The sequence below is a fragment of the Catharus ustulatus genome, chromosome 11, assembly GCF_009819885.2.
Source record: "Catharus ustulatus isolate bCatUst1 chromosome 11, bCatUst1.pri.v2, whole genome shotgun sequence".
Taxonomy (NCBI): domain Eukaryota; kingdom Metazoa; phylum Chordata; class Aves; order Passeriformes; family Turdidae; genus Catharus; species Catharus ustulatus.
Genome location: NC_046231.1, coordinates 4,156,089 through 4,276,618, shown reverse-complemented (window position 1 = coordinate 4,276,618; position 120,530 = coordinate 4,156,089). Strand labels below are relative to the sequence as shown.

General features: G+C 43.3%; 1 protein-coding gene across 1 annotated transcript; it reads right to left on the bottom strand.

The window, feature by feature from the left end:
* Window positions 1-36,230: 36,230 nt before the first annotated feature.
* CDH11 (cadherin 11) lies at window positions 36,231-117,251 on the bottom strand. Its single transcript, XM_033069519.1, is given in 16 exon segments — window positions 36,231-37,567; window positions 39,576-39,670; window positions 39,672-39,728; window positions 39,731-39,834; window positions 45,692-45,809; window positions 46,968-47,089; window positions 47,286-47,422; window positions 48,616-48,869; window positions 50,335-50,522; window positions 52,668-52,835; window positions 53,235-53,354; window positions 54,111-54,405; window positions 56,022-56,417; window positions 77,373-77,494; window positions 116,661-116,803; window positions 117,109-117,251. Coding segments are annotated over 13 exon segments (2,409 nt in total). The 5' UTR covers window positions 56,250-56,417; window positions 77,373-77,494; window positions 116,661-116,803; window positions 117,109-117,251; the 3' UTR covers window positions 36,231-37,044.
* Window positions 117,252-120,530: the final 3,279 nt, after the last annotated feature.

Sequence of the window (120,530 nt, the reverse complement as noted above, 5' to 3'; positions counted from 1 at the left end):
GGTCTCTTTAACCTTTTGGCTATTGGAGATCCCTTCTTTCAAGCAGATAATGATGAACAAAATGGTCTAAAAAGATATCAAATGATGACTGACCATTGAAAATCAAGTGGCATGAAAAAAAATAAATACCCAGTCAGTCTTCTTGCCACAGAGCAATTACTTCAACAAAACTCTGATGCCCATCAAGAGAGCAGAAAAAGCATGCAGGGAAGGGGAATTGGTAGAATTATTTTCTCTCTTTTGCCCCAGACTTTTAAACATTTACATTTGTGTTCCTTTTGAATTTCTCTGTGTTAGTTTGGATCCAGCTAAGCTGACACCATTTCCTTTATGAATGAGGCAACATTCCCACCCTGTTTAATGTTCCTGAGGTGGATTTCTCCGGGATGTAGCACACATATTGGTGTTCTCAACTGAGCCTTCAGCACATCTGAATCATTTAAGGGTTCACTCTCATCTAGTTAGAAATCAGTGTTTGAATATCTATCAGTATGCAAAACACTCATTTGCTACCAGAGTTAGAGCTCCTTATTATACTAGGAAGAATTTAAGTTTTAATTAGCATTTCCTCTGGTGTACTAAACCCACTGAGACTACTAGACTTACTAAAATTTAATTAACTTGACAAAAGATCCTAATTGTTTTCATGCCACTAGTCCTTAGTGGGACTAAAAATAATCCCCTTCAAATTAAGTGTCTGCAACCCATCTTCTTTTTGGATGTCCTACATACATCAAATTGGTTGGCCTACATATAATTATAGTCGTTAGGAAGCCTTGCCCACTCTGGAATCAAGATTGTTTGCTCAAAAATGGGGATTTTTATGGCAATGCACAGTGATGAAAACTTATTATTTAAAAGGCCTCAGCTTACATGAATTCTCTCCACCACCTTACTAAGTTTTGGAGTTATATTGATTTATCTTGGTGCACAGACTAATCAACGAGATGTTGCATTCATTTAAATCAATACAGAAGCCTAATATTGGCAAGAGAAAAGAAAGATTAATGTATTGGTAATGCAACTATGATAAACAATATGTATCTATATGAAGTGTAGCATGAAATTTGGAATTAAAATAGAAGTACTTCCTGCTCTGGATGCTTCTCATATCTTTATCTCTTTCCCAGGTGAGCTGCTCATGTTATTCCAAGGCTTTGTTCACTTTGAGACACTCATTGTGAAAGAAATGTGAGTGTGGAAAGTGTTAGGACACAGCCTTAGGAGCACTGGGGAGAGCTCTGTTACAGGAGTTTGCATGCAGAACAGAGGAACTGCAATCCAAGGAATGCTTTGGCTATGGATGTCTGAAGCAGAGGCTTTAAGGAGAAGGGATCAAGGAAAAGCACCTGAGCTCTTTGCCAAGTTAAGGATTCCATTGTGAGCATCCCTACATTAGAGGAATCAGATCTGTTTGTCTAATTTTACCTCTGAATTTTAAAGAATGAATCAGCTTGGAAATCAAATCAAATCCATCACTTGTTATTCCTCTGCTGAACTTTATTGGGACCGAATATCCCTGAAGTGCTTAAAAATCCCTGCTCATACAGGTGTGGGTTTGGGAATGTAATCCATGATGTGGAGTATGATTTCTCTTTGAAGAAACTGGGAAGTGTTTTTGGGAAGGCTCAAACTCCACCCCCTTCTGCAATAACACAGCTCAGGCTGAGGCTGCACCACTGTGAATGCAAAAGAATAAAATATCTGCATTGTTACATCCTCCCAGCACTGGGAGGGAAAAACCTGGAAATCTCTGTGCATCCACAGCCTTCAGCTCCTTTTTCTGCCCAAACATCTGGCTGCTTTCTCTCATCTGAATACTAAGGAGATGATCTTGGCTGATGAACCATCCAGATTGGCTGTTAAACACCTCTCTTCTGCTTTCCTTGCCAAGTTCCTCCTTTGTTTCTTTCTCTCTCAATTTGAACCACAAGGTGCTCTCCAGGCCCCAATTTCCATGCAGATTTATTGATGTGAGCTCAAGGTACCCATCTATTGTACTGCAATTATTAGAATCTCCTGAATATATGTACACAAAATATTTTTAATGAACAGCTCCGTAGAGTTCACATTCATAACTTTTGCCCTAACAAATAAAGCCTTTTTGTGAGCCTTTCACTAAAACCCACCATATGTCTGTATGTGTTTATTAAAGACAAATATTTAAAATTAAACTCTCATTAACTTTTCTCTGCATGTATAAAATAGTGAACCCTGAAGATGTGTCAGAGGCATAAGTTTAGTACATAAAATATAAAGAAAACCAAGGTATACAATCTATGACATGAGACTCCGTGCCACCAAATATTCACTGCAGAAGTCTTTATGCATTTGGAAGAAATTGAGTTCATGTTTGTAGGAAAATGTTCATCTTTGTCCATGTAGATAACATCTTATGAACAATAAAAATCTAAAGTTAACTTTGTTCCTCTTCCCATCTCTGCCTTGCATTTGATTCTTTTCCTGTGGCTAATGAATTGTTGGCAACGTTAGATAAAACACAGGAATTTTATCTCCTGGGTTTAACAATTATGAGGAGCAGCTTGGAATCCTCTAACATACTGATCATCATTTGTTAGAATGCACTGACTTTTAAAAAAGCTGCTTTCAGCAGTTTTTTGTGGCCTGACCTCCTGTTCACCTCACAGCATTCAGACACATAATATCCCTAATGAAAGAGAAGGTATTTTATAAAACAATTCATTATGATCCAGTTCTCTGTTCCAGCATTTTTGCCCACCTTTGGAGCCTTACATTTGACCAGGACAATTTATGCATTTAGAAAATTGAGGCATAGTTGAAAATCATAATGTGCAAAAGCAGTTGTGATTAACATAAGGTGGAGCTAGGTAATAGGAATGGCAAAGGCACAGAAAGAAAATAAAGTACTTAAAGCCTCTGAAGTTTTACGTGTCTTTATCCAAATATAAGCCGTCAATAACACAGTGGTTTGTGAGAGTGCTGAGAACACTTACAAATCATCTCCTAATTACCTTTCACTGAGAACACCGATAATTTCTTTTGGGTGTAGTCTTGCTCTGTTCTAGCTCCTTTCTTTTCTTATGCAGATGCATAGTTTTTAAAAGGTGCATTTTTGATATTTTATTTCAAAATTGCTTCTCCACTGTAAAGGAAAAACAACCAGTAGTAGATTCAGAAGGGATCTTTTGAGAGAAATCCTTTAAAATGGGAACACATGCTTAGTTTTAAATCAGTCTAAATGTCTTAAGTGCACTGCAGTTTTTCCTTTTCTATACCAAATTTAAGGTTTAACTCTGTCTGGCTCAAAAAAAGAATAATTCATTAAGGAGTAATTTACCAGGATTTTATTTCTGTCAATAGCTGATGGAAGGATGTGTATAGTATAGTTCTCTTAAATGGAAAACTGTGATAAGAAAACAAATCTGAGGTTTGGGTTGGGATTGGATTTAGGAGAGGTTAAAAAAATATTATTGGGATGAATCTCTGATACTCACCCATGAAAAAAGCTCTGTATAAGATTCTCTTAACCAATTTGAATATCAGCATAATGAATATTCATTTCCTGCTGCTTACAAAAAAACACATTTAAAAAAAAACCCAAAGAAGGTAAAGCCTTAGTAAGTGTTAACATCTTCTCTTGACATCAGTTATGCTGATTTATACTTAAGGCCTAAATCACAGAAATCATACATTTTTCTAAAGAAAAAAACAGTTTATAACATAATTATCAAATCCCTTTGCAATTCCACAGTGACAGATTTTTCTTGGAATGAAACAGCATCAGGCTGGAAGAACATTGGTGCCATGAGGAAGGAATAGCTACTTCATAAATGTTTTCCAGCCCTAAGCCTGAGATACAAAATTGAAAAGAGAAGTTAATATTTTGGTAGGAAAAATCCCAAACTGATGGAAAAACATCTGCTCCATTTAGAAACTAATGGAAAATATCAGTGCAATAAAAAGAAATAGTGCAATTAAAAGACAGGGAATTGCTGAGGAAAAATAGTTGGTGGAAAATGTTTATCAGCTTTGAACATCTATGAGGATTGTGTAGGCACTCCTCTTCAATCAGCAGAAATACAAATAATTCTCCAGTACATGCAAACAGTGATTTTTAAAGCAGATCTCACCAAATTTAACATTAAGTCATAGAAACCATCACAGCCTTGGTGTTATAGGACTTTTCCTCCTGGAGTTTTCAGTAAATAGAAGAGGCAGATTCTATATTTACAGGGGGAAAGTGCATGTAGTTCTTATTCAAGAAAATACCCTCATGTTCTCTGAACCTAAAAAAACCCTAATAATAATTTGTCTTCATATCCACAACAACCACAAAGCCATGATATTTTCTGAGTGTATTGGCCAAAATCACAGGGTTCTCTTCCCAACTTTGCAAAATTCAGGAAGTTTTGTGTGCATGCACAGTCTGGTTTCGTTACAATGGGATATATGATGGAAGAGAACCCATCCCACTCTTGATTGCATGAGTCTGAATTCAGCAATATCTCCCCAGACCTCATGGAAGAGAGGCTGCAGAGCTGGAATATAAACATGAGGTGAGGAAAACCCAGTTAGAGATGGATCTGAGCACTATTCCCTGTTATCTGTGATTACATTGGAAGGCAGAGCTTGTGGCAGAGTTAAGGCTGCATTTAACCTCCCCTGTCTTGTTCCAGACTGGAAGTGTCCAGGACTGGTCATCCACTGCTCTGAGCCCAGCACTGTCCTGAGCTCCACCTTGGAACCCCTCTGCACAGAAGAACCCAGTTCCTGACTTAGGATGCAGAGTGAATATCAAAACTCTCAACTGAAAGCTTATACAGCTTGATGTTCTCAGTAAACATGTGGCCCTACACCCAGATCATCTTAATTCTCATGGGTTAAGTCTTGACTTGATTCAAGTCACTCATCAGCAACAAAACTGATATCTGTGACTTAAAACCTGACCCTGCCTGCTTCAAAGCAGGACTTGAAAATAAGTTGCAGAGGCTATTGAACTTCCCTTAATCTCATCTCTGGTTAGGTTCTATAGGAAATAGTAACCACACAGAACCCCAAAATTTTCTAATAGACATAAGGTACATATCTGAATTTATGAATCCTGTAGTGTAAAGCTAAATATTTTGAGAATGATAATATTATGTGAGAATATTTGAACCTGATGGGAAATTTTAGCTAGATTTTTTCCTAAAGTTATGTCACATAAGATACCCTATTGAACCTTTGAATTGTACTAGATAAACATATTCATTACCATTTTGGATTCAAGAATTTGCTTAGTTAGCCATCTATTCTTTTATTTGTAAGACTTAATTAGATTTCAGTATTGATGTGTGATCAACCATAAACCAGAAAGTCTCTGATTTGTGTTCATACTCTTTTTTTGATCTTGGCTTTGAAAAATTGATTGTAGTAAGAAACAGAAAAGAAAAAAAAGTGGGCACATGCACCTTGAAATACTGATTTGAAAATGCTGACTTGATGGGCAGGAGCATTGTCAATACATGCAACCTGAATTAATATTTTAATAGAAATTATTTGCAGAGCTAGAAGAGGAGGATGTGGGAGCCCTGTCCTTGTCACCTGCTGTTGTATGATCCTGTGCACATCCCTTTGCACATCAGAATTCCCAATACCAGCCAAAGTCCTGCATTCCCTCTTGTCTCCATTTCCCTCTGATTCTGCCAGCTCTGGAAATCAGCTCCATTGCTGATCTCAACCAGACACAAAGAGGGGGGTCTGACTCCTGATATTGGGCTCCCAGGGAGATGGGTCACAATTCTCTAGTCCTAGGCCCATAAAATGTGATGCTCAAATTCCAGTTTTAAATGCCCTGCTGACTGACTAACCATGGAACCTGTGTTCACATGAAGATAAATCTGGGGCTGTTCTCCTCGTTGTTGCTATGTTTATCATGTTGTCTATCTGCCTATATTAAAACCAGACTTCCCTGGTGGAATATTGATCTTAAAAAAGAGCTCACCGAAACCAGGACTTGCTCAGATCATGCTCTCTTTACTTGTCATGGTTAAGCTGGTCTTACTACTTACCCTTCCTGAAAAGATGGGCATCTCCCAAGGAGCTGCTGCTGGTGCCAGATGGGCAGATCCTTCTGTAGGTAAGAAGGTTCTGGGAGCCTTCTTCCAAAGCAATGTCTGCAATTCTGGAAAAGGAGAGCTCCAGACCAGGAATCAGACACAGCAGGCCCTTCAGGGACATTGGGGATGGAGAACTCAGAACTGCCAAATGATTTCTCAGTTCTGCAGAAAGCCTTTTCAGGTTTCTTTTATGGAAAGATCAAAGGTTGTGGGGGGAAATGCAATTTGAACCCCAATAGAAGGGAGTATGCTGTATTCAAAGCAACCGTGCTCTGGACTGGGGAGGGCTTAATTTACAACTAGTAATTAATGGCTCAGTTGTAGATCATGTTTTCAGAGGTCCTTGGTGCCACCAGATCTCACTTCAGACACTACTGTTTTGTTTCCTGAGTTCACTTTTTGAAGTTTGATCTCAGATCAAGAAAGGGGTGGGCAAGAAAATTAATGGTACCTATGGAAGCAATCAATTCATATGCTCGGTATGTTAGGTCTAAATTCTTAATTGTAGGTGAAACCAGTATTTCTGAAGAGCTGCCAAGAGCACTTATGTAGGGCACAGACTTTATGCTGGTCTGCATAGAAGAAAATTCTTGTTTTCAGTAGTGTTTTCTTGTTTGATTTATGTAGACCATGCAGCCAAATACTTAGTATTTTTAGCTGACATGAAAAGATTTTCTCCATACAATGTGGTTTAGAAAAATCCATTCAGTCAGGAAAAAAGGTTGTGATGACCCATTAAGGAAACATTCCTTAAACCCCAGCAGTTTAATTTAAAAATGTCTTGTTTCTTCAGTCTCTTAATCCTAAACAAGCCCTGGACATTTTTGAACTATGCAACTAATCCTGAGAATGCTCACCCATGCAAATTGTTGCTTAGAATGGGAATAAAAGATTATGCTGTCAGGTTTCATATCTGGGATATGGAGGACTTCACGTTTTAGATGATAGAAATGTCACTAATCTTCTGAGGGAATGAAACATACTTTAACCTTGCCCAAGTACTTCTTTGCTGTCATTAAGGTAAACAGAATGAATATTAATAGGAGAGTTTGGCCTGTTTAGGATGGAAGGCAGTATTTGTATCAAAATGCAGCTCACAGCACTGAAATTGGCCTACTTGGCTAAAAATCCTAAAATGCATTAACATCCCAAATGCCATAAGGAGCTCATGGGACTTTTTAAAGATATGAGGCTAAAACTTCCTCCAGCATGTTTGACACTTTCAGAGTAGAAGATGCCTGCTGATGGAAGGGAGCAAGATTGATTTGCTAACAGATGCCCGTCCATTTACAGCTATGGATCTTCCAGCCACAAGGTGCAAGACATGGTGGGACCTTCCATTTATCATGGGAAGAGGAGGAGAGCATGAGATCCTAGCCCTAGATAATATGGCCACAGTAAACTATCCATTATTGTGATGTATACATAGTCCCTGCCTTGGGTTACCTTCAGCAACATGAAACATGACAGGTTGTTTCTTTATTTCTAATGATTAAATAACAAAAAGCTTGAGACAGCTTCTATCTTCTATTTCTCCTTTTTGGGATTTTTATCTGTCCCGGTTTAAAGGGACAGTATTACCAGGAAAAGGAAATTCAGGAACTCACAGGCACAAAAAAAGGTATAGGTTGGGAATAACAGTTCTTTACTGATATATTTATAAGACAAACAAAAACAGCATCAGCTATATGAAAGAAAAAAAAACAGTGACAGAACAGAACGGAATTCAGTCCCAGTCCCTTTTTCAGTCACCGATGGCTCTCCGATGGAGCAGGGCAGGCGGCTTCTTAGTCGCGGCTGCTGCAGGGGCAGGGGAGGGGGCCAGGTGGCCTCACCACCCCAGGTGGAAGAAAAGGGTGAGGAAGGAACTCTGCTCACCGTGGGCGTCCCAGTTCCCAGTTGTTCAGAGGAAGCAGGAAGCTTTAGCAGTCCAAATCCAAGAAGCCTGATCCCAACAGGAGAAAAGGAACCTCTCTCCTCGAGTTCGGCCGGCGAGCTGTACCAGTTCTCTTACCCCCAGTGTCCTCTTACTTGCCGAAAACAAAAGCAGGACTCCACCTTTCCCTAATGGGCCATCATTGCTTCAGCAGTCCTTTATCTCCAGCTCTTAACGGCTAATAGGAGAGCCATCCCGGCTAGCTTAACATCATAATGGGAAAAATTTCTAAACCTCACCAACCCACAACATTATCCACCACAAATTTTTTCCATGCTAACATACTACATTAAATTAGAACCTTTAAATTACATACATACATGCAGTTACAGACACAGTATCATAGGTAGCTTCTCTACCCGGGTGGCAATGTCTTTCCACTCGTCGGCAGCCCAGTTTGGTTTTCCCCTACGCTGCCAGTTTGCCTTTTTCCACCTTTCCAGCCAACCCCACAGAGCATTGGCTACCATCCATGAGTCAGTATAAAGGTAGAGCTTTGGCCACTTCTCTCTTTCAGCAATGTCCAGGGCCAGCTGAACAGCTTTGAGTTCAGCAAGTTGACTTGATTCACCTTCTCCTTTGGTAGCTTGTGCAACCTGTTGTGTAGGGTTCCATACAGCTGATTTCCACTTCCGGTTCATCCCCACGACGCGGCAGGAGCTGTCGGTGAAAAGAGCATAGCATGTTTCATCTGCTGGCAGTTGGTTATACGGTGGGTTTCCTCAGCACGGCTCACTTGTTCTTGCTCCTCGTCATCGGCGAGACCAAAGTTTTCACCTTCTGGCCAGTTCGTAATTATCTCCAAAATCCCAGGGTGATTCGGGTTTCCGATGCGGGCGCGTTGCGTGATGAGGGCAATCTACTTGCTCCAGGTGGCATCGGTGGTTTGGGGGTAGAGGGAACCTTTCCTTTGAACATCCACTCCAGCACTCGTAGTTGGGGTGCCAGGAAGAGCTGTGCTTCCGTGCCGATCACTTCTGAGGCAGCTTGGACTCCCTCATAGGCAGCCAAGATCTCCTTCTCTGTGGGAGTGTAATTGGCCTCAGACCCTCTGTAGCTCCGGCTCCAGAATCCCAGAGGTCGGCCTCGAGTCTCCCCAGGCACCTTCTGCCAAAGGCTCCAGGACAGGTCATGGTTCCTGGCTGCAGAATAAAGCACATTCTTTACCTCTGGTCCTGTCCTGACTGGGCCAAGGGCTACCGCATGAGCGATCTCCTGCTTGATCTGGGCAAAGGCTTGCTGTTGCTCAGCACCCCAGTGGAAATCGTTCTTCTTACGGGTGACCAGGGAGAGAGGGCTCACAATCTGGCTGTACTCGGGAATGTGCGTTCTCCAAAAGCCTATGGCACCTAGGAAAGCTTGTGTTTCCTTCTTGCTGGTTGGTGGAGACATCGCGGTGATCTTATTGATGACCTCAGTGGGGATCTGGCGCCTTCCATCTTGCCACTTTACTCCTAGGAACTGGATCTCTCGGGCAGGTCCTTTGACTTGGCTCTTTTTAATGGCAAAGACGGCTCCCAGCGAATCTGGATGATCTTTTCTCCTTTCTCAAATACCTCCACTGCCATGTTCCCCCACACAATGATGTCATCAATGTATTGCAGGTGTTCTGGAGCTTCACCCTTTTCCAGTGCAGTCTGGATCAGTCCGTGGCAGATGGTGGGGCTGTGTTTCCACCCCTGGGGTAGATGATTCCAGGTGTACTGCACGCCCCTCCAGGTGAAGGCAAACTGAGGCCTGCACTCTGCTGCCAGAGGAATGAAGAAAAATGCGTTGGAAATGTCAATGGTGGCATACAACCTTGCTGCCTTGGACTCCAACTCGTACTGGAGCTCCAGCATGTCTGGCACGGCAGCGCTCAGCGGTGGAGTCACTTCGTTCAACGCACGATAATCCACAGTCAATCTCCATTCTCCATCAGACTTGCGCACGGGCCAGATGGGGCTGTTGAAGGGTGAGTGGGTTTTGCTGACCGCCCCTTGGCTCCCCAGCTCACGGATCATCTTGTGCACGGGGATCACGGCATCTCGATTCGTCCGGTACTGCCGGCAGTGCACTGTTGAGGTGCCAATTGGCACTCGTTGCTCTTCCACCTTCAGGAGTCCCACTGCAGATGGGCTTTCTGACAGTCCAGGCAAGGTGTTCAACTGCTTAATGCCCTCTACCACTACAGCAGCTATTCCAAAAGCCCATCTGTATCCCTTTGGGTCTTTGTAGTAGCCACTCCTGAGAAAATCTATGCCTAGAATGGGCGGTGCCTCTGGGCCAGTTACAATCGGATGTTTCTGCCACCCCTCTCCTGTCAGGCTTACCTCAGCTTCCAGCAAAGACAATTCCTGTGATCCCCCTGTCACCCCAACAATGGAAACACGCTCTTCCCCCACATGTTCTGATGGTATTAGAGTGCATTGTGAACCAGTATCAACTAATACCCTGTATTCTTGTGGTTCTGATGTGCCAGGCCATCGGACCCACACCATCCAATAGACTCTGTTATCCCGTGCCTCTCCCTGGCTAGAGGCAGGGCCCCTCTAGCCCTGGCTATTATTCCTTTCCTGAACATACATAGTGGAGTTCCTTCAAGTGGGTCTGACAGATCATCCTCCCTTCTGTAATGCCCAGCACCTTGGTCATGGGAGGTTGAGGCTACCTTCACTTTAGTGTAGCTCCCTCGGTTAGCATTTCCCTCCCTGAGTTGACGCACCCGTGCTGCCAAGACAGAAGTGGGTTTCCCATCCCATTTTCCCATGTCTTCCCCATGGTCACGCAGGAAAAACCATAGGTCAGCTCGTGGGGTGTACCCTCTTCCACTAGCTGGGGGGCGTTGGGCTGTAACCTTGGGGTATGAGGCTCGCACTGGTGCTGCCTTGATCTTCCTGATCTCCTCCCTCATCTCACTTATGTCACCTCTCATCCCCCTCACCTCCCTGATCTCCTCCCTCATCCCCCTCATCTCCTGGACCACAGAATAAACCTGGGCCTGCACTGCGCCATTCACCATACTGTGAAAATCCCTAAGCTTGTTAGCAACAGAGCTCACTGTTTCTCGGTGCTCATCAGCATTAATCATTGCAATGAAGGTGGTGTATTGAGGTGGCCCTCGGTTTGCCAGGTTCCACAGCATGTGACCTGTGCACCTGACCTTGTCAGGGTCATTGTCATGCTGTCCATCCCTCCCAAAGAGTACCTCCAGTACCGCCACCTCTCTCAGCTGTTGGATCCCTTCCTCAACGATTTTCCAATGCATTCTATGATGGTGCTCCTGCATTCTTTCTCTGTTGACAAACCTCTCTCTTACACTCATTAAAAGCCGCTCCCAGAGGGGAAGGGGGCCTGGCTCCCTTACGAATATCTGGTCCACACCTGAGTCCTGGGACAAGGATCCCAAATTCCTTGCCTCTGTACCATCCAAGTGCACACCTGTACCCATGAGGTTCCAGACCCGAAGTAACCAAGTTGTCAAAGCCTCCCGGCCCCATCGTGCAATATCTTTTCCGCAGATTGCGGAGATTTTCATAAGACAGGGACTCAGTGATGATTTCAACCTCTGGCTCCCCCTGCTGGTTGTGAGGGCCCTCCTTCTCTGGTCCTCTTTGTCTAGGTGCCTTGCTTTCACTTTAGACTTCCTAGTTTCTACAGGGGCGACTGCTGCTGGCTGTGAGTGCCCTTGCAATTCAGCTGGACCCTGGGCAGATGTAACACCTATGGGTTCCACTACAGCATCACTGGATTCTCCCCCTTTATGGCAGGGCTTCTCACCAGCTGGGGAGAGGTACTCCTTCATCATCTGGCCCATCTCACTCATCTGCTTCACTAGAAGCCCCACCCACTCCGGGTGGTTTCTTTCTGAGATGGGCTGTGGGGCAGGGTCAGGCTCTGGGGCAGCATCCCTAGTCTCTGGGGCAGGGTCAGGCTCTGTGGCAGCATCCCTAGTCTCTGGGGCAGGGTCAGTCTCTGTGGCCGCATCCCTAGTCTCTGGGGCAGGGTCAGGCTCTGGGGCAGCATCCCTATTTCCTGGAGTAGGTATCAGAGTTGTTATCCAGCTCAATCCCCCGTTATCTCTTAATGTTAAATAGGACAAGCCTATCAGTAACACCAGCCACTGTACGATATCATTAGCATTCAGAGGAAATCTGAACCCTTCAAAAACTGGTGGGGTAGACCCAAAAATTTGGGTGAGGGGTTGGGAGAAAATTTCCCCTGGTGTTATTCCCTCACAGTAGGTGCCATTATTAAAGTAATCCCAAAAACATGCATTTAGTGTGTGGTATCCCTGAATCCATGTACCCGCCGTCCAAAGGAAGTTAAAAATCCATGAATTCCTCACCTTATCAACCCATAAAGCAAGTTCAATAACAGTCACAGTAGCCTTAGTTAGAGGGCCCATGCTTATGTAAGGGTTTGCAAATGGGAGATATACATGTATGAACACGTGCAGCCCAAACCAGATTAAACTGGACCACATGTTGCTAGCACACACACAAAAAAAACAATCTCAGGCAACTGAGGAACTGTTATTCCTTAACCTCGTGCCCCACGTTGGGCGCCAAGATCTGTCCCGGTTTAAAGGGACAGTATTACCAGGAAAAGGGAATTCAGGAACTCACAGGCACAAAAAAAGGTATAGGTTGGGAATAACAGTTCTTCACTGATATATTTATAAGACAAACGAAAACAGCATCAGCTATATGAAAGAAAAAAAAACAGTGACAGAACAGAACGGAATTCAGTCCCAGTCCCTTTTTCAGTCACCGATGGCTCTCCGACGGACCAGGGCGGGCGGCTTCTTAGTCGCGGCTGCTGCAGGGGCAGGGGAGGGGGCCAGGTGGCCTCACCACCCCAGGTGGAAGAAAAGGATGAGGAAGGAACTCTGCTCACCGTGGGCATCCCAGTTCCCAGTTGTTCAGAGGAAGCAGGAAGCTTTAGCAGTCCAAATCCAAGAAGCCTGATCCCAACAGGAGAAAAGGAACCTCTCTCCTCGAGTTCGGCCGGCGAGCTGTACCAGTTCTCTTACCCCCAGTGTCCTCTTACTTGCCGAAAACAAAAGCAGGACTCCACCTTTCCCTAATGGGGCCATCAGCTTGCTTCAGCTAGTCCTTTGTCTCCAGCTCTTAACGGCTAATAGGAGAGCCATCCCGGCTAGCTTAACATCATAATGGGAAAAATTTCTAAACCTCGCCAACCCACAACATTATCTATCATTGTTTTCAACACCCTGAGTGTGTTCTTTATTTAAAATAATGAAAGAAGGGGGAAGGAATGAAGAAGGAAGGAAACAGCAGACAATGGAGACAGAACTCTTTCTCCAACCACTGTTCGAAGCTTCTGACATGCCTTGACATTGCTCCTCTTATATAGATTTAAAATACGTATTTCAAAACTTCCCCATGACCCTAAGCCATAAATATTTAATTCTCAGTATTACATCAATCAGGTTAGAGGATCTATGAAAGATATTGGTGGTAAAAGCTTCTTGTGCTATTTGCTGCAGACCTCCAAAAGCACTCCAGTTACTCGGAGAGCTTCTGAGGAGCTGCTGGCAGAAGAGGGGGCGTTGATTAATGGCTCCCTGGGACCCTCTGACACCTATGCCTGGATCAGAGAGATAAGACAGACCCCAGAGCAGTGCTTAGTGCAAGGCAGGCAAAGGTTAGCAGCGTGCAGGAATTCCTGCAAGGAGCAGGAGATAGGCAGCAGCTCCCTCTGGGACAGGATAATGGGCTGCAAAGGGGAGCCAGAGAGTGAAGGAGCATTTTGTAGTACTCAGGCAAAAAACAAGAGACAAGACAGATGATGTGAGAGGGTTAGATAAAAAGCAGGAATAAGAATCCACAGAGAAATGAAGTTTAAAGTGTGTCAAGGTTTGGGGTTTTTTTTAGAGTATAGTTTAATTTATCATCCATAACAGAGGGCTCGTATCAGGAGGGTTTTGTTTATTTATTCTATTTTGCTGTCAAAATGCACCATACTCTGGACAGCAGGAGAGGGAGGGGATTCTCTCCCTTTACTCTGCTATCCTGAGACCCCACCTGGGCTAGGCTGTGGTGCCACGTGTGAACAGTTCTGGTGCCCCAGCGTAAGAAGGACATGGAGCTGCTGGGGAGAGCCCAGAGGAGGCCACGGAGATGCTGAGGGAACTGGAGCCCCTCCCCTGTGGAGCCAGGCTGGGAGAGCTGGGGCTGCTGAGCCTGGAGAGGAGAAGGTTGTGTGGAGAGCTCACAGCTCCTCCCAGGCTCTGAGGGGCTGCAGGGAACCAGAGAGGGACAATTCCTCAGGAACTGCAGTGCCAGGAGCCAGGGAATGGCTCCCAGTGCCAGAGGGCAGGAATGGATGGGATCTTGGGCAGGAATTGTTCCCTGGCAGGGTGGGCAGGGCTGGCACAGGGTGCCCAGAGCAGCTGTGGCTGCCCCTGGATCCCTGTCAGTGCCCAAGGCCAGGTTGGACACTGGGGCTGGAGCAGCCTGGGACAGTGGGAGGTGTCCCTGCCATGGCAGGGGGGGGATGGGATGAGCTTTAAGTCCCTTCTGACCCAACACATTCTACGATTCTATAATTTTGCCATCCTGAATAAAGCTCACTTCTCTATCCCAGCAGTGTGACCAATACATTGAGTCTATCTAACAGCCCAGTATTTAGTTAAAATAATGCTCACTCTACAGGGGTACAGGAAAATTCAGAGAGCTTGATTAGAGTAGCTTGTTCTGCAAATGTGATCTATTTGTGATGACTGACACAAAACACCTACTGTAACCAGGCTGTTTCCCTGACCCAGGAATTGTCATTGCTCACTCATCCATTTATCCCAGTGCCATGCCATGTGAAGAGTCCAGAAACACATGCTCCACAATTCTGAAAAACTGCCTTTTAGGTTAACTTTATATTTTCCTCAGACTGTGCTTAGAATTCCTGGTAGAGAGCAAGTAGGGTTTTTTTTTCATTCAGTTTCCACTTGGGGATGTCATTGGAATACTTCTTACATTGGGGTCATAGGCTGGAGACAGGCACACGACAGAGCACACCGAGTTTATTGTTGGGTTTATTGTTGAACCTCCTCTTCTGTAAGAGTTAAAAATTCTTGCCCTTGCACCCCTGACTGGTCAGGGCCTCAGCACTGTCAGCTCCCTGGCCAAAGGTACGTCTGCATTTAGGGTCAAATGGGATCTGCAGGGGTCCCCTGTTTGGGTTTGATTCCAGCCTATCATTGCCTCACCCAGGACCTGGTCATTTCTATGATGAGCTGGGGGAGACAAACTGGAATTCTGCTGTGGCCAAATTCATCTGTGCAGCTACAGACCAGCTGTGCTGTGGCAATTACTTTTCTAGAGTAAAATGCCATCCCACAGGTTTCCTTCCTGACCAGGCAGGGAGCTTTGTTATTTACAGATCTGACTATCTGTGAATGCCCTGCATGGAAATAAAGGTGGCTTTAAACTTTGCAAATGCTGTTTGCAAGGCAAGGCGTGAGGCAGTCTTGGGAGAATTCTGTAAACAGGGGTTGATTCACAGAACCTGGGAATTATTGGAGGGGAAAAATAAATTGGCTTTAATGAGCTTTGACTTAGATTTCAAAGTAGGAAATTTTGACACATTTGGGAGTATTTTTCGTTAGTGTGAATGAGCCAGGAGCACAAATCCTTGGAATGGGAATTGTTTTATAATGATCATAGGCTGACATCACTGACTGGGTTTAACTGCATCCTTTTCAGTGGGAAAGGTAAGGGGAAGAGGTCCTTCAGGGCATGACAGTATAAACTTGTGCTCTGGAGAGGGGAAATACCTAAAACATCTCCTAGATATGGGTGGGCAATGCCTAAAAACCCAGGGGTGCTCTCTTCCACAGGAACCCCTATTAATTGGAGGCCAGGGAGGGAGAAATGTAGGAAAATGGCAAAAAATGTCAGGGATAGCCTGCTTGGCATGGAAGTATGGCCACAAGTGAAAATCACCTACAGGAACACAAGGAAAAATTATTTGTTTGGGTCAGGAAGAAGGATTTAGAAAGGTCCTCAAAGAGCTTTTTTTGGAAGAGTCATTTGGAGTGATGTTTTGAGGCTACAAGGACACACCATCCACTTCCTACAACTGTATTATTCCTGAGAGGTCCCACACCATCCATTTGTGCAGTACTCATTTCCTAAATGACAGCAGCAAAACATAAACTTGGGAAACAATACAGTTTCATATACAGTTGGTCTTTCTGGTGAGGATTAGTTATTGTCTGATTGGAGACAAGAGTCAAACAGAGAAGTCTTTGAAGCTTGAAGCAGCAAAAATAAAAATTTGCATTTTTTCACAGTAGGAAAATAATTTTTAACATTTTGGTGTCAAATTATATCCAGAGGATACAATGATGTTACTTGCTGCTGGGCATAACTGGGCACTATAATTTGTGCCATGCTCACTTTTGTGTTACAATGCCTCTGAGAGGCAGCATTCTAATCCAAAAGCACAAGATTTTGGAAAAGGCATTAAAGAAATATTTTTATTAGGCAAATGGGTGTTTTGGTGCCTATAGATATTTTTAAAAATCCCACTAAATGCCCTACAATAGTGAAGTAGCTTGTCAAGGAAGGTTTGTAATTCCTCAAGGAAGAGGAATACTTCTCCCACAGGTCCATGAGATCTGGCTATGCCTTTCTCATGGACTTGGGCCTTTGATATCAAGGTGGTTACACCTGAAAAGCAACTCTGTGAGGAGACTTTTGAGATTTTTGAACTAGCAAAAGTCCCCTCTCACTAGGGAAGAGGTTTGGAAATAAAGGGATTAGCTAATTATTTATAATTAGGTCAGACTGGGTAGGCTGATTGCCATAATTAACATAGCCTAATGACTGGCCGGGGGGATTTTACTTGGCTGTACCGGGTAAAATCTGTTCAAATGGATCTCGGCTGTGCTGTGCTGGTGTGAGAGCATCCCCAGCCCAGGCAGGCTGGAGCAGGGAGTGCGTGGGTCAGGGAGATCAGTGTGGTGTCTGTGCTGGAGGTGCTCCCAGGAGGGTGGCGTGGCTGGGGAAACATCTGAGCGAGCAGTGAGGGGCTGGGTGAAGATTTAGAGAGCTGTGCACCAGCCCAAACTGCAGTACTCGATTGACAAGAGAGCCCCAGAAACCAGAGGAGCGTTCCTGCAGCCCAGGGAACTGAGGGTGTCCCAGACTGAGCTAACCCGGGGTAACTATTGCACACAGGATGAGTCAGGAACATTCCTTGTCCCACAGCCACTTGCAGCGGGGGCTCAGAGACTTCCACGGGAGCTCCACGGCTCCACAGTGAGCCTTGCTGGCAGCTGTGCTCAGCTGTGTGTGACATCTTCCAACACAGAGTTCCCTGCTGCAGGAGTGCTCCCTTCCCTCACCCAGCCACTTCAGTCCTCTCCACAGCAGAGAAAATGAGCCTGAACAACAGCCAAGTGCATTCCAAAAATAATTGTTAATACAGCAAAGAAAATAGAAAGCAACTAGAGACTGAGCAGCTTCAAGACTGCTTCAGGAGAGCATCATACACACCTTGGAAGACAGAGTGTGAGCTAAAGTCCTCTCATGGACCTGTGCAGCTTTCCAAATCCAAAACTGACTCCGAACTCTAGGCTGCATCCAGGCCTTCACAAGCACTGTCACATTATTGTTGGAATTAAAGCAAAGTTTAAAGCTTTTATGTAACTATAGTCAGTTTTCACAGAATCACAAAGTTGGAAGAGACCTTCAAGAGCATCAAGTCCAGCCCAGCCCTAACACCTCAACTAGACCATGGCACCAAGTGCCACATCCAGTCTTTTTTTAAACACATCAGGGATGGTGACTCCACCACCTTCCCAGGCAAAGCATTCCAATCTTTTACTATTTTTTCCATTAAAAACTTCATCCTAATGTAATATATGTTGTTATAATTTGTGTTTATATAATATAAGAAGGTTGTATGAAATAAAATAAAATAAAAAGAACCTCTTAAACACCAAGCACCCGGGGCCATAGACAACGACCGTATTAGCATATCAACAGACCCTAGCCCGTTGATCTCCACAACGGGAAGAGATCATCTATAAAGGACCTGTCAAGTACCACATATCACCTCCGATGGTTCCCATAAGCGAGAGATAGCACTCCCAAGGAAAATTACACAACAATTCGAAGCAGACACAGCCTTCATCAGCATGCAGGAAGGACTTTTGTCCAGGGCAGCACCAGAAAAAGGATTTAATCTAAATATGAGAATCTGCAGCAGAAACAAGGAAACTCTCGCCTCAGGCCAGAAAAACTGTATAAAAGCTGGGGTCTCCGAGATGGCAGGGTGTGAACACAGGGGGGGATCTGATGCGGTAGAGATCAGATCAAGCGTGTGTGTCCACCCAGCGCCGACCCCGGGCTCGGCGCTGTCGTGTTTTCGCTTGTGGCTCCCCAGGACCGTATTTTCGGTCGCAAAAATAAAAATTGCTGTTTTACTATTTAATTCGGCTTGATTCGGTTTTTATCTATAACACTAATATCCAACCTGTATCTCCCTTGGCACAGATTGAGACTGTGCTCTGGTTCTGTCAGTGCTGCCTGGAGAAAGAGACCAACCCCACCTGACCACAAAAACCTTTCAGAAGTTGTAGAGAGTGATCAGGTCACCCCTGAGTCTCCTTTTCTCCAGGCAGAACAACCCCAGCTCCCTCAGCCGTTCCTCACAGGGTTTGTTCCAAGCACCTCCTCTTTTCAAGCTCCTCACTGCCAGCCTGGAGTACCAGCAGTAGGTAATAGAGGGCTGGATCAGCCTGGGGAGTCTCTCAGTGATATCCCATACCCGGGCCCCAGGGAGGCAGCACAGCTCCCTTTGGGACGGGTCCTGTCCACATGTGGGGCCCTCTGTTCCTCTCAGAAGGGAGTCACCCACTACTACTACCCTTCTTTTCTTTTTGATGTTAGAAGTGGTGATCTGTCTCATAGACGAAGCATAATTGGGAGGTTCAGCAGTCAGATCATTTTCTTCTAAATCATCTAGCTGAATCTCCAGATCCAGGGCCTCACACCTATTCTGAAGTGGCACCTGGCTAGGGGCTGGGGGTCGGGAGGAATTTTTATTATTACCTCCCTGAGCAGGGACCATTTCCACTCCCCTTCGTCCGCCAGGTGCCCCCCTGTTGCCTGGCAGGAGGAGGCACAGGAGTCCTCTGGCTCTTGTTGGGCCTCCCTCAAAGATGGAGGGGCTGAACTCCACCATTCTATTTCCATTTCACTTTCCCTGATACTCCTGAGTCTTTCAACTTCTCGGCCACCAGTGAAAGGACATTGTTCACCTGTTCACACCGCAGTCAGGCTTCCTCCACAATGCCCCCTGAAACCACTGATAAGCTCAAACACTCCACAAAGGAATGGGTCTGCACAGACACATCCTTTTTGGAGGGTTCTATTTGGTTACACACACTTGTACTTACTGCAGTTTTCAATTGTGTACAGACCATTACTAACAGAAACCCCAAAACTAACCAACCAACAGAAATACAGCAAACAACACACAGCAAGCCTTGCTAGCAGGAAGAAACCTGCAACCCTGTAGCTGTTGGGGTGGGCACAGCATACAAATAGACACACTACATTTCAGAAGGCTAATATTCCATTTATTACAACAGCCAGCTGTCTTTTATACACTCTGCAAAGTTTACACTTTGTTCATTGGTTACAATAGATCAACATAATGTTCACAGGTGTAAAACCATCTACACCTCTGTTTTTCACAAAACTTTTCTAGAAATGCTTTTCCCAGCTGCAGGTTCCTTCTCCTTCTCCAGGCCAACAGCCTTGATAAAATACCTTTCAGAAATAACCTTTATTCATTAACCCTCTCTGGATCACAGACCAGCTGTGAGCCCCCTTCCATACAGCCCTACCTGAACTGCTATGCAGAAACTGCCGTGCCACACCCTCAGAGACGTGCCACACCCCTGTTTGCCACACCCTCAGAGACATGCCACACCCTCAGAGACGTGCCACACCCCTGTTTGCCACACCCTCAGAGACATGCCACGCCCCTGTTTGCCACACCCTCAGAGACATGCCACGCCCCTGTTTGCCACACCCTCAGGGACGTGCCACACCCTCAGAGACGTGCCACACCCTCAGAGACGTCCACACCCCTGTTTGCCCTCTCCTGTTCGCTGTGCTCCCTGGGAGCCTCTTTTAACCAACCGGCTATTCACTGGCAGAGGAAGCCCTGACCTGCACCTATACCTCACAAGAGGCAAAAAGTTTTGCTCACCTTTGTGCCGTCGGAAACGAATTGTAGTTTTCTTTTCAGGGAACTGTTCCACCAGGCAATGAGCTGATGAGCTGAACATCTCAAGTAGCACAGAAGATACACAAAAGATAATGAGCATCAATGACCATCAACTCCAAACATCACCCCTGGCATGGTTGAAAAAGAGAGAGAAGAATGGTCTGGGAGAGAGAAAAAAGAGAGAATCTAATTAGCATTGGAGGATCCATATCCAATAGGAAACAAGATGCTAAGAACTGTACAACTTGGGACCAATGCACATTGAACCATGAATTTCTATGGGTTTTGACTGTATAAAATATGTGAAAAATCTGGTAAAATTATGTATCACGGAATGATTTTCTCTGCAGAACCTGGGCTATGTGTGGATGAAATTATTTCTGTTGCATATCCTGTAAAAACATCCTGGCCAGAATAAAGTAGTGCCTAATGCTAAAAATGTTTTCATTTTCTAACTGTAAAAATGTTGTTGAAGAGTTTGTATTTTTCCTGCAGTTTTGGTGACACCATCAGGCCCCATTGTAGCACAGGAAAACAGTTACTCAGGTGCTTTGTTCACCAAATAGAAGTTGCCTGAGGAGAGAAGATGTAAACATAACTGGTACAAATAATTTCATACATAATAGGTGACAAGACATCTGCTTCAGGAGACCTTGTGTAGCTCAACAAAAAGATTCTTTTCCATCTCTACTGACCTCAGGCACAAATGTTTTAAGATCTCACGGTCTTTCATAGGTATTTTGTGGGAGGATGAGGGAAAATAAATAGTCCTAACTCCATTGCTCTGATCTGAGTAATGTTGGTGCCTCTCTGGTGCCCCTTTGGAAATGTGACTGGGTCTGTACTCAGAGTTAAAGTGGCTATTGGAGGAAACAAAGTGCTTAGAGTATCTGCAAGACCCACAGCTGTCAAATGCACAATCAAAACACAGATTACTGGAGCTGTGTGATAAACACAGACTCTTGACATTGATAGGCATTTCCCAATCACATATGGCTTTTATTTAAATATTCATGGCCACCAAAAAAGCCAAACACAATACTTTACAAAAATCAAAGCTTTTAGTTTTGACAGGTTTTAAACATATCTCCCTAGTCCTATTTGCATAAGATTTCATTTGGAAGTTTATTTCAAATTCAGGTAAACTTTCCCTTTGAGCTGTATAAAAGTGTTGGTGAAATACTGAAATCCAAAATGAAGTGTCCAGTGCAGATCAAAGTAAAGGCTTTAAATACATACTTGTCTGTCCCCTAAACTTTAAAAATATTGTTCCTACAAACCTAACTGTTTTTTTAATTGGAGAAAAGCAAGCAAAAACTTTATCTGGAGGCTACATGGGCAACCTCCTGATCACACTCAGTGCACAGCACTGTATGAGCATCTCTCACTAGAATGGCTGTTAAAAGTGACCTTGGAAATGCAAATTTTGGTAATTCAGCGCAGTTAGGCTCTCAGAGGGCAGTTTTCCCTCTTGCTTCTCTGATGGTCGCTCTCCCCAGGCTACCACCAGCGCCTCATTTGTCAGCAGCAGCCCCAATTATCCAGTGTGTTAATTATCCAGTGTGTTAATTACCCAGTGTGTTAAACGTTCCCGTTCCTGCAGGACTGTGGGGTGCAGAGTTTAACGGCATGACCCAGGAACAATACTGCTGCAGTGCCTTACTGCCCCAGAGCGCTCTGAAGAGGGGCATTGTACCCTGCAGCCCCCAGGTGATGTCAGCCTGGAATTCCCCCTTGGAGCAGCCGCCGGAGGAATGAGTGCCATTGGAACTGGCGCTGAAAGAAAAGCGCTTGTAACCCAGACTGTTCATTAAATATATGTGTATAAAAAAGCATCCCCACATTTTAAAGTAATGATGACTTTTAGGCACGGTGTAATTACAGCACCAGTGGGAACCCATATGTCAGTGAGCTTTCAAATGGAGAGGTTGTGCCTACGAAATGAAGCCATATATTCCCATTAATTGAAGCAGTTGATTTCCAGTTACACAATATTAGTTTTAATGGTGGGACTCATAGCAAGTCCATGAATTTTTAAATTTTTTTTTGCTATTACTCTGTTGTGTTAAGATGGCACAATATAAACTGAGCTGGGTGACATTGGTGCCAGCAGGGCTATGAATATAAGTGACTTTTAGGATGCTTGTGTGTGAGGTGGTATCAGAATAACCTTGGAGGAATGGTCTGTCAGCACAGCCAGAGCAGAAAGGATTAACAAGAGAAATTTTGATGAGGGTATTTACTACTAATGACTGCCTTCAAACTTGCCTTTTATCTACAGCTTTTCAAAGCATTTTCCATTCATTAAGCTTTATAAAACCTTCGTAAAATTGGTAGAAGATATAGAAATGCAGATATCTTTGTGCCAAAGCACACAGTAATACTTTGACAGAAAAGGGCAGCGGTACACATTGAACATTATTTAAAACAGGAATTGCACAATGTTACAGTGATGCTATCACTCTGTTAATTAGAGTTTGCCCAGAACAGGGGAACAGTCCTGCTCTTATGAAAAATGGTGTGGAATAATCAGTAAATAGTCCTCAGGGCTTCTGTTTTGTGTAGTAGCAGTGGGACAGATGTATGTTATGTAGTGATATAAAAAAATAAAATGTTAAGAATATGAATGGCACCTGTTCTTTTATTGTAATGAAATCTGCTTTCCAAACTGCCATCCCCAAGAGATAAAAGCAGTGAGTCAGACCTACTAAACTGCTGAACTGAAAACCCTGAGATTTAAGAAATGATAAATATAGGGTCTTTTTTTAAAGAACCTTTAGTTTTCCTTTTCTCTGTGACCTCAAGAGAAGAAAAGAAAAGAAAGAAAGGAAAAGAAAGAAAGAAAGAAAGAAAGAAAGAAAGAAAGAAAGAAGAAAGAAAGAAAAAAGAAAGAAAGAAAGAAAGAAAGAAAGAAAGAAAGAAAGAAAGAAAGAAAAAGGAAAGAAAGAAAAGGAATGAAAGAAAGAAAGACACATCCACAAAGATGTTCAGTCTGGTACTATTCGAGAGAGGCCAGAACCAGTCATGCAGGTCCTTCAGAATGTAAGGGCTGGGAAGAGAAATTGGTGTTTGGAGACTCTGTTATGGCAGTCATTGTAAACAAAGATTTAGATATGGGTTTTTTGGTATGATATTCCTTCCTTCCTTCCTGGAATCCTTCTTTCCTTCCTGGAATCCTTCCTTCCTGGAATCCTTCTTCCCTCTCTCCCTTTCTCTCCACACAAATTCATACTTTTTCAGTAACTGGTTAATTCTCACTGCTGCTCTTTAAATTCCTGCTTCCTTGGAGTACCCCAAAAATTCAGCAGTTGCTATAGGAGCAATATTTAAGGGTTTTCATTACCATTAGTCTATCCTATAAAAACACAAGCACTTTAATAGCTGAAGGCTGCCAAAAGATACAGTAATCTGTTGGAAACCTGAAGTTCTGTGCACATGTATCAGAGTGAATCAATGTACACTAAATTAAAAAAAAATAGAAAAGCAAAATTTTTACTTGGAAATGACTTGTGGAAGGAACCTCACAGAATCTCTGAATATTTTTAAAAGGAAAGACATAACAGACCATGCACAGGATGATTTGCAGATTCAGCTGTGCCTGCTTTGAGGGAACTCTGTGGTCACTGAGGGGCAGTTTGTCCCTGCAGGGCTCGGAAGATGTGGTAATAATGAAGGGTCATCCTCACAGTGAGTAAAACATTGCATCCAGTTTGGGTGGCTTCCAGGAAATTCTCTTATTTAGCTCCTTTGCTTATTGCTTTTCCATTTCTGCTCATTAAACCAGCCAGAGAGAAGCTCAATTTACAAATAAATAAATTAATTAATTGATAAATATTCAGTGATGCAGAAGAAGGCTGGTTAAGAGCTGGCACACTGAGACCTGAGGAGGAGGCTGCAAGAAGGCTCTTTGCAGCCCTCCCCCATAGCTTTTCTAATGGTTGGTAGAGGGAACCTTTGGAAATTTGCTCTTTGATTTTTGGACATTGTGAAAATCCCCACTAAACTTGTGTAAAGGCCTGACCATGTCAATAATGGCTGTAATAAGATTGTTATAAAGAAACAGTGAAGGGTTTTGTAGGTAATTCAGTCTCTAAGCTGAGGAAGAAGTCAAATTTTTTGTTTCTCAGGGCTGTAAAGCTACAGAATTGTTGATTAAGGAATTACTTGGAGGGTGAGAAGTACCTTCATTCCTGACTGCAGTTCAGTTTGGTCATCCTGATTAAAATATTCCCATCCTGCAGTGTTAAACTACTCTTTAATAGCCTGGCCTTTTGCCATTGGAACTCACTGCAGGTTTTTTTTCACCCAGTTTATTTCACAGCATTTTGGATTATTTAGACAAAAAAAAAAAAAAAAACAACAACCAAACAAACACAAAATTGCTTCATTTCACAAGAAGATGAAAACTTTCAGAAAGGTTCATGGAGCACAGATCCTTGTACAGGGAGGATCTCAGGAAATGCTCTGAGTAAAAAGGTCACCAGATTCAGGGTCTTTTGAAGCCTCCACTAGGCACCAAAGAGCTTTAAAGTCTTTTAAATGGTTCTTTTATAAACCATTGGCACCAATCTCAGTTAAAGCACTCAGCTAATTTTTAATCAGATCTATGAAAAAGCATAGAATAAGAATGTGCATTGCTTTTCTGAGGTTTGTTGGTTATTAGAATAGTGGAGGAAAAAACGCAGCTCCATTTCAGTGCTTAATGTGCCTTAATACTGCATGACCACAAACCATTAGGTTCTTCATCTCATAGGTGATTAATTTCCAGAGAACATATGTTTAGAGAATAACATATATCCCCAGACTTCCTTCCCAAAAGGTTCTCACCAAGCAATGTCAGTGTTTTGTATTTACTGACACAAAAATGAAAAAAAAAAAGCCAACAAAACAGAGAGATGAAAAATCAGAAGATTATTTTTTCTCAGCAAAACTAGTTTTAGTCATCAGAGGGAAAAGAAATATTTCCCAAATTTCTGGAAAGTTCTGTGAAGCAATATGGTGGTGGTGATGAGGAAAAAAATGTTGCAGCTAACTTTATGAGAGCATGAATTGCATCATCACTGTTCCTTGACTTCTGAAACTCAGTCATGTAAGTTCATAAAATGACTCTAACTTCTTAGGAAAAAACCCAATTTAATCTCCTTTCAAATAAGCAGAAATGTCATTATGTTGCCCCTTTCCTGCTTTGAACAGACAGCTCAGTGCTCAGGATCCTCTGTGGGGGCTGAGGCTGAGCCTGGGGAGGACAGGGACATGATGGGAAAATTGTCTGCCTGATTTCAAAATTCTCCTGAGAGAATTTGGCTGCCAAGTGCTAACAGGTCTTCACTGACCATCTGTAAACTGAGTTTTATTCCCCTCCTCCCCACCCAGGCTTAGACATCTTCTATATGGGTTTTCTTAGGGCAGGATCAGTGATGAATGGATGTGGCTATCCAGGATCCTGCCAGCCCCCACAGTCCAGCCCCTGAGCAATGCCGACATTCCATAACAAAACTATTGTCAGGATTCTCTCCATCTTAGCTCTACCTTTTCACCTGCTTTATTCATGCAAAACTTGATTGTTTTTGAACTAAACCTGAAAAAAAATTAGTCTAAATAGTTTATATTTGACAATTTATGAATCTTTGTGTGTGTCTGTCTATTCAAGGCAGATCTTCAGAGTGAGGTTCCAGCAATGTCTCCAGTTATTGGGTAAAGACAGCCCAAGAGGGTTTTCTAGTTGTGTCAGTGCAATTGTTTGAAAAATTATGTACAGCTAAGTCTGTCTTTAAAACTCCCTATTTATTCTGAAAAGCTTTCCACATACGGCCCTAAATATCAGTATTGAAGTCATCTATCTCACCTGTCTCATTAGAGAATTATATGTAATAGCCATAAGAATGTAAGGGTTATATAAAATTGTATCCACTATTTATGTATTATTGTCTCCAACACATATGTCCTTTCCATATGGGATGTTCTCACTGTACAGAACATGGTCGCTTCCAAGTATAACTCAACAGAAGCACTCAACCTTTGATTTTAAAACTGTGATCATCCCCACTTCAACAGCCCACGCTGGGAGGAGATTCCAGATTGTGGGGGGGAAATGGCTGCCAATCTGAATAAGGAGGAACGTCGTCAGATGGCAGGGAAGTATTTGTACGAGTTGTATTAACAGAAGCACTGACCTTTACACACTCCAAAAAAAAGACAGATGGGCCTTGGATCACAGCACCCGTTTGTCGAGCAAAACTCCTGAATCATCTCAGGCAGTGTTCAAATACAGCCAGGAGAAGCCTGAACACAAAGAGCTCCCCTAAAATACAACCCTGAAACAGTGAAGGCACACCATGTTTTGAGGTAACAGCTGTTCAAACCTCCAAATCCTAGGCAATATTTTGTTGCATAAATTTCAGCCTATCCATTGTCTGAGATGGAAAACAGATGGGCTGCAGTTTAGCTTTACAGCAAGAATCCAAATTCAATTCTCTGGCTTGTTCTTAAGAGAGTTAATGAAATTTGAATAATATGCACTGGCAGCCCCTAAAACCCTCTATGGTTTTCTTTCTCTTTTCCTTGGCAGGGCGAGGCCATTCTGCATTAAATTTGCATATGGCTGCCTTTCTTCCTAGAGTAACTCCAGTGATTCATCTCACCATATTTCTGGTGGATAAGGGCCCTAAACTTCAGGAACTTTGCCCTCACAGACAATCCCCATGCTCCTTACAGCTCCTGCAAGCGAACCAGAGGGACCTGCAGGAGTGAGCAATTCACTATTCACCCTGTTTATTCATTATACTGGTGAGGGTGATATTCTGCTCCTCCATGACAACACTGATCTTTAACTGAAACAAATTCAACTTTCTTAAGAGAGAGAATACACTGAGTTGTGGATTTTTGTGGCAGGGATATTAATAGAATGCCCAAGGTGGCAAACAGAACACATTTTAAATGGAATCTAAAAGAGATCAAGAAATAAAACACCATTTTTCAGAGAAAACAACAAAAAAACCCAGACAAATTGAGCTTGTAACCTTTTCTGTGAGTAGCATGAGTAGAGCAAAAATAGTACATTGGGTTCTGCTTGGAGAACCTGGAGGAGAGGAAGAGCTCACATGTCAGAACTCAGAGCTAAGAAAACAACACAAACGTTGCAGTCTTCTGAGTTTAAGTGATGATGGGATTCAACCTGATAGACTCATTTTGAAGTTTCTGAGAGGTGGAAACTCTTTGCCAGAGAAATAACTGTGAATTTGGCCCATTAGGAGCGGGAGGCTTTTTCCAGCTAGACGCTGCTTCCCTGCCATTGCACTGTGAGCATGGAAGCTTTCCTGAAGGAAGGACTGGAAGGATTTGTCCTCTTTTCTGTTTCTGACCTGCTGGACTCTCTGCTCAGACAGCAGCGATGTGCTGAGCCTGCAGGGAGCCCTGGAACACAAGAGGGTTGGGAATGAACCCTGCAGAGAAGGGATGAAAGTTTCCAGGGGTCTGTCACTCTTCTCAAAGGTCAGTGAGTATGTGAGAGAAAGGGATTTTAAGAACTGCAAGATAACATTTGAAGTCAGCAGAGATCTGGATTCTTTCAAATGTTGCACCCTCAACCTGCTGTCAATGGAGCTGGTCCCACTCACCAGGGTGTAGAGCAGCCCTTTGCTGTGGCACAGAAACCAACCTGCTCCCCAGACCTGTGGCCCCTGGGCTGTGCCCTGGAGCAGGTTCTCCATCATGGCCAAGCAATCAAAGTGGTGGCTGAGGTGGGCATTGAGCCCTGAATCCCTCTCACCCCCGACACACACTCAGATTATCTCACCTGCCTTGTTGGCTTTGATTTCTTGCCCCATAGAATATTGAGCCAATTAGAATCCAAAAAGCAAAAGAAGCCAAAAGCACTTTGAACCTTTTCTCCTCCCACTCTTCTCTGAAAGAGTTTTCAAGACACAGATTAAAGTTCGGGGAGACCAGGATGGTATCAGGGGAGCTCCTCCTCCTTCCACTGCTGTCTGGTGTTTCCAGGCAAGCTCTCCTCCTTAGAAATGCTTCTATCCCCCTGCTTCCTGACTCTCCAAACTAAAAGATGTTTTTTCAGGCTGCAGGATGGTTTTGGTGGTGTGGTCACAGCACATCATTCTCTTGGCAGATGCAGCCCTGCATTGGCTCACCTCCACTGCTGCCAGGGCAGCCCAGGTGTCCCATCCACTGGGCAGGGAGCCCTGAATCTCTTGTCCATCAGTGGTTGTTCCAGCTTCTGACTCCCAGGAATATTTAATAAATATTTCCCTCAGAGTGTGCAACCAGCACAAACTGGAAATAGAGGACGATGGCACCTGCAGGATGTGAGGGAGAATGGACTCAGGAAAGGGAACAGGAAAGGACAGGAAAGGACACAGGAAAGGACACAGGAAAGGGAACAGGAAAGGACACAGGAAAGGACAAGAAAGGACACAGGAAAGGACCCAGGAAAGGGAACAGGAAAGGGAACAGGAAAGGACAGGAAAGGACACAGGAAAGGACACAGGAAAGGACCCCGCCTGGGCTGGAGGATATGGATGATTCCAGCAACCTCCACAGCACCAATCAACAGAGCAGCCAACTGCTCCTGGGCTTGGCTCACCTCTGGAACATGTGCTGGGAAGGGGCCATGTCTGCAGTGAATCACTGACATCTGGCTCCCCACACTGCACGGGAAGGGCTGGTTTAGGCTCTGAGTTTTATAGGTGCACTGGGAGTCTAATGCTCCTTTATTAGCTCGACTCCATGCTGACCCCATGCTAAAAAAAGCAGGGACTTTCATTTCATCTCATAATCCACCAAGGGCAAACAAACAGTCAGAAATTCTACTCTTTCCTTTTCCCCAACTCTCATTAAAACCGTGGTCTCTGTTATTACCATGCAGACATTTTACACTAGTTTTTTATTACAGTCAAGTATAGATGCCCTTTGTATTTTGAGGCAGAGTTAATAGCAAAGCTTTTTTTGCTAAAGTTTCTGATTATTTTCTATGGCTGAGAGCACTTTGCCAGCAATAGTCTCCTTGGAATATCCAGGGTTATGCACAGCTTTTAATTCTTTAAAGAGTTTGGCGGTAAATAGCTTGTGTACACTGTGATCTCACTTGAAAAGCAGCCAGCAGACCTCTGAACGTGCCCATCCGCTCTCCCAGCACCCAGCCACTGGCCCAGCATCAGCAACCTGAAGCTGCTGATGCAAAGGGTATATCATGGATTTAATTTAGGGGATTTTACAATGAACCATCAGGCATGGAACAAGCCATGCCCCACATCCATGGATTTGGTGTTACTGGGGCTCTGTGCTCTCTAGGATGGCTCTGTGTCCTGCAGGAGGGTGCTGGCCTTGCTGCTCTCACTTGGACATGGCATAGGAAAGGGGAGGAGAGAGCAGGCAGAAAGAAAATGAGCTCCTGTTTTGATCTGTGTGCTGGAAGTGCCCAAGGCCAGGCTGAACAGTGACTCAAAGCAGCCTGGTCTGGTGAAATGTGTCCCTGGCCACAGCATGGAGTGGGAATTGGATGATCCTCACAGCTCCTTCCAGTCCCAGTCATTCTGTGGCACTTTGATACAGTGGCTGGACAGTGGGGGCTGACTTTGCTGGAGATTTAGTGTCTCTCAATACAACAAATTTCTGCTGAACTTTTTCTTTCTTTTTCAAAATATTGTAAAGTAACTCCTATGTACTTTTGTTTTGTTTTGTTTTTACCCTTACTAGAGTTGTGTATTTTTACTTAGGTGAGTGAAACAGTCAGCTCTCTTTGAGTGGCCATGAAAAAAATCTGCCTTTCTAGCTGTTCTGAGTGGGGGACGTAGGTGTTATTGAAGGAATTTTCCTCATGAGAGGAGCGGTTCGTGACACCAGGCACTCCAAAGCAGTCTCCAGTGCAGCAGCAGCCTGGGTGGGCACACAGAGTGTCCACATTGCTTCATTTAATGATGTTTAAACACAGTGTGACACAGCAGCCTCCAGGAGTGTGGGAGCATTTGGATTCCAGCAGTGCTCCCTCATTCCACTGACTGTTCTGAGTGCTACCATTTACTCACAGTAGTAAACACTGTGTGAGAGCATGTACACAGCATCCAGGCTTTACAAAATGATACAATTATGAGAACTGAAACAGTCCTGAGAGACTGTGCTTAAGGAAAGGCATTTGGTGGAGCATTGTGTAAAGCCACAAAAATGGGCAGTTCTTGGCTGTCAGGAGCCTTTCTGAAGCTTTTTACTCAGATAAAATTCGGGTAGAAATTAAATGTCTTAGATTAACTATGATTCATTAGTGAACAGAATGGCAGAACTTGGGGCAGCGAGCCATTCTGTACCAGAGCTCCTCTAAGACTCTTAGCAAGGGTGATGGATGGCTGGATGAGGACAGCTTTTGAAGCATAGATTTCTACTAAATCAATGGACAAGATTTTTCAAATTTTTAGTCATTTCCCAGAGCTTCCTGTGGCACCCACATACTGCTACTCTTTCATTAATTTTGTGCTAGAGCCACATAAGAGGAGAAAAAAATCATGTTCTCAGGTTTTATGCTTTAAGGCATCCAACTTTCCATTTTAGAAAGCAAAGAATGTAAACAATGATTTTGTTTCTATGTCTGGCCAATGTACAGCAGGTCCAGAATCAGTAACAGAAAATGTTCCTGAAAGGCCCAGCAGACCTCAAAGAGATAATGTGCATTGGCCATTAATGGTAAGTCATTATGGAACTTATTAAGTGAAGCCTTGGGACTGTCATAGAGCCTAAAGGTTGGCATAAATTTTTCATACACATTGAACTTTGCTAAATGTGCTTGCATTTGATTAATGATGACTTTCTCCAGTGCACTAATAAGAAGAAGGAAAGTGTGAGCTGGGGCTGCAGCAGGGAGAAAGGACTCCTGGAAGGAAGGGCAGTGTTGGCAGCGGGAGAACAATGGGGCTTTCTAGAGATGCCCTGCCAAGAAGGAGGGAGTTTATTACTCCCTGAAAAACTGCTCCTTACCTCCCAGAGACAGGACACTGAGCACAGCATGAAAGCCAGTTTTGTAATCGTGCAAGTAAAAACATCATAGCTCCAAAACACTGGCAGAAAAATCCACCACCCAGCCCCTTAAAGCCCTCATATATCATAAAGAGCAACAAAAACCCCAACCTCAGTCCCTAAAGCCGTCCTATATCCCACAGAACAATTCAGAAAGCTTCATGTACAGCCAGAGAGAGGAGCAGAGGAGCGGTGTGTCTGTAACTGCTGCTGGAGACAGAGCTGCAGGAAATTTGCCTTGGCAGCCAGCGCAGTGAGTCACAGACTCATGGAATGATTTAGGTTGGAAAAGAAGACAACAACAACAAAACAAAGCCTTCACTTGCAGCTAGGTCTGGACAACAGCATATGGATTTGTTCAGTTAAAATAAACATGTTTTTCCCTTGCTTGGAAGTAGAACAAAAAGGGAAAGCAATCAGCAACCTCAGTCCAAAGCAGTCACAAAGTCCAAGACTCTCTCACTAACCACCAAAAATGCAAGGCATACCCTAAAATTCAATTAAAATTGAACTCTTAAAAAAAACCTACAGGGTATACTTTTTGGGGATTTTTCCCACTTTCTAGTTTTAAAGTTGCTAAAGGTCAAACTTTTAAGCTTTTGTTTTATTCTAAAAGAGCACTCCTTTGAACAAGAGTCTGCCAAACAGCAGCAAAGATGTCTCAAGATAAAGCCTTCTCCCAGCTTAGATAGCTGAGCAATCAGGTATTGGTCCTGATTTTACAAACACAAAAGGAAGAAGAAATACAGAAAACAAGAGATGTGGCTATTCCACCTCCTGGCAGTGTGGGGTAGAAGACAATGATTGATTCCTGATCACCACCAGCCATGAATTTGCCACTCCAGAGCAGTTCTCCCACAGCCTTGGAATGCTTTACCCACAAGCCTGATGGGTGTTTCAGCTGTTGCTGTTCTTGATGCAGTTATGAACTACTGCAAATGGACTAAACAAGTACAGAAAACAAAAGCAGGAAAAAAGTATCAGGTTTTGAGCTTGGCAGTTAGAGAACTCACAAGGACTTTGAAAATCTCAGGTTCAATTCCCTGCCCCAGATAATATTTACTTATAAAAGACAAACTGGCTTCACTGGAAAGTCTGAAATTCAGACTCTTGAGAAAGAGCTTTGTTTGATCTGGAAGTTCTGAGATTCACTCACAGTCCAAGCAAGTCTCTCTCTCTTTGTGTTGGGTGTTTTCTTTCCATGGGGAAACATGAACTGCTCCATCCCCTCTGCAGACCCCCCATGGATCAGGAGCTGTCCCTACCATGCATGGTCCCCCAGAAGAAGGAGGTCTGGGGCATCAGCAGAGTCCCTGTGTACACAAACGTAAAGTTCCCTTGGCAGAGCTGCTGCAGCTTCTGCCCCTCCTCTGTGCGACAGGGCAGGACACCCACTGTGGCCCTGGGGTTTGCAGCTCATTAAGGGAGGGACCAACAGAGATCTAGAGCTGGGGAACAGGCAAGGCTTAAGATTTTATGCAGAAAATACAAGAAAAAAGTTTTTCAAATTACTATGAATCCATGAATCAGAGCTAAAATTGTTCTATGACTTCTAATTGTAGTCAGTCCAGCTCAGTCAGGTTTGAAAGAGCCTTTCTGATCAAACACAGAGATCAGTGATAATAAATGAAAACTTGTGCACTTGCATGCAGGGAACAGAACTGGGTCAAGATGGTTTATCCCCAGTCTCAGCCTAAAAGAGTGAAAACAATAGTAGAACCCCAGAGACCTGCAGCTCACTCCCTGAAAAGCTCACTCAGACCCTTTCCCAAAGGGTTCCTTTTGCTTTTCTCGCTCATCTTTTTCTTTTTCTTTCTTTTTCTTTTTCTTTTTCTCATTTTTCTTTTTTTTCCTTTTTCTTTTCCTTTCCCTCCCCTTGATACGGAATGTCATTCTGATGCCGCAATAATTAATCAATTTGAGTTACACTAGCTCAGTATTTAGATCAAAGGCCAAAGGAAAGACTTGCACAAGTCCTACCTGGATTTTTGCTTACTGACCCTTTCATTACAAAAGCAATTCTGACAATGCAGCTAGACGGGGAAGACATACAAGAATTCTACGTTTTTGAGTCGCTAAAGTTGTCCCTTTGTGAGGCTTATTTAAATTCCTACTCTTTTCTTTCTCTCTGAGTTTACGTGGTAACATGGTAAACTTCAGCATTTTATTTTGCCAGTGAGTCAAGAACATGGAGCCAACAGAACCTGCAAACTCTTTAAAAAGCTTTTGTCATCTGAGTTGTAGCACTCTCTGGGGCAGGATCTCGCCTGAGATCACAGAAATGCTGGTGATGAGCTTGCAAGCTCGTACCCCTGGACAGTGCCTGCTTGACATTGTGGCAGGAATAGGGTAGTGGCCATCTGAGGATTCCCAAAGAAACCCTCCCCTTCCCTATCAGTGCACGTTGGGAGAGCTCCCTTAGCAACTAGCCCTGCACTTGCTTCCCTAATTGCTTCTTGCCAGGAGCAGGAGCCGTGTTCCAAGGTGTTGCAGAGACACGGGAGGGAGCGGCACCTCAGCCGCCCCCAGCTAGAGCAGAGCTGAGCAGTTCTGCCAGCTGGAGCTCGGGATGGGCTCGGCTCACAAAGCAGTCCCTCTGCAAAGGTCGGGCTGTCTGTCCCTGATGGAGTTTGGAGGGGCATTGCTGTAGCTCCTCAAGTGATCCTCAGGCAGGACTTGCAGAACGGAAAACTGGCCAAAGCACCACCTGCGCTTGCCACCACGCCCGCCTTACCTGGCTCAGCTGTGGCGATCCTCCTTGTGGTGAGGGCTTTCTCCAGACCCACTGAGGTTGTGATTCACCTTCCAGTCGTCTTCCAGGGACGTGAGGCTCCATCCTTGGGGAAGGCAGAGCCACCATGCTAAAGCAATCCCTTCCCAGGTGGCTCAGATCTTTGGGAATGCTGCAACAGCCTGCAGCCCACAGCAGCCCACGGCTTCTCGGGTGTGCCAAGACTAACCCAGAGCTGCCATGCTGGGCTGGGTTTTACCAAGCTCAGATTAAAGAGCCCAAGCTCCCGTGAGCGCCACGGTGAAGTTCAAAGCAAAGCAATGTCCTGTTGGCTGCCAGAACACGCTGCTCGTCCGAGTGCTGCCGACGGTCCGGAGTCAGCATTCCAGGGCTGGCCTTGGCTGATATTAGCAAGCCTAACTTAAAAAGCACTACAATAATTGCATCTTCACTGGGAAGGGAAAAATAGTCAAATGAAAAAGGACAAAACCAGCAGGGAAAGAAAATTTATTTCCAAGCATCTACGAGAGTGCTACAAACAATAGAGGCTAAAACTCAAAGCATTTGAAACTATTTAAAAATGTAGTTGACAATGTCCTTCTTAAAAATTAAACATAAAAATGTAGAAAATGCATTTATTAATTCTAAAACTTGCTCAAAAGTGAATAAATCCAGATAGCATCAATGAGGATGGAGTTCTACAAATTACCTATTTTTTACTTTATTTCAATTTGTTAATTTGTAAAGTGATACTCATTTATTTTCTTTTTCTTTTTTTTAATGTTTATTTAAATTTAAAATGGAGAAATGTGCAAATCTAGCAAAATATTCTTTGGATTATAAACAGAGAAAAATCAACAACCAAGAAATTTGAACCAAGTTAATAATAAAATATAGAATTATATAGAATGCATACAGCTATAATAAAGTGAAATTTTACAATAAACATTGTAGAGCAAATCTGCTGATTTAGCAAACTCTGCCTTATGAAACATAGGGGATATAATGGGAGAAGTGAATATATTATGGATATAGAGCTGAAACATCAGTCATCATTTGAAGAAGTTAAATTCTAATCTAACTACATATATGGGGAGTCTCAGAAAAGCCACACACCAATAAATCAGATTTCCTCTCAGATCAAGCAGTTTGGTACCTAATTGCAAATGAAGGACAAGGTTTGTAAAACTAATGTAGGAAAACGCAGATAATTTCTATTTATTGCCTCTTCCCATATTGCAGTTGCTGATCTCTGACCCTAAACAGGCAACTATATTAAAATCAGCAGAGGTACAGCTGTACACAGATGCAGAAAATGTTGATGTGCAGAACGTATCCCAATCCTTGCTCCTTCTGAACTAATATTAAAAAAAAAAAAAAAAAAAAAAAGGTTATAGATTCTTTTTTGGAGTAAAAACATGCATTACTAAGAACAACTCTGAAAGCACTCTGTATTTCTGTTGTCATAAATTAAAATGTCTCCCTATCCACAGACGATGCTATTCTACTGGAAATCGGGGGGGGGGGGGGGGGGGGGGGGGGGGGGGGGGGGGAGGGGGGGGGGGGGGGGGGGGGGGGGGGGGGGGGGGGGGGGGGGGGGGGGGGGGGGGGGGGGGGCGGGGAAGAAGAAAAAAAAAGAAAAATAGGAGTTAAGTGCCGGAATCTTAATTACTACTCAGGTAAGGTAATTGTCAGGTAGAACAGTCCTTAGGGAAGTCACAGCTAAACTGGGTCAGATTTCAGTCTCTAGAACCCGCAGAAGCTCAGCCTAGGTACGAAAGCTCACAAGGCTGGAGTCGAGTGTAAGTACAGATTACTCCCGTCCACTCACTAAGTCACTCCTGAAACCTCGGGAATCTCTAAGATACAAGATAAATGCATATTACGAGGGAAATATTGAAAATTATTACACTTAATTTAATCCAGGAGACACAGTAGGATTATATGGTGGTTCTTACTGTGTTCTGGGAGCAGCCACAAGCTGTAGATAGAGAGGGTACAAAATGTTCACCAGACGTTACATTTGTTTCAATCTAAAAAGCATTTGTAAAATGTACTTGATTTTTAAATAATCACTTAACAAGGCAACAAACCAACTACAAACACATAATAAATAAGGCTATTAAAAGGTCACAATTGTAGTAAATTAGTCAGAACTATAAATGGGACATTAGAAACACTATGTTTTTCATTATATGCTTAATAACCAGAACAAGAATTAAAAAAGAATCAGTTTATTTCAAAGTCTGCTTCTTATATTGAAGCACATATTAAAGCAACAGTACAATGTTCATAAAATATAAGTGTGATGCTGTAACATTTCTTACATGTCAGAATACTGATATTTGTATGTATACTAAAATAAGAATTTTAAAATTGTACAAATAGATACATTAAAAATGACATAGAAATCAGGCGCCTCCCACCGCAACAAGACAGAGTTTTTATATCTGGCACGTATTAGTTCAAGATGAAAGAATAAGCAAAAAGATTTACAAGAATCAGCAGTAACAAGTTTGATGCTCAAGAGACATAATAATTGTACATTGTACTGTACATACATCATATGGGTTTAAGCTGGCTGAATATTATATATTTCAAGTTTAAAAATGCACTACCATATAGAGTGTCCATAGTTTAAGGCGAAATTACAGCTCAGAACTGTTATCTTTTCTAATTTGTGGAAGCTTCTTTGACATAAAAGATTTAGATGTTCGTAACACATAAAAGATTTCCCTTATTTGTAGGTTCACTTGTAGCGTTTTCCTTCATTTAAATATTTCGCATTACTTAAGTGGGTTTTTTCCTTTAGTGAAGCTGGCAGCCAACTTCCAGATTTGCCTTTTGTAGGAAAAGGTACTTCACAGTATTTACCACTTTCATGTCCTTTTTTATCAAAGGAATCCTCTCCGTCAAACTTAAATGTTTAAATGAGATTTTTCTTGATTTTTAAAAAAATACCTGCTTACATTTCCTCTGGATTCTTCAGAACTTCAGACACAGTTCTTAAGGCCAAATCTTAAACTTTATTGTTAAGAATCATCATCGAAAGTGTCTTTGGAGCCATACAAGTCTGCAAGTTTCTTAAATCGAGGTCCCCAGTTTTGTAGATAGTCGTAGTCCAAGTCAGAATCTGTTGTCGCTGACTCCAAGGAGCTGAGGGACCCAGCCACGGAGCCCCTGCCCTCGTAGCCATAGATCTGGATGGAGTCATAGGGAGGGGCCGTGGGGTCGTTGTCAGCCTCCTGTATCCTGGTGTTGATGAAATCATCCACGTCCACGCTGTTGGGCGCGGGCCTTAGCCCTGGCCGGGGCAGGTACTGGTACTCAGGCTTGATGTCCTTGCGGGGCATGAAGCCATTGATGCCGTCGGGGTTCTGCAGCGTGGCGATGTCAAACGCCTCCGTGTCCTCCTCGCCCCCGCCCTCGTCATCGTACGTGATGATGTTCTCCCGCACGTCCTCCTCCTCAAACACGATCAGAGGCTCTTTCTTTTGCCTCTTCAGGGTGACAAACAGCACCACAATGACTGAGGGAAACAAGACATGGGTTAGACTGCACTGTCCAACAGCAGCCCCCTTGTAAGTAAATACTGCATCCCCAAGCCCTCGCCTCTTCTACTGGATTGCTGCAAACTTCTGCCTTTTCAGTGCTCCTTGCTAGGTAAAAGCAGTGATGTTTGTACACAGAACTGAACACTCTGATCTGAGGCTTTCTGTCTGGGCTGCATGCCACTGCTCTTGCTAATTGCTCATTACTGCAACACTAATTCAAGGGAAGTGTTTGTGGGGGCCCCAGTGCTGCAGAACACTGTGAGACTGCCTTTGAGCAGCCCAAGCACATGAATATCTGCAACAAAACAAAGATGAATCTTTATGTTCTCCCGTATACCCAAAGCTTTAATCCAAAGTGTCATTTCCATTAAAATTTTTTTTAAGCAACACCTCCGAAGACATATTTGTTTCTGCGTTCTCACTTCAAATTTCTATAAAATAAAGTATATGAGAAAAGAAACACTATAAAATACTACAGGGAAATTAGAAAATATTGCATCTTGTTTTTTTTTTTCAAACCATCAGGAAACACTTTGCAGCACTTTCTTAAAAGCAGGTCTTCCACTTAGATGAGAAGCCACTCATCTGTCTTCAACACAAGATGGGTTTGAGGGAAATAGCTGGCAGGGGCCATTAATCCTGGCTGACCTCAATAAGAAATTTGCCATCCAGGGAAGATCACAAAACTTAGAATTGCATGTCATGACCTTCTCTAAGTAGTATGCCTGATTAGCTGGCATTAGGCTGCAGAAGGACATTCTCCAAGCACATCTACACAAATTCTGCTATTGAAGATATCACAGAGGCCCAGAATGGTTTAGGAAGGAAGAGACCATAAAGCTCATCTCTTTTCATCCCTGCCATGGCAGGGACACCTCCCACTGTCCCAGGCTGCTCCAGCCCCAGTGTCCACCCTGGCCTTGGGCACTGCCAGGGATCCAGGGGCAGCCACAGCTGCTCTGGGCACCCTGGGCCAGCCCTGCCCACCCTGCCAGGCAACAATTCCTGCCCAAGATTCCATCCATTCCTGCCCTCTGGCACTGGGAGCCATTCCCTGGCTCCTGTCCCTCCAGCCCTTGCCAATTGTCTCTCTCCATCTTTCCTGCAGCTCCTTCAGGCCCCTTGGGTTACAATACAGGATGTGATAAAAGGTCTATTCTATCACCACCTGTTGAGGGTGGGGGCAGTGATCCTTATCTCAACGGCAGATATTCTGCTAATGGGCCATCCATTGAAACCAGGCAGGGCATTGTTCTTTATCTTTTCACAACCCGTCCTTCCTCCAGCCAGTCATTTTCTGCTAATGGCCATTGAGTCCCACTGTGTGACTGATAAAATTACTTCATCCCATTGGAAGTTGCTCCAGCCAGGGGGAAGAGCCCAACATTTCTTACCAAGATAAAAACAGAGGTTTGGGGACACTAAGGGAGCCCCTTTCTCCACTGGACTCCAGAGGAAAACCGGATTTCTCCACATCACCACTGGACCTCCAGAGGGAAACTGCACCTTGTACAGGAGCACTGCTCCAACTGAGCCACATCTGTCACTGCAGGAGGATGCAGCCACGATTTAATGGGACTGCTGCCAACACCCTGCCTGACGGGGTGTCAGGTTGTACTCTGACTTTGTCAGGGTTTGGAGTTTGTTCCTTTGTAGTACTGTATTTCTATTTAATTTCCCTAGTAAAGAACTGTTATTCCTAATTCCCATATCTTTGCCTGAGAGCCGTTTGATTTCAAAATTATAATAATTTGGAGGGAGGGGGTTTACATTCCCCATTTCAAAGAGAAGCTCCTGCCTTTCTTAGCAGACACTTGCCCCCCCAAACTAGGACACCGTGCAAGGCCACCCTGAGCTCAGCCCAAAGCCTCTCACAGCCAGGCAGATCAGCACTCCCTATAAAATAAAAGCTAAAAAATTAAGATTAATTTCTCCATCTTGGAGCTGAGGGCAGGATTCCTTTTTTAACTCAAACCCAGAGGAGCAGCAAGGAGAGAACATTTTTCCACCTAAGAGGAATGACGATGCAGGCCAGGATGGCTATGAGCGCGCCGGTGCTGAGCCCCGCGTTGAGCACATAGGCCTCGGCGTTGCAGGAGAGCAGGGGAGCCGCTGCCGTCGCAGCCGCACACACGGATGCTCAGCGTGTTGGTGCTGCTCAGCGCGGGGGCACGCCGCCATCGCTGATTTCACGATGGGAAGGAGGTACGGTCCTGCTTCTGGCGGCCTGAACCCTATCCCGTCTGACCAGCACGCTCGCTGTGTTATCTGGTTGAAGAAGAGGAGAGAATCTTGTTAATTCTTCCAAAGAATCGTCCTCCTAGCCAATATTGAAAAAGGAAATTATCTTGCTGCAAATGGCCTCTCAATTTTCAGGGGCCTTTAACATTATTTCTACAATAAACTAGTAGAGAGTGTTGCCTTTCTAATGACCCAAGAGCAATTACAGGATTGTATTTAATTCATAAAGCACCACACTCAGTTTTAATTCTTTAATTAACACAAGCAACACAGATAATCTGTCTGATAGCACCTTTTAGTATCTGCAACTTTCTGAGAGAAAGTCATAATATCTTTTCAACTACTCAAATAGCTGGACCTTCTTATTGCTGTCTGAGCTGGTTTTAGTGTCCTCTCCAGAATTAAGGCTTTCAATGGAGGGATAAAACACATATCTGCCTTATGTGTTCTTGGAGTCACATCTAAAAGCATGGTAGAGAGAGATATGTCCCTCAAAAGGGCTCTGATAATGAGACTCCCAGCAAAACAAAAGCCAGTATTTGCTGTCTATGAGTAAATTTGAGCCTTGGTGTTTCAGTAAGAAACGCTGAAGGTAACAGTGTTTTATCAGAATCTGGTTTTCATCCAAACTTCCAAAGCCAGGATTCAGAGAGTTTGATCTACATGCACAGTTTGTCTGGGCACATTTTGAATTACATGGAGTGTGAGAAGAGTTGAATCACAGAACCAAAATGTCCTGAGTGGGAAGGGCCCCCAGGGATCCAGGAGCCCAACTACCGGGCAGTATTTCTGTAACTCTATTGCCATTGTCACTCATGAAGATGATACCTGCCATGGTAGCAGGGGACAGAAATGATCTGCCATCTCAGCACAGGACATTTTGGATGGTCCTGCACACTTCCTCTGGCTGAAGCCTTGAAAGAGGACCGTGTAAGATGACACCCTGAGCTGAGGCAGCCTGTGCTTCCCGCTCCCAGGGGAAACACTAGCACGGCTCCTTGTTGTGCCCTTCCTCTCAATCTCAGCTCAGCCCGAACCAAAGTTTATAGCAGTTGTAAACATCCCAAAGTAAAATAAATGAAGCAATCATATCCGTGGTTTTCAGACCTTCAAAGCCAGTTTATATTGAAGAATTTATTCCACACAACCTTTCCTGTCTTGCCATGTTCTTTATTTTCTCTCTTATATAGTAGAAAATGGGAAAAAAGTGTAGTTCTTTTATCTGCTGAGGGAGGGCTGTTCACTCTCCAAAGGTACCCACTTTACTGCTGCCTCAGGCTTCTGCAGATTAATCGTTTTCCCCTGTTGAAGAGTCAGCATAAATCCCAGAATTTAATAATGCCAAACCATAAAACCTCTCCTGATGATCTAATCACTGCGATTTCCATGGAAATCTGTGAATAAATTATATCCAAAGAGAAGCATTCTTGCCTTGCGTTAACCACCCTTGCAGGCAGTGCCCCTGATGTAGGACAAGGTCCTGAAAACTGCCCCCCAGGTTTGGTCCAATCTATGGGATGAAGAGGATGTTTGCACTGCTTGACTGCCCCAGGAACTTCACCAGAAAGGATGAGTATTTTAGAAATGAATGCATCCCCCAAATCTACACCTGTCCTGCCACCCCACACCCCTGGTGCCCTGAGTGCCCACCTGGGCATGACACAACTGTTGCTTTTTGGTGTTGAGTCTCACAAAAAGAACAACTGGGTAGAAAGCAGCTTGTTAACTTCTCCTTTGCACAATGTCACATTTGCTAAGGACAGAGATGCTGATAAAGATCTGATTGTTTATTACTCGTGGCTCTTGGAGATGCCCTTTGTCTCCCTCAGAGTCCTCCTAATCTCCTGAATGTTCACCTGCACCACCTAAACTCTGAGGCATAATTTTTTAAAGGACCTTGGTGATATTAATGTCTGTGTGACAGGAGCCTTATTTTAGGACTTTAAATTAATGGGCTTGTAACAACTTGGTACAAATAGAAACACAGCATCTAATATATATTAACTTATCAGCTAACTTGAACTAATATATTGATCCAGAATAAAATTATTCTACAGAATCCTCTAAAATGCACTTAATAATTCATTTCCTTAATGGGAGAACCAATATCTGTTCCATTAAATGAAAAATCACCACAGGGCAGATTGTTTTTGTGGCAAAAAATATGAACATTAATAGGGGGTTGAGCTACAGCTGCCTCAAGGCTGCAAAGGCACTGTGTAAGGAATGACAATACCATATATTAGTACATTTAGTCTTTGGCTATGCAATTTTTATCATGTATTTTATTTTTTCTTGCCTTTTGTCAGCTGAAATAGTATTCCTAATTAGAAATAAGAAAAGGATGGCAAATTATTCAGCTATTATACAGACTGGCCTGGTCCACTGCAGTCACTTCAACTAAACAAAGTTGATTTTGATCCAAATGGCTGATTTATCTGTTTTAATGGGAAGTGATTTTTAGTTTAACATGAATTTTTAAAAAGAAAAATCCAATCAACATGCCTGGCTAAATTTTAAAAAGGACTACAATACATCAAGCCTAAAAGGCCGTTTTTTAAACTTTGCCTTTTACTGTTTATGTTCACTCTCACATTTAGAAGAAACATAATATCTGTAAGAGGAAAAAAAAACCCCTTTGTTATCTAGAAAAAGAAAAAATAACATATAATCCTAGCTAATATTCTCATCCTTGCTATTTTATTATTTTCAAGGCCCAGGAGTAGAACTATAATCCTGGTAAAATGGCATTTTTTAAGCCCAACAGAAGTTAAATGTCAATACCAGCTTAAAACTATTACTTAACACATATGGGAACTACTTGACTGTCAGTCCTAATGAACACAATGGGGGTTAACAACAAGAAGGAGAAGAACAGTCATCTCAAGGCCATTCCCAAAACTTCACATTTTCCCAGCTATTATTGCCTCGGCTCTCCAACATTCAAAGGTGTTTGCAAATGAAGATTCCCTGTGCTCTCCATGAAATCTTCACAGTTAGAAGCTATAATTGCATTATTTTCTGGTGATCCTTATACTGATCTCCCTGACCTTTAATTTTGTCTTTTTTCTCTGATGATCTTATGGATTATTTTCCAATTTTTTCCTGTATGCATAGGCAAATGTAGCTTAGTTTTGGGGACTGGTTAACACATAGATTGTGTAGAGGAGGATTCTAGATTATGGGAGGTGAATGCAGTGTGAACTTTATCACCTATATTTGGTGTGAGTGCTGATTTAGACAGAAAATGAAAACAATTTCAGGGGCTCCACCAGGCAGTGGCAATAGCTGTGCATAATCCATGGCAAAATCCTGTGACTTTATTGTTTGTGTATTTCAAAATTTTCTTGTTGAAAAGGTGTGAAGGTGTTTGAGTTTAAAAATTGAATTTCTGTCACAGATTTTCAGGAGCTCAGAAGTTTAATTTCAGACTCTATCTTGTGAATTTGGACTGCAGCCCTTCCAGCAATGTCAGGCTGATGGAGCCAAAGGAAAGGGCATCTCAGCACAGGAGCCAGCAGGGTTAAAAGGAGGGAATCCATCATTCAAAAATATGCCCATTCTGCTGTGAAGTGCCACGAGCCTCTGCTGCTCTTTTGAAGCCTAACTTTGGTAGGAACAGAATTAGCAGAGCCCAGGCAGACAGAGCTGTTTGTTTATGAGCTATAATATGAAGAAGAAACGGTGCAAAAGTAATTCTGTGTTTTATCTCAGCGTGGGCTAAGCCATTATCTCATGTTTTCTATGGGAGAATGGGCTCAGCTGAAGACTTGGTAAACACAGTGGGCTATTAATAGGATGTAGAACATGATATGCTTTTTTGGATTACTGCAATATGTGATTACTTTCAGGAGCTGGTAAAAAGAAACTCTATTAAATGATAATTATGGGACTGTATTCACTTTAAAGTTCTGTAATAGGCCCAAACACTGGAGTTTTCATTAACTGTTCTCCACAGTTAATAAAGCCATTTTTCTCTGAAAGTAGCAATTCCCTCTGAAAGCTGTGGAATGGCTCATAGAATACTCAGACTTACAACTGAAAAAAAAACAACTTTGAATGACCCATGGACATTATTTGACTTGAAAATGGTAACACACTCTCCCTAAGAGGTTTTTTTATAAGGGGAGTACACAGATTTTTAACTTTTTTACTTTGCTCTAGTATAATTTACTTTAAAAACCCACAAGAAATATGCAAAGTAACAACATCATTGCATTGAGGATTGAACAAAATGAGAGAAAGAAAGGATGGAAATAGGTGAATTTCGTCAGACTACTCATTTCCCAAAACCAAATTATATGGGAATATTCTACCATTAATACTGTCTTCTTGAAATACCTTTTGCAGTACTGTCGGTAGAAACAGACATCATAATTTCGACTAGAAGGCATTTTTATCTGGGTTAATTTTGTCAGTAATGAATTTGCTGCACATGGAAATGAAGGCATGGGTGGGATTGGCTGGAGTCAGGAATCATATATCCATCAGAGTATCTCCCACTCTGACCTATGCTTCCTCTGCTACATTACAAAGTCTAATCTATTTTCAGTTTGATGTGGTGACCATAAAATGTATTTTATAGCGAAATCTGCTCTCTGGGTCTCAAGCAAAAATACATGCTTATTTACTCCTCTCTAAAAATACACCCATGAATTTTTCAAAACTTGTGTTTTTACTACTTTAAAGAAAATAAATATATGCCCTACACTGGCTTCTTTATGAATTGCTTGTGTATGTACAAGTGTCAAGCACTAAGCAACAGCATTACTTTGATCAGTCAGGAATAACAGAGATTTTGTTTGGGAACTCTGATGATAATTACCCTCTCTTCAGATGTGGAGAGCAATACAAGTGTGCCTCAACAGAACAGTTTTTACTGAAATCATGTATCTGGATTGTGTTGCCTTTTTGTACTTCTGGCACCTCTTGGATTCATTATTCAAACCAGTTCAACTGAGTTTTACTTTTCAGAAAACAGTCAACTTTCCTCCAAACATTCAAGCTTGCTAATCTAAACCAATTCCTTAGAAGCTAAAACAGTTTTTTCCCTGTGAAGGGAAATAAAAAATGAACATTGTATCAGAATATAACGAAATAAATTGCATAAATATGTATAATGGCAAATCTGTCTTTTTTTTTCAGTTTTACCTCACCTCCCCTGGCTCGCTCAGCCTCTGGCAAATTCATGTCACTGATGTTATTATGTTGTGATCAATTGAATTTTGACACTCACCCAGGCCTGAGGGTTTTGCTTTCAAATTTTCTTACATCTAGCCATCAATCTGAATGCAAAGCTCTGCTTTATTTTGTGAATATCAAACTGGCAAAGGGATCAGGATATCCAGATCCTGAGGCAGCCAATCCAGGTATGTTACACAGCACAAGTCCCCATTTCATTTCCTGCACTGGGCAGTGATTTGATTCCATTGGAAATCTAGCCCATGTCTCTTGTGATCCATAATTTACAAAAGTTGGCAGGCACAGTGAACAATACAAGCAGCCTAATAATTTATGCTGTCTCAGCTAATTTTTAGGTTTCTCTAAATCAAGGAGATCATGCCAATTCCATTTACTGAGTGTTTGGCTGTGGTTTTATCCTCTTCCCAGGAGATAAAATGGCAGTGGATTCTTCCTGTCGGGTATTATTATGTAATTTAAAATATGCATTCAAGAAAAATTCAAGTGAGTTAACGAACATCACACTTTCCCAAGAACATCCTTGCATCTCAGCTGTACGCTTTTGCCTTCCTCCCCTAAATCTTGGAAAAAGACACTCTGCTGAAGTTAATGACAAGGCTGTTTCATTACATTACATTGGCCATTAGTTCTACTTTGTCATTTCTTCTTGGATTCTTGGTAGAGTGGGAATCTTCACACAAACCTCTGTTGTCTCTGAGTTGTAAATTTGGATTATGAATAATTTCAGGTGGTAAACTGAAGATAAATCTTGGTCCATTGGCTGAGTCATCCTTGTCATCAGCACTAATTGTAATAAATTGCTGTAAAAGAAAAGCACTGTGTAAACAAACAGTTCCTTCTCTGGGTACATCACATACAGACAGCATTCTGAGACAGCCCTTGAATAAAAACTGTAAAATAGCAGAACCCCCTTTTAAATACACATATATGCAATTACAAACACAGACCTGACTTCAAACTACAACAGGCAATCTCTAATTACTATTGCATTAATCACCCCAGAGTTACAGCTGTTAAAAGCACACACCTTCAACATTCTTATACACAAATATGTTTTAATGATAATGGTAACACAATAGATTAAACACAATTTTGCAGAAACTCAGCAGCTGAGAAAGTCCTTCTTAAACTGTTATGCTGACTGCAAAGGCACAGATCATGTGCAGAGCTGTATTTCTCTATAATCCTAACCCCTCTTCCTCACAGATTGCCAGGAATAAATCTGTTGGCTAAACTCGACAAGCACCACACTGGGATTCTTCCCATAAGACACTGAGTAGTTCCATAATGTCAAAAGCAGTCTCATAACTGGGAAAGCTGCCCTCAGCCAGCTCCACTGCCCCCGGTGCTGGCGGGAACTCTCAGCCAACACTGATCCCACTCCATGCACAAAGCACTGGATAACTGCTGATAGCAGTTCAGAAATAAAGTGCCTTTCTAGGTGCTCAAGGCTTTCTGGCCAAAGCCTCAAAACAAATGTTCATTTATTCCCTCTCATTGGAGCTGACAGGACAAAACTGGGCTAACGCCCTGCAGGAAGAGCCGTGTGTGCAGGGAGGTGGGGGAATAGGAAGGTGGTGGACAGAGGAAGGCTGTGGGAACAGGGAAGGTGGTGGGAAAAGGGAAGGTGGTGGGCATGGATGAAGTGGTGGCAACAGGGAAGTGTTGGGATCAAGGAAGGTGCTGGGAACAGGGTGGGCACAGGAAGATGGTAGGAACAGGAAGGTAGTTGGAACAGGAAGGTAATTGGAACAGGAAGATGGTGGGCACAAAGCAGTGGACAGAGGACAGTGGTGGGCAGAGGGAAGATGGTGGGAAAAGGGAAGGTGGGGCAGAGGAGGATGGTGGGCACAGAGCAGTGGTGGGCACAGGAGATGGTGAGCACAGTGCAGTGGTGGGCACAGAGATGGGCATAGAAGTGGGCACAGGAGGTGGACACAGAGGTGGACAGGCCATACCTGGTTGCTCCGGGCATTCTCACACACAAAAGCTTCGTAGGCCGCTGCAAACTTGGGAGCGTTGTCATTGACGTCAACGACCTTGATTGCAACGGGAACTTTGGCTTCCTGGTGCTGTTTGTCTGCAGGAGAGGCAACACTGAGATGAGACAGAAGCAGGAAAACCCCTCAAATCAAACATTCTCAGTTGCATCCAAGGAAAGATCAAATATGCTGAGGTATTTCTGCTGAGTTTTCTTGCAGTTTATCAAACTGAGACAATTGCAGGATTACAGGATTTGTGCCACTCATTCTAAAATACCACAGTGAAATACTCACGGACTTCAACTGCAAAGACAGAGATATTATGCCAAGCCATTTCTTCCCTATCCAAAGTCTTTATTGTCTTGATATTGCCATCTTCTGCATTAATAACAAAATATCTTTCAAGGTCGGTGTGTCGATCAATTGAATATCTAAAGAAAATTGAAAGTCAGTAATTAAAGACAAGAAGGACTTCGGAGTTTCATGCATCCAGATTTATTCTGTATAATTATTATTTCTAAATAATTTTAAGTAGTACACCTATTGTTGCCCTCAATATCATTGTCAAAAGGACAATGGTGTTCTTTTAAAAGGAAAATCACCTGATTGCTTTCTACATTTAGAAAAACAGTACATCAGAATGTTTGTAATAAGTGAAAATTGCTAGTCTTTGAAGTTTTTAAATCAAAGCCCTAATACACTCTATATTTTCTTCTCTTATAAAACATGATAAAAATATCTACTGAGATATTTTTTCTCTTCTGTTTCATGTAAATCATGGTGATCTTTTAAGTCTTCCAATCTTTCATTTACTCAGAATATTAATTGATCATACCAATTTATCAAACATTATCCACTCTCTGCACATTTGTACAACTTTATACAGCTCAGACTCTCATAACTTCATGTTGAAATTCTTTGAAATGTTAAGTATACCCACAAAAGAGATCTTCATATTTAAGTTACACTGAGGACATGACAAACAAAATTAAACTAATAGAAGGCTATTATAAGAACTCTTTACTATGAGGGTGGGGAGGCCCTGGCACGGGTTGCCCAGAGCAGCTGTGGCTGCCCCTGGCAGTGTCCAAGGCCAGGTTGGACACTGGGGCTTGGAGGAGCCTGGGGCTGTGGAAGGTGTCCCTGGGCACAGCATGGGGGTGTGACTGGATGAACCTTAAGGTCCTTCCAGCCCAAACCATTCCATGATTCTGTGATTCCAAGACAATCCAACACAACTGCAGAAATGAGGGGTGTGTATGGGCTTGTCTTTAAAAACAATTAACACTTAACAATTACCCAGCCCAATCCCTAATCTACATCGTAGACTTCGATACTTTGAGAAAAAAAAACATGCTGTGATAACAGCACGAGATATTTGTGGAAAATTTAGTTTAGAATAGAGTCTACCAAAGATGCCCTTAAGTATATTTTAATTAGACATAGATATACTATGATACAGGTTTTGAGAAACTGGCAGCTTATGGAACAAAGGTGCAAAAACAATGCTGGATAGTTAAAGTTTCAATATTCTGGGTGTCTGTAGATCTGCTGCAGTGTCTTCAGAACACACCTAGAAATTCCAGAAGCTAATGCTCAGAAGGAAGCAGGAAATGCAGCAAACCTTATAGCACTGTTGGCAGCATCAGGGTCTTTGGCATGTACTTTTCCAACCACAGTACCAGATGCCGCATTTTCCTGTACTTCAAAAATGTAACTCGGCTTCAAAAACACTGGTGGCTCGTCAGCATCTTCCACTGCTATTTTCACTGTCACCGTGTCCTTGAAGGGCCCATTGCTGATGAACTTAGGGTCAATGTGGACATTGGCTGCCTCCACCTTCAGGCTGTAGGACTTTTTGGTTTCATAATCTAAGGTCTGTGAGAAACAAGAAGACAGTGCGTTCCAGAGTCAGGGAAACCAAGCTGTCAGAGCAGCAGGCAGCGCCCTAGTGTTCAATGGCATCAAACAAATGTGAGCATCTGTCAACAAGCTTGGACTGAAATGTGTGTATTTAAAAACATAAAGACTCAAATGGAAGGAGCTACATTCTATGTATGGAGCAGCATAGGAAGGCACTCAAAACATCACCACAGAGTCCTGGTCTTGCTCTTGCTTGCTGTTTCACTGAGGAAAGCATCTGTCCTGGGAAAATTAACCTGTCGCCATGCAGCCCTCCAGGCAGCACAAAGTGGGAAAGGGACTCCCACAAGGGGCCTGGCTTTATCCAGGCTGGCAGGCATTCCATGTGGATGTGGTTTGAAGTGCTCCTGGGTGCACCATGAGATAGCACACAGGTAGGTTAAATTATTTAGGTAGTGGGGAAAATATGAAGATGGTTTGTAGTGCTTTCATTCCTGCAGTTCTCTCCAACCACAGAACTCATAACACTTTCCAAAGGGGAGGTGGAATACTGCCCCTTGGGACAAGTCCTTTTGGGAGCCTGATCAAACCCCAGTGTCTCTGTGCCTGCATTGGCATGAAGTGGCTGTAAGGTTGCACCTCAAAATGATCACGCAGGTGCCAACCACAATTCACAAAATATGTTAACACCAGAGACTGGGTGGAGTGACGGCTCACCCACGTTTCAAAACACACAAAAAAATCCACTCCCACCTCTAGAACAGAGACAGAAATCGAACCGGGGCAGTTTTGAGCAGAGGAGATCTCTGAGTCCCTTCCTGAGGGATTGCCCCAAAGGGCAGGGCAGGGCTGACCAGAAGTTGCCCAGGCCTTCTCTTTGAGTTCTGATTATCTCCAAGAGAGATAAATAACTCTAAAGATACAAAGGGCAAAATTAATATGCTTCCATAATAATAAGACTTATGTTCTGTAATTTGCAATTTAAAATTAATTTGATAGCACTTTCAAAGCTCCTGCTGACGGGCTGTGTGTGAAATCCCTTCTGCTCCTTTTCCCATAGCCTGTGACTCCTTCAGAACACTACTGTAGACAATGCACAGCTGAAGAATTCAAACTATAGGTCATGAGGCTTTTCAGACTGAACATAAAGCAACAGTGAATGTCTGCTACTTATCAGCACTAGGCAAAACTTCATTAACAATGAAGCTGATGGCATCGTATTTTACCGTGACTTTTTATTATGAATTCATTTAGTTTGTGCAATTAATCCACTGTACAGTATTTATGTAACTCTTCTTGGTTATTTTCTTCCATTCCAATTCAGCTAATGGGGAAATGGAATATTAAGAGTTAATCACACCTTGAGAAATTAATTAAGTGAAATTTGCATTTACTAATATTTTATCTTAGGTGGTAATCCATTATTACCAAATATTCTGTCAGCAACAAAGAACACTACATAGCAGCAGGCATCACTCACCTTCTTAAGCTTCACAACCCCTTCCTGAGTCTCATAATCCGTGGTGATTTCAAACATGTCCATGCCATCTCCATCGATGATGCTGTAAGCCACCAAGCCATTCTCCCCAATGTCAGGATCTTTGGCCTTCACTCTCCCCACTTCCTCTCCTGGGACAGCCGCTTCTGACACCGACATCTGGTACACACCTGGGGCAGGGAGAACAGGAACACAGGCACGTGCCCTGCGTGAGCAGGCTGCTCCCCACTGGTGTTCCAAATAACCACTGCGATTTTTGGTGTTTTCACCTGAAGGAATGTTCTGTTCTGCTCTGCTCTGTTCTAAAGGGCTTTGAGCAGCAAGTCAGCTGTGAAACCTTAACCCATGCATAGGACACGCTCTCTTCCCTGTTACCCCTCTGCTCAGGGAGGGGCTTAAAAGGACAACCAATCACCCAGAATGCAGAAATTGTTGTGGCATCAAGGTAACCACCAATAGCAGAAATGTTATTTCAAAAATAGAAGGAAAACTTTCTCTTACATGACACATGGTAAAACCTTCACCTCTGTTTCTCATTTCTGCCCATTCATTCTAAAGCCATAAATTATATACAGTGAATTGGATAAATCCTGTCTGCTGTGCTGGCTAAAGTAGACATCTGCTGCTTTCTATGGCTTGAATTTGGAGTGTGAATGTAGAGTAACGATGATTATTAAAAATTCACACCACAGAGAATATGCACCAATTTGTATGTGATTTCTCACCAAACAAAAAATGGTTTGCCCACAGCAAACTCCAGTAGGAAAGCCATCCCCAAACATCCCACAGGTGTTTCCCTGAATATTCAGGGACTCCAGAGGACAGTAACACTGCTCCTGAAAAAAATCTGTTTTCCATAGCTGTCCTTTAGGCACTATTGATTCCAGAACTTTCCCAACCCCCTTCCAAAGTTCAGATAACATAAGCTGATCCCAAATATATAAATCTACATCAGCATTTTCTGCCACATAATCAGCAGTAATAAATTGGGGAGGAAAAAAAAAGGGGATGATAAAATAAAATAATCTAATTTACTTCCCTTTGTAATTGCTCTTTTTTGCTCCATGGCCACCCTTAAGAATATCAGAAGACTTACACCAGGCAGGGACTTGGCTCATTACTCATAAAAACAATTGCCACATGTCATTGAAATAGGTAATTAAATCCAACCCCAAAGAATCCAAAATTCAAGCACATAACTTATTAACAGCTTGAACAATGAACATTAAAAAAAAAAAAGAAAGAAAAAAGAAAATAAAAATAAAATGTCAATCATTTTGACTGTTTATACAGACAGCTTAAACCCTGGCTTTGAGTTACAAAGCATTCCCAATTCAGATTTAACCTGGGGGTGAATGATTAAGTAAAGGAACTGCTTTTGGGCATTTCTGATAATTTAAAATGTTCTTGCAAAACACTCAGTAAAGTGGATTGAATTCATGGAGAAAAATGCATCATTCGACAGAGTTAACAAAATATTGTATCCTGGTGTCCTAGGTTAAGGTGTGGAGTGAAAGGCTTGTTTGTAAGGCACGTAAAACCTGATTTTTTAGGATTTGATCCTTTTCTTTTTGAAGGGTAGATAATGGTGACACAGAATTTTACATTCAGCTCTTGTATGAGGGGCCAGGGAGCTGTAGCATTGGAAGAAGAGCTGTGAGAGCTGTGAGAGGGATGGCCATGGCCAGGACGTGTCAGGGTCAGAAGTGCTGCTCAGAGCAGAAACACGGAGGGCTGAGATGGTGTCTGCACTGCACTCGAACAACCCCAAACCCACGCAGAGATGAGCTGCAGAACAGATGTGTGGGTCCATTAATGTACTTACACCCAGCTGTGAAGGATGAGTCTGGTAATGTCAACCCTGATTAATTTTATATGTGAAAAGTAAATTGCTCAGGTATACAAAAATTGCTGTATTTGACCTCCATTAATACACTTAAACAATTGTGCCAATTTTTGCTTGTTTTGCCATGGTAAATATGAGTCTTGAAGAATATTTATATACATATGTGTATTTCTGTCTGCTCATGTAAGTTATACAGCATGGCCCAGTAGCTTCAAAAATGAAGTGTAAGGTAAGGAATCTTTGCAATTTAGTCCTTGCCCTGAAAGTGTCTCACTTTGCAACACAAAGCAAATAATCCAGACACTAAAGTTCCATATGTTGCCAGCAAAAAACAAGTGACTAAGACTTCTTTATTCACGCGTGCTGCAATAATCCATCAGTTACTGCCTCCTCAAGCCTTGGGTGTGTCTGCTGCTTCACCAACATGGGTCCTGGTAGGAGATGCAAGAAGGATTTTGGTGGTACTCACTCTGTGGGAACTTTGGTGGGTTGTCATTGACATCTGTGAGTGTAATGGTCACTTTGGTTGTCCCTGAGAGGCCTCCCATGTGTCCTCCCATGTCCTTGGCCTGTATCACCACGTGGTACTCCTCCTTGGCTTCTCTGTCCATGTTGGGAAGGGCAGTTCTGATGATTCCTGCAGGCACAAGGGAAGGTGGCACACACAGGTTTAATGAAAACCTGGCTGCTGCACTTGCAGTACATCAAACACAGCAATATTTGCAGTGATGGTGCAGTTCTGCTTCCCCTGAGCATCGCTGTGAGGAAAGTAGCCCTAATATTCCACACAGAGCACAGGCCTGGAGAATTACAGTTGAACACAGAAACAGCCTTTCAATCATCACAGCATACAGAACACACAGAAATAGCAGCAGCTTTCTGGTGTAGCAGCTCTAGGAAATGCCAGGAGACCAGCCTGCAGCAGAGCAGGAAGCTTTGCTCAGACACATCGGCAGCTGCACCCAGTCAGTACATTCAGTTCACTTTGATGCACTCTGGTCATGAGGTGCCACCCAAAGAAACTGTTTAATAATACCTGTTTGAGCCTCCACCGAGAAGTAGGGCTGGCCTTCAAGGATACTGTAAACCAGTTTGGCACTGTTCCCATACGTAGGGTCATCAGCATCTGAAGCTGTTACCTGAATAACTGATGTACCTAGAAATGAAGAGCAAACACAGCAGGGAGAGTCAGAGGCAAATATGTCTGGAAGGACCATGCAGAGATGCTTTCAGTCACACAACAGAGCTATTCCTAAAATTTTTTACTTCCACATTTGATAAATGAAAATTCAAATTACTTGACAATTTCTATGTGACAAAATATACTTGTATGATCAAAAAAGATCTGTCACCAGCTGTGATATGGATTAATGTTCTAACCAGCAAAGATATAAAAGTCAGCAGTCACTCTGCACTGTTATGGTTTTCTCTTAGTAGTTTAAGCCTTATATTGCTTTTGTTGTTAGACAGCCAAACAATAGAGTTTTCCTTCACATTTTTCTCAGTAAGTTTCAGACAAATCATTCCTATAGAAATCTCTGAGACAGACACAAGCTCAAACAGGAGATGAAAATGGAATAGATGGTGAGGCAGTAACTTCCCAGCTTTATTACACAACTCTGCCAAAGGAATGATCTTTGTGTTTACCCCAGAGGATTCACACTCCATAAATTCCAGGGGACTCTTATGCTCCTTTCTAGAAGGAAAAATAGTTCTGTTCTAGGAACATCATCCAGTTAGGAGCTGTGCAGGGTTGGATTTGGGCAGCAGATTAAATACATCAAGTGAATCACTGGCTGAACATGAAGTAAAATTTACTTCCCCAAATCCTTGACAATAAGAATGAAACAATGTTGAGATGTCCTGACAGTGCAGCACCTTCCACAAGGGCAGCACCTTTCTAAGCACTCACCTACATTTGATCTCTCGGGCACATTGGCATGGTAGTTTTCATGGAGAAACTCGGGCGGGTTGTCATTTATGTCTTGAACTTTGACAATGAATTCAGAAGGGGGTTCCAAAGGTCTGTTCGTGTTCCTGTCCACAGCTTGAGCTGTCAGGGTGTACTGAGCTCGCTCCTCCCGATCCAGTGTCTTGGTTGCATGGATGTTCCCTGATTTGTCATCAATAACAAAAATGATTCCTGCTCCTTCACCTGAGAGAATGTATTTAATGTTTCCATCTCCAGAATCAATATCTGAATGAAGCTGCAAAAGGAGAAACAGACACACCTCAACAAGGGAGCACACATTTCCTGGATGTACTGATGAAACAAAGAAGTTGCAGGAAATTGCTATCATTTCACAGTTTTCAATTGTGGCTTCCACAGACAATAATCAACACTCAGGGACATGCTGTGACCACATATACCCTGCATCCAGGGCAGTGCCAGCCCAGACATGCCTTCTGCCACATGCAGGGTGCTGCTAAACCCAAAATTTCAGATTTAAGGAGGAGAATACACGAGAAGACACTTATAGCAGGTTCTTTATTCGCATGAAGTTGGTAGGAGGAGTAATTTTTACAGAGATTTTGTACACTTCAATGAATCATGTTCTACTGGGTTGCATGTAAAAAGCTGTTAAATGACAAATGGATGAGTTAAGTGATAAATGAGGGAGCTGGGAAGGGGCTCAGCCTGGAGAAAAGGAGGCTCAGGGGGCCCTTGTGGCTCTGCACAACTCCCTGACAGGAGGGGACAGCCGGGGGGATTTGGGATCTGCTCCAGGAACAGGGACAGGAGCAGAGGGAACGGCCTCAGGCTGGGCAGGGCAGGCTCAGGGTGGGCACAGCAGGAATTTCCCCATGGAAAGGGAGCTCAGCGATTGGAACTGCCCAGGGAGGATTGGATCCCCATCCCTGGAGGTGTCACCTGGAGGTGGCACCCAGAGCTCTGGGCTGGGGACAGGGTGGGGATGGGGCACAGCTGGGACTGCATGGGCTGGGAGGGCTTTTCCAACCCCAGTGATCCTGGGATTCTGTGGGATTCTGTGACTGCCAGCTAGTTTTCAATTACATCCTCTCTAATGTAAAAGAAGCAACAAATTCCTACTAAACATTACTATGCCACAAACAGTGCAAACTTCAGTTTGATGAATGAGTGAAACATTGAGCCAAATTACAGATTTACTGATTTTATATTGACAGCTACAAATTGCACCATTTTAAACCAGAATACCCAGCGTAGTATTTGCTGACAATTATCCTGTTTCTCCATTGTTTTTGTGTTGGGGTTAAGTCAACACCATTCTGCTGCCCATTTAGAAACTGGCAAATATACTGGTTTATTTATCTGTTTATATTTTACAAGTGTTAGACAGCAGCAGAATAAAAAATCAGTCCAGGATGTGTGCACATGCACACATGTACAGAGATATTTACCTCCCTCTATACATAGCCCTCAATATATTTAATTTTACTGAAAATTAGAAAATGAGACAATAAAAAGTTACCTATTTTAATCAGCAGCTGGGTTATAAATTCAATTTTTAATTGCTGTTTATAAAGACCTGAGAATGATATCATTGGTGTTGTTCTTGCTGTTTTGCTGAGTAACAGCCTACATACCTTCATTCAAGGACTGCTGAGGTCGATGGACATATTTTTATTGATTTCGGTAGTATTTTGCCTAGCACCTAAACCGAACTACCAGAAAATGAAGAAGCAGCTTATACAGCACAAAGGCAAAAGCAGACCAAACAAACAAAACCTACAAAACCCCCTCCAAAAAATTAATATTAATAAAAACAATTTAAAATAAAGAATATTAATTAATAAAAGTTAAGAGTATTAATCAATGACTGAAAAAGGAATTCTTCCTTACCCTTCCTACCAGCACAGGATCTGGCCCCGTGTACTCCTCTATAACAAAGAACTGGTTCCACACCCAGCCTCTCTTGGAGCGGTGCAGGACTTGTCCCTCCTTGCCCTTCTCCAGGTGCCCGTGCAGCGAGGGCCTGGCGGGGCTGAGCCTCTCGGTGGCCAGGGCCTGGCTGTAGCACAGCACCCCCAGGCACAGGAGAGCAGCGTGTAAACAATGGTGCTCCTTCATTTTTGGTTATTGTGTAGGCACAGGAGTATCCGAGATTCTACCCCTTCCGCCTTGGAAGTCACAAAGTCTGGGGCCACTGAGGAGTTTCAGACCAACCCTTGTGCACATAGGAGGGCAGCACACATTAAACACATCACCTTAATGCTCTGCAGCTTCCCAACTCAGTTCCTGCAAGAAGGGAAAATGAAAAAAATCATCAATTCCTTGTAGCAGGGTATTTTTATTTAGCAAAACAAAACTAAGTCTTCCTTGGTAAATATCAAGATAAGAAGATTAAAATAAATACATCAATACTGATGAAATCCTGAGTAATGAGCAGATTTGGTGTTTTGCTGCACAGAGCTGTCACCTTGCAGAATCTCCTGGCTGGCTGGTTTGACCACTCAGTGGCTGGAAGTTGAAAGACAGATAGGGAATCATATTTTCTCATAATCTTTTCAAATAGATTTAACCCAAGATGCAAGGTAACTGTAGAAATACCTAATTTAGACCTAATCCCTCTTTGGAGGTTAGATATAAACCTTAGATACAAGCTGCTAAGGCAGAGGTCCAGATATGAGGGAGATCCCAAGACTTATCAGGAATGCCATATTTCTCCACCAGCCCTTTAGTGACCAACAGACCCTTGTGCTCAATATAACCACCTCTGTTTGCCCTGGGCAGAAGCAGGGGCTGGCAGAGCTCCAAGGAGCTCCAGTTTGGATTTAGACCCTGGAAGCGCCTCTGAGGATCAAGGCGCCATCAGCACTGATTGGCAGTGTGCTGCTTGCTCTGGGCTGGGCACAATAAATGCCACAAACCAATAAAAATGCATTCAGATATTTCTGACAATGTAACAATTGATGTAACTGTTTACTTCTACTTTCCCTGGGCATCAAATTACCAGAATTATATTGATCTCCTACTTTCTAATACATCTTAAAACACTAGGTTAGATTTAATATTTGAGGGAGAAATTCTATAATTCAGGGAAACCCGAACTAAGCAGCCCTCAATCCACCACAAAGGCCACTTTCACTTTTCCTGTATGTTGGAATATATCCCAACATATTCCCCTTGAATCTTTATAGAATAACAAATTTTACAAGGTCCCTGTAATACTTGGTTTAGGTTTTGGTGTGATTCACTTTACTCTTCTGCAAGATACTGATAACAATCTTGTATTTATACAGGCAAATGTATAAGTATGTGCTACCATCAGCTGTAAAACAGAATGAATTTAAAATGTGAAATAAGGATATCTTAATGGTATTTTTTCAGCAGAGAAAATGTGAATATAGACAAAAGCTTGAAGCTACAGCACATTCTGTAACTCCAGCCACAGACAAACATCTCACTAGGCCCAAACCCACTCATTTGGGGTTGTCTTTCTCCCGTCCTAAGCAGTCGTGTTCTCTTTCCACATCCCTTTTACAGTTACATAAAAATACATTGGCTGACAGGGAATGAAATATTTGGGTTTATTTCCTCAAAAAAGATCAGCTTTCAATTTTATTTTACTGAAAACTGAAACCACCTCAATTACAGCACCAAACTAGCTCCAGCAGAATGAGTGAAATGACATTCTCACACACAGATGCAAATCTAGTCTGGCCTTCCCAAGCATATTTATTAAATAGATTTGTTATATCCATTTGACTCTTTCCTGTTGTTACATGATGTCACATTACAGATTACTCTCACCAGCATGGAAGACATGAAAAGGAAAACAATCCCTGTGATTTTGATCAGGAAAATCCTTTTATTTTGACACAATGTATATGTGTGGAGCATTAGGTCTGTGGTTTCTATTTCATGTTTCCATCTTGCTGAGGGATAAAAAACAATGTAGGACTTACAGGGTGTGAAAACTGAGATTTCACCTATTTTGAACAGTTATTTTGAACCCAGCTTTGCATAGGGAAAAAAAAATAAGCTATGGGTTTTGTGCTGTAGGGATCACTCATGCAGCAGTTAGAGCAGATTGCGCTCCCAGAATATTATAAAGAACCTACATACTCCAAACACAGAATAAAAAGATATTCCTGGACAGTTGTGCATTTCTAAACCTTCTGTGAAAAAAAAAATCTGTAAACAAACTGCTTATGTTAATAGATTTGGGGTGCATTTGAAAATTAAACTCACTGACAGTCATTCATCATTAGCATCACAGAATGATCTCAGCTACAGAGATAAGCAACCAAATCCCCTCACCCTTCTCCAACTCCTCAATACTGTTATGTAAACCAGCAAACACTTTTTAAAGCTCCTTAACCAGAATGGCAGAGCCAAGCTGACACACACACTGCTTATTATCAGCTATTCAAGTGTGAAGTGCTGGAAACAAAACGTTAATCACAGATCCATGCTTATTTACTAACAGGGCTTTAAAGTAATAATTGTTTGTTATCTTTTGTTTTACCCTCTACATGTCCATGTACAGAGATGAAGCAGCAAGGCTCTATGTCTTTACACTAAGGAAAACCATTCTCTCTCATCCACCACTTCAGAGAATCCTAGAATCTCAGCATGGTTTGACTTGGAAGGGAACTCAAAGCCCACTGAGTACCCCTGCCATGGCAGGGACACCTCCCACTGTCCCAGGCTGCTCCAGCCCCAGTGTCCAACCTGGCCTTGGGCACTGCCAGGGATCCAGGGGCAGCCACAGCTGCTCTGGGCACCCTGGGCCAGCCCTGCCCACCCTGCCAGGGAACAATTCCTGCCCAAGAGCCCATCCATTCCTGCCCTCTGGCACTGGGAGCCATTCCCTGGCTCCTGTCCCTCCAGCCCTTGCCAATTGTCTCTCTCCATCTTTCCTGCAGCTCCTTCAGGCCCTGCAAGGCCACCCTGAGCTCAGCCCAAAGCTTCTCCTGTGCAGGTGAACAATCCCAGCTGTGCCAGCCTTTCCTGCCAGCAGAGCTGCTCCATGCTCTGCTCATCCTGGAGCCTCCTCTGGGCTCTCTGCAGCAGCTCCAGCTCCTTGCTGTGCTGGCCCAGGGCTGGGGCAGCTCTGCAGGTGCTCAGGGTCTCACCTGAGGGGCAGAGGGGCACAATCCCCCCTGCCCTGCTGCCCACGCTGGCCCAGCCCAGGGCAGGGGGGTTCTGTGTGGGCCACGTCCCACCTGGGCTACAGCCAGGTCCCTAAGGCTGTCTGCAGCCATTGCTTGTGGTTTGGGTTATAAAGGCAAAGGGCTCATTTATAGCAGCAGTTCCAAGCTGGCTCTTTAGGAAGTGACCCCCACGTAAGACTGGGAAAACTGGAGCTGCAATCTATTGTCCCTGGCTCCTTCATGCCCCTTCTCCCCTCCTGGAGTTCATGCTCTGCTCACTCACCTCATGTTCACTCCAGCAGTAAAACTTCTGACTCTTATCCTCAGAAAACCTAAAATAGCATAAATCAACAGGCTTCCACTGAAGGCTGTGAAATTACTGAAATTCAAACCAGCTACAGTCTGGATTTTGATTAACTACTTGTATTCTAAAAGACAAGGTGCACAAGATGCTTTTAAGTTCAAGCTGAAATAAACTTCATTAAAAAAAGAAGCAGTAGCATTAACAAACAAACAAACAACAAAAAAAAAAAAAAACAGAAAAAAACCCCACAAAAAACCCCAACCCAAATCTGTCTTTATTCCCTTCCTTTATTTTCCAAACAATCTACTAAAAATATTTCAAACATTTCAACATTAACTCAGCTGCTGAAAGCCTACCATTTTCTTCTACGTCAAGCAGAAAACATGAGAAAATCAGCAAAATAATTTATAAAGCAATTCCTTTTTATCTTGGGGGGAAATCCCTCATAATCCTGAGAGTTTGGAATACAGATGTGAGTATGGCAATTGTTGCAGCTGCTGGACTGCTTGCTCCAGTGAGCATCTGAAAATTCTGTGTGCAGCACTTGGATTCAGGCACTGCACAGATTTGTCAGACTGATTTGCTATGAATGGTTGCAGCCTTTTTTAAAAAGCCACAATCTTTGAGTCATTTGAGTATCTCTGACCATATATTCTAATCCTCAACTGCAGCAAAGCCAGTCTCAGTGGGCAGGTGACCAAACTGCAGCACTGTGCTGCTTTTGGCTGGCATAGAGTTAATCTTTTTCCGGGTAGCTGCTCCAGTGGGTGTTTTGGATTTAGGAAGAGAGTCATGCTGACATCACACTGAAGTTTGAGTTGGTGCTGAGCAGTGCTTACACCGAGTCAGGGACTTCTCAGCTTTCAGCAGGCTGCAGGGGAGGCTCCAGGGGCCAGGAGTGACCCAGCCTGGCCAGAGGGATATTCCAGACATTCCCCATCCTCAGCACATAAACTGGGGGGAGCTGCTCAGGGGTGTCTCAGGAGCTGGCTGGGCAGAAGTTTGTGAGTGGTGAGCAACTGCAGTGGGCATCACTTGTTTTGTATTTTCAAAATCTTTCCTCCTTGTTGTTCTGTCCTATTAAAGTGTCTTTATCTCAACCCATGACTTTTCTCACTCTTACTCTCCCAAATCTCCGCCCCATCCCTGGGGAGGAGAAGGGAGTGAGCAGTGCCTGTGTGGTGCTCAATTCCTGGCTGGGGTTAATCCACCACAAACATCCTGATTTTTTTTACATTATTGTTTACAGAATTGCGCAACGTATTGTTTTGAAATCCCAAATTTTCCTAATAAATCTGTAAGAAAAGCTGTTTCCCACTTCCTTGAGCACAGTGGATTCCAAGTTTCATAGAAGCACAGAATATCCTGAGTGTAAGGGCCCCAGGGATGTGGCTGCAGCCCTGTCCCTGCCCAGACCCCCCAGCAATCCCCCTGTGCATCCCTGGCAGCGCTGGCCCAGCGCTCCTGGAGCTGCGGCAGCCTCGGGGCCAGGACCATTCCTGGGGAGCCTGGGCAGTGCCAGCACCCTCTGGGGGAGCAGAACCTTTCCCTAAAATCCCCCTGAGCCTGCCCTGGCCCAGCTCCAGCCGCTCCCTGGTCCTGTGCCCCCCAGAGCGGAGCTCGGAGCTGCCCTGGGGAGGAAGTCTCAGACTGCTCTGGCTGAACCAAGATGGACATTTACTCAAAAGCATGAATCCATTAATGTCTTTGAACTGTATACAAACGAATGTTGGCAATTTTGGTATTGAATAACAGCATTATCGTGGGTAAAGGGTGAACAAGAGTTAATCAGCCATCACACAAGGTCCAATCTCATCAGCAAGGCACATGAATGCAGTGAAATCCCTGAATATCATTTGAAGCATGCAGGACAGAGAAATATTTTTAAAGTCTAGTCCACACTCTGAAAAACAACCTGCATGGAGAGGTGTATACCAAAATGTATGCATGGAAATAAAATATGTCCCCAAATAACGGTGAGAACAGGTCTGCTGAGCATTCCTAGCTGCACAGAGAGCATGCCTGTTCTGTGTGCTTGTAGCAGTTAATGCAAACCTCACCAGTTTCAAATTTAACAGAAGAAAAGCCTGTTCCTCGACTGTTAGAAAATAACACCCATCAATATTCCTAATGGAAATATGTTGTTCATGTAAGACATAACACCTGGAAAATAATATATCCATGTCCACATGGAAACCACAGTGCAAGCAATCACTCTGCGAAGTCAGTGAGCTCCACACAGCTTCACACAGATCGGAATGACTGCTCCAAGACATCAACAACAGAAAATGAAGAGACAGCAGAGATGATTTCAATGACAAGAGCAGCGGCGGAAGTGAAGTCTAGCCAACTTTAAATTCCTTTCATTATTTTTATAGCAACAATAATCCCCAGTGTTCATGATGATTTCCTGTGTGCTATTAAATGACCATATGCCAAATTACAATAGACTAAACAATTTTTTCTGATTTGTCTAGGCCATAACTTCTGGATGAGGCATTAAAATAGCAATTGTTCTCAGGAAGACACTTGGCAGAAGGCAGCCAAGATCACAGTGTTGCAATATAATAATGGATGATTATGTTCTGAAATGTTTTGCAAAAGTAGCAAGTAAATATAGCAAACTCCCAGTCTAAATGAGATTTTAGTTGTAATTAGAATTAGCTGAAAAGATGAAAGATTTATTCTACCATAATTTTATCATCAGACAAGGAAATGAATAGCTTTTTAATGACAGAATAAATATTGGATCATATTAGTTCTGCAGTTGAGAGTGCCGGAGTTTTGGGCAGAGGGGTGGAGGTGGGGCACAGCTGGAGGAGCCCTGGGAGGCAGGGACGGACTGCAGAGGCCAGGTGATGTCCCCAGCTGGGCAGGGACCTTCCCCCATGGGATCAGGCTCTGCAAAGCTCCCCGTAGCCTGGACAGGCTCCTGCCTTTGGGATGGGGCTGTTGTGAGCAGCCCCAGGGCTCCCACTGCAGTTTAACCCCAGCGCTCAGCACGGAGTGTGTCCCTTCCCCAGACACTGCCATTTCCATGGGCCCTTGGAAAACGAGCAGCTCCCATGGAAAGCAGGTGGGGAGCAGATCTCCGGAGCCAACAATCAGCCTAGTGCCACCTGGTTAATCTACAGGACATCGCACAAATGTAACTGCCTTGGGAGTTTGTAATAGAACACACGAGGTGAGGGATGTGGAAGAGTTCTGTGCACAAGGGTTTCATTCCTCCTATGCATCGATGAGCGTGGCAGGAGTTCAGCCTGCCACAGATCTTTATTCTCCTGCAGATTGCTCCATGCAAACCCCTGATTACCAATTTTCAAGAAATTTGGTGTACATTAATAAGGAAAGATTTTTAAAGGATACAAGTTCTTGTTGCAGAAAGCTATTCATCCCCAACCATCAGTCTCCCACATTAGCATTTAATTTTATTTTTCTTTCACTTTAACAAAATGTTGTTCTCCCACTTGAGTGATTTCAAGAAAATGACATTAAAAAAGTAAATTGATAGCCTGTTCCTTATTTATGGAACAAGAAAAAAGAGCAGCAATCAGTACCTTGCACATTTAACTTAATTCACAGAGTTAATTTTTTATTTTAAATTGTTCTGCATTATCAGGCCCATCTTTGAATAGTTTTTAGCTCAGACTTCATGACAAACTTGTGCAAAAGAGGGCCTCTCATTTTATTTACAAAAAATAATATTATGATATCAAGATCTGCTTTGCAGCACATTCAGTTGCGTGAAACATACGGCAAAGCCAGTTCTTCAAATAAAGCCTTTAGTCCTGAAAATGGCTGAAATTTTAAATTCTAGATGTGCTAAATTTGGACAAGATTCAAATTAGGATTATTACATTTTTCTGCTGGAAATAGAAACCAGGCTGAATTTACCCTTAAGCAGAATTAAGGGAGGTGCAACACTGGTGTGTCAATATTTTCAAGGCCTCCTTTAAAAGAACAGCTGAATGGGGAGAAGACACAAATCAGCTTTCAGCTGTATCCTGGCAGCTCAGGGCTTCCTGTGCCTTTCTAGTCAGGAAACCATCCCATTGGGAGATGGAGTTCTGCTTCCCCAAATGAGCCCCTTCTCCCAGGGCAATACTGGGACACAGCATCAGCACAGTTCCCTCTCTCAGTGCTGCACCAAGGGCCTCACTCATCCCATGTGAAGCAGGAGAATTAAAAACTGAAGGATTCCCTCTGCATCAAACTGACTCCTTGCCTGTGACCTGCCCCAGTCTGGTCATGTATATCTGTGTGTGCTGAGAACCAGGCTCCAGCAGTGTGGAATGATGACAGGACAACTGATAGAGAGAAGGTTTAGAGCAGATATTAGGAAAATAAAAATTGTTCCCTGGCAGGGTGGGCAGGGCTGGCACAGGGTGCCCAGAGCAGCTGTGGCTGCCCCTGGATTCCTGGCAGTGCCCAAGGCCGGGTTGGACACTGGGGCTGGAGCAGCCTGGGACAGTGGGAGGTGTCCCTGCCATGGCAGGAGTGGCACTGGGTGGGCTTTGAGGTCCTTTCCAACCCCAACCATCCTGGACGTTTTTAATAAAGGCCAATATACACTGGTCTCATGTAAAATGTTTTGTTTAGATGACAAGAACTCTGATCTCTATACATCCCTGCTGTATATGTAGCTGGTAAATCTCATTTTTCCCCAGTGTGTGATTCCAAAGCAGACCAGCAGTCAGTAACTCCCCGTGAGTCCCTCTGTAGCTCTGGGTCCCTCTTGCTGGAGCACATTCCAGGCCTCACAGGAGAGAGCAGCAAACAACCCTCATCTGAATGCAAATTAATAGCAAGTTTTCTGTGTCATTCACAAAACATAATTAGTCTTATGAGACAAAAGTATTTAGTCCAGAAAAGGAAATTCTTCATATTTAAAGATACTTGGGGAGAAAAAATTCTTCTAGTTGTTGCACTGAATAATGAGAACCTCACACTCCCCCAGTTCATGTTCTGTGTTGTACACTGCAATGTAAAGGATTAGAATTTGAGGCTGCAGTTCTGCAGAGATAAGTATACATATATAACTTTATATATAACTTTATATTTGGTGAGCAAACAGCCAAGATTCTAGATGTATCCTACCACGGAGGAATTCTAGGTCATGGTAAGATTTGTATGTACTAAATACAGAAGTGAAATCTTTACAGAACTGGTGATTTTCATCTTGACAATAGAAGTCTCTTCAAAAATGCTAAGCAAGTTTTGTAGAATCCTATTCTGAGTTCTGTAGAAACCTATGAAAGGAAATCTTAATCCTTTGCATTTTTAAATTATGTTTTATAGCACTGTATTGGATTACTGGGATGTTTAAAGCCAATAATCCCCAGCTGCTCCAAAGAAGTTTTTGAAATGTAGTCGCGTTTTCCTGTAGCAGCTTTGAGACTCAGTATTACGAAACCATAGACAAAGCCAGAAAATTATGACCCTTTGAAAACAGAAGTCATTGTGCAGGGAAGAGGAAGAGAAATAACTCCTGAACAGTGTGATGTGCTATCCATCAGCATCCACCTCTGAATTCATCGTGGTAGGAGGGCATTTTCCCCAAGCTTTGATTTAATTTGTGCTCGTTGGGGAAGGGTGAGATTGCTGCTTGCTCTACCTCATATAAAGCAGGGGAAAGCAGGAAGACAACTTAGTACATTATGGAGTGAATGACACAGAAATAAGCCTGAGAGAGTGATATTAAAAGGCTTGGGAAATGAAAAATGGCTGTAAACAGAGTTTTACATTTACTTGCTGCCCTGGGGAGATCCACTTAAGATAAATGTGACAGAGGCTGTCTGGTTTTAAGCATAAACTCCAGAGGAAAACAACCAGCATAAGAAAGGTAGTCTTATTAAGGAACATGGTGATTGATAGAGTCCTTTCAGGTAATGACTAAGCTTTTGGTAGAGTTTATTTTAAATAGTAATTGTGTTCTTGTGCTTCTCAGACAAACTGGAATTCTCATAATTCCCTGGATGCTCCAAGGCCAGCAAGGCTGCAGCACAGCCCATGCTAGTCTCAGTCATTTTGTTATTATGTGAGTGTCTATCAGTGACACTCTGAGGAGGGCATAAATGACAACTAAAGCCAACTTACTTGCAACTACTAATGCTGTATTTACATGCTAAGCCAACCCTGAATATTTTGTCCCCTAAGAATTGATATGTATGAATATCTGAATAACACTTGTGCTGTGACTGATGATCTCTTTGGTTTGTCAAAAATTAGACAGAAAGTCAAGATTAGAGAGTGAAAACCTATCAAAAACTAATGATTGCAGGCAGGTCTATTGAGCTCCCAAACCAAGGCAGACAGAATTCCAGCCACCAATCCATTTCTGCTTGGATCTATAACCTCTTGCTGAAGGCCTGGCAGCTCCCACACAAGCAGAAATCTAAATTCAGTCTGTGGTTCTGCACTTACAGCTTCATTTCCAGAGGCAGCTTCAGCAGTGCTGCCCAAATGCCAGACTATTAAAGCATCCTGGGTGGTCTTTGTGTGGCCAGTGTGCTCCTCTACAAAACATTCTTCCATTTTGAATTTAATCCTACTGGACTCCTCAATCCCCATGTCCCTTTCAGTTTGGTCTCCCTGAAGCAGGAAAGCTCCTGCTGAAAGATTTCCACATTGTGACTCGTTTAGAGAGGTTCACATTACTGCCCCTGGAACATTTATCTTTATAAGACTCGACAAGTTAGGGAATTACTGAGAGTCCCCTTTACAAATACATTTGCTAAAGAGAGAAAGGTGAGAGCTAAATTACCAATCAAAAGCCTTCTCCTATCCCCAGCTTTCTTGGAGCTGCAGAAGGAAGAGCTCAGATCCTTAAGCTGTGCCATGGAAGGTTCTTTTTGATAGCTTGCTTAACTATTCCAGTTTAGTGCAAATTTCTTCCATAAAGAGCATAAAAGCCACTTTGAGATTCCTGAATGAAAAATGGAATCAATAATTAATTTTTGCCTAGGCAGAGATTATCTGTGAGGAGACCAATTTTGGCTCAAAAGCACGAGATAACAACCTCAGAATATTCAAACACATTCCTAAAGCAGCCTCAGTGGCACTAATAAAGGAGACCATCACTGTTTAAGTACCTAATGGGAGGCTACAGCTGAAAAGACCAAATCTTCACATTTCTATTATTATTTGCAACCCATTAAATCACAAGATTATAATTAAAACAATATTTGCATGAGTCTTTTCTGAGATGCCTTGCTGTAATTAGTCACCATAGAATATTTCCATTTAACCTAAAAACCCCAAGTACACAAACTCAAAGAAAACACCACCTTCATTAAATCAACTTCATTTTGGCTTCCTGATCTGCTCTGAGCACAAATCTGAGAAATTACATGGATTTGTAAGATTCATAGGCTGTAAGGACTAAGGCATAATTCCCAACTTTATATTGCAAACCCAAAAATCCAGCAACAGGTGCTACGATGATGCAATGAGATGCTAAGCATACAAGCAAATACAATAATAGCACAAAAAATGACAAGCACCAAAAAATAGCACAAAAAAGACAGGCTGGTGTCAGCTTGCAATTAAAATTAGTTTTTCATTTAACTGATCCATTAAGAAAAAAAAAAGGGCAAATGATTCAGCATATTTTTCATGAGCATAACTCATTTTGAGTTAAACCTGTTCATCACACCTTTCTAACTGATCACATGAACCACAAACACATCCCAGACCTGGTTTGGCACTATTTCTGACCTGTAATTCCAGATGATGGTGACAAAACACTTCTTTTCTGTTCTTGTGACAGAACCAGTAACAACAACAGATTTAAGGCAGTGCCTTGCTACAGCTGGAATGATGCAGAAAAGGCAAATTTTAAATACACTAAACTGATGTTTCATCAAGAGTTTGTCATGGGAAATTGGCTAAAAATAGGCATTAAAAAATTAGATTAGTGATATTCATAGCTGAATCTATGAATCAATTTTATTAGATGTATTTTGCAAGTCCATTAGGGGTTTTGAGGTTACAAATACCTTTTGCCACCATTACTCTGGTGCTGGGGCAAGTCTTGTCCTTAGGACTGCAGTGATCAGGTCTGGTGGGTGTATCTGCATGTCCTGGAACACCAATCTCATTTCTGCATCCTGCACCAGCAATGTCTCTAACCAACAGGATCATACAAAAGTACTGCAGTGTGAATGAACCTGTGTCCAGTCAGGTAAAGCTTCACCTCCCACATCAATAACAGTTTTCTCATTAATGAAAATCCCTGAAGTACCCTTAAAAATTAGTTTGGGGAAGACAAAGAGGAAAATCTAACATTTGGTAGAACTGCTGGATTGAGAACAGTTTAATTTTTTGATGAAATGACCTTAATATGAGGCCAGTAGGGGGGGAAATTTACATTTATAAAAGTGAAATAAATCCAAAAAAACCAGTAATTAAGAAAATGCCATATATGTATAAATATACACAAAAAATACTGAAAGCTTCATTCACCAGAACAGGATTAGACATTTTTTTCTCCACATTAAAACATGCCCTTACATTCAGCATATTTTCTACCAAAATGTTCTTTTCAAAATGTTGCCAGGGTGATATCACTACTTCAATCCAACCAATTTCCTTTGAAGTCTCCCATAACAGTAATTAAATAAATTGCTCTTGGAGTAATTATGTGGGTTTTTTTTCTAAAAAAGGAACTATTAGGTTAAAGAGATATGAGAGAGTCTGTCACCAAACATAATCTTTCTAGAAACATTGGTGCTTGCTACATTTATTGGAAGAAGGATGGAATACTTAAAAACTTTGGACCTTTTTAGATTTTTAAAGGAAATGTCGACTTCCCAGCTGAAATAAGCACCAAGCTAAAATGACTGCTGACAGTCCTGGGAGTGCAGAGAGAGAGAAAATGGAAGCTGTGTCAATAGAAAGCTTTTAAATTCTATGTATTAAGCCCAAGAGGGCTGGTGAGAAGTGGAAGGCCAAATTACAGTGTTAAAGCAAGTGGATGGTGAACAAGATGAAGGGGATGGAGAGCCCAGGACTGATGATCCAGTGGAGGGCACAAACTAGAACAGTCCATAAATCCATCGTGTTGAGCCCTTGGAGACTGTGCTGCTGCAGCTCTGTGTGTGCCCATCCATCAGCTCCAGCGCCTCCCTCCTCTGCTCTGGGAATCTGATCAGCCCTCAGCGAAGCAAGCAAAGCTCTCACAGCTCCATGGAACTCCCAAATACCTAACTTTATGTTCCAGCTGTACTTTGGCTTTGGCTCCACATCAGGCTAAAATTGTTAGTGCAGCCTCTTGAGCATCCCGTGAGATTTGGGGGGTTTTTTTCACCCAGATTGAGTTCTTTTACCTTTGCTAAGGATTCCCCTTTATTTGTGGGGATTTGGCATTCATCTGATAAGCAGCACTGATTTAACCCTCAGAACAAGCTTAGCTAACCCTCACCTCGTTCTCTGGCTTAGTCTGGTACCCCAGACTTCATGGAATTGAAATTGTGGTGCTTGCTGGTGCAAAGCTTGCTTTGTTTCACACTGCAAAGAACATGGAGCTTTCAATTTAAAGCTTTTCTTTTCATTCCTTGGCTATGGTTTTCTTTATGTGTGATGCTGAAACTGCCATCCTCCTTTTCCTTAAATCTCTCTGGTATATGAGATAACTTTGCATAAAGTAACCCACATGGATTGGTACCTGAATTTCCTTAGGGAGCCTTTTATGCCACCCAAGGACAGTGACACAGTGCTTGTCTGCAAAGCTAACCCCCTGTTTTCTCACCACTTTGAAGACCCAAAGACAGTGTTTACAACTTAAAAACTCACAAGGGTGAGCAAAAGGACAATAAAAAATAGCTTCCTGGAAATCCAGTGGTCAGAGGGAATAAAGCACCAGACATGCACCAGCTGGAGAAACTGGATCTGGGGATTCATCCAAGAACAGGGAACATCTTTCTGAGCAGACAGACATATTTCTTGTTCCAATGGATGGCTGACAGGGTAAACATTGCTATAAAAAACTTAACTTTTTTTTTTTTTTAAACTCTTTGTGCAAATTTTGTGAACCCCTTCTGGCTTAAGCTTCAGCAAGTGAGCTTAGAATCAGACCCAAGGAATGGCAAATCCAGATAATAAACAGGAAGAATAATTATGAAGGTCATGCACAGGTACTTGTATTATGTTTGCAAACACAGCTTTAACTAAACCCAGATATAATGCATGACAAAAATGATGGTGTAAGCATGAGATTGCCAATAGGAATGTTTACTAATGCTTATGTAATAATGGGGCTTAAATAAATAGTGTAAAAAATTATTTTCCACATGTTAATGTGAATTTGTTAAAATTTCACCACCTTGTAAGCCCTTAGGACAGTGTCACCAATGCCCGTGACATGCCCAAGCTGGAGTGAGCTGCCAACACAGGCAGCAGGACCCAGCTGGATTCCTAGGCAGCATCAGCACCACTTTTGGCCTTCCAGGCCCTGGGTTTTGTTAATTGTTTTGAGCGTAACGAGTTATCCAAGGACCAAGGGGCCATTGCCTGATTTGCTTGGATTTTTGCTTAGCTCAGGTTGACTCTGTGCTGTAACACAAGCAGGTTTATGTGTACATTTGAAACTAAGGGGTAAAAATACCAATGCACTGGTCCATAGAGAGTGAGCTCCCTGTGCAGCAGGAGACAGCACAGGGGGTAGGGCAGAACTGACAGTGGGCTCCAGGAGGGTGGTGGGGCTGGAAATGCTCCCCAGGGCTCAGCCATGCAGCCACTGCAGCCTGGAGCTGCACAAAGCTCAGACACAGCAGGGGAGCAGAGGGTGCTGCTAACACCCAGAAAATCACCTTTCACAGCAGCACAGGCTGGCATGTGCCCTACAGAGCCATGGGAAAAGTGCAGCCTGAGGAGCAGGTTTGCAAACATAACTGTGGCTCTGGAAAATAACATGTTAGAAACACAGCAATGGCTCTGGGTGCAGGGAGAAGGATCCATCCCTGCCTTCTCTGGGATCAGGTCCCACCCCCATCCTGCCCCAAAACCTCTGCCTGAGGCAGCTGATGGTTCCTTTCCATCAGGAGAAGGCAGGGACTGGGAAGCTCCTGTGCACCCCTTTTAACTGTATATAACTTGTGTAAGAGCTCAGTGTGGCTCAGCTGATGATTCTCTGCTTACACTCTAGAATTTAGGCCAACAGGACATTCTTGGCTTTTAATTTCTGTTCTTTTGGGTTAGATGAGCTCAACAGCTGCAGCAGATGAAGCTGGTGGAGACTTCAAGGACCCTGGACTAAGACCTGGATGTGACTCCACAACTGCTGAGAAGCCCTCAGCTGGACAAAGGGCACTGTGTCAGCCTTGCGTGAGATGTGCAAACAGGGAAAAGTACCTGGGGAGCAGGGGCAACCTGGATAACCCTGACCCAACAGAGCACCAGCCCCTGCTTGGAAGGGTGGTTGTGACAGTCATTAAAAAGTCATTACCATTCTATTCTTTGCTGGGAACTTTTCCCACTTAAACAAGTAATTATTTCTGTATTTGTTAATTACAAAGCAAATCAAGTGACTGCAGACCTGCAAGGGGAAAAGTGGCCATTCCAGCTGTTGAACACACAGCTTTGGTGTCATTCTGCTGGTGCTGGGAGCAGCAGAGGGGTGATAACCAGTGGGTCAGCAGCTTTCCTGTGAGACAGCATAGCACTGTCTTTGTTAAGCTGTCCTTGGGATGATCATCTGCCCTGCTCCTGGGCTGATGGGGCTGTTCTCTCCAGGGTCTCACACATGGCAGAGGGGACAGGAGACGCAGGAGGCAGAACTGGACAGCAGAGCAGTGAGGGTGCAGCTGGCTCCCAGCCTTGGGATGAACAGCTCATTAGTGAGTGCTAATGTTTGTGTGAGAACATTCCCTGGAATAAATAAGGAATATCTTCTCCCAGCGTGCTGCAACTCACACGTGTTGCCTGCAGTAAGAAAGTATGAGAGCAGCTCAGGAGGTCAAGGCAGAGCCTTTGGGTTGCTTCAGTGCAGCCCTGGTTCACAAAATGATGGCAGGAACCCGAGCCAGGACAGCCAGGAGCCTCTCACAGCAGCCAGGCTGTGCAGGTTACATAATCTGCTTTTCTATTTTGCGGGGAGAGTTGGAGGCCAAATGGCCAAGTTCTCCTGTAAAAGTAGGGATAAAGCTGCAAAAGTACAGGGGGTGAGACCCCATGGCCACGAATATTCAGTATTTTAGGCTGTTGCTTCTAAAGGAATATCATGTTCATAAACAGAACCAGAAAACACCCTTCAGGGTCAGTCCTGCTTTTGATTCCAAATGTTATGTTGGCTCAGACTTCCCCTTTCCTGGCCTCTCCTGTTATCCCATTGAATTCATTAGGAGGCTGTGGCTACTGGCCAACAGAAATGGGTAATGCATCCCAGAGCCCATATTCTTTGAAATATCTTCTGAGACAGGAATTTATAGCATCAATATAATGAAACTCAGATTACAGCATTAAAGTCTCAGTCTGTCTGCTTGCCTCACATACCAGAATTATACAGAAAATTTGAGCCACGGAACCCTAAGGAAATTGGGGAAAATATGCACTCCTGTCTAGAGGGAGGCTTTAGCACTTGGTTGCACCTTGAAGAACAGCCTCAAGCAAGAGAGAAATTACACTATGTTACACAGGTAGCAGCAGCAGACCTGAAAGAACTGACATGGAATCACAAACACTTTGGCTTTGGCACACAGGATTTAGCAAATTTAGCCTGGTCTAGAGCAGTTACTACCTTAGATAAGAAAAAATAAGATCAAGTCCTGACTCCATCCTCATTTTGTCCCTCCTGCCCCTGACCAGCCCTGAGAGGGTTATTTTTTGCTTTAACATATCTGTTTAGTGTGTTGTGTTCTATGCCCTTCTCTTTGATGTTATGTTTGATTATTATGTATTTGATGATTATCAAATGGGTGCTTTCTATCCTAAAAAATCCACATTACTCTTCTGCAGTAATGAAAAGTATTGCTTTTATAGACCAGAGACTGGAGAGCTTTTTCCTGTAAAGGAACAGAAGGAGAGACTTCACCTAAAGCCTTGGAACAAACCTTCATTTATGAGACGAGGGAATAATTTTTATTCCATGACATGAATTCAGTGGGCTGCCACAGGCCAGTCATAATCTGTTATTGTTTCCCTACAACCTTGTACTATTAATTTTTCTTTTTAATGAACTGTCCAGTCTACTTTAGCTGTGGAACTATGATGGAGCTGCAATAGAAATGGTTTATGTCATGCCTTTGTCAAAAAGCTTTCCCCTACAGCAGCAGAATGTAATTGAAAAGCCATTTTAAAATAAAAGTAACTGAGTGGTTGCAAATGCAGGTTGTCAGGAATGGAGAGGGAAAAACCTTTGCATTCCATTAGATTTTACCAATCACTACTTGTGTGTCTTTATTAGTGTTTATACACACAGATTGCATCTGCTGCATGGTTATAACAGCAAGTGCTCCTGCAAGATACATTTTTAACAAGTTTTTCTTCAAATGTGACTAACAATGTAGTAATTGGCTGGGTTAAACACCTCAAAAGAATTAAATACACTAAATTTTGATTTCTTTTATGGCATACAGAATACGTCCATTTTTGAGACAGCAATCTAACTTCTGAGTACAATTCAAATAGCTTTTATTGCATATGAAACCTTGAAAGGCAGAGTGCACAGCCATCTTTTCATATGTAATATATATATGCCAAAGGCACACTATTTAGTTTTCTCTTGGGTTTATTTTTCTAGCCCTGGCTGTGTGTATTTTTACTTGGAGACACTATAGAATAAATTTTAAATATGTTGTTATTCTCCTCCTCACCATCACCATCATTATTAAAACACAAAGTGAGCAGATATATATACAGATATATATGTATATAGGTATATGTGTGTGTATATATATTTATGTATTTATTGTTAAAGCTGACAATTTTCTCCATAAAGTCCCATTACAATTGTTCCCATGTCTCACCTTTGAATTGATTGGAACTTTGGCCACAAGTTCATTCTATTGGAGCACAATTTCCAAGTATTTGAGGTTATTTTGACCCAGCAGTGGTTGGAGTTTTGGGAGTTTTTCAGTCAATTGATCAATCTCTTAAAGCCCTTTCTCCTCTGCTGGCCAATCTCTGCAGCCTGTGCAGTGCAGATTCCTTAGGGAATCTCATCCAGGGTCGGGGGTGGGGATTTCAGGAGTTTCTCCTTCCTTAGCCCAGCCAGGCTGCTCCAGAGCTCCACCCTGCAGCCCAGACAGGGCTGGGATTCCCCAGAGAGCTGGAAAATGCAGGGATGAGTCTCTGATGACTCAGTTGTTTCAGGATTCTACTTGGAACACACTTTTTGCCAAGAAAAGCTGAATTTCAGCTCAGGTACAAGTTTGTTGTTTCCAAAAACAAATCACTCATTTGAACATTCTTCTACGTTCAAGATTCTTTCAAGGCAACATGGAAATATTTTTCTATTAAAAAGCAGATAGGAAAATCTGAAATGTCCATGTTAGGAGGCACTGAGACCATAAGAGATAGGACAGTGTTAATGTATTTCCCCACCTGATGTCTTTGAAACCTTGTCATTTTAGCAAATTAATAATTCTTTGGTATCTCTTTGACCAGAATATGTCTTCTAATTATCCTAACAGTGTTTCCAAAGGTTTTTCAGCTCAAACAAAGTCTTGAAGAGAGCCAAAAAGGCAGAAGTAAAAAATTCAAACTCCATCTCATTGCACAGACTATGTGAAGTGACAGTAACTCTTAACAGTTCACTCTCAGGCCTTTCTTTAAGAGCCACTGGGGGACTTGCTGTACTTTGGAGCAGCATCCTACTAAAATCAAAGCTTTTGCCCTCAAATATGAGTCTATTTCATTTAGATTACTAATACCCATCCTAAAATACATGTAATGAGCCAATCCTGCAGGTACACTGAGTGTCTGTTCTGTGGATTAACACTGAGAATTCAAAATTCAGCTTTTAAAAACCTACAGAAGCAGATATTTGTAGAGAAGTGAAGCGAGAGGTGTAAGACAGGACAAAACAGGCAGCTGGAGGGGGCACACTCTGCTCTGACATGTAGGATGGGTTCAACATGCAGGACAGGGAGATTCCAAGTGAAAATTAATTTTCTTTCCATGTGGCATCTGTGCAAAGTCAAAACTTTAGAGGAATTTCCTTCCAAGATCTGCTCTGCACATCAGGAGCAGTCTGCTTTTCCCATTATGATCTTTCTACATAAGAAGGAAATGTTACATATGAAAGAGGCAAAGTATGCATTATACAGCACTAATTTATATATTCAGGAAGTGGACTTCAGTTTCTCATCCCATGTGATGAACTCATCACAGCCTTCCAGGATCTGAGGGGCTGCAGGGAACCTGGAGAGGAGCTCTGCATCAGGGGCTGCAGTGCCAGAACAAGGGGCAAGGGCTTCACACTGACAGAGGGGAAATTCAGGTCAGATATTAGGCAGGAATTGTTCCCTGGCAGGGTGGGCAGGGCTGGCACAGGGTGCCCAGAGCAGCTGTGGCTGCCCCTGGATCCCTGGCAGTGCCCAAGGCCAGGTTGGACACTGGGGCTGGAGCAGCCTGGGACAGTGGGAGCTGTCCCTGCCATGGCAGGGGTGGCACTGGGTGGGATTTAAGGTCCCAACCCAAACCAGTTTGTGATTCTCTGATTTTATTATTCTATCAGAATACTGTTTTTTGGGGTCCTGAGGACCCTTTATTCATGTGGGATGCTTTACAGGGTAATAAAATCATAGGGAAGTGTATGTGTTGTGCTTACCCTGTTTCTCTTGAAATTCAGTACAGAAAATCTGAGCAGCACAGGAAGGAAATGTCCAGTCAGGATATTCCCAGCTCCTGAAGCTCCTGGTCACCTTCTGTAGTGACTGAGCCAAGGCTGTGTCACAGCCCCCAGCAGCTCAGCAGGGCCTTGCTGCTGCTCTTTGTTCCATGAACAATAGTTAAACATGAATATTTTACCTTCTCAACTCTTGTCATTATCCAGATACTGTAACAGGAAATTTACATTCCTGAATAGGCACAGCTGGAAGTAATTTAAGAAAGATCCTTCAAAAGAAGGGAAGAGAATTTAGGAAGCATATGGAGTCACAGGTTTACATGATAATCAACAAAAGCAGCTCTTGTTCCTCCTCTTTTGCAGGGAGACACTTCACACTCCAAGCAGAGGGAACATCCCACAGTCTCTCTGCAGGAAGCTTTCTTTCACAAATTATTTGCTTTAACTCTGAAATGCAAAGAAGTCTATAAAAAAAAAAGACACAACACTTTGTCAGATAAAACTAGGGTAGGGACCCAGTTAAAATTCACTTATCTCACTAGTGAGAGTGATGAGCTGTTTTCCTTTAAGCTTATTCCTCACAGTCCTTTAATTTTTAAAAATTAAGTCTGTTTGGAAGTAGCTCTGAAGTCTAGAACAAGCAGAGTAGAAAGGGGCCTGAATTAAACAATGAACTAAGATATTAGAAAATGCCAAAAGATGTAAAACCGTGGTGAGAATATTCATGTAACTGCATGGAACAGAGACAAGCAGAACTAATTTCACATATTTTCTCTATGTCTTCTTGATGCCCACAAATGGATTTGAAACCTAGTCAGAAATTCATCAAACCAAGCCCTCTTTAGAATCATTCCATTGAGAAATGTGATCGGAACAAGAGCAGAGCACTGTTTGCAAAATGTGGCTTTGGTGTTCAGACGGGACAAGAATGTGCCATGCTGAGTTCTGCCCTTGCTCAGGACTTAATTAAACCCAGAGCTGCTGGTGTCACCCAGCCTGGCAGCTGCATCCCCTCCCCAGACCTGAGGACACCACACACAGTCCCATAGAGCTGCTCACAAGGATGCCTAAGTGCTGGTCCATTCGGCTGCCAGAAATGAGGTAATTGTCATTCAAGGACATTTTCACAGAAATGAAGCATCTGTCAGTCAGGACCTGAATGAATTGAATGTAGAAACTGTGAATGAGTCAGCAAGACAAAGAGCTTTAATATCCTGGCATTTTACTTTTTATCCCACACAATTCAGGTGGATTCCTGCCTTTGATTCTGTACAAACGACAGTGTTTATATATTTATTATCTATCACACCTAATCTGTTTCTGTGTTAAAAACAAACAATGGACACTCCTGTAAGTGAGCAATCCACCCCTCTGTGGAATTGCAGCAACAGCACCATCAAAGTCACAGAGGATTTGAAAAATTAAAGGTATCAGAGCAGCAGATCCAACTACTTTTAGGTCTAGAGTTTCCCATACTCTCTACTTCCACACTTTCCACCTTCTCTGAAGCCTCTGGGTCATCATGAAGTTCCTTCCCAACCCAAGTCTGAGCAGTTGTATTCAGCTCAATGGTACTGAACAAAATACCAGAGAAAGAGTCCAAACATGGAATTAATTACTCACAGACTAAAATAAGGAAAGTATGAACCTGTTTGACTAATCACTTCCAGCTGTAAACCTATAAACATCAGAAAAATCCTAACATTCCTGTTCTTCAGTGCTCCATTGGTGTGAATTTGCAAGTGATACTCTGATGTTTTAAACAAGAAGTTCAACAAAAGGGATTGGAAACATCTTATCCCTTACCCCTTATCCAGCTGTGCTGTGCAGTGGTAGAAGGATGGTTGTGTCCTACAGCTGGGAGCTATCAGGAGCTCTCTGAGGGATCAGTGCCTGCAGAAATGTTCCCCAAACTGCACAAATATTGCAGCCACTACAGAAACAAGGTCCCAGCCGAGGATCCCTGACAGCCCTCAGGAGATCACAGGGTTGGATGCAGGACTCACCTTCACCCACTGGAAACCTGCTGCCAGTTGATGTAGCATATTCCACACATCTGAACTGCCACCTCAGGAGCTGTGACACCTGTCAGCCCTCTGCTACCACTCAGCCACTACTTCAGCTCTTCCTGCAAAGAAGGAAAAAGGCCATTTGAAATCCAAACCGGTGCTGGGACCACAACAAAAGGAAACTGAAATCTGGCATATAGACTACTAGAGCAGCCTAAAGAGAGTCTAAAGACAACAATTAAATACTTCTTGAAATTAATAAATAGCCTTTACCTAAAATCACAGAAGGCCAGGTTTGGAAAGGACCTTAAAGTAACCCAGTGCCACCCCTGCCATGGGTGCCTTCCACCATCCGAGCCCTGTCCAGCCTGGAACATTTAACAGACTCACTTTGGCTACAGTGTTCCCATAACTAAAATGCTTGAGGCCATATCAGAATTCTTTCACATCTCTTTTGTGTTATGTATGGAAAAAAGTCTGTTCTGGCAACATTATCCAAGACAAGACACGCTGTAGTAAAAAAATAGAACAGCTGCAGATGCCATTAACCAGCAAGATGTGCTCTGAACATTTCTAAGGGTTCTAAAGGCATATTAGAAAACTAGTGGGTTTATCATTGTGACGGAAAAGGGAGAAGATTATTTTAGGAAGTAGAACTGCCACTACAGTAGTGAAAAAATACGTAAGATAAAACATCTGAAGAAAAAAAAAGTAAGAAATGTCTCTGCCTGTAAGAAGTTCATCTACAGCTGTTTCAGCAGTTACAATCCTTTCATAAATGGGGCAGGAAGTTGAGTCAGTCTGGACAAAGGGAGCAGAAACAAAAAGAAACCTGCTGAATCATTTCTCATGACAAGTCTTGAATTTAAACTGGTAAGTTAAGGATGGTCACAATTTCACAGAGCAGCCATCCTCCCACCTCATCATTTCAGACCTCATTGTCCCAGGTGTCCCCACACAAGTAAAATATAGACAAAATATAATTATTGTGACTGAATGCAAAGAAAATACTCAGTGTGATCTGTTGTTACCTACAACTGTGTCTGGTGCAGACACTGCATTCCTGAGGTTCATTTGAGACCTTGATAGACAAACAGCCCTAACTGAATTCTAGGAGTGAGATCCATGCCAGCCAAGGAAATCAGGCTAGATTTCCCAGTACCTCCAAATTTCTTAACTGAAGATTTCTAGACCTAATAATTGAAAAATAGCCTCTGTAATTTGGGCTCATAGATCCAAGTCAGTAATCTTCTGTTGTATTTAATTGTTACTTTAAGATACCTCATCTGTATCAATCCTTCATTTTATACCCACTTTTCACCCCCATTAAACCAATCAAGTTTTAATTGCAAAAAACCCAGTTCAGCAGCACGGGCAGAATTTCAGATTCCCAGCACAAATGTTGAAAAGGAAACAGGCATTGACTGTCTATTTAATATTCAGGATTGCATGAACACATTTCACTCTTGCTCCATCAAAGGAAGAAATAAAGTCCCGTGGCTTCTGTGGCCCCTCACAACTGCAAATACATTGAGTCCCTTTTAAAAATTTGGCGTACATGTGCCATAAAAGCACATTCCTAGACAGTGGATTTTGCTAAGGTTAAGCTCTATGAAGTGATGATTTCTGTAATGACTGAGCCACTAATATAAAAGCACTTGGTTTGTAAAAATAATCCACACATTCATGCTATGAAGTATGTATGGCACTTTGAAATATTTTCATTTTGCAAGTTTTTTGGTTTTTTTTCATAAAGGACCCTTTTGAACTAATTCACAATTCATATGAATGTCTGAAACTGAATAAACTCCCTCATTTTGATAATTTGTTCAATATCTTTACAGAAAACAACATCTTTATGGATGACTTTGTAGCTCAAGATTCCTTTATGCCCAAGACATTTCAATTTGCTTGGGTAAGGACTTCTCAAAATGTCCTCATAAATATCCCAACCATCCATTTTTTTTAAGCTCCTCTTTTGCTTTTAAAAGCCTCAGAGATTTGATAACAGACACTGCCAGTCCCCACCTGACCTGCAGCTCCATTAGCTTCTCCCTGTGCATCCACCTGGCCACCAGCAAAGGGACCAGTCATGCAACCACAGAGTGGGCTGGGCTGGAAAAACCTTAAAGAATTATAGATTATAAATAATAAATGATAATTTCACTGCCAATTACAGCATCTATTCTTCAGTCACTCTGCATTTTGACAAATATTAGGGGTTACCAACTGGTATTGTTTGTAGCATTAACCAATTTGTAGCATTAACCACATTAACCATTATTTAAAAGTAAATAAATCTTCATATTAACATCAAGCAAGGAAAAATTCCTCCAGATGCCAATTTTCATTAAAAACATGGCTTGAGGCTATTTCCATCCTTGTGACTGTAGACAGAACAGTCTAGCTGAGTAAATGATATTAAATATCAGATACCTATTTACTTCCTATTACCATTTCTTTTATCAGGTGCCTCTTATTTACTGTTAAACATTTTTTTTTGTTTTCCTATTTTCTCTGCAGCAGAATGCGCCTTCAGTAGTTCTAATAACTTTATAAGGCTTACAAAAGGGCAAAAAGCCAACCCCCCCAACTGCTGTATTTACAGAAAGCTGTTTCAAAGTCCAATTACAATTACAAGAAAACTAAAAAAAAATAAATTCCATTAAACAGTTCCAACGCTCCAAACAGATTTGCCACAGTGGCTCTTTACACCACACGGCCTAACAAGGCTTTTTGGGGCAGAAGAAGCCGTGGCTGCAGCGCCGGTTGGTGCCAGTGCCAAGTTTGGCAATGTGGCTGGGAGGGGAAGGAGCCCCGGGCCATTGTCACTATGGCAATTATTGCTCAATGCCCGATGTGAGACGGGCCGGGGCAGCGGCTGAATCCGGCATTGTCCTCGCACCACAAAAACATTTGGGAGTCTGAAAAGCAGAGGAACGGAATCTCACAGCTTCTTAGAGTCCCCTCTGAAAGGGCCATTGTAACATCATCATAAATCCTGGGCTCCCCAGGCACTTGACAACTGAAGCAGTGGACAATAGAATTCTTGTGTCGGACAAAACACTCCTTGTCTGCCAAAGGGCTTATCTGCTTCATTTACAAATGTCTTTCATTGTACCCAAATAATTCCCTATTAGAAAAACGATTAGGAGCAGCACTAAATAAATATTCACAACTTCGTGGGCCGTTTGGCAAAGTGAATAAACCAATACAATTGAGTTGCGTGCAAGATATGAGATTTGTGCAGAGGAAACCCAAAACAACCCCAAACCTCTGTTTATTTTCATTTTCTCTTTTCCTGATGCACTGCACACACATTTGTCCCTCTAAAAAACACCCAGGTGCATTACTCACATCAAAAGAGATAAAAAATACTAGAAATCCACAAAGATCTCAAATTGGAGAAAAACTGTTTCCACTGTACCCCTAAAATTAAATATTTCCGGAAGAGTGGTTCCAGAAATAAATTTGGGAGAATATCTGAGAGTTTAATGCAATGGAGACAAATTGCTCACAATCATAAAGGGATTTAAAGTGTGGATTTCTAACTATATATGTTTAGGTCCTACTTACTGAGAGATCCAAAAGCATCAGGGATGAGTTTCTGAAATTAAACCGTGCCAGATTTTTGCAACTCTTTCCAAGCCCAATGAAAATTCCGGTACATATCACAGAAATGGCTGAGACTAAAATATTCCATATATACAACACTTCAAAAAGCATTTCTAACACAGACAGAACTCCATTGCCTCAGGTTTCCACATAAATGGTTTTTTGGTTACCGTTTACTGGAGAAGTGCCTATGGAAACACAACTGACACCACACACAATGATTAAAGAAAAACCCTAAAAATCCAAATTATTGCTCAAGCAAAGAATTCAAAGTCCCAAAGACATCTGTGTGGCTGAATTAAAACCTGGAAAAGTCAAAATTTCTTGACTGAATTATTGATAATAACCTACTTATTGAAACCCAAGACAGGAACAAGGTTTCCACACGGCCCAGGCCAGTGGACTGAGTGGCTGAAGGGCTGTTTCTCCCCCTGTGATTAATTATTACAAGCCTGCAAAAAATGCACCTTTTCATAACCTGCATATTAAACAGATTACTCATATTAAATATTCAGAATGTATGCAATAAACAGCAACAATAATGGCAAAACAAAAAATTAAAAAAAAAAAGAAAAAGGAAGCTGTTGTAATTTAAAATAAAAATGACGCAGGTTTGAGCTCAGAATCACAAAGCTTTAGGAATATGTGAGCTTTCCACATTTCTATCATGACTTGGCAGTCTGGCCCTGCCACACATCACTTAACCTTGGAGCCACAGCTGAAAGTGAGCAAAGGTACACTGTAAAACATTTAACCTCTGAAAAATGCACTAACCCACATGAAACCCAGAGGAAAGAGGCTGGAGCTCAGAGCTCCCACACGCCAGCTGAGGATCTCTGCTGTTTGGGTGCAGAACTTCCCCATTTCTTCTCTCACTTCTCTCCCCAGTGAATAATTAACTGTTCTAAAGATGTAACTATAAGGTCTGTCTTAAAATAAAGTTTAAACTTGACTTTCCCGATTCCATTTTTGGGTGTTTGCTGTTCTGTGCTATGCACTGCCCAAACTCCTCTTTCTCCCGAAGCTGGATCATCTGTATAAATATAATTTGCATGAAGTTATTCTGATCATTTTCTGCAATTTGCATTTCAGGAACACAGCTTCAACAAAATCTGTTTCCTGCCAGCTCTCTGAGTTTTATTCTAGTCCCTACTTACACACCACACCATATTTTTATGTAGAGTAATCTCTGTTTAGGTATAAAAAAATGGAAGCTGCCCTGGGGTTCAGGTCTCTGTGTACAGCAGGGATTATTTAACCCTTCTAGAGGACATGGATCTGGGGGCCTTGACCAGGAGGAGCGTCCTTGGCTGTGTAAAAATTGCTCCTGCTAGCCACTGTCTCAGCGACTGAGGAAGCTCATGCTTGGTATCACCTTGCAGGAGAATCTGCCTTTTCCCTCTCATTCCAGGCAGCTGAGCCAAGCAATGATAATCCCACAGTCAGCAACCAACAGAGCAGCCCAGGATAATTCAGGTGGGAAGGGGCTCTGGAGGTCACCTGGTCCAACTGCACTGCTGAAAGCAGCTCCAAATTCAAAGCTCATTTTGGTTATTAAGGCTGTCACTTAATTAATGTCCACAGCTGACACCAGCAGCATGACCAAGGTCTCTGTGTGGACATGGACACGTCAGGATTCCACATCTTGGGCTGAAAGGTGGTGAGGTGCAAAGGGATGAAACAAAGCAAAGGGCAAGAACTGCATCAGAAAGGATAAAAGAGCAATTTGGATAAACTGCAATCCCCACACACATGCAGTGACAGGATCTGCTTGGCAGGGTAGGGTAAATAATTCTGATTTCAGAGCTGTGTTCCCTCCCTCCTGCAGCAGGACAGGAGCTCACAGTGTCCCCCAGTGCCTGCACCACCACAGCCCTGCAGCACCTGGGACAGCCTCACTCTGCTGAGCTGGGACCTGCCGCTGCCTGTGCCCACACACAGGGCTCAGTCCTCAGCACTGCTCTCAACCCTGGCAGAAGGAAGGCTGATAGAAAGTGAGCCTCAAAACCAGAGTTTGACTCCAAAAGCTGTGCCATCCTGTACCTCTAGCCAAAAGGAAAGCACCTCTCCACTCGAGGGGGATGCCTTGTGCAGGCCACCGAGAGCAGACAGGAACACACAAGAGCTGCAGAGAAGGTTTCCTACAAACAAGGTTCTGTTCTAAGCAGGTTAACAGCCCATTTCACTTTCTTATGAAATATTCTGACTTCACGCTCAGCCCAGGTATTCCCCTGGTGTTCCCATCCCTTGTCCATCCACACTACCAGTGCAGTGGTGCAGGCAGGGTCCCAGGAGAGGGGAGCAGATCCCAAACCCTGCACTCCAAACCCCATCCAGCACCCCAACTCCAGCAGGGAGAGCAGAGCAGATCCCAAACCCTGCACTCCAAACCCCATCCAGCACCCCAACTCCATCTGGGAGAGCAGAGCAGATCCCAAACCCTGCGCTCCAGATCCCATCCAGCACCTCAACTCCAGCTGGGAGAGCAGAAATGAAACAGCAGCAGAGCTGTGTGCTCTCATGAGACACAAAACCACATCTCAGTGCTTTGCAGAACGTTAACAGCCTGCAGACTGAAGTCCAAATCTCACCCATCTGAGGCCAAATTACCCAGCAGGACAGAAAAGGTTCATGTGGGCTCACAAGAACAAATGAACCTCCCCCCAAAAGCCCTCTGCAAACCACAGGAGTGCCCAGTCCTGTGCTCACCCAGTACAAAATGACTTCATCAGCTTTTTCCTGCTGCTGGGTCACAAGGGCCTGGAGGCAGACCATGGGCCCTGGAGGATGAAGTCTGTATTAATTATCCTCATGCTGCTGCAGCCCTGTCCTACCCAGGTACCAGGAATACAACTGGATTGGGAGGCCTGAAGGCAGGTGTGTTCTGTCATTTTAAATATCATAAATCAAACCCTCTGTTTCAATGTTTCCAACTTCCCTGAGCTTCCTCTAAAATCTAAATTTGGAAGCATTTTGGATCCACAGCAAGCAGCTACAGACTTTTTGTGCATACACACTTATAGAGATGTAGATACATATGAATTTAAATATGAATTTAAAATTATACTTTTTCATGCTTAAATAAATATTTCTATGTACTACACTGTATATAGTTCAAATTACCTACATGTGGGAAAAGCACTTCATTTGTACTCTAAAACTTGACTTTTTATTTTTGTTGTTGAGCAGATTATCTTAAACCTTTGTTCTTGAGCCGCCACCAGTAAAAGGCTCATATATATTCTCTCCTGGAAAAGCAAATTCTACATGCAGAGCATACCAAATCAGCTCCTGCCAGAGCAGGAGGCACACAGAGCTGCTCTGAAGCCTTCTGAGTCACACTGGAGCTCAGCTTCCACTGGCAGCAGATGTCAGACACCACGGATTGGGAGCTTGTCTGAACTGAAAGATTTTTATGGCAAATTTGCCCTACAGTTTTGGGCGTTTTTCTGGCTTGCTTCCTTCCCTTACCATTTTCCTATTCTTTGGTGCTTTTCTTCCACTAAGCATGAATGGCCAGATCCTTCCTCTAGAGTAAATCCATAGCAGAGGCTGTCTTCACTAGCATTTGGTGCTCTATTTATATTATCTTTCAGGAGGCTGCTCTGTATTTCTTTCCTCTGGCTTTCTTCTGCTCTCTTTTATCAATCTCTTCTAGTGACCTGAAAAGAAGCCTAAAAATTGAGAACCACTGAAGTACATGCTGAATGCCCCCATTAGTCAAGCTGTAGGGGACACAGCACTGAAAATAAATTCAACTAACCTTTGGAAAAATCTTTATATGAATGTTCTACAAAATCATCCTGCTGGTTCCAGGTCCACTGGAGACACCCAAGGAAGAATAATTCTGGGACATCAGAGATACCATAAAGGAGAATAGCTCAGAATCTGTCCAAGAGACTCAAGAGAGACAGAATTCTTTGGTCTCAGGGACATTTTTTCCTACCTTCTTCCTTTTATTAATAAATAAAGAAAAGAGGAGTTGTTCAAAGCCACCACAGAGATCTGATGCTTCTGAATTTCTGTAAGCCTCATTCAACTCACTGAATATCTCTGTCAGCCGAGGAAGATTCATGATTCATTCTGGGGAGCCTATTGCAAACCCTGCAATGACTCTTCAAACATTTGTAAGGCTTTTTAAAAAGTTTCATTCAGTCTTCTTTCTGGACCAAATATATCCCTTTGCCTATTCCTATTCCATTCTCCTCCCAGAGGTCACAGCTTGTCTAGATCTAGGGAGGGTGGCAGGAAGGGAAAATGGATTGTAAATTCGTTTTAGGTCACCCAGAAGACATTCGGTCTCTGTCCTTCCTTGCTGGCTTTTCCTCATTTCCTTTTGTGTTTCCTCAAAGGACATTACACACTTGGCTTCTCAGTCAAGGACAAGGCAATGTCAAACACATTAATTTGTCCATGAAGCAGTCTTTAAATGTTGACAAAAGAAAGTCTAAAGAAAGGCAGACAGACAAGATAAACATTACTGATTAAAATGAAAACAAAAACGAAAACAAAAACAAAACCAAAAAAACCCAAACCAAACAAAAAAAAAAAAAAACAGGGAAAAACCCCCAAATCTTCTTTAACTGGTAATTTCAGTTTTTCATGACTGATCAATACTGAGCAGCTGATACTTTGATACTGTCACAATGTATTTGTATGTATATAATACACACACACATATTTTATGTATATTATATATATGTATATAATGAATATATAATTTTAAGAAATTACCATTAAAAACAGAGCTAAATATCAGTGAGTAAGAACTTGGGAGATGAGGAAGGACTAGGAGCATTTCTTGATGCCTGCTGTGCAGTTCCTTCTCACAGCTAATGAGTTTTGCAGAATTTGAGCAATATTTATAGCAAGGATGACATAATTTTCCGCCACCTATCATTTCAGGATCTCAGTCCAGAAATTACAATACACTTATATTTTTTATGGAGTTACTTTTTTATTTGCTAACCCGCCTTCCTATCTCTTCTTGGAGCCGTAACTCAAGCACATATCTGTATTTCAGCTGCAGCAGGTTATGAAGCACTCATAACACTGAAGTTTCCAGCTAAAATGAACCAGAATAGTTGACAATATTAATATTTAACATTTGTCTGCTCTTCATTATGCCACCCAAATAGCACCAAGGCTTTAATTTTCTGTGGTGTAATTATTACAAGATACAAGCAAATGCATTAGCAGGTTACTTCCAAACAATGGTTGTGAAGTAGAAATACACACAAGCAAACAATAACAGAGCAAGTGCTCTGCATATTCCAGAGAAACTGCACAATTAGGGAAGAATTCCTGCTGGTATCTGTCAGTGATATTGCCTGGTGGAGATAGTCCTAGGTGCTGTAGGCAGTTCTTTAAATAACAATAAATGAGCTCTAAGGTACCACTGGCAATCATGTGGTAAACTCATATTCAACCAACAAGAGGATGTATTTAGGAAAACAAAAGGATTGTATTAAAAAAAAAAAAAGCTAAAAAACAACCAAACCGAAAAACAACACAAAGCAACACTAACAAATCAACAAACCCTTACTGGCTGAAAGCTGAGAACCTTTCTCCACTGTTTCACCAGATTTCAGAAGCACAGCTACTCTCCGAGTTTCAGTGGCTTTTTTTGGGACTGAGCAAGGAGTGCCCAGTGTTAACATCCCTGGAGAAAAAGGAAGAGTGCATGGAAATAACCTCACTGGGAGTGAAAGGGGCTCAGCCTGGAGAAAAGGAGGCTCAGGGGGCCCCTGTGGCTCTGCACAACTCCCTGACGGGAGGGGACAGCCGGGGGGATTTGGGATCTGCTCCAGGAACAGGGACAGGAGGAGAGGGAACGGCCTCAGGCTGGGCAGGGCAGGCTCAGGGTGGGCACAGCAGGAATTTCCCCATGGAAAGGGAGCTCAGGGATTGGAACTGCCCAGGGAGGGTTGGATCCCCATCCCTGGAGGTGTCACCTGGAGGTGGCACCCAGAGCTCTGGGCTGGGGACAGGGTGGGGATGGGGCACAGCTGGGACTGCATGGGCTGGAATTAACGATTTTATGATTCCATTATTCTAATTCCTAATAAGAATTTAAGATAACCTGCTCTGCAGAAATGTGACTCTCCCCAAAAGCACAGAAAAACCTGTTTGCCAAAAACTTATCTAAATTAGATAAGATTTCATACAGCAATGGAATTTTCACACATTTCAACAGAATTGGACAGGAGTGGAAGAATGTTCCAAGTCATAACTGAAGCCTTGTGGGTGGCCTTGGGCAGCTTTGCTGGGAGTATCTCAGGGTGCATTGCTGGCAGATTGAGCTGCAGGCTGAGCTGAAGCTGAGGAAACGCGGAGAGCACAGCGCAGAGCGCCCAGCCCGCCCGTCCGAGGGGCTGCTGCTCAGAGCTGCTCCTTCAGCCCTGGCACGGGGACAAACACCTTGTGTGGCTGGGCTGGACTCAGGTGCCATCTGCCAGCAGCAGCCTCTGTCAACACAGCCTCTGCTCCTCAGCTCCAGGAGCTGCAGGCAGCAATTAGCGCCTGGATCTGGGAAGGTGAGTTAATTGACTCTCACAACCAACGCTGAGATGCTCTAAACCCAGAATGAGATGGCCATATAATCATTTCTTCAGGGAGCCAACCTTTTTCCATATGTGTGCCATGGAAACGAGCCAAACTGAGGCTGTCTGCACACTTAATGTTCAATTTGGTGAGCTCTCCACTTGGGGAACATAAACATACACTCGTGTCTGTGCTATCAGCTTCGAGTTTGTGAGACTTATGAGTACCTGACAGCTCAACATGGCTAAACAAACCTGTTATTTAGTTTTCAGATAGTGTCAACCTGAGTTACAGGGAAACAAGCCCCCTAAGGAGTTCACCTGAGAGTGAGGACAACTCAGCTGCAACACCTCGCTGCTTCTCCAGTCACAGAAATGATAATTACACTGCAGCCCTTTCTAACAGACAGCATTCTGCATGCTAAATTATGGCTGAACACTTCATAAAATTCATTTGCGAGGTTTCAAACGGCAATAATAAGCTTCCTCACTCTCTTTCAAAAAAGAAATGTAATTATTCATTCTGTCAATCTCATGCAAGATGTTCATTGTTTTTACATTATTGTTTTCTTATTACTGTAACTGCAGTGCCCAGAGAAAAAGAGAGCATGAGGAATAAACCACAAAAACTCCATGGTTGGATTTTTTTTTTAAATTTTGGATTTTTCCTTTTAGAGTTTGCATTTTATCCAAATGTTGGGTTTATGATCTAATTTTTCAGGGCACAGAAACTGCCCCAACCACACTGGAGAAAACAAACCTCACCAGTCCCCCACATCAAGACAGTATAATTTTATGAACAGTTACATAAATTATCTTCCAAAATACTTTGTGAAGAAGTATCTTGTGGTATTGAGAAACACCCACTGCTCTAACTCAAAAGGTCAAGATCTCAGGGTTTAAAGCACTGCACATCCACACAATGCACTGGCAAAAATGACCAAAAGTCGTAACTTGCAAAGTAAGACCTGGTGTTTCATCAGAGAAAGAAATCTGGATGAGCACCCAAGGCTGCTCTTCCTTCTCTATATGATAATCCACAATTTCACCCAGCTGGCCTGGGGCAGCCTCTGGGACACATAAACCTGCAGGGCTGGACTTATGGACACAGATGTTCTCAAGTGCCTTAGGAACAGGGAGGACAAATGCACATGGTGAGATGAAGTACGGGCAGTTGGAAGCTGAGCTGTGGAGCTGGTTTCTACCCTTCTGCTTGTTTTGTGCCCTGGAGATTTCCAGGAGTTACTCAGTACAGCACGGGAATATTTCAATTAATTAAAAGTAATAATTGGAGGAAATGACATTTACAGGGAAGAAGAAAAGTGATCCAAGGCATCAAAGATTTGAGCACAAATTCTCATGAGGGTCTAATGGTTTGGTACAATTAAATCACTTTGACTTGGAAAAAACCTGAGATCCTGTACATTTGAAGATCTTTCCCCATATCAGCAAACTCACACCCTTTAGCTAAGTAGTGATAAATCCACATCTTCAATGAAAGTTAAGTAAAACTATTCAGCACCGTTCAGCAAATGTCCTTTATTTTAATTGTCAAAACCAGAGCCAGCACTGGGTTCATGCTCTACAGAGAAAACCTTCCCAGCCACCCAAGCTCCTGTGTGCACAGAGCTGCCTGGAGATCCTCTGGGACATCCCCAGCTCCGAGCCACCACATCTCACCCTTCCTGGATTTCCCCATCTGCCACTTTTAGGAACAACCTGGGGGCTCTCCCTGGTGCAGCGGGGGCTGCACAGGACCCCAGGCATCCCAGCCTCAGCTCTGAGCACTACAGAGCAACTCGTCACACAGAAACACAAGTTTAGCTGTCTTGAGGAATTAAAAAAAAACCAACAAAAAAGATCCTTAAGAATGAAACCAACAATCTTGGGAGAGCCAGCAGGCTCCCATGTCAGCCATATGCCTTCATATGTCTGTTCTGGAGGAGTGTTACAGCTCCTGCTGTTCCATTCTTCACTTTTTAAAGGAAATGTTACAAGGCCACAAGGACTCACAAACATTTGTTGACATTTCTTCTGGGTCAGCCTTAGGAGGCCTGCAAGAATTTAAACATATGGCAGCATTTAGCTGCACGAGGGAACGGGCTGTTTCGGAGAAAAGCGGTATTTAGTTGCAAAACAGTTCAATCCACCATAAAGGTTTTAAATTTTTTTGGCCCAAATCCAAACCTTTTCTCATTATAGTTTTCACATTATATTTTTAAAGCAACAGCACCTCACCCGCTGAGCTGGTATTGGGAAATACTGAGATACTTCACAATGTTTTCTGCTGCCCTCCACACAAATTGTATCTTGATCTGGGGTTGCAGATCAGATTTGATATGTGTTTAAAGAGGGGGAGAAAAGAAGAGCTAATTTGAGCACTGAAATGAAGGTTATTACCCACACTTAAAGGACACAGAACGTTTGCATTTTGAACCACATGGTAAGATTAATTGGGTTTTCAGCATGTTTCAGTGACAGCACACATCCATTTGCAGGGCAGGAAAATGGGATTTGCAAGGCTTTGTCTTGTTCTTCAGCTCCCATTGCTCTCAGTCAGCTGCTAGCAGAGGGACAGTGGCTCATTAGGTCTTGCTGGTAAAAGAAACACATTGCACATCAGGAGCTGAGCTGAGGTTTGTCTCAAATGATGTAAAAAGGGCAGCACAATATTGAACTTCCTCCAATCCACACTGGGAACACATCTGACCCAGCTGCAGGACAGGGAAGGACCAAGGCAAGGTGCATCCTCTTTTTTCTTCACTGCTGGTTTCCTCCAACATGAAGCTCCAGGAGGGCAGGGTTAGAGCAGGTGTGAGAGAGAATTCTTCCCTTCATCCCTGGCAGGGTGGGCAGGGCTGGCCCAGGGTGCCCAGAGCAGCTGTGGCTGCCCCTGGATCCCTGGCAGTGCCCAAGGCCAGGTTGGACACTGGGGCTGGAGCAGCCTGGGACAGTGGGAGGTGTCCCTGCCATGGCAGGGGTGGCACTGGGTGGGATTTAAGGTTCCTTCCAGCCCAAACCATTCTGGGATTCTGTGATTGCAGCTCACAACCAAAGGAACTCCTGCCACCCTTTCCCTTTCCACAATCTTGTTTGTTAATTGTATAGCAGAATATTCTAAATTAGTACTTTTAGCACCTGAAAGGGAAGACCTTGCATGGAAAATGAGGATGCAAGGGCCACTCTCTGTTTTTTAAAATGAAGAGCAGATCTCAAAATTTTGCTCTTCCTAAATACCCTGTTAACCTACTCTAACACATGAACTAACATGGATCAGGAGGGGACAAACCCCTCTGGTTTTGAATGACATTTTGGAACCTCAGAAGGAGCCCAAGATTACTTTGCTGAAAATATTTCTAAGAAATTAATATATTAATATCTAAGATGGATACAGAAATTTTATAAAATTATGAGAGAAAAGCAAAAATGTCTAATTTTAGCAAGTAAATTGCACAAATAATTAAAACCTCTGGATGAGGAAACTCAAAAGAGAGAAGCAGCACTTCCTTGGGCATTCATCAGCTGGCAGCAGGCAGGGTTTAGGTGCATCATCTGTGCTGTCAATCAGATGGAGGAAAGTTCCTTATAGGTCTTATTTTAACTCAATTATAGGCTGGAAAATCATCAAACATTCTGAAATTTCAAATTAGTCAGAGGACAAACGTCTATCAGCACAAATTAGTGTGCACATAAAAATGATGTGAATAAAACTTCAAGGTCAAGTTACTTTTATCCAACTTTCATAGTCTCAACAAAACTATCACCCAAATTTGGTTAGAGGGATCACTGTCCAAAATGCTGCAGACTGTACAGTCCTTAAGAAAAAGAGCACGTTCCATCTTGTAAAGCTTTGCAAAAAAATAAAAAGAAAGTTTTTATAATCTTGCTAAAATTAAGTTGACATTTCCTGAAAGTTACCCACTTACATTTAACCTTTATCCAAAATTACTTTTTATTCTAAACTCTTCAACAATAAAATGCATGAGGCATTAGGGGAAGGTAAAAGCTGAATTTCGGAATCCAGTTATCAGCAGTGATCACAACCAGGAAAATGAAGGTTACTCTGAGAAAGTTCCAGTAACTGCAGAGGAAACAAAATCAAAAACCCACTGATTTTTAGTCACCACATAACAAATACTTAAAGTTAGGAGAGATTTGTACTTAAAAGATAAATTGGAATGATGAAAAGTTCTGACTATAGAAGATACTGAAGGTGACCTCAATGGGAATAACCAAAAAGTATTAATGTGATTAAGTAAAGAAAAATTAGAAGGTGAAAACAGTCTAAGGCTGCAGTGCTTAACCTTGCAGCTGAATTCCAAGTTTAAGAATTTGTGAGCCAGGTAGACCAAAAGATGCATCAGCAGCACAGGAAAAGTAACAAAGCAGTGAATAAAGGCACTGTATGACTCATGCAGATGTCAGGGAGAAAATGGCATCAGAGACCTGAAAGCATCAGCTTGCAACAATAAATAAAAGGTTAAAAATAAGTTTTATGTATTTGAAAACCCTCAGGAAGGCTTAGCTGCAAACTTTCTGGTGCCAATGGCAAGGCTGGACAGCTTTAATCAAAAACTGAGAATTCTGTAGAAATTTTAATAATTAATTTTTCTACAAGCACTTGGTGTTAAATCCAGATTTTCTCAACTTGCATGGTAGAAGGCAAGACCCACAAGTGCATTTTCATTTTTGGGTGAGGAAAACAATGGAATTATTTTAAGTTCCCCACTGTGAGGGAGAAAAGGCTTGTTAGATTCATGAGTCCACATTTTTTAAGCAGAAAAAAAAAAGAGATGGATTCAGTCCTGGATCTGGAGATAACATAAAGAAATGTAAAAATAACTGTGAGCCTGGAACAGCAAGGCTGCCTGGGGGATGCTACAGGAGTGGCAGTTTGTGGTGGGATGCTGAGGCTTTTCCTGCAGTGGGAATGTGGTGGTGGTGCTGGTTGAGCTTGGTGATTTTAAAGGACTCTTCCAAACTTAATGATTCTGTGATTCTATGGCTAAAAGCAGAACCATGGATTTCACTGCTTTTCTGTACAGAGATGTGCCTTGGGCTCCTGGACACAGTTTCAGCCATCAGTTGTGATGAGAACCTCACTCAACCCCCTGAAAGCAGAGGGGTTTGTCTGAATTCAGCTGTTTGCTCCAAGTAATTAATTCATTTTCCATGATAAGAAAGTGAAAGTAGTCTGATACGCCCATGAGCCATTATAAAAGCTATGCAAATATTGCCAAAGCACTATGAATATTAATTTCAGATTAAAACATTTTGATCAAATTCACACATTTTCAGATCCTCTATCTGCAAATGCTTCCCTGAATCCAGATAATCAAGTGCATTTGCTGAAACAGCATATTCTGTGCAACTATTCACAGCAGCCTTGCGAGCTGTCATTGCTAATATTCCTGTCCAGATCCAAACTCCAAGAACTACAAATCCATTTAGGAAATTGAAGTCTATCACACATCACTTGTACATCACAGCAACCCAGCTCAAAATGCACCAAACAGCCCACAAAAAAACCCCCAAAACAAATAAACACAATTCCACCAACAATGCATGTAAGTGACCTTGTGCTTGTGTGGTAAAGTGAGGTGAGAAAAGTTGATTACATACACAAAACTTTGCTGAGTATTTTGCTATTTTGAATAGTAATTTCAATTACAGTGTTAGCATGTAATTATTACATGAACATACTGCAAATGGAAAAGCTGGATGACCTTCATTAAGTGAATTCTTGTAACAAAATTAAGTAATGCTATTAAAATAATCTAAAAAAAAATTACTCTATGTTCTTAATTACACCAAATCAGTATATTTTTCTTAGAGTCATAGAATTACTGAATGGTTTGGCTTGGAAGGGACCTCAACGCCGACCCAGTGCCACCCCTGCCATGGCAGGGACACCTCCCACTGTCCCAGGCTGCTCCAGCCCCAGTGTCCAACCTGGCCTTGGGCACTGCCACGGATCCAGGGGCAGCCACAGCTGCTCTGGGCACCCTGGGCCAGCCCTGCCCACCCTGCCAGGGAACAATTCCTGCCCAAGATCCCATCCATTCCTGCCCTCTGGCACTGGGAGCCATTCCCTGGCTCCTGGCACATACACCTGTTTAATTTTAACACATCAATTCTGAGGAAAGGGGAATGCATGACCAGGATTTTATGGCAAGGTAGGAGCATCTGTTTGGATAAACTGTAATAATCACATTTAGAATTTCTCATTAGCTCCATCCAGGTGAACACCCAACACTTCTGCTGTCAAATCCAAACTAATTGTATCCCAATTTACAGCAATCATTAGCTCCAGTTAGCAAACAGGATGGCTGCCTCAATCACAAACAGCAGAGTGAGATTTTTTAATTCCTCCCACCTGGGCTGAAATCTGACCAGGTTTGGTCAAGATTACTTCCACTGATATGAAGCCTAATAAGATACATCAGCTCAAGCATTATTTTTATTATCCAACAATAGAAATGGCTTTGCTGCACTGAAACAGCAAACACCAAGAGAGGCAATCAGGTGACTTCTGATTTATACTCAGATTTTAGGCCCACAAAATTAGGGAAAAGGAGACGAGCTGAGCACAAGTTCAGCTCATTAGAAGAATTACCAAGAGCTGAAGCCGTGCTGGTGTGTTATTCTGTGCTCCTGGTAAAATGTGAGCAGAAGCTCAGGCTGCTATTGGAGCATCTCTGCAATGTTTAGTGAGCACTCCATCCTCCTTCATCACCATCTAGTACCTCTCCAAATAAACAGCACACAGCTAAAGAGTAAATTCATCCTGTTCTTGGGAAGGAAGAGCTGCAATTCAATAAATTGATGTTAACTTTTTTCCTTCTTTGCATTAAACACATTTTCAGTACCAGTTTCAGGTCAGATTTTTGGCTGGAGGTAAAACATCCTATAGCTGCTCCCTGTTTAAGCGGGGCTCAGGATGAACCAGCTGCAGGTGGAGGGGAGCAGGGTGGGGTTCACAGTGTCTTTAGGAAGAGCACAGCTTTTTCTGGGTGGCCAAAATGCCATTGCCAGGATCTCCTCAGTACAGCTGCTGTGCCAAGGCATCAGCTGCCTTTCATCCCAAACTCAGCAAGTTTTAAATGCCTTAAAATTTTCATGTTCTTTTAATTTTCACAGCCTTAACTATCTTCTTTGCATCTGCGCTGGTGACTCTTTTGTTTTGGCCTAACTCACTTTCTACGTCCTAAATCCCTAAAACAAAGAACACATTTTGCTTAATTCACATGACTTTTGTGTGTAGAGAAGGTGACACAACTAATAAAAACCAAAGCAGTCTTTGAAATACAGAGCAGTAAAAAAAAAAATAAAAAAGGAACAGAAAACATTGAGTCAGAACTCCCTCCTCTATACACAAAGTAGAAATCAAAACCGCAGCCCATTTTCTTTAAATGTAACTTTTGGAGAAAGAAGGACAAACAACCAGAACAGAAAATTGTGGTTAGAACAATATTGCCAAAAGAATATATATTACTATATATACTAACTAAATACAATGTATATACAACTACATTGTATATAATGTAGTATATACAATGCATTAGGATATAAAGCTTATGTTTATCAAGCACTTTTCTCAACCTACCAGCAAAGAAAACATCTGGTGCCAGCTGATCCTCACCTGTATTTATGCTCCATCCCCACAGTATAAACTCACATTTTCATTGCTTACAAACCAAAAATGCTGAAAGGGAAATAACCCCACAAAGGCTCCCATGGAAAGGAACACTCCTGACATTTGTATCTCCCATCCCTGGCATCTTTTCTCCCCTTGAGCATCTCCCTTGGTGTCTCATCTCTGCTTAGCAGCTCCATCCTCACCTACAGCACCATCACAGCTCTGACTAAAGACAGGACAGACAGCTGAGTCTGAAAAAACAGGACCTGACCCTGGAAGTTCCCTCAGTTATCAGCAATAATGGAGAGCTTTCTGCACAGCTGAGGGAGGCTCCAGAGCCACATGTGCTGCCGGGAAATTTCTTGCTGGGCAAGAGGCAAGAGGGTGCAGCAGTGTTCTCGTGTAACTGCTGTGAGCAGACCCAGACTCACATCTGGGACAGATGGAGAGCTCTCTTTACTTATTTTTTGTCCTACTTCTCCCTAAACAGTCCTGTCTTCGGAAGAACACCACAGGCCTGGAGTAAATAGGTTCTGCGCTCATAAGCTTATCCAGAGGAAAATGGAAATGGAGTTCTGCACTGAGGATTGTGTGTGAATGACACATTGCTCACCAGCAATGGATCAGCAGCATTTCCAAGCTAAGAAGTGCTTAATTTTGCTAATTTAATAATGATGTAGCTAGTGAGCTACAGCTCCTGCAGATTCTGAAGGGCACTGCTGGTCACTGTTACATCCCCAGGTTTTTGGGTTAGCACATGGCTTTTATGTAAGAAAAGTCTTACCCATTTTAGATTACTTAGATTGGAAACTCTTCTGGTTTGACAGAAGGTCCTATCTCCCTAAAGCCTCTAGATTTGTAAAAGCATGTGCAAACCTATTCCAAGAGATGGGCACAGCCACCTGGGATGGTGTAAAGAGATGAATGGCCTGGATGAAGGCCATAAAACAAGTCACTAAAAGAATCTGCAGTGGTAGGAAAAGAACCCACATTGTTTACTCAGATCTCTCTAGATTAGCAAATGTGACGTTAACTATATAGTCTATCAATCTTTTCTGTCAGTTCTTACAAGACCTTAAATCCCTTCGCTCTGACACCTCCCTGTGCTGGTGATAACAGTGTTTCTTTAGAATTGTGACTCTAGAAATAATGTCTAAAAAATAGCAGAAACTTTAGAGATGTCTAAATTAGCAATGTCTCACTTTCTCTGGCTCCCTGAAAATTTGGGTCCAGCCTATATCAGAGATGCCTCAGCCCCTCCTGACAGTGTAAGACAAAAATCTGAGAAGTTTTTCAGGTGGCAGAACTCGAGTCATTTCTGCCATATGAATTTTATCCACAAACTGATAAAAGCATTTCTTTGCCAGCACACGCTGTGCTTAAAATAAGGAGCGTTGTTGATACAGCTCTCCTGGCAGAACTCTATCAGCAAACACTTTCTGCTGTAGAACAGGACCCAAAACATATCTTCTTCACAAGAATTTTTTTTTTTTCAAATTTGAACCACAAAAAAAACCTCCAAAATTGGAGCAGACGGTTTGGTGAGAGTACATTTCTTTCAGAGATAACATCTCAATTTGAAGAAAATTTTGTTTCCTGCCACGGTCCTGACATAAAACTGATTAAAAAATAGTAGTATTAAAAAAAGAAATAATTTCAGACCTCTGACTTGTGAAGTGCACCTCTATTCCATAGCTCTATGAGGCTGTGCTAGTGGATTTTCCCTGCTGCCATCCCTCTGAACAGAGCTACTACTGCTGTTACAGCAAGCACGGCTCTCCCACCAACTGCACGCACATTTCCATGCTCCACACGCCTTCCAAGAGAGCCACATATTCTCCTACAGAGAAACAAGGGGCAGACAAAGAAATAAATTTGGCAAGTGGTGTCAGCTGAGTCCAACTGACACCATGTGGGCGTCAGCAGTTCCTCTGAAGTTCAATCTTATGTCTTACCCAAAGACAGATCTGCTGTGCCTGAAAACTGTTACATGAGTCATTTACTAAGAATACTAAGGGATGGAATTAATTTTCCTCTGAATTAAAAATTAAGGTTTTTTTTCTTCCAGGAAATAAGTAGCTAAAATTACAGCAAGTCTGTCGCTTTATGATTTTTGCTTGTTTTAGCATCTGAGACACCATCACTTCAAGGTAGTAAATGTCTTTTCTTTTCTGCATAAAGGATTGCAACTACTGAATTTATGTGTGAAATAGATACCTGACAACATTCTCCTAAAAGAAGCTGGAGAAAATAATAAGAGTTCAAGAATAAGAAAAATAAATATTGTCGTTCTATACCATAGTATCTGAAGAAAATACTTGAAATAAATTACTACCCTGTATTAATTTAATGTTCTTTCTTTTGAAAACCTTAACAGTTCCTTGAGATATTATTACAGAGTTTTAGCTGAGTTTTTTCTCATTCTGTGGTACTCTCCTCCTTCCTCAAGGGACATTTTAGGAATAAAATCTTTATATTTCCTCTATTTAAAATGAAGAAACAAGTAATTAGAGCTGAAATAGTCATATTGAAGTAGTCAGAAAAAAGCAAATGAAATACAGGGAACATCTTGTGAACTGATACAGTGTGAAGAATTTTTACAAAATTTATTTTTAAATTGTAAGGACAAGACTATGCATTTCACTAAATGTCCATTAATCCAAAATACACCCCTTGGTTTTCCCAGGCTCTGTGGGAATTTAATAAACATGCAATATTTAATTTGAAAAAGCACAACAGATATTTTATATAGAAAAGACACTGCAAATAGAATTTTCCTTCTCTGATCCAAAAGACAGCAAATAAATCTGAGAAGTGTAATTATAAAAAACAAATTCCACTCTTTATTTTCTTTTATCAAAATCTTTTACGACAAGTTTTGATGTTCCCTCACTCAAAGGTCCCCATTCCTCCAAGTGACTTTAGAAGGAACAACTCCCCCAGGATGTTATTTGGGGTGGCAGCCTGGCTTGGAGGGGTAGGGCAGGTTCAGGTAATGAAAGCTGGTGCAGCTGAGCTGGGAGGGCTGTGGCAGCTCCGTTTTGAACATTCCTCAGGAGAAACTGGAGAAACTCCTCTGATGAGCTCTTGGGCTGGTGCCACCTGAGGGTTGTGGCAGCAGAAATCCAACCCCTCCCTCAGCTGCCTTGGGCAATCCACAGCCTCTTCAAATGCCTGCTGACACTGCTTGGTTCTGAGGATTTCTGAGGCTGGTCTCATGTTTCATGTTGCACAACACTTAGTACTCTCAAAACATTGAAGTATGTAAGCATGCTTGAAATAATTAGAATCACAGTATTAAAAAAAAAAAAAAAGAGAGAAAGGAAATAAATGCAAACCCAACAACAAAAGGAGAGCAAAAGGGAGATCCCTGTGGATAGTAAGTGTGCTGGAAAACCTGAACTGAGGTTGGGAATCCATTGCTTGTGGCAATGTGAACCCTCAGACCTGGGGCAGCTCAGCAGAAAGAAGCTCATGGAGCTGAAGGAGTTTAAGAATGTGAAAAGGGAACCCATGCTATGAGGATATTGAAAAATGGGCAGTAGAGACATAGGTTGAAAGATCCAGGCACTGAAAAGCTGAAAGATGAAGCAGCATTGGGGTGAAATTTTATAAATAAGAATTAATTTTATATCTGTCTTTCATCTGGCAGAGTGCATATGGAGCAAAGAGGATCCATGTTCTTCTTGCCTCGGCACTGCTCAGTCTATTTTGTATTTCAGCTCTTATGATGAAGCCATAACGAGCTTCCTGCAGGGCCAAACTTTACATGAAACAAAGACTGTAGATACAACACCTCCATGATCTCTGCCTTTGCCTGCATTTGACCCTATTAACCATCCTCAAAAGTTCTGATGCCTTCCACACAAATATGTGCCGGGATTCCTTTGATGTCCAAGAACATACAAAGTTGCTTATCGTCCCCCATCCCAAAGTTGTAATCTGCCCAAAATTCGCTGAAAGCATTTCAAAAAAGAGAAACAAGGAGCAGACATTGGTAATCCCCCTACATGAATCGTATTTGGAGTGAAGGGTCCTTTTCCCCACAAATCGTAGGAAATTCTTGGGAAATGTCTGGAAGGAGCAGTGCTCAGTGGCACAGAGCAGAGCCGAGAGATAATTACCCTGCGAGCACAGAGTCAGTGTGGTGTGAAAAAGGTGCCTAAAATCCCAGTGCTGTCATTAACAGCTGCTGGCTTCTTGTCAGCTGCGAGAGGAGCACAGCCCTGCACTGCTGATGGGCAGAGCAGAACACACCTGAACACGGCAGGATATTTATAAAATCTAATCATGCAGGGGAAAAAATACAGCCATTGCCTCACAAAGACTTGTAGCACTTATTTCATGTACAAGACATCTCATTTTTCCTCTCCAGCTGGCAGTGTCATTTTGCTGATCTTTCCCTGATTCAAAACGAAGTTTCCAAAAACCTATTAAATAGGTTTTAATAGGTCTGAACGGACTGGATTTTTTTTATAGTCCCTGGATTGAAACAGGGTCAAAGAGAGAAAGAATCATTAGTGGAATGTTTTGTCTATTTGCAGCAGATCTATTTCCTTTGAAAGCTATCAACACCATTATTTTTAAGCGTTTCAAAGCACCATATAAATAATGGCACTTAAAACAAGGGGTTTCTACTTGCACTGCTGTCTTATCATGTAAATTATCAAAGAAATTGCCTCTATGCACTACTGAATAAAAAAAGAAAGCCAGGAATTTCTAGACTTCGGCTCTGGCAGACACAGAAGGACATTGAAAAGGTGCAGTTCCTAAAACACCATCACGTGTAAGCACCATACAAGCTTGAGTGTAGGAAACTCCAGATGTGCACTAGATGATGAAAAGCCTGAAGTGCCATAAGAACAGAGCCTGAGAAATCAAGCAGAGGTTCTGAAAGTGGAATATGTTTGCAATGTAAAAGCCCTGGAGGATATATTTAAAAAAAAAACAAAACAAAACAAAACAAGAAAACATTTCATGTTCCAAAAGAAGAAGAGTACAAACTGAAAAAAACCCTAGTGAGTGACCCAAGCTTGCCTAAGTCTGGTCCAAACCACATCAGTCAAAGATGAACCATCCCAGTGTTCTCCTGCCTGGGTACCAAACTCTGCCCCTCAGGGTAGAAAGGAGGTGCAGTTGGTCTTTTAATTACCCTAATCTAGGCACTTCTCTAATTGGATTAGCTATAGTCTTTTACAAAAATCAAAGTGGTCCTGTTTAATTGCACATTACAGCATTTACAACAAATAGCTGCTATTTCAACTGACTCATGTACATTTTATTTCAGTGGCTGCCCAAGTTCTGTAGCTATTTCAAGAGACAACTCGCTAAACTTGTAAAACATTTCAACTTTATCAGATTTTGCTTTCATCTCTCACACTGAGTTGTAAAACACATTTTTCTTATTCACAAAGAGTGCCACAGACAGAGATTTAGGCTGGAGCCTGATCTATATGACAGCTGCTGAAGCCATGGACAAGAAAAACTGTATCTGAAATTGCAGGGAGCAGGCTGGGAGCGATAGCACCTGCAGCAGCCAGGAGCTGCTTAGCTGGATTCAGATATATTGCCCTGACTATTGCATTTTATTCTCATGGCAGTAGCAGGCTTAGTGCACCGTTCAGACACCAGCAGCTCTGATTCCCCCAGTAAGCAGCAGGACAGAGCCAGTTCAGAGGTGCTGCTGCAGACTGAGAGTACCCAAGCTGACCTGGCTGGTGTAATTCCCTGTGTTAATGCAAATACAGGGCTGCCCCTGGTTCCCCCAGGTACAATTCCCTGTGTTAATACAAATACAGAGCCACTCCTGGTTCCCCCAGGTTCAATTCCCTGTGTTGATACAAATACAGAGCCACTCCTGGTTCCCCCAGGTTTAATTCCCTGTGTTAATACAAATACAGAGCCACTCCTAGTTCCCCCAGGTTTAATTCCCTGTGTTAATACAAATACAGAGCCACTCCTGGTTCCCCCAGTCTGCAGCTGCAGCTCCCCAGAGAGGGCACGTCCTCGGATGGGATGAACTGGTATTGCCCCTAGTGTATCTTCACATATTTCAACTTCTCCCTGTTTTCCCTTGGCCTTTCACAGCCATTCTCACCTGGACAGGCTGGCTCCCAGGAGGAGCTCTGGGTACATTTCCATTTCTGGGTGTTTTTTCAGGTGGTGCTTAATCACCAGCAAGATGTGCTGATGCTTGAGCAGATTCCAGAACCTGGTGTGGTTCAAGAGGGATTTCAGTTTGACAAAATATTCTGCAAGGCTCCCAGGATCAGTTCAGGCTGCCTGCAGCTGTCCACAAGCTATCCAAAGGGTATGGAGGGGAAACAATTAAAAAGCCTGTACACATTCCCTCACCTCTGGAGCTCATCCAGGAGCACTCTAAGGATGTGAATCCTGAGCACACACATTGTTTATCCCTGACAATATGGCTGGGCAAAGAGACAACCAAGACTGACTCGCCCTTTCTGTGTCTCTCTCTGTAAACCTTGGGAGATCCTTTCAGCTTTTTAAACAACATTTAATGGACGTGGAGAAATGGTAGGAAAATAAGTAAGCATGTAAAAAGATGGAAAGTAGACAAGAGAGGTCTTGCCAGAGCAGCTGGAGAGCAGAGAGAGATGGCATTTTCAGACGTTGCACGAACAGCAACTTCTGTGAAAAGCTAGGGGAAAAAAGTGACCACTGTTAGGGCTTGAGAATGTTACAGCTTAATCACCTTAATAGGACCTTTTAGTGGAGAGCCCAGTGCAAAATGAACCTCCCCTTTCCTGGGATTTTCTCTCTCTCAAAGGCTAAGTGGCTTTATATTTGTCTTCTGCACCTCTCTAAATCAACTGAGCAACCCTCTCTCTAGGCATTAATCTTAAAAGTTTGGTGATGTGAACTCAGAGTGCTCCCTCTCCTTTTCCTGTGTGCAGCTGTTGCACCCACAGCAACAGAATCCTGTTTAAAACCCTTTTGGCAGACTTTGGGTGCCAACAGCTTCGTCAAAATTTCACTCCAGAGATTGAAAGATTCACAAATGTCAGATTTGTGTCTGCTCCTCTCCTTATGTAACTTGCAAACACAAGTCATGTACTACACCCACAGCCCCTTTTCTTAGCTGAAATAATACAATGCACTTTGGGAGTTTTGAACTCTTCACCTCAGATGAGGGATTTAAGACTGTGTTAATAAAATTATCTGTATGAATATTTCCTTTAGGGACTGAAACTCCTGTCCATGTAGTCTTTTACAAAGAGCGTGGCTGTCATCATCTAAAGATGTTCTGTCAAGAGCTTTGCTTTGATCAAAGTAGATAAATCTCCTACCAGAATTTTGAAAAATCCTACATTAATTTCTGTTCATGTTAGTGCATAGAAGATATTGTTTGTACTGTTGGATTGTAAGGTAGCTGGATAAAACAAAAATAGTTGTAAATTCCTACATTTTAGTCTGACTATCCTCGGGCAGCAGAAGGGAGCATGAAATTGTGCCACATGCAAAACTCACCAACTGAAGTTCTAAATGATAAATCTTATGCTCTGAGATGCTCCATGGAGACTGGGTATTCAAACCAAAGGATGCATTATGTCTCTCATTTAGGTAACATTTTTAGCTCTTACATTTTTTTTCTCTATGTGCTAAAATATAATAATCTTCTATTATTAAAAAAATTATGTTGTGCTAAGCCCTTCGTTTTCATAAAGTGAATGTTGGCCTTGGCAGACAACAGTCCATGATGGAGGTTTCCATTGACAGCACCTTAATTGCTTAATGGCTTTTTAGTCCCTAACTTAGTCCTGAAAATTTTCATAGGAAAGAGTCTGTGTAGGAATTGCCACTAAACAAACATAAAAGACCCCTTCCCATTCATCCTCTGAATGTTCACCTTCACTCTGCTGCAACAGCAACAATGGGTTTGTATCTATTTTCTCCCTAACTCACGAACCACAGCCCCGTTTTCAAGGCTTTTCCTTTGCCCTTCTCATCTTTCAGTATGATATTTTATCCACTTTTTAATTTGTATAGGGATACTTCTCCCCACTAAATATTCGAAGGGACTCAAAGTCTGGAGTAATTGAATTACCAGGTTTATAGAAAATCAGTTATAGATGAAATTGCCAAGGTAGATGTGGGGAAAGAAGGAACATTTCAGCAAGATGTGGCCCATTATGCAAATTTGTCACCACATGCCATACATAATGAATAAACCCTGTGCTCTTAACACTTTGATTATAGTCTATACAGACAATGCAAATTAAAATTCCTGCTGCTCCATAAACGAAATGAGAGGAAATTATGTAAATTCTAACACATTAGATTGATTTGGTTGAAACAAAACCTGCTCCACTTGATGTTTTAGGGGAAGAGCCACAATTACAATGATTGAGAAAGTGGAGTGTTAATGAAGTGTGTTATTGCTAATCAATTCCTCCTCCTTCAGTAATGGCATGGCCACAAGCTCTGCCCGTGGGTCATCCACTGCCCACAGAGCTCTGAGCTTGGGGCACACTCTGAGGCTGCCAGAACCCTGCTTGCACCAGGAGCTCACAGCAACTCTGAGACTGGAATGGTTTGGGGTGGAAAGGATCCTAAACATCACCCCCTGGCACGGGAAGGGATGCCTTCCACAAGACCAGGTTGCTCCAAACCCCATCCAACCTGGCCTGGAAAACTTTTTGGCAGTCCTGCCTGGCTGTCTTGGATGCTACTGGAAATCCTAACCAAGCAACTTCCCCTTGAGTGAAATAATCAACTTTCTGTGACTGACTGCTCAGAAAATAAGGAATAAGATTTTCACCTGGTAATAAAACTGACCATATTTAATGCATGGAAATTAAAAACAAGGCCTTTCAGGCTTAAAAGTTCCATGTCAAAAGTAAAGAAATTGAAAAATGGGACTCAATGGTTTTAAGAGTTTCAAATGAAACATTCTTCCAATAACAGTTGCCTGGGTTTTGCTGTAGGAATTTGGAATGTCTCTAAAATGGAGCTGAGTTGATTAAATTCTGTGATCTGTAGGGAACTGATATGCACAGAGCTGATGGAGCTGTTCTACAGTTAATCAATAGATGAAGGTTACACCTTCTTTATACCAAGCAGAGCAACATCTCTCCAAGCATCCTCTCACCATGATAGACAAAACTCTCTGTAGAGCTCCTCACCACTGAGCTGCAGAATACTGCATTGCTATCTCAATTATCCACTGTGTTGTGTAAAATAATTAAGTAATTTATTTATCATATTTCACATTTTGCAGCCCTTCCCCTAAAATATTCCCATTGCATTTTTAAAGAAAAAGAATTCATTTGCAGAACGATCTGCATCATTAGAAATTTGTGGCTCTTATCTCACAGGTAAATACAAACAGGTGGAATGAGCCACTGTTTAGTTTTCTATTTAGATAACTTTTATATCATTCTCAGAAACATTTGTCACCGCACATAGTGACTGCATTTCTTTCCTCTCTCTGCTGATTTGTCTCCCACTAATTTATTTTGGCTCCTGCTGAGACGTGAGGAGGCACAGAGACATCTCACTGCCTTCAGCAGCAGCTTGGCACACAAGGCTGGTGCAGGTTGTGAATAAAATGCATCCAAAAGCACATCCAAAGCAGGGCAGCACAGGCAAGGAGAGAGTTTTTATGCAGAAATGACGGAGCACATCAACACACAGCACACACACCGAGGCTGGCACTTACCAGAAGAAATTCTAGTATTTTGTGTTTGCTCCATGAACAAGGAAACAACAGGGCTCAGGCCCCAGCTGCCAAAGAAAATTTGGCAGCCCGAGAAAAGAGAATGTAAAAATGAAAAGAGAAGGGAAAGATAGAGCAATTCATGTCTCCTAGAAATAGTTTTGCGGGCGGAGGATCCATTCTGGTGGCAGCGCACGCTCCTCTGCTACGGCTGGGGTTTTAAAAATGCCAATCCATTTTGGCCTCATGGATTATGAGCTGTCGCTGTGAGAGGCACGGGGAGCGCTCGGACTGAGCGTCCCTCCCGAGTTTATCCCGCATTTATCCCGGGATGCTGCGGAGCCGCCCCGCGCAGGGTGCCCGGTCTAATTGCGCCCCGCTAATTAGAATCTCAAAGCGTGACGTGCTCCGAGAGCCACTCAGAGCTCGGCACACAAAGATTTGCAACCCAAACGCGAAACGTCGCCCAGAACAGAGAGCAGGGAAAAGGACGGCGACTAAGTGGCTGTACAGGAGCAGGAACTGAGCATTTCCGTGTGGGACAGATGTTCTACATGAAACAGACTCAGAATCACAGCGGTAAATATCTCACCCCACAGGAATCATCTTAATTTCCAGCTCACAAAGACCTCCGAAAGCTGAGTCTCTCCACATTAGCTTTTACTTGGATTCGTTGACTTCCCACTGCTTTGTTTATAGGAACAGGCTGTCTTTGATGTCGGAACATTGGAAGGAGTGAAACAATAAATTTCCCATATTCTAATATCCAGGCATCCCGAGCTTGTTCAAGGACCCCTTGATTCATGAAGGCAAATAATTAAATTACCTGAGCTTTGATCAAGGAGGGCTGCAGTCCCTTTTTGATGTGGATTGTGGCTGTTTGAAGCTGCACACAGAGCTGGCCCACACGGGCTTTAACCCTTTGGGCACCCTCAGCACACTGCCTGGTGCTCCCCAGCGAGCCCCACAGCTCCAGGTGGGAATGCAGCTCCAGAAGGAGCACAGCAGGCAGGGCAGGTCCAGGGGGATCCCTGTACCACACACTTGATGGGATGTTTATTGAAAGACTGAACGTTTTTCCTCTAAACAAGCTGAAATTATTTCCCAGTCAATCTGTCTTAAAAGCATTCTTTGGGTGCATTTGGATGGCACAACACTGAGGCATGAAAATACTGCTGAGGAGCAAAGGGGTTTGCCTTGGCAGTACAAAAGAGTTCATCACATCCGTGATTCCCAGCTATTCCCCCCAAAAGAAACAGGAGTGGGCACAGACCCCTCTAGTCAGATGAAAGAACACACTCAAATAGGAAAATCAAGTGGATTTAAGCCTTCCCTCTCCTCAGATACAAGCACCTGGATGAATTAATCTGTGCCATGACCAAGCCAAAGCCCTGGTTGTGCTGCCTGCAGAAAAACAGCAACCAAAGTCAGTGCAGACACTGTGCTCTCAGCTGATTTGCCATTCTGGATATGATTACTGAGAGAATTCCTCCACATAAATGAGGAATTAGGCTCCTCATCATTCATTCTAAGATTCTTTTGGGACATGAGGAGGTTACTAAAAGGACATAATTAGAAGGCATAATTAATATATAGCGATCTCTCACTCAGATCCCTACACAGCTCCAACAACACAGCCATGGATACATCCCTAATTTTAGCAGCAGTTCCATGGATTATGGAAATGACCTCACCAGACTACTGAGATGTGGCAAAAACAGTTCTGCAACATGACTTTTTCTGGTCTCATTCATGGCAGAAAGGCATCTGTCCTTCACAGCACAGCTGGGAAAAGGATCCCTGTCATGCAGAGTGACATCTCAATTCACAGGATACAGGCTGCAAAAAGTATAATGAGCATGCCTGCCTTCCCCTAGATAACAGGCAAATTATTTTGGGGCATGAGGATGTAGATGGAAATTCATGTATTTACATTAAAATGCTTGATAAGTTATTAAAAAGTTGGAATGTTTCTGATTTTCTGATTTTTTGGAAAATAAAACTTGGGACTTTCTGTAAAGCCCAGAGGGGAAATGTGTATAATGAGTTGGTAAGAATGAGAAAAGAAGTCAATGTACACACAGTTTTATGCATTTTTCTATAAAGCCAAAGGATATCAAACATGAGAAAAGGGAAATCTTCCTCTTTGAGCAAACACTCCTGGTAAAACCAGTGAAAAATGTTAAAGGAGGAGCTGCTGATCTCAAATTCAACAAGCAATTAGCATTCATTAACTCAGAGTAATAAAATACCCAAGGCACCTATGGGTTAAATATAGTATACTTCAAAGAACATGGAAACAGTTAAAACACAAGCTTTACTCCGGTTTATTTTGAATTACTTCATTTCTAGTAAAAATGGATGTGATTTCCAGATGGGAGATACCTCCAGGCAAAAATATTCTCCTTCTCTCCTCCAGTAGGCAAAATGACTAAATATGAATGGAAAAGTCTTTTGTAGACACGATTAATTTCATTTACATTATTTTCTTAATAAAGAATCAATGACCTTCTGTAAATTTTGGGGGGAAAATAAGTAAGTCCTGAGTTTTGGTAGCTCTCCTATAATTTCTAAGAAATTACTTGTTGGTTACTCATTTCTGAAGGGAAATACCATAAAGGCTGAGCTGTTCCCCACAGTGTTTGTGGGGATAGTTGGGAGCAGGATTTCACAGCTCTGTGAGCAAAACACAGAATTGCACCCTGTCCCTCAGTGATGGGAAATGTGCAGAGGATGGTCAGAGCCCCGAGCGTGCCAGGGAGGCAGAAATCCCAGCAGCACCCTCCCTGACCTCCAGTTCATCCCCAAAAGCCAAGGTCACAACGAGCAGCTGCAAATCTTGGTAAATCTGAGAGGTAGAACTTCCTCTGCAGCTTGGTTATCCCAGCCCGACTCATTTCACATTCAACTTGATTGGATAATTAAACACATATTAGTGCAATTTCATCCATTTGATGGAGCATTGAGAGCATTCCTAACACTGGCAGGACCAAAACCTGGCTGAGCCCTGGGATACACAACTCCATCTAAACTCAAACACAAACTCAGGGTAGCCACCAAAACTCCCTGAAATGCCACATCAAGGGTGTGCTCAATAATCCAGTGTCAGTGGATAACCCCATGGACTCCAGCACCACATCTGCTTCACCAGCCTGAATTTAACCAGGAGAGTACAAACATCAGATAAACAGCTCAAACTGGCCTGCTCATATGAATCATTTTAAAAGGCTGCTGACCACAATACCAAAGTTCTGAGCATGTATTAACCGAGGTGGGCATTCCCTGTGCCTTGCAAAGGTACAGATCCACACTGAAGGGCACAATAAGGTGGAACTCAATGTCAAGTTCATGCCATGAGGAAAAAAATTAGCAGTTTGACTTTTGATTTTCCTCATGTGTTTTGATTGCTCCTTTAAAACCCAAGCCAGCAGCCACTTTGTGGTGTTCCAGAATGACAGCACATCACTGCAGCCTGGAGCGAATCCTCGTGCTGCCTTTTCCACGGAGTTCATCATGTCCTAGTTCCATGTGACAGCTGCATATTGCACTTCTCCAGAGAGGCAGTAGGGCTGGTTCCCACTTCTTCTCTCAGGAGAGTGCTCAGGTATTTCTCAGATCACACTCTTGCTTCATTTAAATGTGGGGTTTTCTTTGTCATGGTGTAAATAATTATTGAAGCCATTGAATATACCGAGAATCAATTTTAGCTGCTCCCAGCACTCTGATATCTACTGAGACACACAGAAAAATGAGCTTTTGCTGTTGGATCCAAAAAAGTGAAATAATGTCAGCAGAAGATCATTGAACATCAGCTCCCAGCTCATAGTGAGGGGTGTGATTGCCCTGCACGCTGGACAGGAAACCTTGCTTAATTCAGGGAGTAGGAAGAGTCAGAGAAGGCAAATGTCGGGCAAGCCTGAAACTGAGAAGAATTCCTGCACTTTTGAACACAAATGGAGCTGGCTGAGTAAAGGGGAAATATGAAAACAAAAAAGGAAAGGTCCGAAGAGGTCACTGTACCTGCTAAAGGGGAGGTTATGGGAGGGCAGAGCAAAGTTTGCATTGCAAAGTGGGAAAGTCTGGGTGTGAAATGTTCACTGAATATTAGATTTGGAGTTGCAGGGAGAGCAGGATCGGACAAACTGAGGGGCAAGGAGTGTCATCCACACCTCAGCAAGGTGAGTGAACTCCAGCTGAAGGTGCAGGAGCCTGAGACCCCGAGCCAAGGCCAGGAGCACAGGCAGGACTCGGAGGGCACAGAGACATCAGCCTCAGCTGTTGAACATGGTTTGTTGTGAGCCAGGTCATGCAGATGCCCCAATTAGCTCTGAATATTCCAAATCAGCTTTGGTTGTCCAGGGCAGTGAACTGGGACTTGCAGTACAGGGCTGGGAAGCACTGAGCAAGGGATCAGCTAAAACCAGTTTCTCTTACAGGGCTGTAGCCAAAGCACCACGGAAAATCAGAGATCCCTAAGAGGATTTGTAACTCAACACTTGAAACATGAAAGTAATGAATTTATAAGTATATTTTTTCATATAAATATTACAAAATTCGCAACTTTAAGGACAGAAAGAACAATACTGACCATCCTGTCTGACCTACAGCCACATGTGTTGCTACCTAATCAGCCCTTTTGTATGTAAATGACAAATTGTTTGCATGCAAATGCCACTGCCTGCTCTGTTTTCTTCTTGCTTTAGAAAAAGAAATGCTATGGAAATTGCCACCGTGCTAAAAAGAATTGAAATGCATACTAATCAGCCATATTCTCCCAGCTATACCAGCTATAATTGGAACAGTAACAAATAAAAAGGCAACAATCAGCACTGGACAAAATTTTCTATTTGAATCAGAGCCCCAAGTAAAATTATTATTCAGCTGCTTTTCAAAATTTTGGAACCTCTTACGTCTGGAGAAATTGGGTTTGAAACTGTGAATGAACAGCGACTTTTCACTAATGTGAAATATTGAAGATGTCTGGAATTTCAATTGCAAGAAAAATATCCTGAAAGAGAATGGGAAGGAGCCATTATCATAAAAAATATCTGTTCTCTGTGTGGGCTGGATAAATGTTGGAGTGATTCTCAGTTCCACCAGGGTGCTGATCCCTGTGCCTCATGCAATATGGAATGGGAGGGTTTGATCAGTGCTCTGCATGTGCTGAATTAACCTGGCAGCATTCAGCTGTTCTAATATTGCTCCTTCCTGGAAAGCAGCTCACAGCCATTCCTGCCTGACCAGGAAGGGCCCTGAAAGCAAGAAATGCACTAAAACCTTGGCCTGACTGGTGATCTACCAGGAGCTGAGTGATGCTGAGAAGTCCTGAACTGCACCAGTGTGTGGTTAGGTCTCTGAAGGCAGCATTGCTCTGAGGAGGGTGAGAATGAATTCTAGAATTAAATCCCACCATTTCAACTGTGTTTTCTATTCTAATGAGATCTTTCTTAATTTCTAAATGCCATTCAAAGTCCTGTATTTGCCTCAGGATCTCTCTCTTTATCTTTCTCTCTCTCTTTATTGCTCTCTTATTAAACTATGTCCAAAAAATTAGGGATAAACTTTTTGAATGGCATTTTCCTTAAGCAATATAAAGGTTGCAATTTTAACCTGTTGCTTCCATCAAAGTTTTCCAGTCACCTCTGTAAATGAGTGTACAAAATGCACATAAAATGCAGACAGGTCTGTGACTACAAAGGTCTGAGAACCCTTGCTTGGGGGCTGGCAAGGTTACCAGCATACTGCTTGGGCAATGAAAATACATTTATTTTTGGTTCAAATGCCAGCCAACTTTGCACAACTTCTATTTCTTTTGTTTGCCTTGCAATGTCTATACACACACACAACCCCCCCAAAAATCTTAGTTGACAAAAGATGAAAGGAGTAACAGAGTTATTCATTCAGCAGCCAAGATCTGTGAAATAATTACTTTAAATCAAGAAGGGGCAGACCATTTAAATTTATGACTTAATGCCGACACATGCATGTATTAATAAAACAGTTAGCATTAATGGAAATAGGGTTTAGTCTCCTGATTCCAATAGAGCCATCATTTCTGCTTTCCACTGAACTAATGACTTAGCCTTGGCAGAATGATATGTATGCATGTATTTAACTATTTAACTTAACCACTGAGACCAATTAATGTGTTTCTGAAGTTTGATTTTATTTAAAAGTATATATCAGCAGCCTCACTGGGATCAAAATTATGTTGAACCAGAGTTTATATGGCAGCAGTTTAACCTTAAGCATGACTCTCTCCCTTGGAATATCTGATGTAAAAGTAAGAGCACTGACATGTGGGACAGAAGCAGCAGCCCTTCAATGGGATTGGTAGCGAGTTAAGGAAGTTTTTGTCTTCCCAGGCTAGCAGAGACTGTGTGATTAGGGGCTCACGTGGAAGGGAGTGGGGCTGTGACGGGGCACAGCATGATTTACTGCCTGTCCCAGCTTGGAGGACAGGACAGGGACAAACCTGACCCAGCCAGGCTGAGCTCAAACTGGGCTTGCTCATAGGGCACAAAAACCTGCACCAGGTGCACCATACAGGTGCACCTCTGTTTTCAAGGGTTTTTGAATAAAATTCCTACTGCTCGTCTTTCCAGTGTTCCCCTGCACGGGCAGTGTCCTCAAAGTATCACTGGGAGCTCACAGCAACAGTGCCAGTCTGCACCAACACCATTTAATGAAACCTTAATTGTAATTACTGTCTTGACAGGCATTTCCTACAGCTGCCATTCACATATCAAAGTCCTGTCCAATTTTGTCTGCATTATCATGCTCCATGATCCACAATTTCTGTCAGTGAATCTATAATGTGGTTACAGACTACCTGTTGATGAACAATTAAACATCATTATAAATAATGAATTATATTTGGAAACCTCTTTCTGCAGTGTTCGCCAATCACTCTGGAAAATCCTGGCTCCTTTTTTACATTCAGTTACTTGGTCCTTTTCTTTTAATCCATTTACATTGATTTGTACTACTCCAACTCTGCCTGCCATTGCATTCCAATTAAGAATTCTGATGATCTCTTGCTGCTTCAAAAGGCAGAGGGATCTCACTCATTGCCAAACTTTGGAGGGAAAAAAACAACCAAACACACACACACAAAACCCCCTTAGAGTTCGCTTAAGCCAGCACTTCAAAACCGAGGAGCTAAATTAGGGTTGGTGGAGCCAGCAGAGCCCGGTGGGACAGGGATGCCTGGGAGTCACTGCACCCCCAAGCCGCAAAGGAGAAAAAAGGCAAAAGGAGCCTGGCTGTCACCTTCCCCCCGAGCACTGCTCAGCAGCACGGCTGCCGCTCCACACGCTCCTCTCCGAATGCCTGCTGGCTCTCCAGGCATCGCTGATGTCCCTGCTGATGTCCCTGCCGTGCAGGATCTGCTCGGGAGGGCCTTGATCAGCACTACCAGCTCGGAGTTCCCTCCCGGCCTGAGCACAGGGAGCACCTGAAGGGCCGTTCCCACCCCTGCAGCTCAGAGGATGGGCATTCACAGGGCTCCTGCGCCCTTTCCCCTTCAACTTGGATTAGAACTTGGATTAGGTGCATTAATGAACTTCCCTGGCTGCACCCAGATGTTCTGCAATATTGTAGAGTTACTGCAACAGTTACCACTGTTATTTGTGGTATATTCTTCTTATGCACAGCAAAGTGGTTGGTCTGAATCAAATCAAAGATCTAGTCTGTAGGAACACCCCAAAAGGAGTGTCTACAAGAACATCAGAAGAAGGCAGCTGGAATAAGCCTCTTTCCATGCCTTCAAGCATTTCAAATCTATATGATCATATATATCCTTGCTGGTCAGCATCCAGCATGGATGGGCTTTGGAGCAGCCAGGAATAGTGGAAGGTGTCCCTGCCCATGGCGGGGGGTGGAAAGAGATGAGCTTTAAGGTCCCTTCCAACCCAAACCATTCCATGATTCTGTGGGTAGTAACAATATCCAGAGTATTCCAGGGTGCTGCAGGATATATGGAAGTGATTTGGACCAATCTGCTTTTCTAGTTCAATTTGGCTTAATGTCTTTTTTTTTTCCTCCTATCAGGGATGTCTTTATAAGAGCTCTCAAATCCGATATCATCTCTGAAAGAAATACATTTTGTTTCGCTGGATCATTTTTTCCCTCCTTTAAACTCTTGGCGTGGCATGAATCGACACTGCCTTTGAAAAGGGACAAAAGAGCGAGCAAAACCCTTCCGAGAGGGGCCCGCTCTGTTATTCCACACCCAGCTCCAGCTGTGGAGTCAGCCTGTCTGCAGACCAGCCGCACTTCCAGCACCCCCAAACTCCTCCGCCAGAGCCAAGACAGGGCCGGGGCTGGAGGGCTGTGCAATCCCGGGGAGTGGGGCGTGATCCCGCGGGATGCTCCCGGTGCGGGCACAGAGCCGGGAATGCTCCGGGAACACGCGGCGGGTCCGGCCCGTCATCCCGCGGGCACAGAGCCGGAATGCTCCGGGAACGCGCGGCGGGTCTGGCCCCGGGAATGCTCTGGGAACACGGCGGGTCCGGCCCCACATCCCGCGGGCACAGAGCCGGGAATGCTGCGGGAACGCGCGGCGGGTCCGACCCCGCATCCCGCGGGCGCTCCCGGTGCGGGAACAGCGGGAAGGCTCCGGGAACACGCGGGGCAGCACCGCCCCCTGCTGCCCGCCCGCCGCAGCGCAGCCCGGCTGGCCCCGAGCGATCCCGGCCCCGCAGCGATCCCGGCCCTCCTTCCCCCGGCAATAACGCGCTCCGCTCATCGCACAGTCTGAGTCCTCAGCGCCAAAACCCGGCACAGGGCTGCTACATCTCCTCCTATAATAATATAAGAGGTTTTACTCCATGCCCAGCATGTGTCAAAGCCGGTGGGTACCGTGCTCCTTGACCAGTAAGAGACAAGGTATCTGACTTAGAAAGACATAGATGGCATTAAATGGTCATAAAGTGTTCACCCAGACAAATCGCCCTACCCAATCTCCATTTAAATCAATGGCCACCTTGTCATTTCTATACCCAAGCTTTAGGTTGGCCCAACAAAGAAACAATGAAAGCTGAAGTGCCATTAAAAACATAAAAATGGGTACGGCATAGCAAATTACACCCAGATTTTAGCTTAAAATGCTGGTAGAACTCATGCGCACACACACACACAAGTCCAGGAAGCGTGTTGCTAAACTGTTTCAAATTAACTGATTCCAGATGAGACCTCTGCTTCTTACAGACTGAAGATATTTCGCTAAACACTGAGCTTATAAAATGGATTCAAAATTCAGTTAGGGGGTTCACCAAAAAGAAGAGATGCCAAGTGTGAGATGACTTGAAATTTCTATGATGTCTGAGCTAGAAATAGGTTCTATTGTGGAATTCTCATCACGCGAAGGTTTGTTTGTCAAGTTATGCTCTTATGTTACAGCAGTTGCAGAAAATAAGAATATTAGTCTCAGTCTACTGTAACTCTGAACTTCACATATGTTCCTTACACTAAATTAAATATGTCAGATGTTGTCAGAATAGCTTATTAATTGAAGCTGAAATCACATAATACACTTTAAAGCACTTTATCAGATAAATCACAGAAATCACTCCAATCTTTGCAGTTTCCCCATATTTTTATGCAGAAGAAAGATTAATTTAGCTGCCCTATCTCTCAATCAAACACTTCTATACATATTTTCCTCTGAAACTGCTGCTGATAAATTGCAGTGACTTATCCCTTGTCATGTCCTATTGTAGCAGCGTTTCTGCTAATGAAGTAATCTAGTTCCTACTGTTTTCTTTGGACAGGTAACACTTAAAATTGTAGCAAAGTCAAAGCTGATGTGGAGAAGCCTATAAATAGCATTCTCTGTCCATGCTCATTCTCTGATGTGTAAGGCTGAGGTGAAAAAAAAAATCCTATTTCAGGGCCTAAGAACAAGAGCTTGCCAAAGAAAGATGTCCTTTAGGTAAAATTTTCCTAAAGGATTTCCGATTCTTTTACTGAATATCTTATTCTTAGTTCTGCAACTTTATTTTGTTCTTCTGCAAGAGGCAGCAGAACTGCTTTTGAACTGCAGCCAGAAACTTCTGTTTTCTAGAGCACAGACTCTTATAGACCCAGAAACGTGCTCCAAGAATGCCTTGTGTGTTAAGGCACGGAGCTCAGAGCAGACTCCTGCTCCCCATTCCCCCTGCTCTCACTGCCCCTCTCCCGGCCACAGGAGCTGTGCAGCTCTGCCAGGGACCTGCTGCTCCCGAACAAACATCTGCAGCTCCCCTGCCACGGACTCGCGCGTATCTCTGTCTGTAAAACCAGCCAAAGGACCGAGCACAAGCATCGATTTGTGCTCCAAACCTCGGCGGACAGACCTGGCTGAGGCAGATGTCAGGTTAATTATATCGCAGGACTTCTACATCGAAAGGCAGTTTATTCACTGGGATCCGTTAGCCAGCATGGAAAAAGAGAACAAAGTATTTACCCGGAGAATCACACAGACTTTGGAATCACTGAGGCAGACGGAAGAGCAAGGGAGGGGGAAAGGAGCATCCAGCAGCGCCTGAGTGCGTGCTTCCCTGCTCCCGAGCCTGGCAGTGCCTCTCTTATTCAACAGTTCCGTTATTAAATAATTCAAAACATTTAATTTCTTAATAGGGAGGCACGGAGTCTAGAAAACCTTATCGTATCACTATCACAAATCAATAGGAAGAAAGTCTTTTTCCCAGGGACTTGATAGTAATTGGAACGTGAAAAAGAAATGAGCCTTTTCCTCATAAAGGGCCAATTTCTGAATTAGTGACCTCATTTGCTAAAGAGGTTCCTTTGTCACAGATATCTGGGTAGGTAAATACTGTGTTACACAGCCGCTCTGTCCTTTGTAGCAGCGGTACAAAGAAGCTCTCCCAGCATATACTGGTTCTCTCCTCACCAAATGAATATTTAAAAGAGTAGACAATAAAGAGGGACTTCTATAGGAGGTAAAGGCGTTTGTATCATGATGTCAGACTGCTATATGTGCTCCCGAAGGGCTGCACAGGAAGCACTTTTATTCTGAACTTAATGGTATTTATGGGGACCTGCAGCCTGATCTATTTTACCTTCCTTGGGGATGTGCTTATGCATGCATCACCCAGGAGTCTAATGCTTTTTGGACTAGCCCGTGGTAGAGACAGATACCATTTTGGTACCTTGTGAATAGTAATGCGTTTGAAAGCCAGCAAAATAATTAAATAAATAAATAAATAAAGGGGGGGTGGGGGGGGGGGGAAGAGTATAAAGCAAAGTCTTTGCCTTTTTCATTCTGGCTAGAGTATCCTTCATTTCATGCACTCCTAATTCCTGCATATCTATTTCGTGCCTGGGAGCTCCGGCGCAAGTAAAAGATTTTCAGTTCGGGGCTTTCGGCATCTGCGTCTCCGGAGGAACATTTTAAAACGGCCAAACGCTAAAGCCCTCCCTTCCCTTCCGCACCCCCGAGCAAGAACCGAAGAGAGGGAAAAAAAAAATCCAAAAAAAAAAAAAAAAAAAAAAAAAAAAAAAAAGGCAAGCGGCGTCTGCCGGAGCGTTTTCCTTCTCCCTCCGGAGCGCCGAGAGCGCTCCGAGCACCCCGCGGCCGCCGCAGCGCGCCTGGCCCCGCTGGGCTCCGCACACCTGGCCGGCCCCGCCAGCTCCGGGTACTGATGGCATCCCCCTGTCCCCCTGTCCTTCCCTTCCCGAGCTCGGCCCCGCCAGCTCCGGGTACCGCCAGCATCCCCCTGTCCTTCCCTTCCCTTCCCGAGCTCAGCCCCGCCGCTCCCCCTGCCCCGGCGGGGCTCCCCCAGCGCTGCCCGGCTCCCCCCGCTCACCTGCGGCTCCGGCCGCGTCCCTCGGCCGCCTGCGGAGCGGGGACACCACGCAAGTCCCATTCACAAGTGGCCGCGGAGCGGGCTCGGCAGCATCTTCAGCCTATTACACTCCAGCGGCAGCGGCGGCTGAATGAGGCTCCGAGCTAGTGGCAGGAATTAGAAAGAGGGAGGGAGGGGAAAGGGGAGAGGGAGGGAGAGGGAGCAAGGGGAGTGAAGCAAGATTAGAGGAAGGGAAAAGCTGGAGGCTGTTGCTTCGTCTCGATTTTCCTGTCCCTTCCCCCAGCCCAGGGGGAGCGCAGCCCCCGGCCCTGCCCTCCCGCAGGGCCCCGCTCCTGGCGCTGCCCGCGGGGACGAGCCGGGGCTGGGGGGGCGGCGAGCGGGGGCAGGAGCCCCGGCAGCCTGTCCCTGTCCCCGGGCGAGTGTCCCCTCCCCACGGCTCCTTCCGCACCCTCTCGCTCACGCAGGCACCCCCGGGCACGACTGCGGGGGACCCGGGGACCCTCATGCTGCGGCGCTGTCCCTGCGTGTCCCCTGTGTGTCCCCTCCCTGTCGCCTCCCTGCCCAGGGCCGCCGGAGCTCCGTGCGCGGGGACACAGACACGGGGCTCGGCTGGGCGGCACGGACAGCCAGCGTTTTATACTCAATCCAGTCATGTTTCCTGTCAGGAGCAGACATTTGTCCAGGAATTAAAAAAAAAAAAAAAAAAAAAAAAAAAAAAGACAAAGTTCCTCAAGCATTTGGAAAAATCTTGGTTTCTTACAGCTCACAGCCAGAGGCTGAGGCCAGGCCTGGAGTGGGGGGACTCTTTCTGCTCAGCCACGCCTGCCCCACAGCTGCCCCTCTCCTGCTGCCCGTTCTCCTCACCCACAGTGATTCCCAGGGGTGGCTGAGCTCCCTGAACACAGGGAGCAGCTCCTGAGCCCGTGCACCCATCCACACCCAGCACAGCCCGCAGCCCCCAGGCCCACACGGGCACAGGTAACCCTGCAAATCCCCTCTGATCCACCAGCATCCATCGTTGTGTGCCCTGTGATGACCCCGTGAGCACAGCCTGTGCCATCCGTGGGGCTGTGGAGCAGGGCAAGGAAGGATGTAACACGTGGCCCCTCCAGAATAAGAATTGCATTCACTGATGGAATAAACCTGGTACCACTTTGTGAAGCTATTTTGCCAATCCTCAGGCAGCCCAGCCCTCTGCTCGTTCCCCAAGGCAGCACTGGTGCTGCTCTGGGACCGCACCGCCTGGCCCTGGAGAACAAGACTTTCATATTCTGTGGTTAATCAGCTCTGCCAATAACAAGGCAAAGGGGGAAAAAATGTCACAAAAGCTGCCACTGTACAAACAAAGAATTTGGAAGGAGGAAAGCTGATAAACAATGCATCCTTAGGAGGCCGAGGGACACTGAATGTAGAGCAGTGGAGCACTAAGTCACAGAATCGTTCAGGTGGAAAAGTCCTGCAAGATCATCAAGTCCAACTGCTCTCCCAACACTGCCAAATCCACCAGTAAACCCTGTCTCCAAGTGCAGGGCTTGACGACCCTTTCAGTGAAGAAATTTTCTCCAACAGCCAATCTAAACCTCCCATGGTGCAGCCTGAGGCCGTTTTGCCTTGTCCTATTTCCTGTTACTTGGGAGCAGAGTCTGACTCTCACCTAGCTATGACCTATCAGGGAATTGTATAGAGCTCTAATGAGAAGGAACCTCCTTTTCTGCAGGCTAAATAACCCCAACTCTGCCCCATGGCAGCCCTGAGCAAACAGCAGGAGCCTTCTGGCTGCAGAGCTGGGGCTTGGAGAATGAAGGACAAAACCTGCTGCAGAGCATGGTCGAGAGCTGCCATTTCAGCTTCAAAAGGCCCAGGGACATGTGTGGGTGTGCCATGAAGGGGAGGATGGGGCTGGAGCATGGACACAGCCCCGGGCGGCTGAGCAGGGTGAGAAACAAGGGCAGTGGCCATGGTTGGGACAGCCAGGAGCAAACCCAGAAACACCCCAGGGACTGAGCTGAAAGCATGAGGTGACAGCACAGCAGAGTACTGAAGGTGTAAGGGCTTTATTTTGATAGGAATATGGCTGTGGGACTGAGACAACATGTTTTAGGAATGGGTTTTGAGAGAGGATTCAAGGAGCAATAAAGGCCACCAAGAAATGAAACATGGAAAACATCACTTGAGAACACCTTTAGGGAGATGTGGATGAGGAAGGAGGGTGGTACACATTAATTTGGAACAGTTTTGTCAAGAAACTGGTTTTGGGCAGAAAATAGGAAAGCCAACTATGCCTCAAAATTGATTATATAGACCTTGTCCAAACCTGCTGCCTTCAATGGATACCTGTCAATGTCCTGGTGATGGTGAAAGAATTACCATTTACTTTTGTCATGGGTACAGTGCAGTACTAGTGAGCTCTGCCAGAACTGCCCCCAAGCTGAGACCTGAGAGCTGTCTGAGGAGTTTTTTCCCTTTTCCCCTTCTCTTGCTGGCTCTAGCACCATGGTGGGGGGGATGACTTCTGTAATTCCCTTTTTAAACTGCTGAGATCAGATTTTTTTGAATATAAAGGAAATGGGAAAGCAGTTTCAATCTAATTAAGCATATACAATAGGTACCCATAATATTCTTCAGTCAAAGAGCATATTGATCTCTATTGAAAGGTTTCATTAATTCCATTCAAAGACGCACGTTAACAAATGAGTGCAGTAACATCTGATCTGGAGAGAGCCTTGCATTTTCCCTTCCTTCTGCATTGAAATCTCAGCATAAAGTAATCAGATTCTGCTATTATTTTTCTCATTTGTTCATCTTCCCATAGAATCTATGGATAGATGGTCCTTATCTGCAAACAAAATTGAAGCAAAACTCCTGCTTCTGCGTTTGCACCTCTGGCTAAGTCCCAAGGCTGATTACCTGAATAACCACCATGGAATTAATTTCACCTTCCTTAAGCCATCTTAAAACTGAGTATCTAGCAGGCTGTCTGTAGAAAAAGTTCAGACAATGTCAATAAATAGTCCCTCTAACTGGAACCGGTCATTAGCTGGAGATGCCTCTCTGTATCCCAAAGACAACTTCCTCTCTAAAATCCTACTACAGCCACCTGCCAGCCAGAGGAGAAGAGGCAGGACCTTCTTTTTCTGTTGGACACAGAAAGGAAGGAGTGCTCAAACCAAAACCAGCCCATGATGCTGATAAATGGCGACATTTGGAATATCCCTTCAGCCACTGCAGTTCCCATTCTGGCAGCTCCAGAATGTCCTGCTGTCCTTCCAGGAGAGCACTGCACAGGGAATGACAGCAGGTCACACAAAGGAGGCGTGGGCAGGGAGGAAGGGCAGCCTGGAGTGGCTGCAGGCCTGCCCCACGGATTTCTGCCAGGGTTTGTGAGTTCTGAGCCTGCCCAGGCTGCACCTTGATATCCCCAGCACACACACAGACAGGGAGAAGAGGATTTGCCTCTCCCCATTTCTGCCCTTGGTGAGTCCCCACCTCCACAGCCCTGGGCTGGTGGTCACTCTGAATGGCACGTCAAACCAAGCTAAACTCAGTGTCACATTCACTGCTGGGAAATCTTTCTAAATACAATTCAATTGTCATCTCTTTTTGCAAAATGTTAGATGCACCTCCAAAAAACCAGGCTGTGCTCTCCTGCTGCCAAGGAAGGCATGGGGAGCAGCAGGGGAGCACACTGAGCCCTGCAGTTAGCATTTCCAGCTGCTTGAAACCTGGAGTTAGAATGAAATCAGTGTCAGACATAAATAAAGGAAGTTTATACATATTTTAAACAGTATTTGTTTTTGCATATCCATATATTTAGGTTAAGAACATCTGTGATAACAAATCTGTGAAACTGAAAAAAACAGGTTTCTTTTC